At 47.4% G+C, this 144,179-nt stretch overlaps 1 protein-coding gene across 1 annotated transcript; it reads right to left on the bottom strand.

The window, feature by feature from the left end:
* Positions 1-69,746: 69,746 nt before the first annotated feature.
* LOC140396399 (thioredoxin reductase 1, cytoplasmic-like) lies at positions 69,747-121,968 on the bottom strand. The gene is made up of 14 exons (XM_072484988.1): positions 121,663-121,968; positions 109,713-109,835; positions 104,989-105,061; positions 96,998-97,117; positions 91,786-91,928; positions 89,342-89,457; positions 85,969-86,194; positions 82,375-82,467; positions 81,484-81,560; positions 77,729-77,885; positions 76,416-76,523; positions 76,094-76,189; positions 74,831-74,965; positions 69,747-71,724 (listed from the first exon to the last, which is right to left on the bottom strand). Exons 2-14 carry the CDS (start codon positions 109,797-109,799, stop codon positions 71,662-71,664), a joined length of 1,494 nt encoding a protein of 497 aa, XP_072341089.1. The 5' UTR covers positions 109,800-109,835; positions 121,663-121,968; the 3' UTR covers positions 69,747-71,661.
* Positions 121,969-144,179: the final 22,211 nt, after the last annotated feature.

Raw genomic sequence — 144,179 nt, 5'->3', positions numbered from 1 at the left:
CTTCATCTCTATTCATCTCTCGTGAGTCTTTGTGCGCTACAATTTATTAAGCGTGCCTAAAGGACTATGGAGCTCAGGATCATCCCGGAATGCCTGAGGATCAGCCCCCACGCAGTGAACTCAGCAGCAGTTTTCAAACACTGGCAGACACTTTTTCCCCTGCTACAAAACTACGAGTCTGTGCTCTCCTATCAGCCATTGCTTTCATTCCCCGCTGTGCTATCGTTTAATGCTCCCTTGCCACTTCACAAACCCCATTCAGTATTTCTCTGAAATCCTGGGCGGGATTCTCCCAGCCCGGGGCCGGGCCGGAGAATCCCCGCGACCTGCGCGAATTGTGCCACGCCGCCCCGACGGCAGCACACAATTCTCCACAGAGCGGAGAATCGGCACCAGTGGAGCCGGCGTGGTTGGCGCGGTGCCGGTCGGGGGCCGCTGTACGCGGCCGGCCGGCTGATTCTCGACCCGGGATGGGCCGAGCGGCTGTAGTAAAACGCCGAGTCCCGCCGGCGCAGTCCACACCTGCTCTCAGCCGGCAGGAACTCGGCGTGGAAGGGTCGGGGGGGCGGCCTGTGGAGGCGGAGGGGGGCCCGACCCCAGGGGAGCCTCCGATATGGCCTGGCCCGCGATCGGGGCCCACCAATCGGCGGGCCGGTCACTCTGGCTGGCGGCTTCCTTTTTTCCGCACCGGCCCCTGTAGTCCTGCGCCACGGTGTGTCGGGGCTGGCGCGTTGAAGGAAGCCACTGCGCATGCGCGCATGCACGCATTGGCGCCGGTGCCACTGCGCGTGCGTGGATTCCCGGCACCCAGTTCGCGCCAGGATCAACAGCTGGAGTGGTGTGAACCACTCCAGTGCCGTGCTGGCCTCCTGTAGGGGCCAGAATTGCTGATCCTGAGGCCGTGTTGACGCCGTCGAGAAACGCGACGGTGTTTCCAACGGCGTCAACATTTAGCTTCAGGACCACAGAATCCCGCCCCCTATACCTTGCCCAAAGTGTCGTCTCTGATTTCTTACTGAACAATTTTTCTTGGATTAAATTCAGGTCCATAAACCAATTCAAAAGGGCTAAATCTTGTAGAATCATTTGGTGCATCCTAATGGCAAATAATAAAAATGGAATCCCAATCATGAGGGTAATCTTAACTATATGCTCTCCTAATTGTTTTCAAAGTTCGATGCCACCTCTCTAATGTTCCCTGTGGCTCTGGATGATACGGCGATGATTTGTGTTGTCTTTTTCCAGGCTACTCATGACCTCCTGACATGGAATTTGACCCATGATCCAATTGTATCTCTTTCAGTAAGCCATATTTAGTAAAGAACTTGGTTAATTCCTCCACCACTCTCTTGGTTGTAATGTTTTTTATATATATGGAATCAGAAGATTTAGTGAATATATCCATAATAGTTAACAAGTATTGATTTCCACTTTGCGTTCTCGAAAGTGGTCCAACAAAGTCGACTCGAACTTTTGTAAAAGGTTCATCGATAGCTGGAAAGGGATCAAAGGTGCTTGCTTTATTGCAGCTTGTGGTTTCCCTGTTATTTAACACCTGTGACATGTTCAGCAAAATTTAACATCATCTTTATGTAGACCCAGCCAGTAAAATTGTTTCTGTATCTTCGCTTATGTTTTCTTTATTCCTTGATGTCCTCCTTTTTTTTTCTTTTTTTAAAATAAATTTAGAGTACCCAATTCATTTTTTCCAATTAAGGGGCAATTTAGCGTGTTCAATCCACCTACCATGCACATCTTTTGGTTGTGGGGGCAGAATCTACGCAAACATGGGGAGAATGTGCAAACTCCACACAGGCAGTGACCCAGAACCGGGATCGAACCTGGCACCTCGGTGCTGTGAGGCAGCAGTGCTATCCACTACGCCACCGTGCTGCCCCCCTAGATGCCCTCCTAATTAAATTTAATTATTCTTACCTTAGAATCTTGTTACTATACTTAGGAGGTAATACATTTTGATGTATTTTTACCATTTTCCATCTGCACTATTTTGTCAATAAAATGCAATCCTTTACTTAATAACATTCAGGAATACACTGAACCTCCAATTCCAAGTAAACCTTTTGATAGATTTGTTTCAATTTGGAATTGCCCCGCTGAAATTCCATCACTTTCTTTGAGCTAAACACATCTGTTTCTTTCCCTTTGTCTTTTCCATCTTCATTCAGCTTACTAAAGATAGTATCAGATGGTTTATTTAGACTTTCAGAAGGCTTCGAACAAGGTCTCACGTAGCAGATAATTATGTAAAGTTAAAGCGCATGTGATTGTGGGTAGTGTCTTGAGATGAGTAGAAAGCTGGTTAGCAGACATGAAGCAAAAATTTGCAATAAATGTATCTTTTTCCGATTGGCAGGCAGTGACTAATAGAGTACCATAGAGATTTGTGCCAGGCCCGCAACTGTTCACGTTAATTATTAATGATTTAGACAAGGGAACTGAGTGTATTATCTCCAAATTTGCAGATGATACAAGGTTGGGTGGGAGGGCGAGCTGTGAGAAAGATGCACTGATGCTTCAGCAGGGTGTGACTAGGCTGACTGAGTTAGCATATGAGTGGCAGATGCAGTATAATGTGGATAAATGCGAGGTTATCTGCTTCAGTAGCTAAAGTGGGAAGGCAGATTATTTGAATGGTTGTATTGAGAGAGGTGGATACTCAACGAGACCTTGGTGTCCTCGTACATCAGTCATTGAAAGTAAGTGTGCAGGTGCAGGAGGCAGTCATGTGCCAGCCTCCCCGAACAGGCGCCGGAATGTGGCCACTAGGGGCTTTTCACAGTAACTTCATTTGAAGCCTACTTGTGACAATAAGCAATTTTCATTTTTTCATTTCAGAAGGCAAATGGTATGTTGGTCTTCATAGCGAGAGGATTTGAGTATAGAAATATATGGCAATTGTATAGGGTATTAGTGAGGCCACACCTGGAGTATTGTGTGCAGTTGTGGTGTCCTTGTCTGAGGAAGAGTGTTCTTGCTCTGGAGTGGGTGCAGCGAAGGTTTACCAGACTGATTCCTGGAATGGCGGGACTGGCATTTAAGAAGAGACTAAATCGATTAGGATTATGTTCATTGGAGTTTAGAAGAGTGAGAGGGGATCTCAAGGAAACCTATAACATTCTGGTCTTAGGTAAGAAGAAAGTTCTTTCCACAGAGAGTGGTGAATCTGTGGAATTCACTACCACAGAAAATGTTGTGCGATTTCAAGAAGGAATTAGATATAGCACTTGGGCAAAAGGGAAAAAGGGATATGGGGGGGAAGGCAGGATTATGGCATGGAACTTAGTGATCAGTCATGATCATTATGAATGGTGCAGCAGGCCTGAAGGGCCAAATGGCCTCCTTCTGCTTCTGTTTTCTACATACGTTTCTATGTATGTTTAAACTTAGCTCACTTTTCTCAGCCTGTACCCTTAACTCCTCCTCCCTTTGTCTCATCTTATATGCCTGTGATCTCATTACCACACAATCAAGAAACACCCCAGGTGGTCGGTTTGCAATTTTGATGCAGCTCGATTTTCTACCAGCAGTTCAATCACAGTAGACATCATTACTATCCATGATCCAGCTATACCGTCCCTTGAATGAATTGATTCCCTGCAATGGACAATGTTTCTACCACTCCTACCACCACTTCTCATGTCTTCAAACTACTCTTTAAGTTTACTTTCACCAGAGGAATGTTTTATATCTCACCGTGCGTACTTCTGACCAGAGACTCTTCCTTCAATATCCCTCTGGGCAACAAATATCTTTATCCCACAACATTATTTGTGGCTGGTTCCTGTTACCTAGAAGTTTGCCTTGTAGAAACAGCCAGGGGCTGTTTAGCACAGGGCTAAATCGCTGGCTTTGAAAGCAGACCAAGGCAGGCCAGCAGCACGGTTCAATTCCCGTACCAGCCTCCCCGAACAGGCGCCGGAATGTGGCGACTAGGGGCTTTTCACAGAAACTTCATTTTCATTCATGTCTTAAAATTCTAATGTCTTTCTCCATTCCATTTTGGAAACATGAAAAAACTTTCCCTTCACAGACTAAATCCTTAAACACATCAGCCACCTGCTGTTCACGCTGCCTCTGTACAGGTTATGCACACATTCTCACCCTGTTGTTCACTCTTTTTGTTTCTTCTTCTCTGTATACAACCCCTACTAGCTTCTATTGTTCTCTAGTCTCTGATTTAATATTTTTTTCCTTAAGATCTACAACTCCAATTGGTTTGCCATTTAACCGGTGGCATAATAATTTGATATGACCCAGTTTATTACAATGAAAGCATCTAACTCTCCATATCTCTCATTCCCTAGCACCATTTTTCTTACCTGGAGGTAAAGCCTTCCTGAAATTTTCAACCTCTCCCGCTTTTGCTTGACTGTCTTTTCTCACACTTTTCCATTTTCTATCTTTCTCAGATCTCAAAGTGTATCGAAGAAAGGCTTTGACCTATGAGCCAATTCATAGCCATCATCCAGTTCCGTGGCTTGCTCTTTGTTCATCCACATGAGTTCTTATTATTGCAGGTATTGAATTCTTCCAACAGAATTGCTTCTCTAAGAGCTTCATTGGTTTCTTCTATTTTTAATGCTCTCACCCACCTATCAAAATTACTTTGTTTAACCTTTTCAAATTCAATATAAGTCTGTCCAGACTGTTGTTTTCACATTTTGAAACTTTTATTTGTAAGCCTCTGGTACTAACTCATTAGCACTCAATTTGGCTTTCTTCACTGTATCATTCTCCCCAGACCTTTCCTCTGACAAAGATACATACACTTCACTAGCCCGACCTACAGGTTTACTCTGTAAGAGCAGTGGCCAAATATCTTGTGACCATATCTTGTGACCAAGGGCAGCACGGAAGCTTAGTGGTTAGCACTGTTGCTTCATAGCTCCAGGGTCCCAGATTCGATTCCCGGCTTGGGTCACTGTCTGTGGGAAGTCTGCACGTTCTCCCCGTGTGTGTGTGGGTTTCCTCCGGGTGATCCGGTTTCCTCCCACAGTCCAAATATGTGCTGAATAGGTGGATTGGCCATGCTAAATTGCCCTTAGTGTCCAAAAAAGGTTAGGTGGGGTTACTGGGTTATGGGGATAAAGGGGGATAGGGTGGAGGCGTGGGGCTTAAGTAGGGTGCTCTTTCCAAGGACTGGTGCAGACTCGATGGGATGAATGGTCTTTATCTGCACTGTAAATTCTATGATGATTTCATTTATCTCACTATTTCCTCAAATGAATTTAAATATGCCTCAACATCCTTTTCATCATATTTTGGAAGTGCCTGTACAAATCTAAACATCTCCCCACTAGATTCACATCTGAATAACGTCCTTGCTCACCCTCTCTACTGCTCTGCTTTGGTTTCCACCATTTTAAGTTGAAATGCTCTCCTTTTTTCTCTTTCTGCCATTGATAACTTCTCCATTCCCAATTCCCTTTGTAAAACTCTCTCTGTCTCTTTTCTCCCTTTCCCTTTGGTTTTGCTTTTCCTGCATCTCTGATTCAAGGTTTTCTGCATTTCCAGTTCTTATTATAATTGAATATTAGCAAATTAATTTGCACATTCTCCCCGTGTTTACAAAGGTTTCACACGCGCAACCCAAAATATGTGAGGGCTAGGTGGATTGGCCATACTAAATTGCCCCCTAATTGGCAAAAAATTGGGTACTCTAAATGTATTTTTAAAAAAGAAAAAAGAATATTAGCCAATTCAATTGCCTCGCTTTTCAGAGCACTTGGTCTATGTGACAACTCTTGTACATTTAAATGCTTCACTATGCTTTCAATTACTTCAGCTTTCTTAGCCCTAGTAGGTAATCCTAATTATAATGTATTTGCCAATTTCTTCAATTTAACTTTAGGTACACCTTTCAAACTTTCCAAAGTTATAGGGCAGGATTCTCCGACCCTCCGCGCCAGAATCGCGCCCGGCGCGGGAGCATACAATAGCCGTTCACGCCGGAAATCCAGCACGATGGCGCTTCTGTGATTCTCCGCTGACCCGCCCAGTCCCGTGCGAGCAGTCGACGCGGCGCTGGACGACCGGCCGAACTCCAGCCGGCGTGGTTTACATGTGGTACCACCCGGCGGAGCTGGGACCCGCAGGCATGCTGGCAGTCCTGGTGGGGGGCAGATGGTATCTGACTCCGGGTGGCCCTCAGCGGTGGCCAGGTCCGCGATCGGGGGCCACCTATCAGTGGGCCATCGCGATCTGGGAGGGACCTACCTTCCTCAGTGCGGGCCTGCTGTGTGGCTCCGTCATGTCGGTGGTGCCCGCGCCATGGTGGTCCGCCGCGTGCATGCACGGGCCCGCTTACAGCCACCGTGCGCATGCGCGGCCGCACGTCCTGGCTAGCAGGACCCCACCGGCAGCCAGAGCTGAGGGATGCAAGCCGGGGCTCTGCTCGCCCCCTGGAAAACAGAGAATCACCCCGGACCTTTCAGGAAAGCGTTTTCCGGCGGGCATGGGGACTTAGTCCCCAGAAGGGAGAATCCCGCCCATATTGTCTCCTTCCAAACAAGCCTTAGCCAATGTAAGAGCCGTGCTGCAGTCACCTTTTTTTAAATCACACACCTCCTCACTTAGGTTCTCATTACATTTAAAAGTCACAGATTCCCCTACATCCAAGGAATTATGCTTTTCAAAATCCCGCCAAAGAGCCCCCAATTTTTGGTAAGAACTCCGCTGATGTTAACTGCGAGTGTATCCCAAAACCCAGAAGGGTAGCTTGAAACGGCAGTTCTTAATAGTACATATTTTTGATTTGGTATATTGTGAGAAAAGATATGCGAATCAAGAAGGAATAGTCCAATCGTTGTGTGGTCAACTAAAAAAGAGCATCTATTAACTTAAATGAAAAAAAACCCCACACACAAGGACTATAATGCACTTACAACGCTTAATTACACTGATGGCTATACACACACAGTATTACATGAAGTTACACCTTGTTTCACAACTACCTACATTTCCTGAACTTTGAGGTACCCCTTCATTCCCAAACAACATTGAATATTAAACAACTCTGTGAGCTAAATCCAGAAGATAACTACATGCACAAGTTATTTGGCCATGTTTGGGAAAACGGCCTTCAGTTTCAGCAAAGGAAACATCCTTTGGGTTCAATCTCTGGATCTTAACCAGCTGCCTGTTGAGCAAAAACTCGTTTTCAGGAGATTGTTTCTGCAGCTGGGTGTGGCTATGATGGTAGTTGCTACTGTGTCCCATTTCTCCAGTTATTGTGCTGTGGATATATCATTCTTTCCCTTTGATGTTACCCACCCTGTGGATGCAATGGTTAGTAGATATGTTATGGTAAAATGATATGGTGTAGATTTATTTGTACTTAAGGGCAGCACGGTAGCATTGTGGATAGCACAATTGCTTCACAGCTCCAGGGTCCCAGGTTCGATTCCGGCTTGGGTCACTGTCTGTGCGGAGTCTGCACGTCCTCCCCGTGTCTGCGTGGGTTTCCTCCGGGTGCTCCGGTTTCCTCCCACAGTCCAAAGATGTGCAGGGTAGGTGGATTGGCCATGATAAATTGCCCTTAGTGTCCAAAATTGCCCTTGGTGTTGGGTGGAGGTGTTGAGTTTGGGTGGGGTGCTCTTTCCAAGAGCCGGTGCAGACTCAGGGGGCCTAATGGCCTCCTTCTGCACTGTAAATTCAATGATAATCTATGATTAATCTAGGACAAAGGTTCGGCACAACATCGTGGGCCGAAGGGCCTGTTCTGTGCTGTATTTTTTATGTTCTATGTGTCAATTTCCTTATCACTGCACTTTGAAGTAACCTCTTCTATACACTTTGTTTTCCAATAGTCACATAGGTAAAACACTTGCTTTTTTCACTGACATACTAATTCATATATCAAAATCTCTTCAGACAGCTGTCCTTATCAGCGCCCTGTTTTATTTTACCCCAATTTCATTTTTCAATCTTAATTTTCCCCAATTCTAAACAAGGCAGATTCCACTGAGGTATTCAACGAGAATTGGATAATTATCAGAAGAGGAAGAATTTGCAAGCCTACTGGGAAAAGGCAAGGGAATGTGTTATAACCTGCCTGCTTACCACTGGCTGGAGAAGCTCATACTCCCAAAGGATTGTGGGACTGCCATTAGTCCCCAGCCAGTGGTAAGCAGGCAGGTTATAACAGAATGAGAGTGACTCTTCCAGCGAGTTGGCAAGGACATAATGGGTCAAATGGCCTCCTCCTGTGCTGTGACAATTCTATGAATGTCCCTATTGCCCCCTTTACTGGCAGGGGAAAACAGTCCAAAACTTGTTCCAGTTCCTACTAGGACCTACTTTGTGTCCTTGACCAGAACCCACAAGGTGTTCCTCACAAACACCAGTGAAATGATCAAACATGTTAGACATTTAGCTGCTGTTGTATAAAGAGTCAAAGGTTCTGCTCCTTTTCCACAAACACCTTTAATTTACTTCAACAGACTCTGCACAAAACTCTAACATCACATCACCTGACACAAAGGCCACCTGAAGCACCTTTACGTAATCAGTGTCAATGATTGGATACTTAACATAAACGAGACAACTAATTGGAATGTTTCTTAACCCATTACTTAACGGTCTCCCCTTCCTTGGAGAAAAAAATAATTTGGTAAAAACAAAATTACAAGAAACTCAGAAACACACGCAATTTCCCCCTTATATTTTTTTTCATTTTTGGAAGATAAAAAAACAGTCACAGAAACAGGCGCTCATCATTAACAATATACAAAAGTTTCTGTGAGCTAGCCCCTCTTTTTGTAAAACAGTCTGACAATTGATAGCAGTCAAGTAATTTAAAGGCCAACACAGACTGTGGAAATTCCAGGTTGTGTTTCTGCAGCCTTTTATATAGTCTGCCAAATTCCATTATATAGTCTTCAATGGAGAAATCTTCTATTTTCCGGAACCGATCAAAATCCGACCATGTTTCATATGCACTTAACAAGTCAACCTTCTTATAAATCTTATCCATATAACATAATAGAGTCTGCAGACCGTTTTCTGAGTCTAACTCTTCCAATTCCAGCTCAGAAAACACTTTGCTCTGGATTTTACAGTCATAAGGTAGGGCAGCACGGTGGCACAGTGGTAGCACTGCTGCCTCACGGTGCTGAGGTCCCAGGTTCGATCCCGGCTCTGGGTCACTGTCCATGTGGTGTTTGCACGTTCTCCCCGTGTTTGTGTGGGTTTCGCCCACACAACCCAAAAATGTGCAGGATTGATAAAATAGGTAAAATAGGTGGATTGATCAGGCTAAATTGGCCCTGAATTGGAAAAATGAATTGGGTATTCTACATTTAAAAAAAAAGGATTTACTGTCATAAGGTTGAGAAAGAGCCAATGCCATTCCTTGTTTTCTCTTTCCCAAGGCAGTTACCTTAGTCCACATAACTACTGCACTTCTCCATTGGTCATATGATCCCCTTTCAGAAAATAAGGGGGGGTAGTCATATCCAGCCATCTTTATCCTAGGTTCAGCCATATATCTTTGGGGGGGTTTTCTTCTCACTCACTCCTTGGTTTGGTCTGGAAATGTTGTATCTTTCAACCTTTCACGTTTGCACAACGACCATCCTCTGCTACCATTTGTTAGACGTTTAGCTGCTGTTGTATAAAGAGTCAAAGGTTCTGCTCCTTTTCCACAAACACCTTTAATTTACTTCAACAGACTCTGCACAAAATTCTAACATCACATCACCTGCCACAAAGGCCACCTGAAGCCCCTTTACATATCAGTGTCAATTATTGGATACTTAACATAAATGAGACAACTAATTGGAATATTCTTAACCCATTACTTAACAAAACATTCACCAGTTCCTCGGACCCCACCACAACCCATATCCATCAATGGTCTTGTTTGAAGCAAACGGACACAACCTTCTTGTGGGGCCACCCAGAATAAGAGTGGGGCCTGGTCTACCTAGGTTGCAACTTAATTTGTGCCCTTGCGATGAACTCCTACCAGAGTTATGGCTGCGGTAGGAACTGCAACAGATAGTAGTACTAGTGGGGGCTTCCCAACTGAAAAACTGGGAGCACTGAATTTACAGTGTAACAATCCCATAGGATCCTGAGAGATGCTGAAAATGGGAAATCTTGCATATATTACAGATCCCCCAAGACTGATAGATTACTTCACCTTGATACTTTCCTTTGAACATGACACTTTAGAATGATGCTAATTTCAGATTGGCAGGGTTGGATGCCAAAACATGATTAGACAACTGCTCTTAGGTATTGCTGAGGTAACAAGGTGAAAATAAATGAAGCGGTTTAATAATGAATCAGTCGAAATTATTCAAATCTACTGTTCTGACAACCTGCAATGAATCATCTATCTGGGCAAGTGAGCAAGTCTTAATCCTCTCCGTCAATCTGCACTGCTGGTATAAAATAATTGGCTGTTTAAAAATATCCCCCACCTTGCCAAAGCAAATGCTACAAAGCTGACTGAGCTGACTGAGGGCCAAAGTGGAATATTTCTTTATTCTTAATAGTTTGAATATTTCGAGGATATTTTCGGGTTATGAGTCACTTGGTTATTTTTGCATGACTGTTGTGTACAGAACTCAAAGCCTCTTGACAATGCAACACGTCTTCTCTTGGTTTACAGAGCAGGGATATATTTTTAAACATGCTGACATCAATCTGGAAGTGACACCTGGCCATGGGAGTGGGATGTGTGTTGATTCTTCCCTCACCCTATCATATATGGTCTCTTGAAAGAAATCAGTCTGATAATGACCAACCAATCTGACCTACCAATGCCAATTGCAGGATATGGCCAAGATATGGGGAGAGAATCCACCAGCAGCCCCCCCCCCCCCACCCCCCCGCCGCCGCCATAAAAACATAAAATCTTGGACCCACAACCTTCTGACTCTGCAGTGGGTGTTATCCACTGAGCCAGGAACAGGAGGTGGCAAAGGAGACTGCTAGAGGTGGCAAAGGTATGCTGTATGGATTTGCTGCAATGCTGACCATTGTAACCACAGGACCTGACATAGTTAGCTAGCAAAGCCGAGAAAGCAATGTCTCCAAAGGCTTTTACCTTATTTATTTGCACCTCGTAAACATTAGCAAATTATCACCAATCTGACAATGCAGTATAGCTCCTCTCAAAGGTTAATGTCAACCAGCTTTTGACCTCATATGAAAATTAAAGCTCTCGCCTAATCTGTTACACTGGGCATGATTCGCCCCCAAAATGACTAAGTGTAGTTTTGGGCGGGAATCTTAGATTGATTTGCGTCGGCTGGAATGGTGCGATCGAGATTGCTATTCATGAGGGCAGCACGGTGGCGCAGTGGGTCAGCCCTGATGCCTCACGGCACCGAGGTCCCAGGTTCAATCCTGGCTCTGGGTCACTGTCCGTGTGGCGTTTACACATTCTTCCCATGCTTGCGTGAGTTTCGCCCCCACAACCCAAAGTGCAGGGTAGGTGAATTGGCCACGCTAAATTGCCCCTTCATTGGAAAAAATGAATTGGGTACTCTAAATTTATTTTAAAAAGAGAAGAGATTGCTATTCACTTAGTGCAAAAAATGAGCCTCCACATGAAACTCGCCATGCCTGAGTCCCCAGGCGTCTGATTCACCTGTCTCGCAGCACAGCTGCTCGCAGCTAATGAGGGGAGCATCATTTAAAACGTTCCCTCAGCCCCAGTCAATCCAGGAGGATGGCAGCACGGAGACCTGCTTCTCGATTTGGAGAAGCCAACCTGGCCAGGCCTCTGGATGCCATGGAGGAAAGGAGGGGAAGCCTGTATCCACGAGGGTGTAGGAGAAACAGCAGCACAGTGAGTAAGGCTGCCTGGGAGGGAGTGGCAGCTGCGGGTAGTGCGGACAGTGAGGCACGATCAATTTGACTGGTGATGAGGTCCTCCCTGATGCACTACATTCCATTCGCTCATTATTCTGCACTGCTACTAACAGTACACCACACAAATGTCTTTTTGCCTTCCCCAGGAAGTCCACATCCGTGGTATCGCTCCCAACCTGGCTCACAGCTCCGGGAACCGCGCTTCTCCGTAAACATGTGCGGCTCCACAAGGCGGATCCGGTGACTTGATGGTCCTTTGAGACCGATGAAGTGGTGACGGTGATGTTGGCGCTGTCATGGTCGAAGTTGACTCCTGGAGCGTGCCGAAATCCTCTTCATCAACGGGGGTGGGCAGGGGGAGGACGGACGGTCCTGGGGGGCGGCAGGGGAGGGGAGGGTGGTGCCGGGGGCGACGGGGGTGGTGTAGGGGTGGAACCTGCTGATGCCAGGTCCCTGTGGGTTTGCGTGGAGTAGGTGCATCCTTTCCACCAACAGATCCGCCTTGTGGAGCCGCACATGTTTACGGAGAAGCACGGTTCCCGGAGCTGTGAGCCAAGTTGGGAGCGATACCACGGATGTGGACTTCCTGGGGAAGGCAAAAAGACGTTTGTGTGGTGTACTGTTAGCAGCAGTGCAAAGTAATGAGCGAATGGAATGTAGAGCATCAGGGAGGACCACTTGCCAGTGGGAGGCCGGGAGATTTCTGGACCGCAGGACCAGCTGGACGGCCCTCCATACTGTCCCATTCTCCCTTTCTACCTGTCCGTTTCCCCGGGGGCTGTAGCTCGTCGTTCTGCTGGAGGCGATACCCCTGCTGAGCAGGAACTGACGTAGCTCATCACTCATGAATGAGTATTCCCTGTCATTGTGGATGTAGGCGGGATAGCCGAACAGAGTGAAGATAGAATTAAGGGCTTTGATGACAGTGGCAGACGTCATGTCAGGGCATGGGATAACGAAGGGAAACCGGAGTATTCATCGATCACACTGAGGAAATATGTGTGTCGATCGGAGGAGGGGAGGGGGCCTTTGAAATCCATGCTGGGGCGTTCAAAGGGGCTGGAGGCCTTCACCAGGCGTGCGCGGTCCGGCAGGTAGAAGTGCGGCTTGCACTCCACACAGACCTCGCAGTCCTTGGTGATGCACGATCAATGACCACTAAAGTGAGGTTGTAGTCCAACTGAAGGCTTTAATAAGCTAGATGTTTCCCCCAGCAGCTCAGGTACAGAATGAAGGCTGCTGGGGCGGCATGGGCTCTTATACCCCGCCTAGCAGGGCGGAGCTACCATACATCCTAACCAATAGAAAGCATACAGTTTCCACCAATGGTGCTCCAGCCTATCAGGTACCGTAATACCTCTAATACCACATTCACCCCCTGTTAAGAAAGAGTCTGGCGGGGGTGGTGGCCTAATACTACAAACATGGCAACGTGGTAGAATTAGTTATGGAGGTACCGTAATACCTCCGTACAGTGTTTTGTAACTATTTACAATTCTGAAAGCTATGTACATTTGATGATTTACAGTTTACAGTTTACAATTTAAAATGGAGCAATCAGTTGACAGTCGATTGGGGGCCCTGGTCGTCCTCTGTGATCATCGGAGCTTCGGTCGTGACTCCGGTGGAGGCTCGGGCGTCTGTGGCTCCGGGAGCGTGGCTTCGATCTCCATGGTAGCTTCGGCACCCCTAGACAGCGCTGGTGGGGAAAACGGTTGACCTGGGAAGGGAGCGCCTGCGGGGAGCGTCGGTGGGTGGGGGGGCCCAGACGGGGCCGGCGGAAGGACCGATCCTCCTGTAAGGTGCCCCGGCGGAGGGGAGGGTGAGACTGGTGGCTGGGATGTGCGTGGGGCTCCGGCGGGCGCCAGGTCTCGTAGGGAGACCGTATCATGTCAGCCGTCGGGGTACGCCACTTAGGCGTACTGGGGGTTAGCTTGGAGCAGATGGACCCTCTCGACCAACGGATCCGACTTGTGCGCCCGCACGTGTTTTCGGAGCAGGATGGGTCCGGGAGCTGCCAGCCAGGTCGGGAGCGAGGTCCCAGAGGAGGACTTCCTGGGGAAGACAAGGAGACGTTCCTGATGTGTCTGGTTGGTGGTCGTACAAAGCAGTGACCGGATGGAGTGGAGGGCATCCGGGAGGACTTCCTGCCAGCGGGAGACTGGGAGATTCCTGGACCGTAGGGCCAGTAGGACGGTCTTCCAGACCGTTCCGTTCTCCCTCTCTACCTGTCCGTTACCCCGGGGGTTGTAACTGGTCGTCCTGCTCGAGGCGATGCCCTTGCTGAGCAGGAATTGACGCAGTTCGTCGCTCATAAAGGAGGACCCCCTATCACTGTGTATGTAAGCGGGGAACCCAAACAGTGCAAAGATGCTATGGAGGGCCTTGATGACGGTGGTTGCGGTCATGTTGGGGCAGGGGATGGCGAATGGGAACCGGGAGTACACATCAATCACGTTCAGGAAGTACGTGTTGCAGTCGGTAGAGGGGAGGGGGCCTTTGAAGTCCATGCGAGGCGTTCAAAGGGACGGGAAGCCTTTATCAGGTGCGCTTTCTCTGGCAAGTAGAAGTGCGGTTTGCACTCCGCGCAGATTTGGCAGTCCCTGGTGGCTGTCCTGACCTCCTCGATGGAGTAGGGCAGGTTGCGGGTCTTGACAAAATGGAGAAAGCGAGTGACCCCCGGGTGGCAGAGGTCCTCGTGGAGGGCTCGGAGGCGGTCCACTTGTGCGGTAGCACATGTGCCACGGGACAGGGCGTCAGGAGGCTCATTTAGCTTCCCGGGACGGTTCAAGATCTCGTAGTTGTAGGTGGAGAGTTCCATGCTCCACTGCAAGATCTTGTCGTTTTTTATCTTGCCCTGCTGCGCATTAACAAACATGAAAGCCACCGACCGTTGGTCAGTGAGGAGAGTGAATCTCCTGCCGGCCAGGTAATGCCTCCAATGTCGCACAGCTTCTACTATGGCCTGGGCCTCCTTTTCGACTGAGGAGTAGCGGATTTCGGAAGCAAGGACTGGAGACGAAGTTGAATCCAAACAGGCTTTATTAGTATCAGATCTGTGGCCTCCTGTGGGAAACCACTGTGTTCTGATATTAGAGGTTGTACGGTAGAACCTGCACTACAGGTTCACCTGGGCCCCTGCATGCTAGCTCCGCCCAGGAGGTGGGGTATAAATATGCGTGGCCTCCGGCTCGCAGCCATTTCGTCAGCTGCTGTGGGAGGCCACACATCTGATACTAATAAAGCCTCAGTTTGAATTCAACTTCGTCTCCAGTCAAATTGATCGTGCCTCAATTTATTAGTATCAGATTCAGAAGATGGACCTCCGGATTAAACCAGATCGCCTGCAGCTGGATCCACACGCAAGCGACACCAGAAAGGACTTCCAGCACTGGTTAGCTTGTTTTGAAGCGTATATCAACGTGGCGCTGACCCCTGTTCCAGAGGCTCAGAAGATTCAAATCTTGTACTCCAGACTCAGCTCTAAAATCATCCCGCTGATCCAGGATGCGCCCAATTACGCTGATGCCATGACTCGACTCAAAGAAAATTATGAGCAGAAGACGAACACGCTCTTCGCCAGACACACGTTCGCAATGCGCACTCAACTACCTGGTGAGTCAATCGAGGACTTCTGGAGGGCCCTGATCCCATTAGTTCAGGACTGTGACTGCCAGGTTGTTACAGCTAAGGAGCACTCAGATCTCCTTATGCGGGACGCTTTTGTAACTGGGATTGGGTCTGATGTTATCAGGCAGCGGCTCCTAGAAGGGGCCACGCGCGACCTCGCAGAGACTAAAACACTAGCGCTTTCCATGACGGTCACCCTGCGCAATGTCCAGTCCTACGCCCTCAACCGCGCGGCCCACTCCTCCTACGCTTCATGGGCCCCACAGGCAGTCGCCCCAGCGGGGGCGCTACCCACCCAATACGCCTGCGCTACGCGCCAACCAGTGATCTCCGCGGGGCCCCGATGCTATTTTTGGGCTCTGAAATTCGGCACTCATCCGTCGAAAAGAAGGCCCAGGCTATCGTTGAGGCTGTGCGACATTGGTGGCATTACCTGGCCGGCAGGAGATTCACTCTCCTCACTGACCAACGGTCGGTAGCCTTCATGTTCAACACACACAGCGGGGCAAGATCAAAAATGATAAAATCTTGCGGTGGAGAATCGAGCTCTCCACCTATAATTACGAGATTAAGTATCGCCCTGGCAAACTCAACGAGCCCCCAGACGCCCTATACCGAGGTACATGTGCCAGCACACAGGTAGACCGACTCCGGGCCCCGCACGACAGCCTTTGTCACCCAGGGGTCACTCGAATGTACCACTTCATTGAGGCACAAAATTTGCCCTACTCCGTCGAGGAAGTAAGGACGATCACCAAGGATTGCCAGGTCTGTGCGGAGTGCAAGCTGCCCTTCTACCGGCCGGACTGTGCGCACCTGGTGAAGGCCTCCCGCCCCTTTGAACACCTCAGCGTGGATTTCAAAGGCACCCTACCCTCCTCCGATCAACACACATATTTCCTCAGTGTGATTGATGAATACTCCTGGTTTTCCTTCGCCATCCCATGTCCCGACATGACGTCTGCCACCGTCATTAAAGTCCTTAATTCTATCCTCACTCTGTTCGGCTTCCCCGCCTACATCCACAGTGACAGGGGATCCTCATTCATGAGTGATGAGCTACTTCAGTTCCTGCTCAGCAGGGGTATCGCCTCCAGCAGAACGACGAGCTACAACCCCCGGGGAAATGGACAGGTAGAAAGGGAGAATGGGACGGTATGGAGGGCCATCCAGCTGGCCCTACGGTCCAGAAATCTCCCGGCCTCCTGCTGGCAAGAGGTCCTCTCTGGAGACTTCCGGTAGCGGCCATGACCTGCTAGGTCACGCGAACGGCAGCTCCCGCCTGGATCGGTGTTTCGGGCCGCTAAAAGGAGCGGCGACGGCAATTGTCAGGAAGGACCGGTGTGGAACGGACGTGGGAGAGGCCCCCCCCCCCCCCCCCCCCCCCCCCGCTGGTGCATGGAGAGGACCAGGAGCAGAGCCGGCAGACGCGCGAACTCGGGGAAGAAGGTTGTGAAGATCCGGGAGGACAAAATGGCGGCCGGAGAAGATCGGGAGGTGTGGGCCCAGTGGGCCAGAGAACAGCAGGAGCTCCTTAAAAACTGCTTCATGGAGCTGAAAACGGAGATGCTGGCCTCCATGGAAAAAATTGTGGTGACCCAGAAGGCGCAGGAGAAGGAGATCAAGGAGGTGAGGAGGAAGGTGGTGGAGAACGAGGACGAGATCCTGGGCCTGGCGGTGAAGGTGGAGGCACACGAGGCGCTCCATAAGAGATGGCAGGAGAGGCTGGATGACCTCGAGTATAGGTCTCGGAGCCATAATCTGCGGATCCTGGGCCTTCCCGAAGGAGCGGAGGGGGTGGATGCGAGCACATACGTGGCCACTATGTTGAGGACGCTGATGGGCGCTGGAGCCTTCCCGCGGCCCGTGGAGTTGGATGGGGCGCACAGGGTCCTCGCCAGAAAGCCGAGGGTGAACGAGCCACCGAGGGCGATGGTGATACGGTTTCAGCGTTTGGCAGACCGGGAGCGAGTCCTGCGGTGGGCAAAGAAAGAGCGGAGCAGTAAGTGGGAGAACGGCGAGATCCGCATCTACCAGGACCTGGGAACTGAGCTGGCGAGGAGGCGTGCAGGTTTTAACCGGGCGAAGGCGGTCCTCCACGGTAAAGGGGTGAAGTTGGGCTCCTGCACCCGGCGAGACTGTGGGTAATATACCAGGACAGGCACCACTATTTTGACCCCCAGACGAGGCGTGGTCATTCATCAGGCAGGAGAAGCCGGACCTGAACTAAGGGACTGTTGTATGGGGGTGAAATGTGCGGGTGGGGAGGGACCGAGGGGAGGATGGCGGGTAAAGCATAAGTTTCTGAGCATGTCTGCCCTAGTTTGGCTGGGGGTTTTGTTGTTTGTTCTGCTGGTTTTCCAGGTGTTTTGTTTTCCAGGTGTTCGGTGCTAGGGGGCGGGAAACGCCCGGGATGGGCTGTCCGGCACATGGGGAGGTCCCAGATGGCGCTTGCCCCTCTACCCTGCGGGGGAGGGGGGGCCGAAGGAGGCAACAAGTTAAGGGTTGGTATATAGAGGTGGGAGCGGCCGGGGTCAGCATGGGTGAGCTGACTCACGGAAGCACAATGGAGGGGGAACCAGAGCTAAGCGGATGCTTGGCGGCGGTGGGGGGGGGGGGGGGGGTGCTGCTTTGCTGACTGAAGGGGAGCCAGGTGAGGGGTATGGATGGAGAGTCGGGCGGGGGGGGGCCGCCGGGGGGAGAGCTGGAGGAGGGAGGCGGGGGCACGCGGCTGGCCAAAAAAGGGAGATGGCTAGTCGGCGGGATGGGGGGTGGTTAACCCCCCGACCAGGCTGATCACGTGGAACGTGAGGGTCCTGAATGGGCCGGTCAAGCGGTCCCATGTGTTCTCGCATTTGAAGCAGTTGAAGGCGGACGTGGCCATGTTGCAAGAGACGCACTTGTCATAACATACACCAGTATATCATGGTGCAGACACACACTGATGGACACACAGTGGGACCAATCAACATACACAACACCGCAGCCAATCTCCAGTTGGAGCACAGGCACTATAAAGACAGGGGCATCAGAGTTCCCGCTCATTCGAGCTGCAGCTAGCTAGGAGGACAGAGCTCACAGCCTGCAGCACAGACATTCACCATGTGCTGAGTGCATCGACTGGTTAGGACAAGGCAAAGGTCTTTAGTTAAAGCTAGTATCGTGTTAACCCACAGTCAGAGTATGTTAAACAGTTAATGATTCAATAAAATAGTGTTGCACTATTTCAAGTGTTGGTGACCTGTATGTGTTCCACGGATCCAGAGCACCCAACACAACATGATACCAGGAGTTGAGGGATATTAGCACTTCTTAGACCTACCTGCAAGTGATCTGCCTTCCGCCAGCATTCCGTCATCCTGCAACATGGACAACATCAGCCCGCCGCAGTCGCTCCGCATCGCCGGCAACCTAGGGGCCAACTGGAAGATATTCAAACAGCACTTCCAGCTCTTCCTTGAGGCCACAGACAGGGAGGACGCCTCGGATACCAGGAAGATCGCTCTCCTCCTCTCCACGGCCGGAGACCATGCCATCCACATTTTCAATTCTCTCACCTTTGCGGATGATGGAGATAAAACAAAGTTCAAGACGGTTCTCCTCAAGTTTGACACTCACTGCAGCGTAGAGGTGAATGAAAGTTTTGAGCGCTACGTGTTCCAACAGTGTTTTCAGGGTAAGGATGAACCTTTCCAATCCTTTCTTTTTTTTGAAATAATTTTTATTAAAGGTTTTCATAAAATATCAATAACAAAGTGAAAAAGGAACCCAACAGGGTTAAGTACAAAACACAGAAAAACAACCCTCCATACCCCCCTCCCCCCCTGTACATAAATAATAAATTAACATTAACACCCCAACTTAATACAACAAGTATATACTCAGACCCCTCAGACCCTCTAGTGTAAATTACAAAAACAAAAAAAATAAAGTGACCCCCCCCCCTCTGAGTTGCTGCTGCCATTGACCAATGTCTACCGCTCTGCCAGGAAGTCTAAGAACGGTTGCCACCGCCTAAAGAACCCTTGTACCGACCCTCTCAAGGCAAATTTCACCCTTTCCAACTTAATAAACCCCGCCATATCGTTGATCCAGGATTCCACGCTTGGGGGCTTTCCAATCCTTTCTCACGCACCTCCACATCCTTGCGCAGTCTTGCAGCTACGGACCCACCTCCGACTCCATGACACGCGACCAGATCGTTTTCGGTGTTCAGTCGGACCCCCTAAGACAGCAGCTCCTCAAAGTAAAGCAGCTTACCCTAGCGACCGCCATTGAGACCTGTGTCTTACACGAAAACGCCACGAGTCGGTATTCCTACATCCAAGCGGCTGAAACGGTGCGGCAAGGTCCCCACGAGGCGGAACGGGTCCAAGCGATTGAGCAAGTCCAGGGCCTCAGCCTGGATGAGGGCAGCCATTTTGAGTGCTTTTCGCAGACTCCCGCGCTTGTGCGCACCAAACGAGGGGATGGCAACGTCGAAGAACGTAATGTGCAGGCGCGCACCACGCACGACCGCACCGCGCATGCACGGTGGCGCAGCGAACGTGCTGACGCTACGACGTGCGGCAACTGTGGCTCCGCCCATTTAAAATGGCAATGCCCTGCCAAATCTCGACAATGCCTAAGATGTGGCAGACTTGGCCACTATGCTGCCTACTGCCGAGCAGCTCAGCCTGCCAATTCATATCGCTTCAGCCAGCCTCGCATGAATGTCCGGGCAATTCAATCCACGGTCACCGAGTCAGATGCAGACCTCCCACGCACCAGTGACACCGAGGACCCGAAGGCGCCTTTTCGAGTTGGTGTTGTGACAAAAGACAGGCTGTCCCCGAAGCAAAGACACCAGCTGCTGTCGGTATACAGCATCGATCCAGACGATGAGTGGTGTGCCACCCTGACGGTCAACCGGTCCCAAATACGATTCCGCCTGGACACTGGTGCCTCCGCCAATCTCATTGCGCGGTCTGACTTCCAAAGCCTTCGTGTCAAACCAGCCATCCTTCCATCAGCCTGCCAGCTATTGGATTACAATGGCAATGCCATTGATGCCAGCTGCTCGTGCCAACTTGAAATGATGCACAGGTCACGCAAAGCCATCCTTCCTTTTGAAATCGTGGGCTCCTCGAAAGCCTCCCTTTCATGCTTGCTCCCAGGCATGCAAGCTGTTGAACCAAGTTCAGAGAGTTCACTCTCTCTCTCCTGATGACACGTCTGCCTTTCAGGACACTGACTTCAGGGCGCAACTCGACGCCATCATCGACCAGCACCACAATGTCTTTGAAGGCATGGGCACGCTACCATATACCTACAAGATCTTATTGAAACAGAATGCCACGCCTGTGGTGCACGCACCTCACAGGGTCCCAGCACCCCTTAAGGACCGCCTCAAGCAGCACTGCAGGACCTCCAGAACCAAGGAGTGATCTCCAGAGTCACGGAACCAACCAACTGGGTCAGTTCCATGGTATGTGTAAAAAAGCCTTCCGGCGAATTGAGAATTTGCATTGATCCCAAGGATCTAAATCGAAGAGATCACGGGCGAAATTCTCCCCCAACGGCGGGATGTCCGCCGACTGGCGCCAAAGATGGTGCCAATCAGATGGGCATCGCGCCGGCCCAAAGGTGCGGAATGCTCCGGCCCAAAGGTGCGGAGCCCCAACATTGAGGGGCTAGGCCGACGCCGGAGGGATTTCCGCCCCGCCAGCTGGCGGAAATGGCGTTTGTTGCCCCGCCAGCTGGCGCGGAAATGCGGCGCATGCGCGGGAGCGTCAGCGGCCACTGTCAGTTTCCAGGCGCATGCGCGGGAGCGTCAGCGGCCGCTGTCAGTTTCCCGCGCATGCGCAGTGGGGAGAGTCTCTTCCGCCTCCGCCATGGTGGAGGCCGTAGCGGAGGCGGAAGGGAAAGAGTGCCCCCACGGCACAGGCCCGCTCGCGGATCGGTGGGCCCCGATCGCGGGCCAGGCCACCGTGGGGGCACCCCCCGGGGTCAGATCGCCCCGCGCCCCCCCCCAGGACCCCGGAGCCCGCCCACACCGCCTGGTCCCGCCGGTAAATACCAGCTTTGATTTACATCGGCGGGACAGGCAATTTCTGGGCGGGACTTCGGCCCATCCAGGCCGGAGAATCCAACGGGGGGTCCCGCCAACCGGCGCGGCCCGATTCCCGCCCCCGCCCAATCTCCGGTACCGGAGACTTCGGCGGGGGCGGGATTCACGGCGGCCAACGGCCATTCTCCGACCCGGCGGGGGGTCGGAGAATGACGCCCCACATGCGCGATGGTTCGCGCCAAGCTCTTCACCAAACTCGCGCCACAAAAGGATTCAGGCAAATCCAGCTCAACAAATCCAGCAGGAAACTGTGTACATTCAATACCCCCCTTGGCAGATATTGTTACAACAGGATGCCGTTTGGGGTCATATCTGCTTCAGACGTGTTCCATAGGATCAGGTAACAAATGATGGAAGGCAGTGAAGGTGTTCGCGTCTATGTCGACGACATAATCATTTGGTCCACCACCCCGCAGGAGCATGTCAGACGCCCCCAGTGCGTGTTCAAACGCATACGTGAGCAGGGCCTACGCCTCAACAGGGCCAAATGCTCTTTTGTTCAGACGGAACTCAAGTTCCTCGGGGACCACATCTCCCAGTTGGGTGTGCGGCCAGATGCGGACAAGGTGGCTGCTATCACAGCCATGAAAACGCCAGAGGACAAGAAGGTGGTCCTCCGATTTCTGTGCATGGTCAACTTTTTAGGGAAGTTCATCCCTAACCTCGCCTCTCATACCACGGCTCTCAGGAACCTGGTCAGGAAGACAACAGACGTCCAATGGCTCCCTGTCCATGAGCACGAATGGAGAGAACTCAAAACCAAACTCACCACGGCCCCGGTCTTAGCTTTCTTTGATCCAGCAAAAGAGACCAAAATTTCGACCAATGCCAGCCAATCCGGCATTGGGGCAGTGCTCCTGCAACGCGATGAGGCCTCATCATGGGCCCCCGTTGCATATGCGTCACGTGCCATGACCATCACGGAACAGCGCTACGCGCAGATAGAAAAGGAGTGCCTGGGCCTTCTGACTGGTGTAGTTAAGTTTCACGATTATGTGTACAAACTTCCTCAATTCACCGTCAAGACCGACCATCGCCCGCTGGTCAATATAATACAGAAAGACTTGAACGACATGACGCCTCGCCTCCAGCGTATTCTTCTCAAGCTCCGGCGATACAACTTCCAGCTGGTATACACCCCAGGCAAAGACCTCATCATTGCCGACGCTCTCTCCAGGACAGTCAACACTCCATGTGACCCAGTGGGATTCGTCTGCCAGGTTGACGTCCATGTGGCCTTCGTGTGGGCATCATTACGAAGCATGCGCTGCCTTTCTCCAAGACAGCAAAGCACCTCCCGATCCTCAGCGTGGATCCCGACGACGAGTGGAGTGCTGTCCTCACAGTCAACAAGGCTCGCATCCGGTTCAAACTGGACACCGGCGCATCGGCGAACCTCATCTCCAAATCCGATCTCGACACCATCCGCGTCAGACCAAGCATTCTTCCACCGGCCTGCCAGCTCCTTGACTACAATGGCAATGCCATAGCTGTCAGTAGCTCATGCCAACTCGGAGTTTCCAATAAGTCATTTAAAGCGACACTGCGATTTGAGACTGAGGGACATGACAGAGCATCCCTGCTCGGTGCTCGGGCCTGCAAACTCCTGAACTTGGTTCAGCAAGTCCACACCATGTCATCGTCACAGGCGATGGCCTCACTTGATGAGAACTTCCAGGCTGAAATTGATGACGTCACCAAGCAGTACCACAGCGTGTTTGATGGAATGGGCACACTCCCATACCGATACAAAATCCTGCTCAAACCGAACGCCACCCCTGTGATCCACGCACCACGTCGGGTGCCGGCACCCCTCAAGGACCACCTCAAGCAGCAGTTACAGGACCTCCAGGACTAGGGCATCAGAACCCACGGACTGGGTCAGCTCCATGGTCTGCGTCAAGAAGCCGTCAGGGGAGCTTCGAATCTGCATCGACCGCAAGGATTTAAACCGCAACATCATGAGGGAACATTACCCGATACCAAAACGAGAGGAGTTGACCAGTGAGATGGCTCATGTCAAACTCTTTACGAAGCTGAACACCTCCAAGGGGTTCTGGGAAATACAGCTGGATGCATCCAGTCGCAAGCTGTGCACATTCAATACACCGTTCGGTCGCTACTGCTACAACCGGATGCCTTTTGGCATCATCTCTGCCTCAGAGGTATTTCACCGCATCATGGAACAGATGATGGAGGGTATCGAGGGAGCGCGCGTGTATGTTGACGATGTCATAATCTGGTCCACAACTCCTCAAGAACATATCGATCGCCTCAAGCAGGTATTCCACAGAATCCATGAGCATGGCCTCCGACTCAACAGAGCCAAGTGTTCGTTCGGACAATCAGAAATCGAATTCCTTGGTGACCACATCTCGCAGCAAGGCGTGCGGCCAGATGCTGACAAGGTCTCGGCAATCAACGCCATGAAGACCCCAGAGGACAAGAAGGCGGTCCTCCGCTTTCTAGGGATGGTCAACTTCCCCGGGAAGTTCATTCCCAACATGGCGGCACGCACCACAGCCCTCCGCCAGCTCGTCAAAATGTCGACGGAATTCCAGTGGCTGCCCACTCATGAGAACGAATGGCGTGAGCTGAGGACAAAACTCACCACAGCCCCGGTTCTGGCGTTCTTCGACCCTACCAAAGAGACCAAAATATCCACTGACGGATATCCTCCAACGGGATGACTCCTCCTCATGGGCCCCAGTTGCGTATGCCTCCAGAGCCATGACACCCACTGAGCAAAGGTACGCTCAGATCGAGAAGGAATGCCTGGGCCTCCTAACGGGAATCGACGAATTTCCCGACTATGTGTATGGCCTCCCAAAATTCACGGTTGAGACAGACCACAGGCCACGGTCCACACAATCCAGAAGGATTTGAATGACATGACGCCTCGGTTACAACGAATCCTTCTCAAGCTACGCCGCTATGACTTTGAACTTGTCTACACGCCTGGCAAAGAACTCGTAGTTGCAGATGCCCTTTCCAGGTCTATCACCACACCGTGTGAACAAACTGACTTTGTCTGCCAAATCGATGCGCAGGTGCAATTGCCTGCCTCCAACCTGTCAGCCACTGATGAGAGGGTCATCCACATTCGTGTGGAAACGGCCAAGGATCCTCTGCTACAGCGTGTGATGCAGCATCTCACGAATGGCTGGCAGAAGGGACAGTGTCCCCAGTTTTACAACGTCAAGGATGACCTGACGGTAGTGGACGGCATCCTCATGAAGCTCGATAGGATTGTGATTCCGCAGAGCATGTGACCTATAGTGCTCGGCCAACTCCGTGAGGGTCACCTGGGGGTCGAGAAATGTCGACGCAGAACTCGAGAGGCAGTCTATTGGCCAGGCATCAGCCAGGACGTTGCCAACACGGTCCTCAACTGCCCCACATGTCAGAAATTTCAGCCAGCTCAACCCAAAGAAACTCTGCAGCAACATGAGATAGTGACCTCCCCATGGTCCAAAGTCGGTGTCGACCTTTTCCACTCCAAGGGGCGTGACTATGTCCTCCTGGTCGACTACTTCTCCAATTACCCGGAAGTGGTGAAACTGTCTGACCTCACGTCGAAGGCGGTGATTAAAGCATGCAAAGAAACGTTTCCCAGGCATGGGATACCGCTCACGGTGATGAGTGAACATGGTCCCTGTTTTTACAGCCAGGAATGGTCTGATTTTGCTCGCCTATACAACTTTCGTCACGTAACCTGCAGCCCCCACTACCCGCAGTCAAACGGGAAGGCCGAAAAAGGGGTCCATATCGTCAAGAGATTACTATGCAAGTCTGCAGACTCAGGCTCCGACTTCAAGCTGGCGCTGCTGGCATACAGAGCATCCCCGCTGTCCACTGGGTTGTCACCCGCACAGATGCCCATGAACCGCACTCTGCGAACCACGGTTCCAGCCATCCATGTTCCAGACCTTGACCACCTCACGGTCATGCAAAGGATGCAGCAGTCTCAGGCCCAACAGAAATCAGCATACGACGCTCATGCCACGGATCACCCCAAGCTGGTCCCAACTGATCGTGTTCGTGTGCAGTTGCCTGACGGCGGCTGGTCCGTCACAGTTGTGGTGGTCAAGCAAGTGGCCCCGAGATCGTTCCTCGTCCGCATGGCTGATGGCTCCTTCCTACGACGCAACAGACGGGCGCTGCGCAGAGTTCCACGCCCGCCACCTAACCATGATGTCCCGCCTCACACAATGCTTCCTCCGGACGTGCCCTACCACGAGGCCACCGATTTACCAGCAATCCTGCCGACCTCTGCGACAACTGCATTGGCGGCAGTCCCGCCTATCCAAGTGCAGGCGGCCCCTGATCCACCCTTGAGGCGGTCAACCAGAATTTGTCTCCCGCCGCAGAGCCTAAACTTATAGACTGAACTTTTGCACAACAGTGTTACATTATCGTTTTGACCTCTGTAAATATTGTTGCTACCATTTCATCTGCCCTATATCTGCACTAGTGACACCTTCCTGTGTACATAAGGTCATTTTAGCACATTCTGCATATAGTCACGCACATATACACATCCACACGCACATGCACCTTAATATTTATTATCTCAACACACACAATACAGAACAAAAAAAAAGGGGCGGAGATGTCATAATATACATCTATGTATACAATGGAGAGCAGACAGGCAGTGATTGACACACAGGATGACCAGTAAGTACACAGAACAGAGCAGCCAATCACCAGACAGGACACGACCACTATAAAGCCAGAGGGCACCAGTTTTCCCACTCTCTCTCGGGACCCAGCCTCTGAGACAGTCAGAGTTTGTGAGCTGGCCAGTGCAAACACCATGTGGTAGCGAGTAAGTCTGGTTAGGCTAGTATCAGGTCTCCAGTCAAGTCAGCATAGTGTCAACCCACAGTTGAACATGTATAATAGTTTAGATGTTAAATAAAATCGTGTTGCATCTTATCAAGTGTTGGAGGTCTGTCTCTCGCTACACTGCATCAAGTGCAGTCCACATCGACCCAGCCTACCCAACACATCACTCACGTCGAGGGCGGTAATCAAAGCCTGCAAAGAAACGTTCGCCAGGCATGGGATTCCGCTCACGGTAATGAGCGACAACGGTCCTTGCTTTTACAGCCAGGAATGGTCTGATTTTGCACAGTCCTACAACTTCCGTCATGTAACCTCCAGTCCCCACTACCCTCAGTCAAACGGGAAGGCCGAGAAAGGGGTCCATATTGTCAAGCGGTTGCTGTGCAAAGCTGCAGACTCAGGCTCTGACTTCAACCTGGCGATGCTGGCATACAGGGCAACCCCACAGTCCACCGGGTTGTTTCCAGCGCAGATGCTCATGAATCGCACTCTGAGGACCACAGTTCCAGCCATCCACGTTCCTGACCTTGACCACCTCACAATCTTACAGAAAATGCAGCAGTCATGGGCCCAACAGAAGGCCACATACGATGCTCATGCCACGGATCTACCCGAGCTGGCCCCAACTGATCATGTTCGTGTCCAGTTGCCTGAGGGCAGCTGGTCAGCCACAGCTGTTGTGATCAAACAAGTGGCCCCAAGATCGTTCCTTGTCTGCATGGCTGATGGCTCCCTGCTACGGCACAACAAACGGGCACGGCGAAGAGTTCCACGCCCGCTACCTGACCGAAGTGCCCCGCCGCCTGAATGAATGAAAATCGCTTATTGTCACAAGTAGGCTTCAAATGAAGTTACTGTGAAAAGCCCCTAGTCGCCACATTACAGCGCCTGTTCGGGGAGGCTGTTATGGGAATCGAACCGTGCTGCTGGCCTGCCTCGGTCTGCCTTCAATGCCAGCGATTTAGCCCTGTGCTAAACAGCCCCAGAAATGAAAATCACTTATTGTCACGAGTAGGCTTCAATGAAGTTACTGTGAAAAGCCCCTAGTCGCCACATTCCGGCGCCTGTTCGGGGAGGCTGGTACGGGAATCGAACCGTGCTGCTGGCCTGCCTTGGTCTGCTTTAAAAGCCAGCGATTTAGCCCAGTGTGCTAAACCAGCCCCTTGATGTCTATGATGCTCCCTCTGGACGTACCCTGCCACGAGGCCACCGATCTACCAGCAATCCTGCCGGCCCATGCAACCACCGCGATGGCAGCGATCCCGCCTACCCACGTGCAGATGGCTCCTGATCCACCTCTACAGCGATCAACAAGAATTTGTCGCCCACACAAAGACTGAATCTGTAGACTGAACCTTTGTACATTTTGTGACTTCATCGATTTAACCTCTGTAAATATTGTTTCGCTTGCCATGTATCTGCACTATCGACACCTTCCTATGGATATACGTTCATTTAGACACCTTGTGTATATAGTCATACGCACGCACACCTTAGTATTTATTTATCTAAAAAAAAAGGGGCGATGTCATAACATCCAGTGATGTATATAATGAGATGCAGACAGGCAGTGATTGACACACAGGATGACCAGTAAGCACACAGTACAGAGCAGCAAATCACCAGACAGGATACTACCACTATAAAGCCAGAGGGCACTAGGTTTCCCGCTCTCTCGGGACCTAGCAACTGAGACAATCAGAGTCCACGACCACGAGCTAGCAAGTGCAAACACCATGCGGTAGCTAGTAAGTCTGGTCAGGCTACTACAAGGTCTCCAGTCAGTTCAGTATAGTGTCGACCCACAGCTGAATATGTATATCAGTTCTATCGTTGAAAAAAACAGTGTTGGATCTTATCCAGTATTAGATATCTGTTTCTAGCTTCCCTGCATCGAGTGCAGTCCACATCGAACCTACCTGCCTAACACATCAGAAGCCATTTCCATGGGGCTTGTTTTTTTTCGAGCTCGGAAAGAGGGGCTGCCTTTGTGGCAAAACCGTCCATGTGGTTCCTGCAGTTGCCAACCAGTCCTAGAAATAACTGGAGGGCTGTAACATTATGGGGCAAGCGTAATTTAACAATGGAGTCACTGCGTTTCTCCTCGATCTCGCGTTTGCCATGGGTGATTACTGTGCCTAAATAAATGACCTTTTCCTGGAGAATCTGGGCGTTTTTGGGGTTAACTTTACATCAGATTTCGTGAAGGAGTCCTAATAATTCGGTGAGAAGCGAAATGTGCTCTCCCATAGTGTCCATCTGTAGGAGTAAGTTGTCTACGTACTGAACGAGGCATTCGGGTCGGGAGAATTTAGCTAATCCATTTGCCAATTGTCTGCGGAAAATGGAGGGGGAGTTGTGGAAGCTTTGTGGAAGGCACGTCCACGTGTATTGCTGTCCCTGGAAGGTGAAAGCAAATTTGTATTGACACGCTTTATCCAATGGAATGGACCAAAAGCCATTGCTGATGTCCAAAACCGTGAAAATTTTGGGTTGGAGTCCCTGTTTTAACATTATCTTGGGACTCGTGGCCACGGTGGGGGCTGCTAATGGGGTCACTTTGTTTAGTTCCCTATAATCGATGGTCAGTCGCCATGAGCCATCGGGTTTCCTTACGGGCCAAATTGGGGCATTGTTAGTTGAGGCTACTGAACGAAGTATGCCTTGGTCAAGTAAACTTTGGTTGACTTTTGCAATTTCTCCCTCTACTTGTTGGGGGAAACCGTACTGTTTCTGGGGTTTAGGATCGGGACCTGTGATGTTAACTAAACCCGTGATCTTGCTGCAGTCGTGCTTGTGCTGGGCAAAAGATGCTTTGAGTTTCTCTAAAACGTCTCTAACTTCTTTGTCTTGACTAATGGTTCGTGGATCAAACCAGAAGTCTCCTACTGCACTAATCCTGTGTGCGTAGTCTCCAACTGTGAGCGTGGCGGGGGCCCGTGCTGCCTTTGCCATTCTCCACACACATCTATTGATGGGGTTGAACGAAAGATTGTGGGAGCTCATGAAATCTGTCCCCAAAATGTGTTCGGCTGGGGTAGATCTACTAGAACAATGGGGTGTTTTGTCTTAATCTTGCCTATCTGAATAGTCACAGGGGCCGTAATGTGTCCCTGCTGTAAGTGTCCGGTGAAGATGCTAAGGGTAATGGTGTCTGTGGTGCGCCATGTATCCCGTTGGAACATTGTGGAGAAATTTAACGTGGTATGGGACCCTCCTGTGTCCCAAAGAAATTCTACGTGGTGTCCCCGGACTGTGCCTGCTACAACCGGTCTTCCGGACTTGTCCCAAAGGGTGTCGCAGTCCCAAGTTAGGGAGTCTGAACACCGTCAATCGGTGCCATTCATGTCTGCTTTCTCGGAACAGGCGCTAACACTGTGAATGGGCTTGGCTTTGTTCTTATTTGGGGAATGTGCCTGCTGGTTTCTCTGCCATTTCTGGGGGGCATTGCTTTCCCGGGCGTAATGTCCTAACTGTCCACAATTATAGCATTCTTGTGATTTAGGCTGCTGTGGGCTGTTTCTTCCCTCGTTTACCCATGCAGGGTTTTGATGTGTCCTGACTGGATGCATGTTAGCATCTGCCTGCTCTTCCTCTACTTTTCCTTGTTCTGACCTTCCCTGAAGGGACTGTTCCCAAGCTCGGGATAATCTCTTTAATACCCATTTCTCATTATGTGTGCCGTCTGAGGGGTCATAATTGGCGCAAGCTCTCTGTCCTGCTTCGGTCGCGTGGGAGACTAGGATACAAGTCCATTTGGCCTTATTTTCTCGTGTCAAATGGGCGCGGCCTAACTCTCCAAATACTGCAGTAAAGTGGGTCCAAAGGCATCCAGCAAACACTGTCGGGTGCTCGGTCTTTTTCTGTCTGCATTTATTGAGGCCTTCTACGGGATCTCCCTTATTGTAGCCGATCGCATCTAGGATCACTGCATGCGTTTCTTGGAGGGTGCCAACTCCTAGATTTTGTGGGTCGGGAAGGGCTGCCACGACTGAGGGGTCGAGGCTCAAAACTGGGAGCTTAACTTGCTCTTTTTCGTCTAGGCCGTACATGGTCGCCTGTTGCTTAACTCTTGCAAAATAATGGTCCGATGTGAGTTGGAACGGTTTGATTTTGTCACACGCGTCCCTTAATTGGGTGACGGTTAATGGGGTGGTGTACAGAAAATCGGGTTCTCCGTCTGTTGTGGCCCTGAGTTGTGTGGTGACAGGGTTCATGGGATTGTGCACTACCTGTGCAGTCGGGAGTGGGGGTGCTTTCCTTTTCTGGGTTTTATCTTGAGTACATGCGCCATGCACATAGCGATGGGCAGTTTCATTTAGCTCCTGCCAATCGGGGCCATTTTCCTGATCTAGCTGGGGTCCAAATGTATCTTGGAAACCATTTTGTACTGAGAGCAGGGATTGCAGGTCTGCAATTTGCTTTCGCCGTTTGGCGTGGTCTACCAAACTTTGCCTTTGTCCCATGGTGGAAATGTGGTGTGCTCGTAGGGCTGCCTTTAAATCCTTACATTGCATCTTTAATTGTTCGACTTGAAGTTCTGTCTCTTCTCTTACCAATATTTGCGTGTCTTGGTAGGCCTTATCGTACTGGGACTGAAAACTGCTTAGGTGAGCGAGACAAGATTGGTGTGCCCGTTTGACATCAGCCATCTCCTTGTCCTTCGCTGCTAACTGCTCTCTGAGTTGCTTATTAACTTTCTCGCATTCAGTGACCTCCTCTGTGCCTCACAATTGTGCCAAGCAGGACACGATTGCCATCGGCTTACAAACTTTTCCTAAACTCTTTTTATGGATCCCGGTCAGGTTATCCCACCAAGTCTGTCCTATACTTCCGGGACCTGTTTCCTCATTTGCGCAAAGTTCATTCCAAAGGGGCCATCCTTTCCCTTTTAGATACTTCCTAATCTCTTCTTCCCATATGGGACACTGCTCTGCTCTATTGGTCGCTGCGACTTCGAGCTCTTGTGGATGCATAAGGCGTTCCATTGTCATCCCTACTGGAATCTCCGGGTTTCTACCGTAAATTGGGAACAGAGGGGAATAAAGTGGTGATGCAAACAGAGGTACAGCTTAAGCTATTTTAAGGTCTACAAGACTCCCAACAGTTTTACGCAACAAAATCTATCGAGGTTACCTTTTATCCCGTATTAGTACGCATGCAAATTACACACTTCCGAATCTTGGAGGTTTGATCGATACTGGTCTTATGCTTGTAGTTTTTACTTTTTCCAATTGGGTTTCTAATTCAAAGTTGGGTTCTCTCGGAGTGACAATGTCACTTCTAGGTCGAGTCCCGTCAGAGTCGCCAGTAATGTTGCTATCTTTCAGGGGCTATAAATATGGTGGTTAATAAGGTTGCCTTTCTTAATCTTAATTATGAATACGCTTTTCAGAGTCGCCAGGTATCTCTTGATACCGCCACAAGGTTCAACCGAATATCAATCAAAGAGCCAATACACCAATTAGTTAGTTCAAAGTCAATGGTACTTTATTTACACACAGTATGGTTTACTTATGCACAATAACACTACACGCTATCACTAACATCTAAACTTAACTTCAGGTACCCGCTTAGGTCAGAGGAACAGTGGCCGTTGTTCGGATCTGAGGCTGTTGGGTTCGAAGAGGTAGTAGGAGTGTAGCTATGGTCATCCGTCTGGTAGCGAGCGTTGAACTTGAACTTGCTTCTGGTGGTGCAGGTGGAGGGGTATCTCCAGTTGAGAGCCGAATCCAAGAGAGCGAACACATGGCGGGGGTCCTTCTTATACTTGGGGGGGCTTCGCACGTTTTTAGGCGGGCCTTAAACTTGGGCCCAATCAATTGGGCAGCTTCTCGATCACCGCCATCACCCACCAGCGTGAATGGGAGGAGCTCAAGGTCAAGCTCACCACCGCCTCCGTACTGGCGTTTTTCGATCCTGCAAGGGAGACGAAAATCTCGACTGACGCCAGCCAATCCGGCATTGGGGCGGTCCTCCTGCAACGGGATGACGCCTCATCATGGGCCCCAGTCGCCTATGCGTCACAGGCCATGACCCCCACAGTGCAGCGCTATGCGCAGATTGAAAAGGAGTGCCTAGGCCTGTTGACTGGCGTTGACAAGTTCCACAACTATGTGTATGGCCTTCCCCAGTTCACTGTGGAGACTGACCATCGCCCGCTGGTTGGCACCATTCAAAAGGACCTCAATGATATGACCCCTCGCCTCTAGCGCATTCTGCTCAAACTCCGGAGGTACGACTTTCAACTTGTCTACACCCCGGGTAAGGACCTCATCGTAGCAGACGCTCTGTTCAGGGCAGTCAAAACGCCATCTGACCCTGAGGGGTTAGTTTGCCAAGTCGACGCACATGTAGCCTTCACTTCTGCCAATCTGCCGGCCACTGATGCACGCCTGGCCCACATTCGACCTGAGACTGCGGCCGACCCCCTTCTGCAACGTGTGATGCGCCACATGGCGGACGGGTGGCTCAAGGGGCAGTGCCCACAGTTTTACAACGTTCGGGATGACTTGGCAGTCGTTGATGATGTCCTCCTGAAGCTGGACCACATCGTGATCCCACACAGCATGCACCGGCTTGTTTTAGAACAACTGCACGAAGGCCATCTCGGCGTTGAGAAGTACCGGCGGAGGGCCCGAGAGGCTGTATACTGGCCGGGAATAAGTGAGGACATTGCTAACACTGTGCTCAATTGCCCCACCTGTCAGCGGTTTCAGCCGGCACAACCCCATGAGACCCTTCAGCTTCATGAGTTGGTCACGTCCCCCTGGTCGAAGGTGGGCGTGGACCTGTTCCATGCACTCGGCAGGGACAACATCATCATCATCGACTACTTTTCCAGCTATCCAGAGGTCATACGCCTGCACGACACCACGTCATTGGCTGTCATCCGGGCCTGCAAAGAGACCTTTGCTCGCCATGGCATTCTGCTCACTGTGATGTCAGACAATGGCCGCTGCTTTGCGAGTCAGGAATGGTCTTCCTTCGCCAGCTCATACAACTTCACACACGTGATGTCCAGTCCTCTGCATCCTCAGTCGAATGGCAAAGCAGAAAAGGGAAAAGGGCGTCCACATTGTTAAAAGGCTCCTCTGAAAGGCTGCTGATGCAGGATCTGACTTCTGCCTCGCCTTGCTGGCCTATCGCTCGGCCCCACTGTCCACGGGCCTATCGCCGGCCCAGCTGCTTATGGGTCGCACCCTCAGGACCACTGTGCCATCCATTCACATCCCAGACCTCGACCATGCTCCGGTACTTCGGCGGATGCAGCAACAGCGTGAGCAACAAAAGGCGACACATGATGCTCGAGCGGCTGATCTTCCTGCCCTGGCGCCTGGAGGTAATGCCTGGAGGCATACACCTTCCGGAAGGCGACTGGTCGGAAACCGCTGAGGTTCTCAGACAGATAGCTCTCCGCTCGTTCCTGGTTCGTCTGCCTGATGGCTCTATTCGCCGCCATAATCGGCGTGCCCTTTGTCTGGTTCCGCGCTCGCTACGTGATCCTGCACCGGTGCCACGCCCTCCTGTTGTCCCTGCAATGGACTTTGTCGACCTTCCGGACACCCTGCATCCTCCTCACTCAGCCGTGGCCCGGCCCGTTCCTCAGTCGGTGGATCCTGACCCACCCTTGAGGCGGTCAACCCAAATTCGTCGCCCACCTGAGAGACTTAATTTATGAACCTTTTCATATTGGACTCACTGACTTGTTCTGACAGGCTGTTTCAGACTTTTTGCCATACTGTTTAAGATTTTGTTATTGTTTGTTAATAACATTGGTTTCGTTCTTGGTGTAACATAGTTAGTTTCTGCACCTGGCACCTTCCTGTGTATATAGTATAGCCACATGTAGATATTGTTGTAAATATTGCACACACATGATTAGATGCACTCACTACACTTCTTTATTTATTATCATATAGGCACATATTCTTTGCGAAAAGGGGGGGGATGTCATGATATTTAGATCAGCATATCTTGGTGCAATCACACACACACTGATGGACATGCAGTAGGACCAACCATCACACACACAACATCGCAGCCAATCACCAGTGAGAGCACACGCACTATAAAAACAGGGGACACTGCAGTTCCCGCTCATTCCAGCAGCAGCCAGCTCAGAGCACCGAGCTCAGAGCCTGCCACTCAGACATTCACCATGTGCTGAGTGCCTCACCCAGATAGTACATAGAACATAGAACATAGAAAATACAGCACAGAACAGGCCCTTCGGCCCTGATAGGACAGGGTCCACAGATTAGCTGGTAATGCACGTACCCAAGTTAGCAGTGTGCTGTTACAGTTGAGTAGTTAATAAAATTGAGTTACACCATCTCCAGCCGTGTTGGATCGTTTGTACATCAGAACACCCAACACGACAGGCCCGTCATACATCAACATTTCTTACACACGTAATGATGCCAAATACAGCACCTCAGACTTATAGGGTGACATACAGTTATCAAAAAAAGAAGCTGAACAATTCCCATCTTCACTGTCTGCAGTGCATTATAGATATATCCTAACGGGACAAAGACACGAATGCGGCAATTCTCTCAAAGGCAGAGCTTCCAAGGTTGTTACCATTCACCAAACAGAGGCTGCTTCATTGGCTCAGACAGGCCCACAGGATTTCATAGATTTTATTGAATGTACAGTGTAGAATATAATTTTGAAAATGCCAATAAAAAGATTTTTTTTTAAATTAAAACTAAATGCAAAATTCAAGGTAACTGTAAGAAATGTTTACTTTCATAGAATTTACAGTGTAGAAGGAGGCCATTCAGCCCATCGAGTCTGCACCGGCCCTTGGAAAGAGCACCCTACACAAGCCCACACCTCTGCCCTATCCCCGTAACCCAGTAACCCCACCCAACCTTTTTGAACATTAAGGGCAATTCAGCATGGCCAATCCACCTAACCTGCACATCTTTGGACTGTGGGAGGAAACCGGAGCACCTGGAGGAAACCCACGCAGACACGGGGAGAACGTGCAGACTCCTCACAGACAGTAACCCAAGCCGGGAATCGAACCTGGGACCCTGGAGCTGTGAAGCAGCAGTGCTATCCACTGTGCCGCCCTATGAAACAGGATGAAAGACAACAGCATGGCCATGGACTTTCTGTATCGTGAGATAGCTGGAGTTGGAAGACGAGTAGGACGCCTAAAACTCCACTTCAAGGATGCTTCCAAGCATGAAATGAAGGCCCTAAACATCGACTATCGCGCTCGGGAGTCTCTAGCTGACAACAGATTGAAATGGGGACACCCCCTGTGGGCTGGTGTGTGGAACCATGAAGACCTGTGGCTACAGCAGCTTGACAGCAGACGCCAACACCAAAAACAAGAGCCCACAACGACAACTGGTAGCTTCATATGCAGAACATCTGACCGAAAACCTGCCTCTCACAGACTGGCCCCTTCTGCCATCAGTAATGGTGCGTCATATGAATACACTCTCTCTGAAGTAGATTTTTTACTGGGTGTCCATCATTTTTCGTAGTTGGAAGGATGCTGGTGTTATGTGACGGAATTTTGATTTCGAAGCTGAGATATCAATGACCTAACATTGTAGCTGTCAGCCCACTTCTTGCTGGATTCCTGCCAGCAAGAGGAGGAAAGAAATGACAGCACTTAAGTTTCAAGGTAAATTCACAAAGAGAATGTCTGACAAAAAGCGTCACAGACTCAAGGGACTGAATGGCCTCTGTGCTGTAACCATGACAGGAAGCTGCTGAAACAGTTTGGTAAAAGTTTCAGAAGCATATTGATTTTTAGGGATATTGAGACCATTGAATAGGAGTCAGATTTAAAACTGATGGCTCTGAGGAAATTGTAACCCTCAGGTACAGAGTAATAATGAGCATGTTAATGTTTACTTAAGGTGCTATTGATTTTGTAATTGTGTTCAGAAGCAGATTGAAGTAACCCAATAAAATTCTGTTAATATTTGACACCAAAACCTGATCTAGCTCAACAGGGATTGGGAACCCGGTTAGCAGGTGTGATGATTGATGGTTAGTCATTTTATAAATCATCACTTGCACATTCAGCCACCAATCTAATCCTATGGGGTCAGCCATTACACTTGAAATGTTATCAGATTTAAGGACGTAATGTCCCCAGGCTAAAAATACAGAGAGCAATTGTCATAGAATTTACAATGCAGAAGGAGGCTATTCGGCCCATCAGGTCTGCACCGACTCTTGGAAAGAACATCCTATCTAAGCCCACACCCCCACCCTATCCCCGTAACCCAGTAACCCAACCTAACCCAACCGTTTTGGACACTGAGGGCAATTTATCATGGCCAATCCACCTAACCTGCACATTTTTGGACTGTGGGAGGAAACCGGAGCACCCGGAGGAAACCCACGCAGACACTGGGAGAACGTGCAAACTCTGCACAGACAGTGACCCAAGCCAGGAACAGAACCTGGGACCCTGGAGCTGTGAAGCAACTGTGCTAACCGCTGTGCTACCATGCCCCCCCCCCCAATTGACTGAAAGCTGGCAAGCAAAGGAATGGAAAGGGAGAGGTTCAGTTACACACAGATAAATTGGCATAGCTTTGTTTCAGTGGTGAAATGTGCAGGCAGCTGCCTACTTACTGCCGAGCTTGTCATGATATTATAGTAATTGTGGTAGTGTACTCCAGTATTAGATATAATATGGTGCATGTGGTGATTGTCCCTTTAAGGGCAACACAGCAGAAGAAGGTCACCTGGCTTGGGAGGGCAATCGGGACTGAGGGTAATCACCCCAGGGGTGGAATCCTCACTCTGGCAGAAGACATCTAGAAGGCGTGTAGGGTTCTGGGCAGCTGGCGGGTTGGTTTCGAACAGCCGAGGCTTTTCTTATTAATCAATGTCTTTTGTGTTTCTAATGAAAGCCTGTGAGCCTGTCACCTGACCTGGGAATCAGCAGTCAGATAACACATGTAAATGTCAGCCGTAATCAGGCTCTTAAAAAGTTAGTTTACAATTACAATATTGGTCATCCTGCAACATAAAAACAAGACAGAGCTTGCCAAAATATAATCCTCTCCTTCCCTTTTAACTCTGGATAACCTCCATCAAGCAACTTCTCGCTCATGCAACTTGTATTTACATAGCACCGTAGGATAGTAAAACATCCCGAGGTGATTCACTGAAACAAGCTCACACCAAACCACAGAAGAAGGCTCCAGGGACAGGAGGAGGATATTGAGCAACTCAAGCTTTTTATTAATGTAACTTTTTTACATGGAATGTAAGTGCCACTTTAACACCAGCATTTCTTGCCCATTCCTAATTACCCTTGAGTTGAGTGGTTTACCAGGCCATTGCAGAGGGAAGTTAAGAGTCAACTACATTGCTGTGCGTCTGGAGTCACATGTAGGCCAGACCAGGCAATGGATGACAAATTTCTATCCCCAAAAGGGACATTAGCGAACCAGATGGGACTTTTTAATAATCATTTTGTGGTCACTATTGCTGAGACTAGCTTTTAAGCCCAAACTTCATTGGTTAAATTTAGATTGCACCAGCTGGCAGAGTGGCATTTGAACCCATTTCCCAAGAGGGTTAACCTGGGTCACAAGACCAGTGACATTACACTACACCAAGCAATTTGGTCAAAGCTGATCTGTATCTTTTCTTTTTTATAAATTTAGAGTGTCCAATTCATTTTTTCAAATTAAGGGGCAATCCACCCAGCCTGCACGGATGTGGGGGCGAAACCCACGCAAACACGGGGGAATGTGCAAACTCCTCATGGACAGTGACCCAGAGCCGAGATCGAACCTGGGACCTCGGCGCCGTGAGGCAGCAGTGCTACCCACTCACTGCCCCACCATGCTGCCCTTGATCTGTATCTTAATTCCTTTCACCTGCCTTGGTTCTGTACTCCTTCATCCCCTTCATGGAATCATAGAATCCCTACAGTGAAGAAGGAGGCCATTTGATCCATTGAACCTGCACCAACCCTTCGAAAGAACTCTCTACCCATGTCCACTCCCCCTGTCCGGCCTATCCCATAGCCTAACCTACACATCCCTGGACACTAAGGGGCAATTTATCAAGGCCAATCTGCCTAACCTTCACATCTTTGGACTGTGGGAGGAAACCGGAGCACCCGGAGGAAACCCACGCAGACACTGGGAGAAAGTGCAAACTCCACACAGACGTCACCCAAGGCCGGAATTGAACCCAGATCCCTGGCGCTGTGAGGCAGCAGTGCTAACCACTATGCTGCCAACAGGTAAGGCCCTGGCCTCACAGAAATCTATCCAACTCAGTTTTGAAATTTTCAGTTGATCCCTGGCCCCCCCGAACAGTCTTCCGAGGCAGAGAATGCCATATTTTTTTGTGTGAAGGTGTGCTTTCTGGCACTGCCGCTCAATGCTCTCATTTTAAGATCATGTCCTGTCTGTTCTTTACCCATCCACCAGATTGAACCCTGTCAAATCCTCTAATCATTTAAAACACCTCACCTAGTACATTCCTCATCTTTTGTACTCAAGGAATGACAAGCCTAGTCTGTGCAACCCGTCCTTGTATAATTTAACCCTCTTAGCCCTGGTAACATTGGACAGTACACCAACGCTTGTGCACTCATTTTACTTCCATATTCCTTAACAATCTTGTCTGAGAGAAAACTGAAATATTGGTCAAAAGATGTTGATGTTCACATGACTCTGTATATATGTTGATGGGAAGGGAGTAGTCTTCATATGGAAGTTTGGGGACATTAATACTAAATATTTTTTAAATCCTCATCCTTGCCTACAAATCCGTCCCTATCTCTGTATTCTCTTCCAGCTTCACAATCCTGCGAGATCTCTGCGCTCCTCCAATTCTGGCTTCTTGAACACCTCAATTTTTAACCGCTTCACCATTGGCAGCCATGTCAAGGCCCCAACATCTAGAATTCTCTCCCTAAACCCCTCTGCCCCTCTTTTTCGTCCTTTAAAACACTCCTTAAAACCTACCTCTTCGACCATGTTTTTTGGTCATGTGCCTTAATATCCCGTCACAGCAAGGGACATTTTACTAACTTAAAGGTGTTACACAAATGCAAGTTGTTTTTGAGTCACTAGATGAAGCATGGCCTTCATTTTAAGGTAATTTAACGAATTATGGAGGGAGAATTGCTCTGCTCACTCTAGCTGCAATCAAAAGCAGAATGTTTGGTATTTTTTCTACATTTACAGAGCAAATTTACCACCAGCTTGCCTGTCAACCAACTGTTTTGTTCATTCATTGTGACTCCTAAAATTACTACTTGTTAGTTTAGATTTCAATTGGAAAAAACATACGTATTTGATTTTGATTAAACAATATGGCATTTGTGCCACCTTGTCAGAGGTTCTCCTCTCATTATTAATTTATGAGCTTCAATGTACTTTATTCTTTTTTGATCAAGGAACCAAACACGGTAGCACAGTGGTTAGCACTGTTGCTTCACAGCACCAGAGTCCCAGGTTCAATTCCTGGCTTGGGTCACTGTCTGTGCGCAGTCTGCACGTTCTCCCCGTGGCTGCGTGGGTTTCCTCCGGGTGCTCCGGTTTCCTCCCACAAGTCCCAAAAGGCATACTTGTTAGGTGAATTGGACATTCAGAATTCTCCCTCAGTGTTGGAGTGTGGGATTTTCACAGTAACTTCATTGCAGTGTTAATGTAAGCCTACTTGTGACAATAAAGATTATTCTATTCTAAGTTATTCACATTGTGTTGTACAGAAACACTAAGAAACAGTTTCATTTATTTACTACAGCAGTAAATAAATAGACAATGAATAGGAAACAAAGCAAATATTCAGCCAATTTACAAAAAAACTATAAACAGCTGTCAAAATATTTTCAACTTTTTTCAGAGTAACCTTGTACTTTTATATACACACATTCACGCACAAACACACACCGATACATTCACGCATACATGCATGCACACATCCCAACATACTCACTCACACATGCTCGCACACCCACCAACACACTCACTCACACATGCACGCACACCCACCGACACACTCACTCACACATGCACGCACACCCACCGACACACTCACTCACACATGCACGCACACCCACACTGACTTACTCGCTCATATACATATACATGACACATGTACTCACATACGCATCAATACACCTGTATATCCTTAACCTTAATAATATAATTAATGGGGCAGCACGGTGGCGCAGTGGTTAGTGCTGCTGCCTCACAGCGCCGAGGTCCCAGGTTCGATCCCGGCTCTGGGTCACTGTCCATGTGGAGTTTGCACATTCTCCACGTGTTTGTGTGGGTTTCGCCCTCACAACCCAAAAGATGTGCATAGGTTAATTGGCCACGCTAAATTGCCCCTTAATTGGAAAAATGAATTGGATAATCTAAATTTAAAAAAAATAATAATATAATGAATGTACCATTAACATGCATACACACTCACACTTCCATACTCACCCGCACACTTATACATACTCACACACAAGCAAATATACACACATGCTCACACTCAGACACGTTCACACTTAGATTCACACACAAACATACATGCTCACACAATCAGATCTATATAAATGCTTACAAACACTCACACGCACACTTACACAGTCATATATGCACATATACACTCACACACAAGCACATATAGACACATGCCTGCACTTATACATACATACTCACGTATAAACATGTGCACAGAACAGAGCTCACACCCACACATATGCACATACACAAAGACACACATACTCACACTCATATACATATACACAAAGACACACATGGTCACAAATGCACACACACACATCTGCACAAAGACACATATGCTCACATAACCATGCACACATCCACAAAGACACACATGCTAACACACATTCACACATGAACAATGACACATGCTGTTGAGAATCCTGCTGATGTTAAATGCCAAGTTATCCCAAAGCCCAAAAGGATAACTTGGAACACCGGTTTTTAGTGGTATAATGATATTACAATTTGGTATAATGTGAGGAAAGATATACAAACCAGTGAGGATCAGTCCAGTCTTCTTGTAGTCAATTAATAAATAATATTTATTCACTTAAAAGAAACAGGCAACAAGAAAGACTACCATACACTACAACAGCACACTTAACTACAATAATGGCTGCACACACAGTATTTAATGAGGTTAACCCTTATTTCCAGCTATCTACGTTCCTGAACTCTGAGAAATGCCCCTTTCCCAAACAACATACAATATTATATAACTCTCTGAGCTAAATCCAACATTTAGTTACCACCCACAGGTTATTTTCCAGGTTGGGAAAATCTTCTTCAGTTCATCCTAGCAGTTAAGCTCAGGGGCAATTTAGTGTGGCCAATCCACGTAGCCTGCACATCTTTGGGTTGTGGGGGTGAAACCCACGCAAACACGGGGAGAATGTGCAAACTCCACACGGACAGTGACCCAGAGCCGGGATCGAACCTGGGACCTCGGCGCCGTGAGGCATCAGTGCGCCACCGTGCTGCCGGGCGGTTAAGCTCTATTAAGAGTTTTTAAAACAGTAACTTTTGTCACAACCTTTGTTTTTTCCTTTTGGGAGAGTGGGATTTCTCCAGCTGTGTGTGGCTAGGTTAGTAGCTGCTCCTCTCCTCTGTACTCAACTATCCTCTTACTGTTAGACGTTTTTCCCCTTTGATGTTATGGTAGCTTAATATTACCTGGGACCAGACTTCTCGTATATAGGTGCAAATTATATTCCTCTCTCTCCACGTTGAACTCACCTCTTCTACATTTCTAACACCTATTTCTACACACCATTGTTCATCCCCTTGTCACAAAGGTAAACATTTATTTTCCTGCTGCCAAGCTAATTCACATATCGGAGAACCCTTTCAAACTCTTATCAACCCCATTCCTCACTTTATTTTATCCCCTCCACAATTATTAACTTTATTTTACACAAATATCTTAACAATGGTCTCACAAACACACGCGTGCACACATATGCATATGCATGGTCACAGTCCTCAAGAATTTAGAGACGAACAAACACACTTATGTGTTTACATGTATTAGCACCAAATGAAATGGATCCCACAAATTTTGAAAATTGCATGTGGGCCACCCCATTGCTACATTGGTGTGCTTTCAGCCTGTTCCACACTGAAAACTGAAGGCCCAATTCCCAGCAATTCCGCCCCCCCACCCAAAACCACCCCTCCCCCCAAAAAAATTTAAATATTGGTTTCTGCTCATTTGAAAATATGCCAGCTGCACAGTCAAAAGAAAATATTCTCATTAGGGAATCTGTCAAGAGAAATCCTGCCTGTTGCAGTCCCCCTCAGTGTTGTTGGAAGCATCATAAGGCTGAGTTTATCAGTCAGTGGCTAACTGTTCATTACATGTTGCGGGACTGTGAAATCCAGGCTCTCGGTACATTGTGCTGCACATTTACTTGATACAGCATGCTCTTAATAAACCCAGACACTGATTTTTTTTTTGAAAAGCACAATCTGGCTTGTTGAAACAAATCATTTCTAAATTATCTGAGGAGATCGAAGCAACCATGTAATTCAGTACTTGAGCACTTACTGTTCCGAATTATTGAAGGACAGAAAGTACTTACAATTACATGGTGTCGTCCAAAACCTAAACCTTCGCAGAAAAGTATTTACTTTATGGGGTGAAAATGTAGGAAACGTGGAAACCGTTTTAAAGTCATCGAGCCATAGGACAGGATTTTCCCATAATTTGTCAGAGTGTCAGGTTCTGATGGGAAGCAGGCGTGTGTCTCTCCAGATGCGCTGCCGGGCTCTTAGCACAGATCTTGAGCCACTATGGCAAAACAAATTGGGGGCGTGGTTGATGCCATGGATTTGGTGGGGTAGGGCCTGGTCGAACCAACAGTCTGATGTCATGATATTCAGGTAAACATCATAGCACAAACATACATACATACTGATGGACAGATCAACGGACCAATCAACGCACACACAACACCACAGCCAATCACGGGCATGAGCATACACAGTACAAAACAGGGAACACGACACTTCCTGAGGATTCCAGCAGGAGACAGCTCAGGGCACAGAGCTCGTAGCAAGCCACTCAGACATCCACCATGTGCTGAGTGCCACTACAAGATAGTATTAGGAATAGGTCCACAGATTCTAGGGTTATGATCGAACCTCAGTAACCAGTTTACCACTGTAAATAAATGTTAGTAATAAAACTGAGTTGTACCATTCGCAACTGTGTTGGTTCGTCTGTGTAGCAGAGTACCCAACACATCAGCTGACTCCACAGAGATTGGGGCACCATCTTTAAAGGGTGTCCTGATCAGAGCTGAGGTAAAATTCTCTGTTGGCTCTGCCAGGTTGACACAGGTTAGTAGTGCCAGGTTGGCAATGCCAGGTTGACACTTCCAGATTGGTATGGGTTGGCAGTGCCAGATTGACACAGGTTGGCAGTGCCAGGTTGTACAAGTTGCCACTGCCAGGTTGGCAGTAGCAGATTGGCAATGCCTGGTTATCACAGGTTGACAGTCACAGGTTGACAGTGTCAACTTGGCACAGGTTGACACTGCCAGGTTGGCAGTGCCATACTGGCAGTGCCATATTGGCAGTACCCAGTTGGCACATGTTAGCACTGCCAGTTTTCACAGGCTGGCAGTGCCAGGCTAGCATTGCCAACCTATGCCCGGGAAAGTGTGAGGGACACATCCTGGATGTGACTCCAGGCTCCTCATCCCCCTCTCCTCTCTGCCTCGGTGCTCAGAGACCAGCTGATGGAATGCAGGTCAGCACAGACAGCCAGTATCCGATCAGTGAGCCACTGGGCTTGGCCCTCCATGACACACCAGTCTCTCAATAGAGGAAGCCATGCATTCTGAAGAGTGGGTCATCCCATCTTGGCTTGGGTGGACCCCTCCTCTGTCTGTGACCAGAACACGCAACCCCTTTGGAAGCTCTGCCAACATCCATCATCTGCCAACTGATGGTCAACTTCAGACAGGCGTCACCAAACTGGGGTTCAGCATCTAGGTTACACTCAGCACTCTGGGTGCCAGGGACCTTCTTCATCTCTGTCTCCAACAGCTGGTCTTGCGTCTGTGACGTGCTCTCACAAACGTGTGGGTCCCTTAGAACTCAGACTCACTGACGTGCGTGTATCTTTGCTGATGCTAGATCAGGAACAAGGATGTGACCATCCTCCTCAGGAGAGTGACATGTTTGCGTCATGCCACCTTCAACACTAGGGAAAGACACAATTCGATGTTTGACCCACATCACCCACACATACCCTCCCATATAGATCCAACTCCGAAATGGCTACACACTCACCCTGGCAGATCTCAAGAGTTCATTGAGCCTTTTTTCTTTGGCATTGCAACTAGGTTCTTTGGACAACCCCGAGGGCTGCTGACCTCTCCAGTGACCTCGAACCAGGCTGCTTTGGTCTGGCTGGGGAGTTCTCCTATTCCAGTCTGCGGGCATGAGAACTTGCCACCCATCCTTCAGAGCATGGAGGAGGCCTCACAGAGTGTCACCAACTATCAGTGGGGCATTCCTTAATCTGGATTCCTCAGCAATTGCTGGCTCCATTGTCTAGGTTAAAGAGTAGAATGTGAGCCTTTTCTTAAACACTTGTTATCCATAACGAGGAATGGGACAGATGTGTTCAAATGTTCTTTCCTCCCTATAATAGGGTAAGGGTCTTAAATAATTCACTCGTCCGCAACATTTAGAAACAAATTCTTAGCTGCTGCTGCTGGTCCAATTAATCTAAGAATTTCAAAGTTAAAGTTTTGTGTCTCCAGCTTTCAGCCACCAGACCATTTTCTGCACAAGCCCAATTCCACCTCCAGGGTGCCCTTAAATGGGTAGTTGAGACCGAATTCTGGCTCACAGCCTTCCCCCTCCACCCCGAGTCATCCCGCCTTTCATGGCTGATTGGACGCACTACTCGCTATTCTCCTCCGCAGTTGATCAGCTTCCCACCAGGCATCCGTTAATTGGTCGCAAGATGCTTTATCCAGCAGCTTTAAAAAGAGGGGGGGATTGACAAACCACGCACTCCCATGTCAGATTCCCGTCCACGTATCTACTCTGCTCATTAGAGAACTATTCCATTTTCTCCAGGCTCTCCTGTTACTGAAGACTTTCTTTTCAATTCTATTATAAAGCTGCAATCCCTGATGCATAAATTTTCTCTGTGAATATTTACCTCCTTTACTAATTTCCCCAATTTAATTTGCATCCTAGTTGTCTGCTTTAAATGGCTTGTGTTGAGTTATCCTTAATTCCGATCTGGATTAAAATTGGAAGGCTATTTGAAATATAAATTACATAATTAACCAAATTCTTACTCCATGAAATAGTAGCCCTAACCTTCTGTGGTTAATTAATAATCTTTTAATAATCTTTCATTGTCACAAGTAGGTTTACATTAACATCGCAATGAAGTTACTGTGAAAAAACCACTGGTCGCCACACTCTGGCGCCTGTTCGGGTACACTGAGGGAGAATTCAGAATGTCCAATTCAAAGAACAAAGAACAAAGAAATGTACAGCACAGGAACAGGCCCTTCGGCCCTCCAAGCCCGTGCCGACCATGCTGCCCGACTAAACTACAATCTTCTACACTTCGTGGGTCCGTATCCTTCTATTCCCATCCTATTCATATATTTGTCAAGATGCCCCTTAAATGTCCCTATCGTCCCTGCTTCCACTACCTCCTCCGGTAGCGGGTTCCAGGCACCCACTACCCTCTGCGTAAAAAACTTGCCTCGTACATCTACTCTAAACCTTGCCCCTCTCACCTTAAACCTATGCCCCCTAGTAATTGACCCCTCTACCCTGGGGAAAAGCCTCTGACTATCCACTCTGTCTATGCCCCTCATAATTTTATATACCTCTATCAGGTCTCCCCTCAGCCTCCTTCGTTCCAGTGAGAACAAACCGAGTTTATTCAATCGCTCCTCATAGCTAATGCCCTCCATACCAGGCAACATTCTGGTAAATCTCTTCTGCACCCTCTCTAAAGCCTCCACATCCTTCTGGTAGTGTGGCGACCAGAATTGAACACTATACTCCAAGTGTGGCCTAACTAAGGTTCTATACAGCTGCAACATGACTTGCCAATTCTTATACTCAATGCCCCGGCCAATGAAGGCAAGCATGCCGTATGCCTTCTTGACTACCTTCTCCACCTGTCTTGCCCCTTTCAATGACCTGTGGACCTGTACTCCTAGATCTCTTTGATTTTCAATATTCTTGAGGGTTCTACAATTCACTGTATATTCCCTACCTGCATTAGACCTTCCAAAATGCATTACCTCACATTTGTCCGGATTAAACTCCATCTGCCATCTCTCCGCCCAAGTCTCCAGACAATCTAAATCCTGCTGTATCCTCCGACAGTCCTCATCGCTATCCGCAATTCCACCAACCTTTGTGTCGTCTGCAAACTTACTAATCAGACCAGTTACATTTTCCTCCAAATCATTTATATATACTACAAAGAGCAAAGGTCCCAGCACTGATCCCTGTGGAACACCACTGGTCACAGCCCTCCAATTAGAAAAGCATCTCTCCATTGCTACTCTCTGCCTTCTATGGCCTAGCCAGTTCTGTATCCACCTTGCCAGCTCACCCCTGATCCCGTGTGACTTCACCTTTTGTACTAGTCTACCATGAGGGACCTTGTCAAAGGCCTTACTGAAGTCCATATAGACAACATCTACTGCCCTACCTGCATCAATCATCTTAGTGACCTCCTCGAAAAACTCTATCAAGTTAGTGAGACACGACCTCCCCTTCACAAAACCGTGCTGCCTCTCACTAATACGTCCATTTGCTTCCAAATGGGAGTAGATCCTGTCTCGAAGAATTCTCTCCAGTAATTTCCCTACCACTGAAGTAAGGCTCACCGGCCTGTAGTTCCCGGGATTTTCCTTGCTACCCTTCTTAAACAGAGGAACAACATTGGCTATTCTCCAGTCCTCCGGGACATCCCCTGAAGACAGCGAGGATCCAAAGATTTCTGTCAAGGCCTCAGCAATTTCCTCTCCAGCCTCCTTCAGTATTCTGGGGTAGATCCCATCAGGCCCTGGGGACTTGTCTACCTTAATATTTTTTAAGACACCCAACACCTCGTCTTTTTGGATCACAATGTGACCCAGGCTATCTATACCCCCTTCTCCAGACTCAACATCTACCAATTCCTTCTCTTTGGTGAGAACCTAACAAGCACATCTTTCGGGACTTGTGGGAGGAAACCGGAGCTCCCGGAGGAAACCCACACAACCACGGGGAGAACGTGCAGACTCTGCACAGACAGTGACCCAAGCGGAAATCGAACCTGGGACACTGGCGCTGTGAAGCAACAGTGCTAACCACTGTGCTACCGTAGGGGTGTTATTTTACCTAATAAAAGTCTATTAACCTTAATTTTGAAATAGAACATAGAACAGTACAGCACAGTACAGGCCCTTAGGCCCACAATGTTGTGCCGACCATTTATCCTAATCTAAGATCAACCTAACCTACACCCCTTCAATTTACTGCTGTCCATATGCCTGTCCAATAGTAGCTTAAATGTCCCTAATGACTCTGACTCCACCACCTCTGCTGGCAGTGCATTCCACACACCCACCACTCTCTGTGCAAAGAACCTACCTCCGACATCTCCCCGATACCTTCCTCCAATCACCTTAAAATTATGATGTGGAGATGCCGGCGTTGGACTGGGGTGAGCACAGTACGAAGTCTTACAACACCAGGTTAAAGTCCAACAGGTTTGTTTCGATGTCACTAGCTTTCGGAGCGCTGCTCCTTCCTCAGGTGAATGCAGAGGTCTGTTCCAGAAACACATATATAGACAAATTCAAAGATGCCAGACAATGCTAGGAATGCGAGCATTAGCAGGTGATTAAATCTTTACAGATCCAGAGATGGGGTAACCCCAGGTTATGTCGGTGTTGAGTACTGAGGCTGTTGCAGCAATGCCGTCGTCATGGGGGATGCTGGTGTAGAGTGCCGAGACGTCCATTGTGACGAGGAATGTTTCTGGTTCAACTGGTCCATGGGTGCTGAGTTTCTGTAGGAAGTCCGTCGTGTCGCGACAGAAGCTGTGTCGGTGTTGAGTACTGAGGCTGTTGCAGCAATGCCGTCGTCATGGGGGATGCTGGTGTAGAGTGCCGAGACGTCCATTGTGACGAGGAATGTTTCTGGTTCAACTGGTCCATGGGTGCTGAGTTTCTGTAGGAAGTCCGTCGTGTCGCAACAGAAAATTATGGACAGCCATTTTCGCCCTGGTGAAAAGTCTCTGGCTATCCACTCTATCCATGCCTCTCATCACCTTGTACACCTCTATCAAGTCACCTCTCTTCCTTATTCGCTCCTGTGAGAAAAACCCTAGCTCCCTCAACCTTTCTTCATAAGACATGCCCTCCAGTCTTGGTAAATTTCCTCTGCACCCTCTCCAAAGCATCCACATCCTATAATGAGGCGACTGGAAATGGACACAATATTCCAAGTGTGGTCTAACCAGCGTTTTTTAAAGCTGCAGCTATCCCTCACGGCTCATAAACTCAATCCCCCTGTTAATGAAAGCCAAAACACCATCCTCCTTCTTAACAACCCTATCAACCTGGGTGGCAACTTTGAGGGATCTATGAACGTGGACCCCAAGATCCCTCTGTTCCTCCACACTTCCAAGAATCCTGTCGTTAACCCTGTATTCAGCATTCAAATTTGACCTTCCAAAATGAATCACTTCACATTTATCGTGGTTAAACTCCATCTGCCACTTCTCAGTCCAGCTCTGCATCCTGTCAATGTCCTGTTGTAACCTGCAGCAGCCCTCGACACTATCTACAACTCCACCAACCTACGTGTCAGTGGAAAACTTACTAACCCACCCATCTACTTCTTCATCCAAGCCATTTATAAAAACCACCAAGAGCAGAGGTCCCAGAACAGATCCCTGCGGGACACCACTGGTCACCGAACTCCAGGCGGAGTACTTTCCATCAACTGCCACTCGTTGTTTTCTTTCGGCCAGCTAATTCTGTATCCAGACAGCCAAATTTCCCTGTATTCCATGCCCCCTGACTTTCTGAATGAGCCTACCATAGGGAACCTTACCAATGCCTTACTGAAATCCATATGCACCACATACACTGCCCGACCTTCATCAATGCCTCTCATCACATCCTCAAAGAATTCAATGAGGCTTGTGAGGCATGACCTGTCCCTCACAAAGCCATGCTGACTATCTTTAATCAAATTATATTTTTCTCAATAATCATAAATCCTATCTCTCAGAATCCTTTCTGGTATTTTTCTCACCACAAACGTAAGATTGACTGGTCTGTAATTCCCTGGGGTTTCCCTATTCCCTTTCTTGAACAGGGGAACAGCATTCGCCTCCCTCCAATCATCCGGTACCACTCCAGTGAAGAGAGATGACGCAAAGATCGGCAACGGCGCAGCAATCTCCTCCCTCACTTCCTGTAGTAACCTTGAATATATCCCGTCAGGTCCAGGGGACTTATCTATCCTGGGGCTTTTCCAAATTTGGCCTTGTAGCCCCAGTAACAATCTTTGAGTGTGGATGCTGCAAGATACATTGAGGATTAAATTGAATGACCCTTGAAAACAGAGACTGTGGTGTTTTATTAACCCCTGCCTGTTCATTGCAATACAGGCAGCATGTTGAATTTGTGCAGCATGTTCCTCTAAATGATTGCTGCATGTAGATATTGCTCCCCGCTCTCTCCATTGGCTAAATACAGCAGCAGAGGTGCCAAAATCCTGAGTGCCTGCTGTTATTTTAAAGGTAGTTGGCTCTTCCAAAAGGGGAGGTGCACAAACTGCTGTGATCTTTCTAAAAAATTAAACCAGTGCTGTGGAACTTTGAAGAATGGGTGAAAGAGTGAGCATAATGTTAAATTACTTGAAGGATCTCTGTCCACCAGTGCTATTTAAAGAGAGCATGAAATACTTCTAGGTTAATTGCTGGATTATTTACACTGGCTACTGGGGAAGTTGTATGTGTCTTTGGATCTTTCCTATACTTTAAATGCTTACAGGAAATTGCCTGCCTGGTATTTCTGATCATTTATAAAATAGCATTGAAGCAACTTGCTGAGACATAATTGGCCGGGCAGGGTATTCTCTGGGAATAGGATGTGACGAGAGAAAGAGGTCACATAGAGCAGGTCAAACTGCTGGAAGGGGGAGAAGGGCTCTCAGCAGGAGGCTATAAACGCTGATAATTTCAAAGGACTAATTAAGCTCTCAACTTCAGTGATGACTAATGCGGGAGACATCTTCACTTCAGTTGTAATTTAAATCTGCAAACTGCACCAACCACACCTCCAACTTTAGAGCAAATCAAGGGCCACATTAATTTCCTTGTAGCTGTCAACACTTATGACTCTTTAATTCTTCTATGTGTCTCTCTCTCTTTCTTGTGTTCAGCTGTGCAAGTTTAAGACAGGGCATTGACTGGCACCTGCTCTACAAGTTGTTAAGGGTGCATACACAAACCCTTTTACCAAGAAGGCATCCTGCAAACCTCCCTGTCAGAAGTGTACATGTGCATCTGAGGCCCCATTTTCGACCTTTAAGCTGCTTATCACTACAAAAGGCACAATTTAGCCACACTAATTTGATTACTGGTGTGACAAAATTCTCCTGCAATATTTCTACACTGACTCTTTTCAATAAATATGTAACTGAGCATTCGAGTGCTCAGATGGTTAAACTATGTTATACTTCATTTGAAATCGAAATATTTCTCTCTCCAAAGAATGCAATTTTAATTTAATCATAGCATGGTTAGCGTACTGAAGTAGCTGATGATCATCAAACTCAGTAATCAGTTCCTGCTTTTCCCCCATATCATTTGATCCATTTAGCTCTAAGTGCTGTATCTAACTCCTTCTTGAAAAGGTACAGGGCGGGATTTTACGTTCCTGAGACTAAGTGTTGACACCAACGGAGAATCCGTGGACTTTTACGACAGAAAAACCTGGGCCGCACCTGGACCGATTCCGCTACTGTTGCGAGGCTAGCACCGGTGCCATGTGGAACACAATCGATTCCAATACAAAATGGTATTGTATTTGCCTGGTCTGTGATCAACACTAGGGATGCTGACAAGCTGCAGCTGCACAGACACATTACACTCCCACTTATCCCAGCCAAAAAGATGGTGCTGGAGCACACCCAGCTGATGGGTTGTCTGGGGCCAGAGGACACCGACGGGGGTGCCCTGGGCGGACACCTATACGACCCGTGGCACCAGGTTCAAAGTGGGCTGTTAGTGGTGTGCGCAGCTGGATGGCTGCCTTGCCGGCTGCGGCAATGGTGCTCCGTGCCCGTCTACCCCGACCCCACAGCCCACCTCCTGGCCAGTCCCCACTACCCTCCCCAGCCCTGGCAGAAGTCCCCGACCAGCAGCACAACTGTCAGCTAAACTATGGCGATGTTAGACACCTTCTGTACCCCCCCCTCTCCCCCAGCAGCCGTCATGCCGGTTTTACGATTTGTAAAGGCACAAGTGAACTTCGCCGTCGGGAATCCAACCCGTTGGAGAGGGAGAATCGCGATGGGTACCGGGTCGGTACTAATGATATGTAAACTTTCCCTACTGTATGAGTGGAGTGAAACGCATTGACTCCGTTTTGGAGGTGACAGAAAATCACAATTTGGCGTCAAATCGGTGTCTGCCACGATTTTGCTGTCGGAAGCTATTCTCCGGCCAATCGCATTTCCCGATTTTGGCGTTGGCTAACGGAGAATCCCGTGCCCACAATGTTTTGACCTCAACTGTTTTCTGAGATAGCGAATTCCACAGGTTCACTACTCTCTGGGTGAAGAAATTTCTCCGCATCTCAGTCCTAAACGGTCTACCCCATACCCTGCCATCAGGAACACCCTTCCTGCATCTACCCTGTCTAGTCATGTTAGAATTTTATATGTTTCTATGAGATCCCCCCTCATCAAATTTCCAGTAATTATAATCCTAACTGATTCAATCTCTCCTCATACATCAGTTGCTCCATCCAAGGAATCAGTCTGGGAATGAGCCTGGCATGTTCATACCAGTTCTCTGCAAGAGTAATTTAGTTGGGCAGCAGCCTCATGGCGCCGAGGTCCCGGGTTCATAGAATTTACAGTGCAGAAGGAGGCCATTCGGCCCATCGAGTCTGCACCGGCTCTTGGAAAGAGCACCCTACCCAAGGTCAACACCTCTACCCTATCCCCATAACCCAGTAACCCCACCCAACACTAAGGGCAATTTTGGACACTAAGGGCAATTTATCATGGCCAATCCACCTAACCTGCACATCTTTGGACTGTGGGAGGAAACCGGAGCACCCGGAGGAAATCCACGCATACACGGGGAGGATGTGCAGACTCCGCACAGACAGCGACCCAAGCCGGAATCGAACCTGGGACCCTGGAGCTGTGAAGCAATTGTGCTGTCCACAATGCTACCGTGCTGCGCCTGATCCCGGCTCTGAGTCACTGTCCCTGTGGAGTTTGCACATTCTCCCTGTGTTTGTGTGGGTTTCGCGCCCACAATCCAAAGATGTGCAGGGTAGGTGGATTGAAGATGCTAAATTGCCCCTTAATTGGAAAAAAATAATTGGGTACTCTAAATTTATTTTTTTAAAAGAGTAATTTAGATAGTCCCACTTCTCCTTAGCCCAGCAAATTCTTTCCCCTCATGCGCTTATCCAACGCTCTTTTGAAAGGCATGATTGAAACTGCCTCCACCAGACTTCCCACGCAGTGCATTTCAGATCCCAACCATTCATGACGTAGAGTTGGTTTTTTTCTCTTGCGTCATTGGTTCTTTTGTCAATCACTTTGAATTGGTGTCCTCTGGTTCTTGATCCTGGGAACAGTTTCCCATCGACACTGATTAGACCCCTCATGATTTTGAACACCTCTATCAAATATCCTCTCCGCCTTCTCCTCTCCAAGGTGAAAAATTCCCAGTTTCTCCAAACTATCCACGTTCCTAACCCCATGACTTATTCTCGTAAATCATTTTTGCTCCATCTCTTAACGCCTACTTACTTTTCTGAAAGTGCAGTGCCCAGATTTGGACACAACATTGCAAATAAGGCCCAGTGTTTCCTAACATTATGGCTAGCCTTTAGCATCCAAGCAGTTAAGTCTTTAAAAATTTGTTCAGAAGATGTGGGTGCCACTGACTAGGGCAACACTTATTGCCCATCCCTAATTGTCCTTGAGAAGTTCGGATGAGCTGCCTTCTTGAACGGCTGCAGTCCATTTGGTGTAGGTACACCCACAGTGCTGCTAGGATGGGAGTTCCAGGATTTTGACCCAGCCATAGTGAAAGAACAGTGATACAGTTCCAAGTCGCAATGGTGTGTGTCTTGGAGTGGAACATTGTGATCATATTCCCATGAACCTGCTACCCTTGTCCTTCTAGGTGGCAGTAGTCATGGGTTTCGGAGGTGCTGTCAAAGGAGCATTGATGAGTTGCTGCAGTGCATCTTGTAGATGGTACACACAGGTGCTACTGTGCATCAGTGGTGGAAGGAGTGAATGTTTAACGTGATGAATGAGGCCAGGCTACTTTGTCCTGGTGGTTTCCAGTTTCTTGAGTGTTGTTGGAGCTACACTCATCTAGGCAAATGGAGAGTATTCCATCACACTCCTGACTTGTGCCTTGTAAACTGTGGACAGACTTTGGGGAGCCAGAGGGTGAGTTGTTCTCTGCAGGAATCTCAATGTCTGACCCGCTCTTGCAGCCACAGTATTTATTTTCCTGGTCCAGTTCAGTTTCTGATCATTGGTAACTCCCAGGCATGTCGGGCAAGAAAGCAGGGAGAGCATAGGCAGTTTCATTTCTGGCCTGATTTGAAGAATGTTTTACCCCTTAATGGGGTTCTTGAACACCCTGTGTGAGAGGGGTGGAGGCAACAAGGTCAGGGGTATTGCATTAAGAATGTTAGCTTGTTTCATGGCTGTCAAATTTTGTTTACCACAATCTCAACAATGAAAGCACTTGTTTTTGATGGTGAGGGCTTTTTATTTTAAATCGCACTTCTGTGGCAGGGGAAAATAAATCTATTGACCTTATGAAACTCAACACAATGTTAATAATGTTCATATCTTTGGTCTTGTTATGGGGTTAAGGAGTAGAATATTTTAATTTGACAAAATATAGAGTAATAAGGACATCAAAAAGATGCCCAATTTTAACATGTTAATTTATTAAACAGATGCATGGCATTTTCCATTCTACCGCATTGAATGCATTTTTTAAATTGAGGCCAATTCAATTATACAAATAAGCAAACTAAGCCTTTCTATTGCTCAGATAACTTCGTATCATTATTCATTTATTAATACTCATAACCAAGGCCCGATTTCTATTCCAAAAGCGGATGTCTAATAAATAACGTTTATTAATGTTTGCCACTCAATATTCATCCTGGTAGTAACTGCATATTTTACATTCATGCAGGAAGTTGACCTATTTTTGGAATAAATGTGAAAGCTTTAGTTGTTAATGTGGGATGCACTTTATGAAATATATTTCTATATTAATGGATTGAAATTCTTCAATATAGCTCATTTCTTGAAAATGTTCCACTTCCCGTGATAAGTTGGTTCATTATCCATTTCCCAGCATGCCTCATCGAATAATATTAAATATTAATACGTGCAAACATAAACTGACTGGCAGTGGTACTGATGACCTCACTCACTCATCCCAAAACCAAGCTTTACTCACTCATTCCAGCGCTTGTCATAATATACACCAGTATATCATGGTGCAGGCACACTGATGGACACACAGTGGGACCAATCAACATACACAACACCGCAGCCAATCACCAGTGATAGCACACGCACTATAAAGACAGGGGACATCAGAGTTCCCGCTGATTTGAGTAGCAGCTAGCTTGGAGCACAGAGCTCATAGCCTGCAACACAGACATTCATCATGTGCTGAGGGCATCAACTGGTTAGGACAAGGTAAAGGTCTTTAGTTAAAGCTGGTATCGTATTTACCCACAGTTCAAATATGTTCAAATCGTTAACCTTTTAATAAAATAGTGTTGCACTACTTCAAGTGTTGGTGACCTGTATGTGATCCAGAACATCATGATACCAGGAGTGGTTGCATACTAGCACTTCATAGACCTACCTGCAAGTGATTTGCCTTCCTCCAGCATTCAGTCATCCTGCAACATGGACAACATCAGCCCGCTGCCACCGCTCTGCATCGCCGGCAACCTCGGGGCCAACTGGAAGACTTTCAAACAGCGCTTCCAGCTCTTCCTCGAAGCCACGGACAGGGTGGGCGCCTCGGACACTAGAAAGATTGCTCTTCTCCCCTCCACGGCCGGGGACCATGCCATCCACATTTTCAACTCTCTCACCTTTGCAGATGACGAAGACAAGACGAAGTTCAAGACTGTTCACCTCAAATTTGACACTCACTGCAGCGTAGAGGTGAATGAAAGTTTCGAACGCTCCGTGTTCCAGCAGCGTTTGCAGGGTAAGGACGAACCTTTCCAATCCTTTCTAATGCACCTCCGCATCCTTGCGCAATCTTGCAGCTACGGGCCCACCTCCGACTCCATGATACGCGACCAGATCGTTTTTGGTGTTCAGTCAGATCCCCTACGTCAGCAGCTCCTCAAAGTAAAGCAACTCACCCTAGCGACCGCCATCGAGACCTGTGTCCTACATGAAAATGCCACCAGCCGGTACTCCCATATACAAGCGGCTGAAACGGCGGGGCAAGGTCCCCACGAGGCGGAACGGGTCCAAGTGATTGAGCACCTCCAGGGCCTCAGCCTGGATGAGGGCGGCCATTTCGCGTGCTTTTCGCGGACTCCCGCGCTTGTGCTCACCAAACGAGGGGACGGCAATGTCGAAGAACGTAATGCGCAGGCGTGCACCATGCACGACCGCACCGCGCATGCGCGGTGGCGCAGCAAACGTGCTGACGCTACGACGTGCGGCAACTGTGGCTCCGCCCATTTAAAACGGCATTGCCCTGCCAAATCCCGACAATGCCTAAGATGTGGCAGACTTGGCCACTATGCTGCCTTCTGCCGAGCAGCTCAGCCTGCCAATTTATATCGCTTCAGCCAGCCTCGCAGGAATGTCTGGGCAATTCAGTCCACGGTCACCGAGTCCGATGCGGACCTCCCACACTGAGTGCTGAATTTGGTGCATTTGAGTGCGATAGTGAGAGTTTGGTGACCGAGGGAGTATAAGGCTTCATTTTTATCTAAAGTTTAGTCTTTCTTTTATTTAGTTAATTAACTTAAAAGTTGCTGTTTGGTTTAGAAGAAGGTGAATTTTCAATAAGCTTTAAACAGGCTTCTACTTGTAGGCACTTGCAGCTGGAGCTTGTTAATTAGTTAATTGGATTAGGCCAGTTTTCAGAGGCTAGATTCACAGTATAAAAGTGATCCCCTACAGTGCAGACTTTGTTTGCACTGAGTGCTGAATTTGGTGCATTTGAGTGCGATAGTGAGAGTTTGGTGACCGAGGGAGTGCTGAATTTGGTGCATTTGAGTGCGATAGTGAGAGTTTGGTGACCGAGGGAGTGCTGAATTTGGTGCATTTGAGTGAGATAGTGAGAATTTGGTGACCGAGGGAGTTAGGTGAGGAGGGAGTAAGGTGCTCCTTTCATTTTGTTCCCGACATTTCCGCAAAGAGTGCGAAGAGAGCCAGGAGTTTACAGAAAGTGTAGCTGACTGGGAGCAGGGTCGGAGGGCGGAGATCTAGTTAGTCCACAGGGCAGCTATATTCTGTCAGGTAAGAGGGGATGGAGGCTAGGCCAGTACATGCTCCTCCTGTAGGATGTGGGTGGTGAGGGATACCACCGGTGTCCCCACTGACTATACCTGCGGGAAGTGCACCCAACTTCAGCTCCTCAAAGACCGTGTTAGGGAACTGGAGCTGAAGCTGGATGAACTTCGGATCATCCAGGAGGCAGAGGGGGTGATTGAGAAGAGTTACAAGGAGGTAACCACACCCAAGGTACAGGACAGGAATAGCTGGGTTACAGTCAGGGGGAAAAAAACAAACAGGCAGAAAGTGCAGTGATCCCTCGTGGCCGTTCCCCTTCAAAACAAGTATACCGTTTTGGATGCTGTTGGGGGGGATGACCTACCGGGGGAAGGCCCTAGCGGCCAGGTCTCTGGCACTGAGTCTGGCTCTGGGGCTCAAAAGGGAAGGGGGGAGAATAGAAAAGCAATAGTTGTAGGAGATTCAATGGTTCGGGGAATAGATAGGAGATTCTGTGGTCGCGAGCGAAACTCCCGGAAGGTATGTTGCCTCCCGGGTGCCAGGGCCAGGGATGTCTCGGATCGTGTCTTCAGGATCCTTAAGGGGAGGGGGAGCAGCCAGACGTCGTGGTGCACATTGGTACCAACGACATAGGTAGGAAAAGGGGTGTGGAGGTAATAAACAAGTTTAGGGAGTTAGGCTGGAAGTTAAAAGCCAGGACAGACAGAGTTGTCATCTCTGGTTTGTTGCCGGTGCCACGTGATAGCGAGGCTAGGAATAGGGAGAGAGTGCACTTGAACACGTGGCTGCAGGAATGGTTAGGAGGGAGGGCTTCAGGTATTTGGATAATTGGAGCGCATTCTGGGGAAGGTGGGACCTGTACAAGCAGGACGGGTTGCATCTGAACCAGAGGGGCACCAATATCCTGGGAGGGAGGTTTTCTAGTACTCTTCGGGAGGGTTTAAACTAATTTGGCAGGGGAATGGGAACCGGATTTGTAGTCCAGCAACTAAGGTAGCCGATATTCAGGACGCCAAAGCGTGTAATGAGGCAGTGGGGAAGGGAACACTGACAAAGGAAAGTACTTGCAGGCACGGAGATGGGTTGAAGTGTGTATACTTCAATGCAAGGAGCATCAGGAATAAGGTGGGTGAACTTAAGGCATGGATCGGTACTTGGGACTACGATGTGGTGGCCATCACGGAAACTTGGATAGAAGAGGGGCAGAAATGGTTGTTGGAGGTCCCTGGTTATAGATGTTTCAATAAGATTAGGGAGGGTGGTAAAAGAGGTGGGGGGGTTGCATTATTAATTAGAGATAGTATAACAGCTGCAGAAAGGCTGTTCGAGGAGTATCACCCTATTGAGGTAGTATGGGTTGAAGTCAGAAATAGGAAAGGAGCAGTCACCTTGTTAGGAGTTTTCTATAGGCCCCCCAATAGTAGCAGAGATGTGGAGGAACAGATTGGGAAACAGATTTTGGAAAGGTGCAGAAGTCATAGGGTAGTAGTCATGGGCGACTTTAACTTCCCAAATATTGAGCGGAAACTCTTTAGGTCAAATAGTTTGGATGGGGTGGTGTTTGTGCAGTGTGTCCAGGAAGCTTTTCTAACACAGTATGTAGATTGTCCGACCAGAGGAGGGGCAATATTGGATTTAGTACTGGGTAATGAGCCAGGGCAAGTGATAGATTTGTTAGTGGGGGAGCATTTTGGAGATAGTGACCACAATTCTGTGACTTTCACTTTAGTAATGGAGAGGGATAGGTACGTGCAACAGGGCAAGGTTTACAATTGGGGGAAGGGTAAATACGATATTGTCAGACAAGAATTGAAGTGCATAAGTTGGGAACATAGGCTGGCAGGGAAGGACACAAGTGGAATGTGGAACTTGTTCAAGGAACAGGTGCTACGTGTCCTTGATATGTATGTCCCTGTCAGGCAGGGAAGAGATGGTCGAGTGAGGGAACCATGGTTGACAAGAGAGGTTGAATGTCTTGTTAAGAGGAAAAAGGTGACTTATGTAAGGCTGAGGAAACAAGGTTCAGACAGGGCATTGGAGGGATACAAGATAGCCAGGAGGGAACTGAAGAAAGGGATTAGGAGAGCTAAGAGAGGGCATGAACAATCTTTGGCGGGTAGGATCAAGGAAAACCCCAAGGCCTTTTACACATATGTGAGAAATATGAGAATGACTAGAGCGTGGGTAGGTCCGATCAAGGACAGTAGCGGGAGATTGTGTATTGAGTCTGAAGAGATAGGAGAGGTCTTGAACGAGTACTTTTCTTCTGTATTTACAAATGAGAGGGGCGATATTGTTGGAGAGGACAGTGTGAAACAGATTGGTAAGCTCGAGGAAATACTTGTTAGGAAGGAAGATGTATTGGGCATTTTGAAAAACTTGAGGATAGACAAGTCCCCCGGGCCTGACGGGATATATCCAAGGATTCTATGGGAAGCAAGAGATGAAATTGCAGAGCCGTTGACAATGATCTTTTCGTCCTCACTGTCAACAGGGGTGGTACCAGGGGATTGGAGAGTGGCGAATGTCATGCCCCTGTTCAAAAAAGGGACTAGGGATAACCCTGGGAATTACAGGCCAGTTAGTCTTACTTCGGTGGTAGGCAAAGTCATGGAAAGGGTACTGAAGGATAGGATTTCTGAGCATCTGGAAAGATACTGCTTGATTAGGGATAGTCAGCACGGATTTGTGAGGGGTAGGTCTTGCCTTACAAATCTTATTGAATTCTTTGAGGAGGTGACCAAGCATGTGGATGAAGGTAAAGCAGTGGATGTAGTGTACATGGATTTTAGTAAGGCATTTGATAAAGTTCCCCATGGTAGGCTTATGCAGAAAGTAAGGAGGCATGGGATAGTGGGAAATTTGGCCAGTTGGATAACGAACTGGCTAACCGAAAGAAGTCAGAGAGTGGTGGTGGATGGCAAATATTCAGCCTGGATCCTAGTTACCAGTGGCGTACCGCAGGGATCAGTTCTGGGTCCTCTGCTGTTTGTGATTTTCATTAATGACTTGGATGAGGGAGTTGAAGGGTGGGTCAGTAAATTTGCAGACGATACGAAGATTGGTGGAGTTGTGGATAGTAAGGAGGGCTGTTGTCGGTTGCAAAGAGACATAGATAGGATGCAGAGCTGGGCTGAGAAGTGGCAGATGGAGTTTAACCCTGAAAAGTGTGGGGTTGTCCATTTTGGAAGGACAAATATGAATGCGGAATACAGGGTTAACGGTAGAGTTTTTGGCAATGTGGAGGAGCAGAGAGATCTTGGGGTCTATGTTCATACATCTTTGAAAGTTGCCACTCAAGTGGATAGAGCTGTGAAGAAGGCCTATGGTGTGCTCGCGTTCATTAACAGAGGGATTGAATTTAAGAGCCGTGAGGTGATGATGCAGCTGTATAAAACTTTGGTAAGGCCACATTTGGAGTACTGTGTACAGTTCTGGTCGCCTCATTTTAGGAAGGATGTGGAAGCTTTGGAAAAGGTGCAAAGAAGATTTACCAGGATGTTGCCTGGAATGGAGAGTAGGTCTTACGAGGAAAGGTTGAGGGTGCTAGGCCTTTTCTCATTAGAACGGAGAAGGATGAGGGGCGACTTGATAGAGGTTGATAAGATGATCAGGGGAATAGATAGAGTAGACAGTCAGAGACTTTTTCCCCGGGTGGAACAAACCATTACAAGGGGACATAAATTTAAGGTGAAAGGTGGAAGATATAGGAGGGATATCAGAGGTAGGTTCTTTACCCAGAGAGTAGTGGGGGCATGGAATGCACTGCCTGTGGAAGTAGTTGAGTCGGAAACATTAGGGACCTTCAAGCAGCTATTGGATAGGTACATGGATTACGGTAAAATTATATAGTGTAGATTTATTTGTTCTCAAGGGCAGCACGGTAGCATTGTGGATAGCACAATTGCTTCACAGCTCCAGGGTCCCAGGTTCGATTCCGGCTTGGGTCACTGTCTGTGCGGAGTCTGCACGTCCTCCCCGTGTCTGCGTGGGTTTCCTCCGGGTGCTCCGGTTTCCTCCCACAGTCCAAAGATGTGCGGGTTAGGTGAATTGGCCAATGATAAATTGCCCTTAATGTTCAAATTGCCCTTGGTGTTGGGTGGAGGTGTTGAGTTTGGGTAGGGTGCTCTTTCCAAGAGCCGGTGCAGACTCAAAGGGCCGAATGGCCTCCTTCTGCACTGTAAATTCAATGATAATCTATGATTAATCTCGGACAAAGGTTCGGCACAACATTGTGGGCCGAAGGGCCTGTTCTGTATTTTCTATGTATGTACTATGTGCAGCAGTGACACCGAGGACCCGAAGGCGCCTTTTCGAGTCGGTGTTGTGACAAAAGACAGGCTGTCCCTGAAGCAAAGACACCAGCCGCTGTCGGTATACAGCATCGATCCAGACGATGAGTGGTGTGCCACCCTGACGGTCAACCGGTCCCAAATACGATTCCGCCTGGACACTGGTGCCTCCGCCAATCTCATGGCGTGGTCTGCTTTCCAAAGCCTTCGTGTCAAACCAACCATTCTTCCATCGGCCTGCCAGCTATTGGACTACAATGGCAACATCATTCCTGCTACCGGCTCATGCCAACTCAAAGTGACGCACAAGTCATGAAAAGCCATCCTTCCTTTTGAGATCATGGGCTCCTCGAAGGACTCTCTGCTTGGCGCACAGGCGTGCAAGCTGCTACACCTCGTTCAAAGAGTTCACTCTCTCTCTCCTGATGATACATCTGCCTTCCAGGATGCTGAGTTCAGGGCGCAACTCAACGCCATCATCGACCAGCACCGCAATGTCTTCAAAGGCATGGGCACGCTCCCATATACTTATAAGATCCTACTCAAACAGAACGCCACGCCTGTGGTGCATGCACCTCGCAGAGTTCCAGCACCCCTCAAGGACCGCCTCAAGCAGCAGCTGCAGGACCTCCAAGACCAAGGAGTGATCTCCAGAGTTACGGAACCAACTGACTGGGTCAGTTCCATGGTGTGTGTAAAAAAGCCTTCTGGCGAGCTCAGAATCTGCATTGATCCCAAGGATCTGAATCGCAACATAATGAGGGAGCATTACCCAATCCCCAAGTGCGAAGAGATCACATGCGAGATGGCTCGCGCCAAGCTCTTCACCAAACTTGACGCCTCGAAAGGATTCTGGCAAATTCAACTAGACAGATCCAGCAGGAAACTGTGTATCTTTAACACCCCACTTGGCAGATATTGTTACAACAGGTAGCCGTTTGGGATCATATCGGCGTCAGAAGTGTTCCACAGGATCATGGAACAAATGATGGAAGGCATTGAAGGTGTTCGCGTCTATGTTGACGACATAATCATTTGGTCCACCACCCCGCAGGAGCATATCAGTCGCCTCCAGCGTGTGTTCAAACGCATACGGGAGCAGGGCCTACGCCTCAACGGAGCCAACTGCTCCTTCGGCCAGACAGAACTCAAGTTCCTAGGGGACCACATGTCCCAGTTGGGTGTGCGGCCGGATGCGGACAAGGTGGCTGCTATCACAGCCATGAAAAAGCCAGAGGACAAGAAGGCAGTCGTCCGATTTCTGGGCATGGTCAATTTCCGAGGGAAGTTCATCCTTAACCTCGCCTCTCATACCACGGCTCTCAGGAACCTGGTCAGGAAGACGACAGACTTCCAATGGCTTCCTGCCCACGAGCGCGAATGGAGAGAATTTAAAACTGAACTTACCACGGCCCCGGTATTGGCCTTTTTTGATCCAGCGAAAGACAAAAATTTCAACCGATGCCAGCCAATCTGGCATTGGGGCAGTGATTGTGCAACGCGATGAGGCCTCATCATGGGCCCCGTTGCATATGCGTCACGCGCCATGACCCCCACAGAACAGCGCTACACGCAGATAGAAAAGGAGTGCCTGGGCCTTTTGACCAGTGCTTTCAAGTTTCATGATTATGTGTATGGCCTTCCCCAATTCACCGTCGAGACCGACCATCGCCCGCTGGTCAATATAATACAAAAAGACTTGAACGACATGACGCCTCGCCTCCAGCGCATTCTGCTCAAACTCCGGCGATACGACTTCCAGCTCGTATACACCCTGGGCAAAGACCTGATAATAGCCGACGCTCTGTCCAGGGCAGTCAACACCCCGTGTGACCCAGCGGGATTCGTCTGCCAGGTTGACGCCCATGTGGCCTTCATGGCCTCCAATCTACCGGCCACGGATGAACGCCTCACCCAAATTCGCCGCGAGACTGCGGCTGACCCCCTGCTACAGCGTGTCATGCGCCACCTAACAGACGGGTGGCTCAAGGGCCAATGCCCGCAGTTCTACAACATCAGAGATGATCTGTCGGTAGTCGATGGTGTCCTCCTGAAGCTGGACCGCATTGTTATCCCCCACAGCATGCGCCAGTTTGTCTTGGAACAGCTACACGAGGGCCATCTTGGCGTGGAAAAGTGCCGCCGAAGGGCCCGAGAGGCAGTGTACAGGCCCGGCATCAATGACGACATCGCCAACACAGTGCTCAACTGCACCACCTGTCAGCGGTTCCAGCCGGCCCAACCACGTGAGACCCTACAGCCCCATGAGTTGGTCACGTCCCCTTGGTCCAAGGTCGGCATCGACCTGTTTCACGCCTGGGCAGGGACTATGTTCTGATTGTAGACTATTTTTCAAACTACCTGGAGGTGGTACGTTTGCACGACATCACATCGTCTGCAGTCATCCGTGCCTGTAAGGACACCTTTGCTCGGCACGGCATCCCACTCACTGTGATGTCAGACAATGGCACCTGCTTCGCAAGCCAGGAATGGTCCAACTTTGCCAAGAGGTACAACTTTGTGCATGTGACATCCAGTCCCCTGTACCCCCAATCCAATGGCAAAGCGGAGAAGGGCGTCCACACAGTCAAACGGCTGCCCTGCAAGGCTGCCGTTGCTGGGTCCGATTTCTACCTCGCCCTGCTGGCCTATCGCTCGGCCCCACTGTCCACTGGCCTGTCGCCAGCCCAGCTGTTCATGGGTCGTACCCTGAGGACGACAGTGCCGTCCATTCACGTCCCAGACCTCGACCACGTTCCGGTCCTTCAACGAATGCAACTGTCTCCTGCACAGCACAAGGCGGCTCATGACTCCCGTGCAGCTGATCTCCCTGCTCTGGCTCCAGATGACAACGTCCGCATCCATTTTCCGGATGGTGGCTGGTCTGCAACTGCTGTGGTTCTTCGGCAGGTGGCTCCCCGCTCGTTCCTGGTTCGTCTACCGGATGGTTCCATTCTGCGCCATAATCGACGTGCTCTTCGTCTCGTTCCGTGCTCGCTATGTGATCCTCCGCCAGTGCCACGCCCTCCTGTTGACCCTGACCTGGACTATGCGGAGATTCCAGTTACTCTGCATTCTCCTCACTCTGACGCAGTCCAGCCCACTCCTCAGCCGGTGGCTCCTGACCCACCCTTGAGGCGGTCAACCAGAATTCGTCGCCCATCTCAGAGACTTAATTTGTGAACTTTGTGCACTAATGGACTCTCTGGTCTGTTCTGTTCTACCATTTAATCGTTCAAGTGGTTTCAAGTGTTCATCTCGTTATTTGTGTGACACGCAGTTTTTCTGTACCAGGCACCTTCCCATGTAAATAGCTTAGTTTTATGCACATAGTCAGGAACATTCACAACACAATATTTATTGTCACGCAGGCACATTTTTTAATATAAAAGGGGGATGTCATAATATACACCAGTATATCATGGTGCAGACACACACTGATGGACACACAGTGGGACCAATCAACATACACAACACCGCAGCCAATCACCAGTGAGAGCACACGCACTATAAAGACAGGGCGCATCAGAGTTCCCGCTCATTCGAGTAGCAGCTAGCTAGGAGCACAGAGCTCACAGCCTGCAACACAGACATTCATGTGCTGAGTGCATCAACTGGTTAGGACAAGGCAAAGGTCTTTAGTTAAAGCTAGTATCATACTTACCCACAGTTCAAGTATGTTTAAATAGTTAACCTTTTAATAAAATAATGTTGCACTACTTCAAGTGTTGGTGACCTGTATGTGATCCAGAACACCCAACACATCAGCGCTGACCCTCACTCACCCCAGTGTTGACTCTTATTATGGACCCTCACTCACTGATCCCAGTGGTCTGTCGATTGGATTGGATTTGTTTATTGTCAGGTGTACCGAGATACAGTGAAAAGTATTTTTCTGCGAGCAGCTCAACAGATCATTAAGTACATGAGAAGAAAAGGGAATAAAAGTAAATACATAATAGGGCAACACAACATATACAATGTAACTACATAAGCACTGGCATCGGATGAAACATACAAGGTGTAGTGTTAATGAGGTCAGTCCATAAGAGGGTCATTTAGGAATCTGGTGACAGTGGGGAAGAAGCTGTTTTTGAGTCTGTTCGTGCGTGTTCTCAGACTTCTGTATCTCCTGCCCGATGGAAGAAGTTGGAAGTGTGAGTATGTCGGGTGGGAGGGATCTTTGATTATGCTGCTCGCTTTCCCCAGGCAGCGGGAGGTGTAGATGGAGTCAATGGATGGGAGGCAGGTTCGTGTGATGGACTGGGCGGTGTTCACGACTCTCTGAAGTTTCTTGCAGTCTTGGGCCGAGCAGTTGCCATACCAGGCTGTGATGCAGGCCGATAGGATGCTTTCTACGGTGCATCTGTAAAAGTTGGTAAGGGTTAATGTGGACATGCCGAATTTCCTTAGTTTCCTGAGGAAGTATAGGTGCTGTTGTGCTTTCTTGGTGGTAGCATCAACGTGGGTGGACCAGGACAGGTTTTTGGAAATGTGCACCCCTAGGAATTTGAAACTGCTAACCATCTCCACCTCGGCCCCGTTGATGCTGACAGGGGTGTGTACAGTACTTTGCTTCCTGAATTACCAGCTCTTTAGTTTTGCTGGCATTGAGGGAGAGATTGTTGTCGCTACACCACTCCACTAGGTTCTCTATCTCCCTCCTGTATTCGGACTCATCGTTATTCGAGATCCGGCCCACTATGGTTGTATCGTCATCAAACTTGTAGATGGAGTTGGAACCAAGTTTTGCCACGCAGTCGTGTGTGTACAGGGAGTAGAGTAGGGGGCTAAGTACGCAGCCTTGCGGGGCGCCAGTGTTGAGGACTATTGTGGAGGTGTTGTTGTTGTTCATTCTTACTGATTGTGGTCTGTTGGTCAGAAAATCGAGGATCCAGTTGCAGAGTGGGGAGCCAAGTCCTCGGTTTTGGAGCTTTGATATGAGCTTGGCTGGGATTATGGTGTTGAAGGCGGAGCTGTAGTCAATAAATAGGAGTCTAATGTAGGAGTCCTTGTTTTCGAGATGCTCTCGGGATGAGTGTAGGGCCAGGGAAATGGTGTCTTATGTGGACCGGTTGCAGCGGTATGCGAATTGCAGTGGATCAAGGTGTTCTGGGAGTATGGAGGTGATGTGCCTCATGATCAACCTCTCAAAACACTTCATTACGACTGAAGTCAGGGCCACTGGTCGGTAGTCATTGAAGCACGTTGCCTGGTTCTTCTTTGGTACCGGTATGATGGTGGTCTTCTTGAAGCAGGTGGGGACCTCGGAGTGGAGTAGGGACAGGTTAAAGATGTCCGTGAATACCTCTGCCAGCTGGTCCGCACAGGCTGAGTGCACGACCAGGGATCCCGCCCGGGCCCCGTCGCCTTCCGAGGGTTCACTTTCAGGAGGGCCAAACTGACTTCGGAAGCTGTGGTGGTGGGTATGGGTGAATTATGGGCTGCTGGGGCACTCGACAGCGGATTGTTGGTTACCTGCTTGAACCGAGCATAGAATGCATTGAGTTCATTGAAAGGTGAATATCAATTTATGCAGCCGCATTTTTCAATGCATTACAAATAAAGACTCTGGAAATGTTATGAGATAGGGCACAGAACAAGGGTGCAATTCATTTGGGAAAGACCATGGGCTGGTTTCTCCGATGTCCCCACGCCGGCGTGGGTTTTACGTCAGCAAAACGGCTGATTCCCCGTGGAATATTGAGCTGTTGGATTTCTAGCTCATTGCAGACAGGATGAGGAACTATGCTCTGCTCCAGTGGGTATTGGTGTGTTGCATACCCTCCCTGGTTATTGTTTTCCTTAACCAAATTGTGCGCCGAGAGAGATTAATTGGATAGTTCTTTCAAAATACTGGCACAGGCACGACAGGCCAAATAACTTAATAATAATAATCACTTATTGTCATAAGTCAGCTTCAATGAAGTTACTGTGAAAAACCCCTAGTCGCCACATTCCGGTGCCCGTTCGGGAGGCCGGTACGGGAATTGAACCCGCGCTGCTGGCTTTGTTCTGCATTACAAGCCAGCTGTTTAGCCCAGTGTGCTAAACGAGCTCCTTGGGTGCTGGACGCTCCTATGATTTTACTTGTGTGGACCTCAGCCTCTTCGGAGCTCTGTATTAACCCACAGATTGAACATCGCTGTTGTGCCACGAGTAGATATCTAAACAACCTATAGGATTCCTACAGTGCAGAAGGAAGCCATTCGGCCCCATCAAGTCTTCACCGACCCTCTGAAAGAGCACCCTACCTAAGTCTACTCCCCTGCCCCAACCATGCCTAACCTGCACATTTTTATTTTGGGACACGAAGGGGCAAGTGTATCAAGACCAATCCACCTGACCTGCACATCTTTGCACTGTGGGAGGAAACTGGAGCACCCGGAGGAGACCCACACAGACATGGGAAGAAGGTGCAAACTCCACACAGTCACCCAAAGTCAGAATCGAGCCCGGGTCTCTGGTGCTGTGAAGCAGCAGTGCTAACCACTGTGCCACCATGATGTCATTATCACTAAGAAAAGCGAAATAATGTGGATGATGGAAATCTGATGTAAAAGCAAACAATTCTGGCAAGACTGAAGTGGGTCTGACAGCATCTGTGCAGAGGGAAAGAAACAGAGTTTCAAGTCCATGACTCTTCAGGGCTATTTTGCTCTCCCGCCTCTTAAGCAAGTACAAAACCAATCCCATTTCTCGCTCGCTTTAGCTCCGAAGAAGTTATATAGACTCAAATGTTAACAGTTTCTCTCACCACAGGTGCTGCCAGATCTGCTGAGCTTCTCCAGTGTTCTTAAAATAACCCAGGCCTGGAATTTGACAGTCTGACACACCAAGAGGAACACATCGCAAGTTCCAAAATTGCATAATGATTAGGGAATTGTTTCAACCCCCTGCATGACCTGGGTCCTCATACACCAGTCGCTGAAGGCAGATATGCAGGTACAGCAGGGGGCAAAGGCGGCCACTGGTACGTTGTCCTTCATAGCGAGAGAATTAGAGTGCAGGAGTAGGGATGTCTTGCTGCAATTATGGAGGGCCTTAGTTGTGCAGTTTTGGTCTCCTTATCAGAGGAAGAATGCTCTTGCTATAGAGGGAGTGCAGTGAAGGTTTACCAGACTGATTCCTGGGATGGCAGGACTGACGTATAAGGAGGGATGGAGTCGGTTAGGATTGTATTCGGAGTTCAGAAGTAGTTGGGTGGGAGGGGGCCAGAAATCTTCTAGTAATCTAGAAAATTCTAACAGGACTAGACAGGGTAGATGCAAGAAGGGTGTTCCCAATGGTGAAGGTATCCAGAACTAGGGATCACATCCTGGAGGATACAGGGTAGACCATTTAGGACTGAGGAGGAGGAGAAATTTCTTCACCCAGAGAGTGAGCAGCCTGTGGAATTCACTACCACAGAAAGCAGTTCAGGCCAAAACATCATAAGTTTTTAAGAAGCAGTTAGATATAGCACTTGGGGAGAAGGGGATCAAAAGATATCCCTCCACTACCGACGAACCGTGACAGCCATGTGCACCATCCTTTATCAGTCAGGATCTCATTGAATGGCAGAGCAAACTTGATGGGCTGAATAGCTCCCATGGTCCTAAACCAGCGACAGAAGTGATGACAGCCGAAAGAGAAACGGAGGCTCAAAATTCAATGTCAGCTGTCCATTATACCCTCTACCTTGTTACACACCCTTCCTGGCTTTCCATGGCTGATCTGCCTCCACCATGATGACCTCCACTGTCACATTCGCAGCAGAAGATGGCACGTGTTTAAGGTGATACCATGGTTGTGCTGCAAGTCACTGACTGGCCACTAGGATAAAAGTGAATGTTTGAGTTGGGTGACTGCTCAGACTGGCTGGAGGGAGAGGTTGCTTGTAATAATAATCTTTATTATTGCCACAAGTAGGCTTACATTAACACTAAAATGAAGTTACTGTGAAAAGCCCCTAGCCACCACACTCCCAACGCCTGCCCAGGTACACGGAGGGAAAATTCAGAATGTCCAATTCACCCAACAGCATGTCTTTGGGACTTGTGCAAGGAAACCGGAGCACCCAGAGAAACCCACGCAGACACGGTGAGAGTGTGCCGACTCCATAATCATACTGTTATTCATCTGTTGCTTTGTATGTAGCTTACCCACAGTTAATATTAATAAATCATTTATAGTTTTAGCTACTTGTAACATAGATCAGGCCACCCGACAAGAATATTACAGTGTTTACATCATTTGAGATTTGTTTAATTGTACAACTTCAGTTCTTTAAAAACAGCACATCAGAAACATTAAGTTTATGCATCAATATGGAACACAGGCTGTAAAATCAAAGCAATTGAAGCAAAATAATTGGATACAGTATTTTTGAAAAATGCACAAAAGTCACTCACTCATTTCAGAAATATATGTGCTGACGTACTTGGATAATTTAATACCTCTGCTGGTGAATTTTGTGCAAATAGACAGTAGTCACCAGAGGGTATAATTCTTGTAGATCCGAATGCTGTACACGTTAAGATAAGGTGTAACCTGTACTCTTCTTAGACAACCAACATGATGATTTACAAATTTGTTCCTAGAACAGTTAAACACTGAATGTTAAGGCAAGCCAGTGCTTGAAACTATAATGAATCCAATAATCCAAGGAAAAGGTTTGTTCAGTGCAGGAGTTAGGAACATTAATGATTCCAACATGGAGGGTTCATCTGAAATAGCTCTTCTTAAAAGCTAATTGAGTGAAACTAAACCTGGGCTGTAATTGTAACACAACAGATCCAAAGCTTCTAATTCACTTCGCTCCCAAGGCTCTTCAACGAACAATTGAGGAATTAAAGTCTGGGGCCTCTGCCAACAGCAGCATTGGAACAAAGTAGTTTATTCTTGTACCATAAAAGTTAATCTAGAACGTCAGAGCTTGATGAATCCTGGGGACAATCACAGCGATACCAGATTCACCACCTCTGCTCCAGATTCACACCACAACCTTAGCACAAAAGTGTGAACCAAACTACTACTTGCACAAACACCCAATGCAGTGCCAAACCCAATATCAATCTTCAGTCTTTCATGGCTGTTTAATGACCTTCATTCACCCCCTAGAGAGCCCATCATCTTGTTCTAGAAGGCAGGGGTTTGTGTAGAGCTAAATATGGATTTGTACAATTTTTATTCCAGAGAAAGAGGAACACGAGTCCGGTATTTTTAAAAAAAAATTTATAAATCTACTAACAGAAACAGCATCTCGAGAGTCTTCACTCGTGAGTCCAACGACAACAGGAATGTTTTGGGGAAAGTGATGGCTTTAGGAATTAACCATCTTGCTGAGAAATCTTAATGCCTGACTCTAAAAAGGATTTGGGGATGAAATTAGTGTTTCAGCCAACAGTAAATTGTAACTCGTTTGCCACTCACTCTGCCCACCTGTTCGTGAGAGGGGCTGTGGAACAGGCTGGCTGTCAAACAAAGTCTCCCCCCCCCACGCAGACAAATTTCAGCCCGGTTTCATTCAGTGCAGAGTTTTAACAGAACCAGAATAAATATATTCAGCTTCAACATTAAACATGATATCCAGCTTCAATGTTAAACATGATATCCAAAAAGCTCACTCAACCCCCCAAAGATGGGAACAGACGGTGAAAAGAAAAGGAAAAAACTCCTGGTGGAAAGTACCCATAATACAACAATCGCTTTTTTCTGCGTCTTTCTGATTTTGATCAGCTGGAGAGTTCTCCAGTGATAGTGGAAGCCCTTGACATCTGAAATTTGCTGAAAATTGCTAGACTGTGCACACTTGAATTTGCTAGACCGTGCTTGCGTTTTTTTTCCATCGCAGCCTTCCATTCGAAACTGGTTCCAGGCCGGGACTTCATGAAAGCATCGGGATGATGCCCCCGCAGCGCAGCAGCATGCCTCCGTGGTCAGGTATAAGCCTGCCATTGCACTAGTTGCCAAATGAAGTTCACATCACCTCACACTGCAGCAGATCCCTCAACAATGGTGTGAAACAGGAGGAGTTGCAGTGTCTCGACACAGGATCAATGGGAGTCCCCGCCCCCACTGACCTGACTGCGTTATTCAGTGAGACAATGTGATCCATTACAGCAACAGTGGCAACAGCAGGGATTTAACCTCAGCAGCCAGATTGTTGGACATCTTTGCCAGACTGCTTAGTGACAGATAGTGTGGTGAATATCTAAAAAAAAAAGAAATGCCATCTTTAATATTCATCTATGATGGAAAGCAAATCTGGTCTAGTTTTAATGAAGTTTTAAGGTAAGCTCAAGCCATTGCGACCTTCCTTAGCAGGGTAGGAAGGCAAAGCGATGTGAGGGTAAGAAACGCTGGCCATTGGCTCAGTGTGGATCAGATGATCGATGCCAAAAGCATGGTGTCTGCGTGGGTCTCACCCCCCACAACCCAAAGATGTGCAGGGTAGGCAGATTGGTCACTCAAGTTAGGCCTCATCTGATGGCCTCGGGCTGTGATCTTTTCATTCATCAAACCTTCTCATCCCACTTCCGGCAGGCTTTCCAAACTAACCAAAATGAATACTGCACTATTTTTAAAGAGTGAGGCATGCAGGAGGAATCATCTTTTTGAAAACCAAAACAAGGGTTAGCCTTTTGAAGGCAAGATTGAAAGAAAAAAAATATATATATTCTTCAAAGTAAAATCCCCCCACAAAAGAAGAATCCAAGAATTAATTTACATCCAAAAGGGAAAGGATTAAACATCAATCGACATAATTAGATGAAAATGTTCATCTCAATATGGAACACAATAAAAAAGGTCCAAGCATCTCACAGCAGGAATCTAATTTCAAGTGGATGAGACAAACCCTGTTAATTGAATCATTACAATTTTCATCAAACAGTATACGTAAATCTGCTTTAAGCATTCATGTACAAATATCTCATCAAGCTAGCTAATTATGTCCCAGCAAAGGGCAATGAGATGCTCGACGGAGGCTCGTTTATAAAACATAAAAAGGTGCTTTGAATTATAATACCGAGTACTTTACAGGATTACTTGGGCAATATTTTCTTTTTTAACCTGCCCACTGAAACCTTGCACTTTCTCCCCAACAGTCACAATAGTGCAATCATGCTTTAAAAATAGTATTTGGGAACAAAGAACAAAGAAAAGTACAGCACAGGAACAGGCCCTTCGGCCCTCCAAACCTGCACCGCCATGCTGCCCGTCTAAACTAAAATCTTCTACACTTTCAGGGTCTGTATCCCTCTATTCCACTACCCTGTGTAAAAAATAAAAAAATAAATAAAAAAAAATAAAAACTTGCCTCGTACATCTCCTCTAAACCTTGCCCCTCGCACCTTAAACCCATGCCGCTAGTAATTGACCCCTCTACCCTGGGAAAAAGTCTGACTATCTACTCGGTCTATGCCCCTCAATTTTGTAGACCTCTATCAGGTCACCCCTCAACTTCCTTCATTCCAGTGAGAACAAACCGAGTTTATTCAATCTCTCCTCATAGCTAATGCCCTCCATACCAGGCAACATCCTGGTAAATCTCTTCTGCATCCTTCACATCCTTCTGGTAGTCCAGAATTGAACACCATAATCCAAGTGTGGCCTGACTAAGGTTCTATACAGCTGCAACATGACTTGCCAATTTTTATACTCAATGCACCGGCCAATGAAGGCAAGCATGCCGTATGACTTCTTGACTACCTTCTCCACCCGTGTTGCCCCTTTCAGTGACCTGTGGACCTGTACACCTAGATCTCTCTGGCTGTCAATACTCTTGAATATACATTCACTGTATATTCCCTACCTGCATTAGACCTTCCAAAATGCATTACCTCACATTTGTCCGGATTAAACTCCATCTGCCATCTCTCCACTCAAGTCTCCAAACGAGAATACAAGAGGGGTGGAAATTCTGTCCTTTTGAATATAGGTTGGTGTTGATATAGCTGTCTATTGCTAATCACACAAGTAATCTTGTACTGATGAGTAACATTGCATCTGCGTATTATAACCTGCAGTTTTACTGCCTTCAGAAATCGACACTCAGATTAAAGAACTTATTTTATAATTCTTTAGTTAGGAACAAGAGTAGGCTATTCAATTGGGGGATCATGGCTGGCCTGTAGCTCATCCATTTTGCCATCTGAATTCCATATTCCTCAATACCCATGCGATCAATCAATCTCAATTCTTGAAAGCTCCAAGTGTCCCTTTGCATCAAAGCCTTTTGGAGAGAGTGTTCTTGATTTTCACTAAAGCCCACTCCAAAGGCAGAGCTCAAATTATCATACCCCTTTGTTGTCTATTCCCTTATTCCCCCACATCTACCCGATCGAATCTCTATCATATTAAACATATATATTTGATCATTCCTCAACCCATTATAATATACTAGATGCTGATACCCCTAGATGGCATTCTCTCCTTAAAATATAAATAATCTAGATAATCTTTATTAGTGTCACAAATAGTCTTACATTAACAATGAAGTTACTGTGAAAAGCCTCAAGTCGCCACATTCCAGCACCTGTTCGGGTACACCGAGGGAGAATTCAGAATGTCCAATTCACCCAACAAGCACATCTTTGGGGACTTTTGGGAGGAAACCGGAGCACCCGCAGGGAACCCACGCAGATGCGGTGAGAGCGTGCAGTGTCCACACAGACAAGATGTGGGGAGAACGTGCAGAGTCCACACAGACGGTGACCCAAGCTGGGAATCGAATCAGGGTCCCTGGCGCTGTGAAGCAGCAGTGTCAACCACTGCCACCCAAATTTCACTATTCTCCTCGAATAGGTTTCTTAAAAGAAATCTGACCACCTACCATGTCTCTATAAGATTCTATGTTAAATACTCGAGATGTTTTGTGAGGTTAAGAATCCATACAGCGACAAGCTGTTGCTCTGCTACTGGGTTCCATATAACAGAAATCTTCCTCCTTCAAGTACCACATCCTAAGAGGGGGTTGACAACCATGAATTTCCATTGGATTAGTCCATGATTAGGCTTAGTAAAATACTGCAGTGATTTGCCGTTGCCTTCTGTAGTGGGGCTGACCAGGAAACACTCCCACCCTTACTGTCTGCCATTAGGCCTATTGGAAAGATCAACAGACTGCTAATCATTTGGTTTTGTCACATTATGGACACTCCTTCCGTGGCCATCAAGTCCTGAAGTGGAGCTTCCAGCCCAGAGAAAGGGACACTAGCCAGGGCACCACAAGACCTCCATCCTTAACAAAAAGTGCAAGATTAAAATTACTATGCTCGAGTATCCTAAATTAATAACATTATACAAAGTTTTAATACCTCTGCACAGACTGGGTGGATTCCTATTGTGCTATCCAACTGCTCCTTGATCATTCCACATTTCATTGCGGCCCCAAACCCCTGCGTGATTTCTCCTGCATTCGGACCCAACACATGGAAACCAATTACCCGATTCTGAAAAAAGGAAGTGCACTCCGATTAATTTCACATTTACAGCTGTAAAATTACTTTTGATGAGAAAAATTAACCCAAGGTGCTTTTTCTCCACTTGCTATTCTTCCTCCCTTCCCCTATGTAGCAGTAGGCAGTGTTATGGTCCAGGGTTTAGAGAAACCCACAACTTTAAATAGATTTTGGTTATGGGGAGCACACGGGCTTACTTTACAGGGTGTGATGCAACAGAGAACTAAGAGTATTTTTAAACAAAAACAATGTTTATTCTATGAACCCAATTAACACTTATAAACAGTGAACATCTTAGCAACTATCAATTCAAATACACCCCCGCAAATAATACAGTACTCTATAAGTAGCCCTTAATCTTTCCTTTTAACATCCATAAGACCCTTTTTACAGAAGGACAGCAGGTTTAAATTCTCTACTGAGAGCAATTACCACTTTGAAATCACCAAATCAACATTCTTTAGCTTGCAGAGATTCATACACATCTTGCTGTGACTGCAGCTTCTCCAAATCTAAAATGATACTAAACAGAGCCACACAGCAGCTTTTCCACTCAAAATGAAAGTGAAAGGCAGAAAGACAGCCCAGCTCCACCCACACACTGACATCACTACTGCCATTTGAGAAACATACATTTCTTAAAAAGGGACCCACTACAGCTATCTGATAAACACCCATTTCTTAAAAGCTACTCTGACATGACGAAAGGCACAAGACCACCCACACAGGTCTAGGAATTCAGGAAATGTTTTGAGATACACCGCAGGAGGTGTGTCAGCCCAGAATCAGAAGATGGTGGGTTTTCAAGTCCCACTGCATCCCCCCCCCCCTCCCCCCCCCCCCCCCCCCCCAAAAGAGCCAGACTGACTCCAGTTTAATCCATCAAAATCAATAACTTCCCACTGGCAATGGAAAATGGCCCATAAATTTTATTTTAAAAAAATTTATAACACCCAATTCACCCATGCAAACACGGGGAGAATGTGCAAACTCCACACAGACAGTGACCCAGAGCCGGGATCGAACCTGGGACCTCGGCGCCGTGAGGCCACAGTGCTAACCCACTGCACCACCGTGCTGCCCCAAATGGCCCATAAATTAACTGTTTGTAATACATACTTGATCTTGCTTGTTGCAGATAATCTTGGCATAACACTTGTTGTTATCCCTTGATGGAACAGTCCACTCCAGAGGCCAGAAGTAACTGTGGTAGGTCTGAAAATACAAGGTGGAATGATATTTAGTGTTACGGAAAAAAGACAACGCAACATTTTTCACATCATGATCCAGCAACTTCATATTCTCCCTGCGTCTGCATGGGTCTCACCCCCACAAACCCAAAGATGTGCAGGCTAGGTAGATCGGCCATGCTAAATTGTCCCTTAATTGGAAAAAATAGATTGGGTACTTCAAAAAAAAAAAAAAAGATTCAGCAACTTACATCCACATTCTCCATGCCATATTTTTCAATAGCTTTCTCTTCTGAATAACCACAGGCTCCGTATTCCAAGGGAGTAAAGACTGTGGTGGGCACGTTTGCATAGTCACACTGTCAGTGTTATAATCAGAAAGAAAGAGTCAATACCAGTGGAACATCCAGGCTCCAAACATGCATAAAGCTATTCTTAGGAGTATTCTCCAAGTCTGCATTGTTTACAGCAATAACTTGCATTTATATAGTGCCTTCAACATCCCAGACAAAACTTGACTGACATTACGCCAAGTAACCAAAAGCTTGGTCAACGAAGTAGGTCCTAAGGGGCGCCAAACAGGTTGGAGAGTTTAGGTGAGAATTTCAGAACTTGGCCTAGACAATCGTTGTGGCCAATATTGTGCATTTAGAGGAGACATAAAGTTGGACTTAAAGACCACTTGATCGTTCGAGGCCCCAGTTATTCTCAGCGCAATTCCATCCATTTTTTGTTTTACAACATGGCTCGTCCAGGTCAGTTTCTGGTCAATGTAACCCCAGGATGTTGATAGTGGAAGCTGAAGATAGTTCGGCGTAGGGCACTACCCTGAGGAACTCCTGCAGTGACATCCTAGGACTGAAATCCAGCAACCACAATCATCTTTTATGTGCCAAATGACTTCAATCAGTGGAGGGGACGAATAAAGTGAACTTTTATAGATATTCTGGAGCTGAATTATGCTATTGGCCACCAATAGCTAGGAACCATGAAACATATACACAATAATTTGAAACAATTATCACTGAAATATCATATCCATCTGCCAAAAGCATCCAAATTGTTGCAAAGCACTTTGGAAGTTTAGTGACTTGAAATTGGGTATGAGCATTGCTGGCAAGACAAGCATTTATTGGCCATCCCCAATTGCTCTTGAAGCTGTTGGTTCATCTAGATTCATTAACTAATGGAATTTAAAATTGCCACAGCGGCCAGGCTGGGGTTTTAACTCAAATCTGGAACATTGTTCCAGGCTTCTAGATTACTAGTGTACTCATGTAACCATTATGCTGCCATCCCATTAATTCCCCCTAAACAAATTGCACTTCATCAGACTCATGCCAGGCAGAGAGCATAACAAACCCCCGAGTAGTCACAATCTTTAATTGCCACCCAAACAAGACAGCAAATTGTTGGTTGGAGTCTGCAGTTTGGTGCCATACTCACTGGAACTACTACCCCAAGAATATGGATTTGGAGAAGCATCAGTTTTCTGCCCATAAATGGGCTTTTTAAGCAGCTTTGGGCGCTGCAAGAAGCCAGCAATTAAAATTTAGGTTTGTACCTTGACCGATGAGCTGTTATAGAGCCTTCCAGCAAGTAAGCGGCCAGCCTGGATCGCTACTGGAGTGAGCTGCAACTTGCCATCCAGCAGGTCTCCAATGGCATAAATGTGGGGAATATTTGTTTGTTCCAAATCATTGACCGGAATCTTACCAGACCTAAAATCCAAAAAAAAAAAAACTGCTTTAAGATAAAGATCGCTGTTGGAAAATATTCATCAGGTCTGCAGCATCTGTGGAGAAAAAGATCAGTGCTGGAAAGCACTCTGGCAAGGCAGTCCATTGAAACCATCACACCATTCAATATCATGGTTGCTCATCCAAATCATTGATAAATGCCGGACTGGAGCCCCAGTACTGATCCTCGCAGTACCCTACTAGTCATAGCCTGTCAATGCAAGAACAACCTGTTTATTCCTAGTTTTCCACCTGTTGGCCAGTTAGCCAAGGAAACAGGAACATAGAATTATAGAATCGGAGGAGGCCATTTGCCCCATCGAGTCTGCACCAAACCTCCAAAGGAGCACCTTACCTAGGCCCACGACCCCATCCCATCCCTGTAACCCAACCGACCAAGGGGCAATTTAACATGGCCAATCTACCTAACCTGCACATCTTTGGGCTGTGGGAGGAAACCGGAGCACCCAGAGGAAACCCACGCAGACACGGGGAGAACGTGCAGACTCCGCACAGACAGGCACTCGAAGGTAGGAATCGAACCTGGGTTCCTTGCACTGAGGTAGCAGTGCTAACCACTGTGCCACCCAATTTAGATTTAACATCTTAAGTATCTTTGCTTGCGTTTTACAATGTTGCATTAGTTAATCCTTAATATTGCAAACAGCCCCCTGAAGCGATGTCATGGTTACTATATTGACAACTGGTGACGGGCATGGATAAGGAGAGCTCGGCCCTCAGCATCAAGCTGCTCTCTACCAACCTGGCTAGCAAAGACGACGATGTTAGAATAGAAATCAAGGCCAGAGTTTGAACAGAGGCCTGCTCAATTTGGAACAAAACATACATCAGTCACGAGTTGGACAGAGTGAGGACAAGATTCATCCTGGTTACCAATGCATTCCAAGTTAAATTCACGTGTCAGGATATTTCTTTACTCAGAGAGTAGTAAGGGCGTGGAATTCCCTGCCTGCAACAGTAATGGACTCGCCAACACTATGGGCATTCAAATGGTCATTGGATAGACATATGGACGATAAGGGAATAGTGTAGATGGGCTTTAGAGTGGTTTCACAGGTCGGCACAACATAGAGGGCCGAAGGGCCTGTACTGCGCTGCAATGTTCTATGTTCAATTTACAGTTCCGCTCCAAGGCAAATCCAATTCCGCTAATTTTACTTTTTTGGGCTTAGTTAACAGAACAGCTCGATGGCCTTTATGGGCCTCATTTTACTCCTGATTGCATTTACATAGCACCTGATAACAGGGCATATAAACAAAAGCACAAGTGTAGTCCCTGTTTTACTGTAGCTTCCCCCCCCCCCACCCTCAACTCCTGAAAATCAAGCCAAGAGATCTTAATACAACCAGAAAGCATCTTGTGGAAAAAAACAGCACCTCTGACATTGTAGGTCAGCACCTCCGTACTGCACTGGAAGATCAGCTTAGGTCCTGGAGTGGGACTTGGAATGCTCAACTTCTGACTCAGAATGGAGTGCTCCCAATGATAGCCACAGGTGATATAGCAACAATTTTGCTTACTTTGTTAGACAACCAAAAAGGTTGGGGTAGAATTGGAGCATCAAATTGGGCAGAGGCTTCAGGCAACAACAACTCCAAATTAAAAGTATCCCATTATCTGTTCCTGGGGGGGGGATTTGAGAGGTTGGAGAAGCTGGGAGAGAAGTGCGGGTAGGCGCAGGAGGAAGGATTTAGGTACCTGCAAGTCCGAGAATTTGCGAGGAAGGAGTTTCCCACCTTCCCAATAGCGCCAGCCCCCCTCGCTGTTGGAGGAGGTACTGTCGGCAGGGGGTTTGGAGAGGGGGGGGGTAGTGTCGGTGATCTATGGGAAGATTGGAGGAGGATAGGGTGTCCATGGAGGGGATTAAGGCCAAGTGAGAGGGAATGGAAGAAGGTTTATGGTGCGAGATGCTGTGAAGGGTAAATGCCTCAACCTCATGCACAAGGTTGGGACTGATGTCATGTACAAGGCGCACTTCAAAGGCAATGATGAGCCGGCTCGCTGAGGTGACGGAGGATGTCTGTGAGCAGCCCCGCAAACCATGCATGTATGTTTTGGTCCTGCCTGAAGCTGGAAAGTTATTGGAGGGAGGTATTTAACATCATTATGGGGGTGCTACGTGTGGACTTGGGAGCCGGGTCCCCTAAAGGTCATCTTCAGAGTGTCAGAACGCCCCGAGTTGCAGGCATGTTCGAGCCTTCGTCTCATTAGGTCAGTCCTGCTGGAGTTGAGGTCAGCTTCTCTGCCCTGCACCTCTATGGCGGGGGGGGGGGGGGGGGGGGGGGGGGGCCTGCTGGAATTTTAGACCCTGGAGAATGTGAAATTTGAGCTAAAGGGGGAGGGGCGAAGGGGGTGTTTGTTTATCATACACTTTTGGGAACTCGTTACACTTTTGGGAACTCGTTACCATTAAACACTGGGGGGGGGTTCTTTTTAAACTCGTTTTGAATTTGAGAGTCAATGTTTTAGGCTGTATATTGCTGGCATGGTTTTTGCTGTTGATTTTGTTTTCTTTTGTTTGTATGATGAAAATGTGGCGAATAAAAAGATTTAAAAAAATAAAAGTCGCAAAAAGTTGGTTCACAGGTGATTAAGAAGGCGAATGGAGTTTTGTCCTTCATTGCTAGAGGGATGGAGTTTAAGACTAGGGAGGCTATGCTGCAATTGTAGAAGGTGTTAGTGAGGCCACACCTGGAGTATCGTGTTCAGTTTTGGGCTCCTTACTGGAGAATGGACGTGCTGGCACTGGAGGGTGTGCAGAGGAGATTCACTAGGTTAATCCCAGAGCTGAAGGGGTTGGATTACAAGGAGAGGTTGAGTAGACTGGGACTATACTCGTTGGAATTTATTTAAAAGGATGATGGGGGATCTTATAGAAACATATAAAATTAATGATGGGAATAGATAGGATAGATGCGGGCAGGTTGTTTCCACTGGCGGGTGAAAGTAGAACTAGAGGGCACAGCCTCAAAATAAGGGGAAGTAAATTTAGGACTGAGTTTAGGAAGAACTTTTTCACCCAAAGAGTTGTGAATATATGGAATTCCTTGCCCAGTGAAGCAGTAGAGGCTCCTTCATTAAATGTTTTTAAGATAAAGATAGATAGTTTTCTGAAGAATAAAGGGATTAAGGGTTATGGTGTTCGGGCCGGAAAGTGGAGCTGAGTCCACGAAAGATCAGCCATGATCTCATTGAATGGTGGAGCAGCCTCGAGGGGCCAGATGGCCTACTCATGCTCCTAGTTCTCATGTTAAATGCATCCTATTATGCAAAAGCTTCTGATTCTGGAGGTCAGCCGAAAGTTTCAAAACACAACGGTAGATTTTTGTTCGGTAAGAATATAGTGGGTCATGGAAGCAAGGTGGGCAGGCAAGCCAGAAGCAGAACTGAATGCTGGTTTCTACATTCCCTTCAATTTAGAGAGAGAGGGAGTTGGGAGGGATTTCAGGCCACTCACTGGTCAGAGCCAGCAAATACCCAATGGGACACGGACTTCAAGTTCCGCAAAAACAAGATCACGCACAGGAAATGCACTACCAAGAAATAGCATTCACTTACTTTTCATTGATCTTGACTCCCACTGTCTCCAAGCCAATATTTTTGGTGTTGGCATCCCTCCCAACAGCCAGTAAAACCTGCAAAAACAAAAAGCTTTGTGAGAACTGTGTTATGTAATTTGGAATAACACAAGCTGCCACTTGATGCAGTTTTGAGTAAAAGATGCTCCAGACTTTGAAGTGAGTTCAATGTGTTTTATTGAACTATTAGCACAGTTCTCAATGAGTTTGACTCTCTGCTAATCTAAATGTAGTAACTCAGTCTAACTGAACCAGCCTTGCTCTAAGCCACGTGCTGGGGTGTGATGCTGAGGATACACTTGGTAGACGTTGGTCTGTGGAAAGAGGCGGGGTGCGAGTGCCTCATCCCTTTTATAGTGAGATACCACCCCCGAGTGTCCTGACTGCTCATTGGTCGTGTCCTATGCTATGCGTTCATTAGCTGCATGATTGCATATCATGACAAGAACGTTCCAAGCAAACAAATCTTTCCAACGCCTTGTCGTTAACGCTGTCAGCACATGATGATGGAGGTTTTCACTCGAGCTCTTCACAGGCATATTTTTCACTTCATTGGACGGGGCAATGAGGGGTATCTGGGCAGAATCGGTACCACTTTCTGATCATTAAATGGAGGAACATCCTTGGGGCTCACACATCAGAACCACACCTAGATTATTTTTTATTTTTTTAAGTCAGGTTAAGCCGACATGTCAGGGTGACTTAAGCTAGGTGGTGGTTCGCCCGGAGAAGCACCACCAGCATGGACCAGCTGGGCCAAATGACCCCTTTGATGCAAATCTCACCATCCAACTCAGACAGGCAAAGCTCGAAGCCAAGAGCAGATGCATAAAACAATCTCCCATGTCCACAGTTTCACTCTCTCACTTACTGTGTTATATTCCCCTTCCAGGGTCTCTGAGCCATCTGTAGATTGAGCTGTTACTTTCAACTTCCCTGGAGTTCCTGGTTCAATTTGTTCTATCTATAAAAAAAGGAGGGGAACAGACAAATCAAGTGCTGGAACGGAATTTCATGCTGCTATTTCACCAGGCAGAGGCAGACACACATGATGAATGGAAGAAATAATCATATTTTACACATTTTTTCCAGTAATGTTATTAAAACCTTGGTTAAGATGCATACAAGACAGGATGTTAGCTAAAACTGTGTTTAAGGGGTCATAAAAGTGAGGTAATCATTGGTTTTCCAGGCAAAGTGCTCTGCTAATTGTTTTGAGAACCATTTACTCGTTTACACTAGTGAATATGTTTAAAGGACAGCTGGAGTGTAGATAATTTATGAGGGGTAGTGTTTTGATCCTGGCTAAACAGGTCATGGGACATCTTGTGGGAGGAGACAAACAACTGCCTTATGCTTTGGGTAGAGGTAATGTAATTAAGGGGAAGAGACAAGTCAGTCTAAATGTTAGTTCTTCTTGAACTGTAATCTGAACAGAGGTGTTTCAGTTTTGGTCCTGAAAGGTTATCTCCAAAGATCCTGTACAGAGAAAAGAAAGTAAAAAACTTGGTTGTTCTTAAGAGTAGTACTAGAACTATCACTTTGCCTAATTGGAATAGAATGGCTGGTTTAGGAATATAAAAAGTTTCTTCATTTACTCGAGAGCTGTTGTAACTTGACGGCTCTATTTCTCGGTTGTTAATGTGGTTAATTCTGTGTTTTAAGTTAAAGTTTGTTTTAATATAAATATAAAAGATACCAATTGGTCAATGTTAACACTCCTGGGGTACAGTAAAATTTCCCAATTGCAAGTAGTTGGATTCTCATCTGGGAACCCTAATAAGAGACAGACTAGACACCCTCCACTCAGGGGAAAGAGGATAGAGTTATCACAGCAACATTTGAGGATTGGCTAATATAGGATACTGTTAAAACACAAATAAAGATACTGAAGATGTTAAATCCAAACCTTGGGGGAAAAGAACTGTTGTGAAACTTCTTGAATGTTAAATTTCTAATACTCACCATTAAACAACTAAAGTATAAGGTGAGATATTCTTTTATCTTATTCAGGTTGAACGTGAAAAAAAGAACGTGCATTCATATAGCACCATCACCTTCAGGACACGCCAAAGTACAAATAAAGTACTTCTGAAGAGGTGTAGTCATTGTTGCAAAGTAGGAAATGTGGTAACCAATTTGCATACAGCAAGCTCCATGATACAGCAATGTGGTATTGACCTATAATAGGTTGTGAAGGGTGTTAAAAAAAAAAGAAACACCCACGCTAGAGAGAAGGGGGAAATCAGCCCTACGTAGCAAGGGGTGCAGATGCCCGCACCCGAATAAAATGTCGGTAGGCTTAAGAGGTGCAAAGAAGCAAAAGAGAGCTCAGAAAATGAAGTCATCGGTATACATTTCTACTGAAGCCAGTCAATGCAATGTAAATAGACCACCATTTTTTGCTACAATAGTTTTATTGCATCCCGTTCACTACTTTTATGCATTTTCTTTCATTTATCGTTTATTGCTAAAATAAGAATATAAATTTTGACCACTTGTACAGCGAGATGCAAGTTATTTATAACCTTGGTTAGATGTGGCGCAACCAAAGTGGACACACACCTGTAATAAATGAAACGGCAATAAAAATATTTTTTAAATCCCGGGATGGAGTCCTTCAGGGACTTGTTTATGGGGGGACAATTGTATGAGTTGCTCAAAGGGAGTGGCTTTAGGTACCTGCAGGTAAGGGATTGTGTGAGGAGAGGTAATGTCCTTCCCGGGCGGCAGGATAAGTTGCTGTCGGAGGATGAAATGAGGGAGGGGAGGGTGTCGGATATATAAAAAGGAATTGATGGAGAGGAAGGGCACTCTGGTGGGGAGATCTGGCGCAGTTGGAGGTAGGACGGAGTTGGGGGTCAGTGTCAGGGGGACTGGTGTTGATGTGCCGTTCTTTTGATATTTTGTATTTTTATATTTTTGAAGAAAAGCCTTGAATAAAAATATTTTAATTTTTAAAAAATTAAATATTAGTTGAGGGATAACCACAGTTGTCTCGCAGCGTCAGGGACCCATGTTCAATTCCAGCCTTATGCGTGTGGAGTTTGGACTTTCTCCCAGTGTCTCTGCGGGTTTTCGCCAGGTGCTCCAGTTTCCTCCCACAGTTCAAGCCATGGTAAATTGCCCCTCAAGTGTCTAGGGACGTGCAGGTTAGGTGGGGCTATGGGGATAGGTCGGGGGAGTGAGCCGAGGTGCTTATTCAAAGGTCGAAGCAGACTTTATGGGCCGAATGGCCCCATTTGCACTGTAGGAATTCTGTTCCATGTTAAAATATTGGCCAGGGCGCCAGGAGAGCATGCCTGCCCCTTCATTGTTAGGGTACCTGAACCAGAACCCGACCCCAATTTATATTCGGAAAGCAGAGCAAACTCCAACAATTTATCAATTTGTAAACTGAGTAAAGGGGAAAACCAAGAACTCCATGAGTGATTCCACCGACAACTGGGGATCTTTTATATTGAAAAAACATTATACCCCATTAATATCCAAGGAAAAAACAGCTTTTCAGTTAACAGTTCTTACAAAAAAAAAGAACTCGCGCTTACCATCCCGTCTACTTCCAATTAAGCAAAATACAAACGCACAGGTCAAATGCCACTTATCAATACAGTTCCCACTCAGTGGTTTACAGAGTTACACATCTCCTTTCCTCAAACCAGAGCAGAACCCAAAATGAAACTTAAAAATAAAACAGACGCAGCCCCTCCCACGAGTCCCATCACAGCCTGCCTAGCTGTTACTTAAATCACAGCTTTAGCAGACATTAAAAAAAAATTTAGAGAACCCAATTCATTTTTTCCAATTAAGGGGCAATTTAGCATGGCTAATTCACCTACCTGTGTTTGTGTGGGCTTCGCCCCCACAACCCAAAAGATGGGCAATTTAGCGTGTTCAATCCACCTACCTTGCACATATTTGGGTTGTGGGGGCGAAACTCATGCAAATACGGTGAGAACGTGCAGATTCCACACGGACAGTGACCTAGAGCTGGGATCGAACCTGGGACCTCGGCGCCGTGAGGCAGCAGCACTAACCACTGCGTCACCGTGCTGCCCAGCTTTAGCAGACATAACTTTACCCAAAGATTTTTTAATAACATGGCTGCAACAAGCATTTAATACAATATACATTTAAAATTTCCTACATTCACAACATTTAACAGAAGGCAGATGAGGCTCTACCAACGTCTTATTTGCAAGGTTGCACCTCCGGCAGTGTTGCACTCCCCGTGTTGGATGCTCAAGTCTCTGGATGAATCTATGACCCTCTGACTAGAATGCCAAACTTAAAATTTGCACATAGATGTGTTCAGTTGAATGCATTTGGACATGTGCATCAGCAATCTGGTCAGCTCATCTGTTTTGCAGCCCAACCATTTTCTAAATACATGTGGAGATAAAGCAGACACCACCTTCCAGCTCGGGATCTAACACCAGCACACAAAAATAAACACTTTGCTTACCTTAGATGGCACAAATTGCCTTATGATTTTGACCCCATGCGATTCCAGGTAGTCTCCAACCAGGTTTGCCATTTGTTGGTCAAATCCCCGGAGCAGGATGGAACGAACCATTACAGTCACATCCAGCCCCAGTCCCGAGAGAAATCCTGCACACTCCAATGCCACGTAGGAAGCTCCGATCACCAAGGTCTTCCCCGGAGAGTAGGGGAGCGAGAATAGATCATCACTAGAGTGTGTATCAAAAACGAGGGAAATGTCCTTTATTCAGATACTTTAATCAGGCTTGCATTTCTATAACACTCACCACCGGACGTGCTTTACATACAATGGCATACTTTTTTGAAGTGTAGTGACTGTTGCAACGTACTTTGGAAATGCAGCAGCATAATCTCCCACTAAGAACAATATGATCATGGGCAGAAATCTGTTTATATTGATTGAGGATTACATATTGAGCAAGACTCTAAGGGAGAACTCCCCTGCTGTTCCAAAAATCAGTCTCCAACCTCAGAATTTTGTTTCCACGATGTTCCTTCATTCTTCGAAATAGCAGACAATTTAGACATGGAGTGTAACATTTGGATGCAAGGCCCGCTAGATTTTGTAGTTTGTTTTAAAATTTTGCATATTGATCGTCTAATTTGAATTAAGCAACGTGGGAAAGTTACACAAGCAGCAAAATGCTGCAGATGCTGCTGGAGAAAACTCAGCAGGTTTGACAGCATCAATGGAGAGGGGACAGTAGTGTGTTGCTTCCTATATTTGTTTATGGTACATGGGTTAGTGCCCATATTTAACGGCCTTGGGAAGGGTGCAGTGAAATAAACTATAACCACTCTGCCCAATAGGGACCACCCTAGAATGGGAGCACTCCCTCAATCACCTTCACCCATTCAAACACTCACTTATATTGGGTCTGAGAAAGTGAACTACTTCTCCTGCAAGGAGGAAGATGACTATTTGAGATATTATCTTCTTCCAGATAGTCACTTTCTGGAATAACTTGTTAAAATGACACAGATGGCAGCATGGTAGTGCAGAGGTTAGCACCGCTGCCTCACGGTGCCGAGGTCCCAGGTTCAATCCTGGCTCCGGGTCACTGTCAGTGTGGAATTTGCACATCCTCCCCATGGGTTTCGCCCCCACAACCCAAAGATGTGCAGGCTAGGTGAATTGGCCGGGCTAAATTGCCCCTTCATTGGAAAAAATTAATTGGATACTCTATAAAAATTGATAGATAGGGGGCAGGATTCTCTAATCCTGCGGCAGAGTGTCCACGCCGTCGTAAACACCACCGCGTTACCAGACTACTAATTTTGGCCCCTACAAGGGGCCAGCACGGCACTGGAACGGTACACGCTGCTCCAGCTGCTGGCGTGAACTGCCGCCACGGATCCGCGCATGGGCAGTGGCGCCAACGCGCACATGCGTAGTGCCTTACTTCAACGCGCGGGCCCCAACACAACATGGCGCAGAACTACAGGGGCCGGCGCGTAGGAAAGGAGGCCCCGAGCCAGAGATGCCGGCCCGCTGATTGGTGGGCCCCAATCACGGGCCAGGCCACATCAGAGGCCTCCCCCGGGGTCGGACCACCTGCCCCCACAGACCGCCCCCATCAACCCTTCCACGCCGAGGTCCCGCTGGCTGAGAGCAGATGTGGACGGCGGCGGCGGGACTTGGCGTTTTCACGACGGCTACTCGGCCCATGTCGGGCCGAGAATCAGCGGGGGGCGGGGGGGAGACCCCGTAGAACGGTACCTGGGATTCTCCGCTCTGCTGATAATCGCGTGCCGGCGTGGCGAGATTCGCACCGGTCGCGGGGATCCGCCGGCCCAGCAGAATCCCGCCCAGGGTTTTGTGGGGGGTGGGGCCCTCCCACTTTCAGAAAAGGCGGGAGGTGGGTTCTTAAAACAGCTGACAGAAAAACTGACTTTATACTTTGCGATTCACAAATTTATTAAAGTATATTCAGGTTAAAGAGTTCTTTAAAGTCGATAAGTACATCAATATTAATGTCCAGAAGATATTCTAGTTCTAATAAAGAATCCAGTGAGGACTTATGAATATTCACATGTTGAAAGTAATTTTTCCTTTTATCTGAGGGCTTACTATAGTGCTTGTGCATCGCCCAATATACAATACCCCTTTCTAGTCGCCTCCATGAGTGATGGAATCTGTAAAGGCATCTTGCACCAGTGTAGCATACACCATTACTACATCAACCTCCATTCTTAAATGCTTCCTTTGATGTAGAGTCGAGATCAGAGCTGCTTTAATTTAAGTGGTTAGTCTGACACTTTCAGGCCCCAACAACAGCTGGCATTGTGAAATTTGAAGTTTTCTTCTTTTAAAATGGGCTCATCTGGGGCAGCACGGTGGTGCAGTGGGTAGCACTGCAGTCTCACGACACCGAGGTCCCAGGTTCGATCCCGGTTCTGGGTCACTGTCAGTGTGGAGTTTGCACATTCTCCCAGTGTTTGCCTGGGTTTCGCCCCCACAACCCAAAGATGTACAGGGTAGGTGGATTGGCCACGCTAAATTGCTCAATTGGAAAAAATTAATTGGAATTTTTTTTTTTTTTTTTTATTTCTTTTTTTTTTTTAAAAAGGGCTCATCTGGTGCTTTTACTCTCCCAGCAGAGCCAACAAGAGGGGCTCAATTGGTTGAGAAGAAGTGTTCATAGGCTCCAGGCAGAATTTAACTGCCCTCAATGTTGGTGGTGACCTGCCTTCTCGTACAACCAGCTGCCCATTTCAGAGGCAGTTGCGACAACCACTTACTGTGGGTCTGGGGTCACACATGGGTCAGGCCAGGTTAAAGAATGCAGATTTGCTTCAGCTGGCTTTTTAGAATGATAGTCTGTAACTCTGTAGTTTCACACTCCCCACCCACTTATTCTCCAAATTGTTGATAAATTCAATTCCCCAGTTGCCATGGTGGGTTTTGAATCTAGGTCTCGCAGATAGAGCCTCGGTGTCTGGGTTATTGCAGTAGTAATGCAGCCACCACGCTCCTGGATGACATAGCTGGTTGAACCCTACACGGTAGCACAGTGGTTATCACTGTTGCTTCACAGTGCCAGGGACCCAGGGTTGATTCCCGGCTTGGGTCACTGTCTGGGTGGAGTCTGCACGTTCTCCCCATGTCTGCGTGGGTTTCCGCCACATGCCCCAGTTTCCTCCCACAGGTTCCAAAAGACACGCGGTTAGGTGAATGGGATATTCGGAATTCTCCCTCAGTGTACCCGAGCAGGTGCAGGAGTGTGGCGACTAGGGGCTTTTCACAATAACTTCATTGCAGCGTTAATGTAAGCCTACTTGCAGCACTAATAAAAGATTATTATTATATGGATATATAATATAAAGTATAGTACCTGGTGATGCAATGCTCCTTATCGCCCGGGATTCCCAGGTACCGAGGCCTCTCTCCAGTGGCTAGGATGAATGTTTCAGCGGTATAAAATGTTTCCTTTCCTTTTTTATTTGTTCCCTAAGAAACAAAGCAATTGCGTGAGTAGATTTACTACGATCATACCTGGACTCTAGGAATCGAGCTACGAGGAGAGGTTGAACAAACCATGATTTGCTTCCTGGAATTAAGGTTAACGGACGATTTCATCAAAAACAATTAAATCTATGAAGAGAAGCTGATAAGAGATTAATTGGTTCTGATGGTTGGGAGTCTAGAACTAGGAGGCACAGTCTAAAACCCAAAACAAAATCTTTAAGTGTGTGAAATTAGGAAACACCTCTTTACACCAGGGTGGTATTCCGTATGAGTCACCCAGAATCTATGTCTATGTCATTACATTGGGTGTTTATCTACGTCCTATGTTTTTCTCATGTATGGAACGATCTGCCTGGACTGTATGCCGAACAATACTTTTCACTGTACCTCAGTACACGGGGGGATGGAGCACAGAGTCTCGCTGTATGCGGACGACCTGCTTTTGTATGTTTCAGATCCAATTGAGGAGATGGAAGAAATTATAGGAATTCGGCCGGTTTTCAGGTTTTAAGCTTAATATGGGGTAGAGTGAGATGTTTGTGGTCCAGGCAAAGGGTCAGGAGAGGCGACTGGGAACGCTGCCATTTAGAGTGGTAGGGGACAGTTTCAGGTACCAAGGTATTCAAGTGGCACGGGATTGGGACCAGCTACATCAATTAAACTTGGCCCAGTTGGTGGATCAGATGAAGGAGGATTTCCGGAGATGGGATGCGCTCCCGTTGTCTCCGGCTGGTAGAGTCCAAACGGTGAAAATGACGGCCCTCCCGAGATTCCTGTTTGTTTTTCAATGTCTCCCCCTCTTCATCCCACGGTCCTTTTTTTAAGCGGGTCAATAAAATTATAGCGGGCTTTGTATGGGGGGGCAGGTCCCAAAGCTTGAGCGGAGTCGGGGGGGGGGGTTTGGTATGGGTACGTATGGAGGCAGCTTCTTGCATGAGCACCCGGGGGCGCTGGTAACCGCGCCTCTGCCGTTCCCGCCAGCGCGGTACTCCACCAGCCCAGTGGTGGCGGCAGCCTAGAGAGTCTGGGGGCAATGGAGGAGACATGTGGGAGCATCGGTCTGGTCCCCAATCTGTGATAATCACCGGTTTGCCCCGGGGAGGATGGACAGGGGGATTTCCGAATTTGGTGGAGAGCAGGGATGGGGGACTTGTTTATAGAGGGCTTTCCGACTATGAGGGCGCTGGAGGAGAAGTTTGCATTGGCGGGGGGGAAACAAATGTTGATATCTGCAGGTGCGGGACTTTCTACATAGACAGGTACCAACCTTCCCACTCCTGCCACTAAGGGGGATTCAGAATAGGGTGGTTTCTAGAGGCTGGATAGGAGGGGGAAGCGTTTCTGACACTTAAGGAGCTTATGGGATCAGAGGAGACGCAGACGGAGGAGCTGAAGCGAAAGTGAGAAGCGGAGCTGGGGGGGGGGGGGGAAAAAAGAGAGATAGAGGGCCGCCTTTGGGTGGACGTGTTGAGTAGAAGCCACGCGACCGTGACGTGTGTCAGGCTCAGCTTGATCCAATTTATGGTCGTGCACTGGGCTCACATGACAGTGGCCCGGATGAGCAGATTCTCTGGGGTGGAGGATAGATGCACAAAATGTGCGGGAGGACCAGCAAACCATGTCCACGTGTTTTGGGCATGTCCAAAGCAGAGGGGATTTTGGCAGGGGTTTGCAGACATCATGTCCAAGGTATTAAATACAAGGGTGGCATGGAGTCCAGAGGTGGCGATTTCCGAAGTGTCGAAGGATCCGGGAATCCAGGAGGAGAAAGAGTTCTGGCCTTTGCTTCCCTGAAAGCCCGGAGGCAGATATTACTAGCATGGAGGGACTCAAGGCCCCCGAAGTCGGAGACCTGGCTATTGGACATGGCTGGCTTTCTCTGCCTGGAGAAGTTCGCCATGAGAGGGTCATTGTTAGGGTTCGCCCAGAGGTGGCAACCATTCATCAACTCCTTCGCAGAGAATTAATTGTCAGCAGAAGGGAGTGGGGGTTAGCGTCGATTAGGGAGTTAAGTAATGGTGGGACCTGTGGGGGAGGGAGGCGGTATTTGCACTATGTTTATATTTTTATGAACATTGTTTATATTGCTGCTGTTACATTGCCAAAAAATACCTTAATAAAATGTTTATTAAGTCGATGTGGGAGGGAGATAATAACGCTCTTATTCATCTGCTGCCTTTGCCCATCCAGATGGGCTGCAAGTTCACACAATGTTTGAAATAAACCAATACCGAATGTGGATTTTAAGACAGATATTTGCTAGCAGTACCCTAGAAGTAACTTGGTGCAAATATAATTCTGAGCAGGTACCTTGATTTTGTGTGGTCCAACAAATTCTCCATAAGCATTCACATAGGTAACACCATTGTCCTTTAAAGAAACCCGGTAGCCCCAGTTCAAGGAACCTATGTAATTCCCAATCGCATCTTTCATAGTTGTCCAGTCATGACTAACTGTAGAGGAAACAAATGTTATTTAGTAGGTAGAATCTTTTTTGGTTCTTAATCTTTATGGAGAAGAGAAGTGGTAAACCATGTTTGTTTTTGTTTTTAAAAAAGGAGACTTACTTCCAGATATAGTGAGGTATAAATTTAGTGAGTCATGGAGCTTTGCATCAAGTCTATGGGCCACAGAATTGGGGAAACATTGTGCTCCCAATTTCCAAACATAAAACCTCAACTACAACACCATACCATCAAAAAGTTAATGGTTCCCAATTTTTATTCATTCATTTACAGGATGTGGGCGTCACTGGCTAGACCAGCATTTATTACCCATCCCTAGTTGTCCTTCAGGTGGTGGGGATCTGCCATCTTGAATGGCTGCGGTAATATTCTGCTAAATATCCATGCATTTATGTAATTGGAGATCCTATTAAATTTGGGAGCTCCAACAGCAAGGTCATCCACTGTTCCTACAATCAAAGTTTGGAAGATTACAGTCACCTATGCCACTTAGCATGGCACTGGACAACAATGTAATCCAGAGCAGTGGACTGGGTAACAGGTCCTCCATCCTTCCACTGTGCTTGTCTAAGGCGCAGAAGCTCTGCTCCAATGCCATTGGTTAGTTTAGAATACATCTGAACCTCATTGCACAATGTGCCTCCAGTTCTGCTTCAGCCAAGTGTCTTCACTTTGACGCGTCGATTCATAATATCACACGGTAACTTCAGAAGATTTTTCCCAGTTCAGCTCATCCAAGCAGCAAGGCCCTACAATTCCAACGCCCAGCCGTCCCAGCATGGAATTAGTTCTCTTCCTCTTTAACCCTTAAATCCATTAATGTGTTGATAATAGAGGGCGATGGCAGACAGGTTATTTTGCATCAGTCTTCACTTGTGGATACAAGTAGCATGCCAGAAGCAACTATAAACCAGAAAATGAGAGTGAAAGAGGAACTCCGGGAAATCAGTCACCAGAGAGGTGGTACTGAGTGAATTGTTGGAGCTACAGACTGACAACAGCTCCGGTCCTGAAGGGCTTCATCTCCGGTCAAAAAGAAGTGACTAATGAGATAGTTGATGCGTTGGTTTTAATTTTCCAAAACTCCCTAGAGTCAGGAAAGGACCCATTAGATTGGAAGATAGCAAATGTAACTTTATTCAAAAAGAGGGATGTAGACAGAAAGCAGGAAACCAAGTCCAGTTAGTTCGAAACTGGTGGTCGGGAGAATGTTAGAAGCTATTAAGTTATAGTGGACATTTGGATAATTAATGTAAATCAGACAGAGCCACCATTGGTTTGAGAAAGGGAAATCATGTTTAACCAACTTATTGGAGGAAGTATCATGTGCTGTGGATAAAGGGGAATCTGTGGATGTAATGTACTGAAAAGATTACCAGAAGGAATTTGATATTAGCCAGAAGGCATTTGATATGTGCGACAAAAGGTTATTCCAGAAAACATCAGGTAAAGGTAGTTTTAAGTGATCCATATTTGTATTGTTACCCGTTAGAAATGAAGGCAAAGGGGCAGCATGGTGGCGCAGTGGATTAGCACTGCTGCCTCGCAGCGCCAAGGTCCAGGTTCGATCCCGGCTCTGGGTCACTGTCCGTGTGGAGTTTGTACATTCTCCCAGTGTTTGCGTGGGTTTCGCCCCCACAACCCAAAGATGTGCAGGTTAGGTGCATTGGCGACGCTAAATTGGCCCTTAATTGGAAAAAATTAATTGGATACTCTAAATTTATTTTTTTTAAAAGGAAATAAAGGAAAAGTTGGAAGCGGGCTCAATTTAGTGTTTGTGTAGGGGGTAAACCTATAGTTAGACACAGGTGTTTGCACCTGGGGGTCTTGAGTCCAGTTAAAACAGATTCTATTGTGCTGAGTATTCATGGTGTGAAAAGCAAATGAAAACTTGAGACCTTCAGGGAAATGAGCATGGAGTTTAGTTTTCAAATTGGAGCTGAAGACGGAGCTTTCCGGCTAGAGGGAACATCTCTCTTGGCTCTGCTGAAGGAAAATCCATACCATAGAGTAAGGGGCAAAGGAGGAAGGAAAGAACAGTTAGCTAAGGAAACGGGAACATAGAACAATGTAATTCCATGTAATTCCTACAGTGCAGAAGGAGGCCATTCAGCCCATTGAGTCTGCACCAACCTTCTTCAAAAACACCATACCTAGTCCCATTCCCCCATCCCATCCCTGCAACCCCACCTAGCCTGCACGTGCCTGGACACAAGGGGAAATTTAGCACGACCAATCCACCTAACCTACACATCTTTGGACTGTGGGAGACATGCAGATGGGGGAGAACGTGCAAACTCCACACACAAAACCAGAATTACATTTGTGTCTCTGGTGTTGAGGTAGCAGTGCTAACCACTGTGGCACATTATATAAATGGAGAGAGATTGCGCAGCAGTGTCCTAATACATGAATCACAAAAGGTACAGGTGCAGCAAGCAATTAGGAAAGCCAGTACAACATTGTTTATTACGAGGGGAATTGAATTTTAAAAAAATAGGGAAGAACTGTTCAGTGAAGTTGGAGCACACTGAAAAGGGGTTGACTATTGAGAAGCCAGGAAAATATTTGAAGTGGTTCTAAGGTTTGTGGTATTTTACAATGGTATATTGGAGAGACATTAATTGAAATAATTGTGCAGCAATTAGTGGCTGGATTTCAGAGTTTGTGGAATAGCATTCAGGATAAAGGAATCCTGAAAGTTAAAAATGTTGGAGGCAGATCCTAGTTAAGCACAGTAAGAAGTCTTACAACACCAGGTTAAAGTCCAACAGGTTTGTTTCAAACACTAGCATTCGGAGCACTGCTCCTTCCTCAAGGTTCCTCACCCGAGGAAGGAGCAGTGCTCCGAAAGCTAGTGTTTGAAACAAACCTGTTGATTTCAAACTTCTCTTGTTAAAAAGTAATTGGCAGTTTTGTTCCACTGTTGCAGCAGATTTTCACACGTTTTCTAAAGAAAAGTCTGCAATACAATAGTTTGAGCCAGAGTTCCATTCTGAGATTTTCTTGTCCAGTAGTACAAACTGAGATTGTGACAAAGAAACTCACAATATAGGGGCTAACTAATTGACTTACAAGATTGACCAACAGGAAGGCTAACAGGAAGCAGAGTGTAGGTACCTCAGTGCTGGGGCTTCAACTGTTTAATGACTTGGCTGAAGAAATTGTTGCCAAACTTGCTCATCACACAATGATGGTGGGAAAGTAAGTGATGAAGAGGACAGAAGGAAGCTACAAAAATAAGTGAGTGGGCAAAGACCTGGCAAATCGAGCATAGAACATACAGTGCAGAAGGAGGCCATTTGGCCCATCGAGTCTGCACCTACTCACTTAAGCCCTCACTTCCACCCTATCCCCGTAACCCAATAACCCCTCCTATTGGTCACGAAGGGCAATTTATCATGACCAATCCTGCACATCTTTGGACTGTGGGAGGAAACCGGAGAACCCGGAGGAAACCCACGCAGACACGGGGAGAATGTGCAGAGTCCGCACAGACAGTGACCCAGAGTATAATGTGGGCAAATGTGAAACTGTCCATTGTGGCTGGATGAATTTAAAAAAAATGTATTATCCAAATGGTGATAGATTGCAGAGCTGAGGTGCAATAAAATATCGGCACCTTAATGCATGAATCACAAAAGGTACAGCAAGTAATTAGCAAAGCTAGTAAAATGTTACTGTTTATTGCAAAGGGAATTGAATAGAAAAGCAGAGACGTTGTGCCCCAATTGTACAGGGCACGGAGTCAACATTTAGAGCACCATTACTCTACATTTAGAGTCACCTTAAAAGGAAGGACGCAAATCCATTGGAAGCAGTTCAGATAAGGTTTACCAGACGAATAGCTAGAATGGGTGGCTCATCTTGTATGTGCACAATTTGAACAGGTTAGGCTGGAGTTCAGGAAGAGTAAGAGGAGGCTATATTGAAACAAAATCCTGTGGGGTATTGACAGGGTGAATGTGGAGAGGGTGTTTCCACTTGTGGGAGGGTCTAGGACTAGGAGGGGGAGAAAAAGGGGGCTCACTGTTAGGAGTTGCCAGTTTAAAATGAAGATGAGGTGAATTTTCTTCTGAGGGTTATGAGTCTTTGGAACTCTCTCTGGTGGTGGAAGCAGGGTCTTTGAATAGTTTTAAAGCAGGGGTGTTCAGATTCTTGGTAAACCAAGTGGCCGATAGGTAATTGGCGGTAGTCGAGATGTAGATTTGAAGTCTGTCACATCAGCCATGATCTTATTAAAAGAGCTCGAGGGGCTGAATGGCCTATCCCTGCTTGGTAACTACTGCAATAGTTCCTGAAATAAGTTTCAATTTGAACCAAAAGATTCCTCATCTTAGTCTTGGAATTTAAGCAAATCCAGAAAATGGCTCTACCTCAATGAGATATCTCTGACAAGTTTATCCTGTTTTAAAATCATCCAATCCTAGCTATGGTCACCTTTCTACACCCCAGGTGTAGTTACCAGGACATAAGCAGAAGCTGTATTATTCTGTTTTGGCTATATGGTACTTGCATTGTTAGCTGTGGATCCAGTGGTTGCATAGGTAGAACACCCTTCAAACCATTTATGGAGTGCATATATTGACTATCTTTCTTCAGTGATGTATTTCGAAGTTCATTTGTGGCGGATTTTTCCAGGGCCAACGAGGTCTCCACCACTAGTCAATGACACTTGAGTCGCTCTTTTGGGCCCTGGGGAGTTTCTCACGGGTTTAGCCCACGCTTTCAGCAATGGGGAGCTGAACTCAAATCAGGCACCATTTTGAAAGGGTCCTCCACCCATAGGAAACGTCAACCCCCACCTCTCCAAATGAGGACACCCCGCTATGGGGTTCCCCCCTCTTCAGGATCCCCCCCCCACCCCAACCATGGGAGGGTGAAATAGTGAGGCTGGTCAGGAACACTGGAATAGTGAAATCTTGAGGTAGCAGCAGGTGACTGAGACAGGTAGCACCAAGGTGCAAACATGCCATCTTGATAACGAGATTGGAGGCACAATTATATCAAATATGAAATACTGCAATTTCCCGTCCACACTTCTGGTGTTTACAAACCTCTCTCATCAAACGTCCAGCCAAATGTCCTAGCGTCCTGTAGACTTTGGTGCAGAATTGCAGCTTGATGCATCAGCTTTTTGGGGATACAACCCACATTGACACATGTCCCTCCAAGACCTGATGGTGAAAAAAAGATAAAATACAAAAAAGCTAAATCAAGAAATATTTGGACTGAATCAGACTCCAAGTAGAAAACGAGACCACAAAAAACACACCCAAGGGCAATTTCAGACGAAAATACAAATTAGGGGTTGGAGTAGGCCACTCGGCCCCTTGAGCTTGTTCCACCATTCAACAAGATAATGGCTGAACTGCCAGTAACGTCATGATATTGGATTCATGTTGCTGGCAGTGAATCCTACCCGCCAGCAGAGTGGACCAGAATCAACTGCACACACTGTCTGCTATTGTAAAACCATACAGTAAGGCGGTCATTTGGTCCACTGTGCGTATACTGATTCTTGGGGAATAATTCAATTAGTTGCACCTTTCAGAGAGGACAAAAAACAGGTTTCTACAGAAGTGAAACAAACTCCCTGGGAGACTGTGGAAAGATTTACAATGGATTCAATCACATTATTTATTTCAGAAAACATTGTGATATTCGTTAAAAGTAATATTGGGACTTCCGGGTGCGGCGATGACCAGCTGAGTCGCACGTTTCGGCAGCTCCCGGTGGAACGGACTTTTGGGCTCTTGATAGGAGCCCCAACGGCAATTTTGACGGCTAAAAGTACTGTGCGGTGAACCAGAAGGGAATCCCCCCTGGATACGGATGAAAAAAGGAGGGGAAGGTGGCCGGATTGCGGTGGATCCTTTAGAGCAGCGGCAAGGAAGGCAAGCAAAAACCAAGATGGCGTCGGAAGGTGGCAGTTTAATATGGGGCCCTGAACAACACGAGTTTTTGAAACACTGCGTGGAAGAACTCAAAAAGGAAATGAAGAAGGAGCTGTTGGCCCCGATATTACAGGCGATCGAAGGGCTAAAGGAGGAGCAAAAGACGCAGGAGCGAGAGCTTCGGGTTGTGAAGGCAAAGGCTGCCGAGAATGAGGACGCCATACAGGGCCTGCTGGTGAAGACGGAGATGCACGAGGCACACCATAAACGATGTGTGGAAAGGCTGGAGGTGCTGGAGAACAACGCGAGGAGGAACAACCCAAGGATTCTTGGTCTTCCTGAAGGTGCGGAGGGAGCGGACGTCGGGGCATATGTGAGCACGATGCTGCACTCCATAATGGGAGCGGAGGCCCCGGCGGGTCCGCTGGAGGTGGAGGGAGCATACCGAGTGATGGCGCGAGGACCGAGAGCAGGAGAAATTCCTAGAGCCAGAGTGGTGAGATTCCTCCGTTTTAAGGACAAAGAGATGGTCCTTAGATGGGCAAAGAAAACTCGGAGCAGTAAGTGGGAGAACGCGGTGATCTGCGTATACCAAGACTGGAGTGCGGAGGTGGCGAGAAGGAGGGCGAGCTTTAATCGGGCCAAGGCGGTGCTTCACAAAAAGAAGATAAAATTCGGAATGCTGCAACCGGCAAGACTGTGGGTCACATATCAAGGGAGGCACCACTACTTTCGAGACGGCGGATGAGGCGTGGACTATTATCGTGGAAGAAAAATTGGAATGAGCGGGTTATTAAAAAAAAGAACGTTTGAAACAAAGTGATGGGGCGAGTATGGGGGGCGAAAAGGGGGGTAAAAAAGGGGGGGAAAGAGGAGTTTTATGTTATTAATCCTGCGATGTGGTAACTTTTCTCTCTTCCACAGGAGGTGGTGGGGGGAGGAAAGGAGGTGGAGGAGATGGGGCGTTGACCATTGGGGGCGGGGCCAAGGGGGAAGCGCAGGCTCGGTTCCCGCGCTATGATAATCATGGCGGGAATAGGGAAGCAGGAAGGAGGGGGCGTCGCACGGTGCGAGCCGAGGTCACGGGGGGGGGAAGCCGAGGTCGGCCAGAGTTTGCTGACTTCTGGGAGCAACATGGGGGGTGTAACTACGCTAGTGGGGGATCTAGCGGGGGGGGGTGGGAGGGGGGAACTATTGGGCTGCTGCTGCTGGGGAGAGGGGGGAGCTGGTATGGGGTGGGATGGGCGGGGGGGCACCGCCTGGGAGGGGGACACAGCTGCGTGGGAACCGGGTGAGGAGCTGGAAAAAGGGGATGGCTAATCGACAAGGGGGGGGGGTAAAAAGCCCCCCAACCCGGCTGATCACGTGGAACGTGAGAGGGCTGAACGGGCTGATAAAGAGGGCACGGGTACTCGCACACCTGAAGAAACTTAAGGCAGACGTGGTTATGTTACAGGAAACGCACTTGAAACTGATAGACCAGGTGAGACTACGCAAAGGTTGGGTGGGGCAGGTGTTCCATTCGGGGCTAGATGCGAAAAACAGGGGGGTGGCTATATTAGTGGGGAAGCGGGTAATGTTTGAGGCAAAGACTATAGTGGCGGATAGCGGGGGCAGATACGTGATGGTGAGTGGCAAACTACAGGGGGAGACGGTGGTTTTGGTAAACGTATATGCCCCGAACTGGGATGATGCCAATTTTATGAGGCGTATGCTAGGACGCATCCCGGACCTAGAGGTGGGAAAGTTGGTAATGGGGGGAGATTTCAATACGGTGTTGGAACCAGGGCTGGACAGGTCGAGGTCCAGGACTGGAAGGAGGCCGGCAGCAGCCAAGGTGCTTAAAGATTTTATGGAGCAGATGGGAGGAGTAGACCCGTGGAGATTTAGCAGACCTGGGAGTAAGGAGTTCTCGTTTTTCTCCTATGTCCACAAAGTCTATTCGCGAATAGACTTTTGTTTTGGGAAGGGCTTTGATCCCGAAGGTGAGGGGAACGGAGTATACGGCTATAGCCATTTCGGATCACGCTCCACATTGGGTGGACTTGGAGATAGGGGAGGAAACAGAAGGGCGCCCACCCTGGAGAATGGACATGGGACTAATGGCAGATGAGGGGGTGTGTCTAAGGGTGAGGGGGTGCATTGAAAAGTACTTGGAACTCAATGATAATGGGGAGGTCCAGGTGGGAGTGGTCTGGGAGGCGCTGAAGGCAGTGGTTAGAGGGGAGCTGATATCAATAAGGGCACATAAAGGAAAGCAGGAGAGTAGGGAACAGGAGCGGTTGCTGCAAGAACGTCTGAGGGTGGACAGGCAATATGCGGAGGCACCGGAGGAGGGACTGTACAGGGAAAGGCAAAGGCTACACGTAGAATTTGACTTGCTGACAACGGGTACTGCAGAGGCACAGTGGAGGAAGGCACAGGGTGTACAGTACGAATATGGGGAGAAGGCAAGCAGGTTGCTGGCCCACCAATTGAGGAAAAGGGGAGCAGCGAGGGAAATAGGGGGAGTGATGGATGAGGAAGGAGAGATGGAGCGGGGAGCGGAGAGTGAATGGAGTGTTCAAGGCATTTTATAAAAAATTATATGAAGCTCAACCCCCGGATGGGAGGGAGAGAATGATGGGCTTTCTGGACAGGCTGGAATTTCCCAAGGTGGAGGAGCAGGAAAGGGTGGGACTGGGAGCACAGATTGAAATAGAGGAAGTAGTGAAAGGAATTAGGAGCATGCAGGCAGGGAAGGCTCCGGGACCAGATGGATTCCCAGTTGAATTTTACAGGAAATATGTGGACTTGCTCGCCCCGCTACTGATGAGGACCTTTAATGAGGCAAAGGAAAGGGGCCAGCTGCCCCCGACTATGTCTGAGGCAACGATATCGCTTCTCTTAAAGAAGGAAAAGGACCCACTACAATGCGGGTCCTATAGACCTATTTCCCTCCTAAATGTAGACGCCAAGATTCTGGCCAAGGTAATGGCAATGAGGATAGAGGATTGTGTCCCGAGGGTGGTCCATGAGGACCAAACTGGGTTTGTGAAGGGGAGACAGCTGAACACGAATATACGGAGGCTGCTAGGGGTAATGATGATGCCCCCACCAGAGGGGGAAGCGGAGATAGTGGTGGCAATGGATGCCGAGAAAGCATTTGATAGAGTGGAGTGGGATTATCTGTGGGAGGTGCTGAGGAGATTTGGTTTTGGAGATGAATATGTTGGATGGGTGCAGCTGTTGTATAGGGCCCCAGTGGCGAGTGTGGTCATGAATGGACGGGGATCTGCATACTTTCAGCTCCATAGAGGGACAAGGCAGGGATGCCCACTGTCCCCATTATTGTTTGCACTGGCAATTGAGCCCCTGGCAATAGCATTGAGGGGTTCCAAGAAGTGGAGGGGAGTACTTAAGAGGAGTAGAAGAATACCGGGTATCTCTGTATGCGGATTATTTGTTGTTATATGTAGCGGACCCGGCGGAGGGGATGCCAGAGATAATGCGGACACTTCGGGAGTTTGGAGAATTCTCAGGATATAAACTGAACATGGGGAAAAGTGAGTTGTTTGTGGTGCATCCAGGGGAGCAGAGCAGAGAAATAGAGGACTTTCCGCTGAGGAAGGTAACAAGGGACTTTCGTTACTTGGGGATCCAGATAGCCAAGAATTGGGGTACATTGCATAGGTTAAATTTAACGCGATTGGTGGAACAAATGGAGGAGGACTTCAAGAGATGGGACATGGTATCCCGGTCACTGGCAGGGAGGGTGCAGGCAGCTAAAATGGTAGTACTCCCAAGATTTCTCTTTGTGTTTCAGTGCCTCCCGGTGGTGATCACGAAGGCTTTTTTCAAAAGGATCGAAAAGAGTATCATGAGTTTTGTGTGGGCCGGGAAGACCCCGAGAGTGAGGAAGGGATTCTTACAGCGTAGTAGGGATAGGGGGGGGGCTGGCACTACCGAGCCTAAGGTGAGTACTACTGGGCCGCTAATATCTCAATGGTGAGTAAGTGGATGGGAGAAGAGGAGGGAGCGGCGTGGAAGAGATTGGAGAGGGCGTCCTGTAGGGGGACTAGCCTACAAGCTATGGTGACGGCCCCATTGCCGTTCTCACCGAAGAAATACACCACAAGTCCGGTGGTGGTGGCGACTTTGAAAATTTGGGGACAGTGGAGACGGCATAGGGGAAAGACGGGAGCCTTGGTGGGGTCCCCGATAAGAAATAACCATAGGTTTGCCCCGGGGAGAATGGATGGGGGAATTTGGAACATGGCAAAGAGCAGGAGTAACGCAACTGAAAGATCTGTTTGTGGATGGGAAGTTCGCAAGTCTGGGAGCGCTGACCGAGAAATATGGGTTGCCCCAAGGGAATGCATTCCGGTATATGCAACTGAGGGCTTTTGCGAGGCAACAGGTGAGGGAATTCCCGCAGCTCCCGACGCATGAGGTGCAGGACAGAGTGATCTCAAAGACATGGGTGGGGGACGGTAAGGTGTCAGATATATATAGGGAAATGAGGGACGAGGGGGAGATTATGGTAGATGAGCTGAAAGGGAAATGGGAAGAAGAGCTGGGGGAGGAGATTGAGGGGGGGCTGTGGGCGGATGCCCTAAGTAGGGTAAACTCATCGTCCTCGTGTGCCAGGCTAAGCCTGATACAATTTAAGGTGTTACACAGGGCACATATGACTGGAGCACGGCTCAGTAAATTTTTTGGGGTAGAGGATAGGTGTGCGAGATGCTCGAGAAGCCCAGCGAATCACACCCACATGTTCTGGTCATGTCCGGCACTACAGGGGTTCTGGGTGGGGGTGACAAAGGTGCTTTCGAAAGTAGTGGCGGTCCAGGTCGAACCAAGCTAGGGGTTGGCTATATTTGGGGTTGCACAAGAGCCGGGAGTGCAGGAGGCGAGAGAGGCCGATGTTTTGGCCTTTGCGTCCCTAGTAGCCCGGCGCAGGATACTGTTGATGTGGAAGGAAGCCAAGCCCCCGGGTGTGGAGACCTGGATAAATGACATGGCAGGGTTTATAAAGCTGGAACGGATTAAGTTCGTCCTAAGGGGATCGGCTCAAGGGTTCACCAGGCAGTGGCAACCGTTCGTCGAATACCTCACAGAAAGATAGAGGGAATGGAAAAGAAGAAGGTAGCAGCAGCAGCCCAGGGGGGGGGGGGGAACCAGAAGGACTCTCAGGGTTGTTAATATATATGTATAATATGTATAGGTCGTTGCTATAAATAATTGTATATTGGACTGTTAATCATATTTTGGGAGAGTGTTTATCTGAGACAAGGCAGTTGCCATTTAGTTTTAGTTTTTGTTATATATTATTTATTCTTTGTTTATAAAACAGGTCATTGTTATTTATACGGTTATATTATTGTGTAAAGGATACACAATGTACTGTGATGGTTGACCAAAAATTTTCAATAAAATATTTTTTTTTAAAAGTGATATTGGCGAGGGCAGCACAGTGGTTAGCATTGTTGCCTCATGGAGCCGAAGTCCCAGGTTCGATCCTGGCTCTGGGTCACTGTCCATGTGGGGTTCGCACATTCTCCCAGTGTTTGCATGGGTTTCGCCCACAACCCAAAGATGTGCAGGGTAGGTGGATTGGCCATGCTAAATTGCCCCTTAATTGGAAAAATGAATTGGGTACTCAATTTATTTTTTTTAAATGGAGATATTGCATGTGCTGTGTGTAGCAGATTTAGAACCCGTGGCTCTAAGACTGGGGTATTTCTTAGTTTCATGTCTGTTATTGCCTCAGATGCAGGGGAGACAGGAAAGTGCAGTTGAGGCTATGATCGAACCAAATGGCAGAATGGGTGCAAGCAGCCAAAAGGTCGACTCCTGTTCACAATTCACGTAATGAGAATGTGTCATAGTAATGTCACTGGACAGGTGGTCCAGATTACCCTGGGGGTCCAGATTACTCTGGGGGCATGGGTTCAAACCCCACTATGGCAGCTTATGGAATTTAAATTCAATTAATAAATCTGGAATATATAACTAGTCTCAGTGGAGACCATGATTGTTTTAATAGCCCATCTAGTGCACAAATGCCCTTTAGTAGAAGGAAGTGTGATTATGTAACTGCCCTTTGGAATGTGCAAACAAGCCACACAGCTCAAGGGCAACCAGGGTAGGCAACGAGTGCTGCTATTGCCAGCAATTGCAACACCTATGAATAACTTCATAGTTTGATTGGTCAAGTATAGCAGTTGGCAAACCAGATACAGAGCTCTTGTCTAATGGTTCAGCAATTTCCTTGCTCAAATCAAAGGAAATCAATTAGTTGAGTATTCTGCAAAATGTTAAAGAAAGCTTACGCAAGGAAAAGATCCACGCCAAGGAAATCCATTAAAATGTTTCTTTGGTGAAAAGGTACAGGAAAATGTGATGATTGCAAGATATTGGAGACATATTTTATGTATTTGTTGAAGTAATGTTTTCAAATCCTGGGACAGGTGAAATTAAGATGTTACAAACCTGAGGTCATCATTATTACAAGCCATGTTTATGTTTAAGGCGGCCTAATTGGATTGTTATTTTTTCTGGGGTGTAGATAATTAGAGACATGTTTTTAAACTCAAGTAGGTCATGGGATGAATGGAATAAAGATGAAGCAATGGGAGGAATCAGGTCTGTAGCAATCAGAATTTGTTAAATTTTTCTGGAAGTGGCGAACTGAACAACACCTTTTGCGGAGCTGTCATTTCAACATTAATCTGACAGACAGTGATTTGCAGGCTCTTTATTGAAAGGAGCTCTCACTCACTCAAGCGGTCTTTGAAAAAAACTCTATCCAGATAACAGCAAGCAATCCAGTGTTTGCTCACTTTGTTTTAAAAAATGTTTTGACCGGTTATGAGTTTTGCTTGATTGGAGGAGATAGAGAAGGTATTAGTTAGGAGTGGGTTAAAAAGGGGTTCATTTTATTGTTAAGCATTGTTAACGGATAATTGTAAACTGTACTTCTGAGATGTTACGGTAGTTTAGTTCTGTGTTTGTTTTAATACACCATATCCCCATTTGTGCGTGGACTCAGTCCTGGAGCGAAGTATCCTTTCCATAAATTTTAAAGTGCTTGTTGTTCCTGTCCGGGATCCTAGCAAATGTTGGGGTCTGGTCCGGTATCGTAATGAAATTATCAAACATTTATTTACCCCACGTAGTCCCGAGGGGTGTGGGTTTAACATAATCCAAGACCAGCACTTTCTTCCCATACTTGGCAGCCTCCTGTGAAAAAAAAGAGCACAATGTGAATGAGATGTAACCATGTACCAAAAGAAAAGTCCACTTTTCAGTGCACGATGAACATAAGCTAGAATAGGTCATTTGGCCCTTCATGCCTGATCCACCATTACTTGGCTGACTGAGATAAACCACTATTGTAATTGCAGCAGCCAATTTCCACACAGGAAGGCCCAAAAGAACTCCTCCGCTGTGGGATCTTGGAGATCCACCCAAGAGACCACTTTTACATAGCACCTCTGACGTGGCAGCCTAGATTTTGAGCTCACCTCCTCGGAATGGGACTTGGAACTCAATCTGATCATTCTCAAGCTACATAAATAAACCAGATTTACATATACGTCTTGGTATTTACTGATGTGAAGAAATGACTTTAATATTTATTTGCTGGCGGCAAAGAGAAAATATGGAATATGTCAATATTTCAGAAACCATTAGGTCAGCAAGAGTTTGAATAAATTGGCAAAAAAGTCAGGGGGAGGACTAGAGGCAATCAAGAGATATTAGAAATGTAGAATCATAGAATTTACAGTGCAGGAGGCCATTCAGCCCATCGAGTCTGCACTGGCCCTTGGAAAGACTGCCCTACTTAAGCCCACACCTCCACCCTATCCCCATAACCCAACCTAACTTTTTTGGCACTAAGTGGCAGTTCAGCATGGCCAATCCACCCCGCACTTCTTTGGACTGTGGGAGGAAACCTGAACACCCAGGAAACCCACGCAGACACAGGGAGAACGTGCAGACTTTGCGCAGTCACCCGAGGTTGGAATTGAATCCGGGTCCCTGGAGCTGTGAGGCAGCAGTGTTAACCACGGTGCCGCCCCCAATTGTCATGATGCGCTATCTGAAAAGATGGAGGAAGCAATTTCAACAGCAAAGTTTTGAAAGGAAATCAGATTTGTTGGGATAATTGGGCAAGAGTGAAACTAATGGGATAGTTCTTTTGAGAGCTATTGTGGGCCGAATGGCCACCGGAATGCTACTAGGCGTAGATTCTTGATCAAGTTCTTTTCTATATAAAGAAAGGTAATCTAAATCAGTACCAATGCATTGGGCACAGGCTCACGGCAATGGAGGATGAATTCAGTGATCCCCACACAGTGAAGTCATCGCATACCAGCAGAGCAAGGGGCTGGCTTCAGAGGAGTCAAAATGCCACCTCATTTCACGATAGTCTTCATCAGGTACTACCTGGTTCGCCATCACAAAGAGGGCATGGAGAAAAGGAACCCACTGGACATCAGCTTTGCTCTGCCAGGTCACAATCTTTCCAGAGTATCAGGTGCTGGCTCCATGCCACATACTGCCATTTTCTTACTTAATTCCCCAGCACAGTCATTGAGTTAGGTGCAGTAATGGACAATACAAAAAGCAGCAGAATCAGGAGAAAATATGAGAAAAGGCTAAAAAGTTTGAGTCACTGCAAAATGCATAGGGAGGGAGACAATATTCAACTGGTGGATGGGAAGCAACAAATTTATACAATGTCTTTACCTCACTCCCAGGAGCATTAACAAAATTTTGCAAGAGGCACAGGAGGAGATATCAGAACAGATGACAAAAAAAAACTTGTTCAATTGAGTTCGGGTTTCAAATTGTGGGGGTCGGTCGTAAAAAGGAAAAAGACGAGAAAGGGAATTCCAGAGCTTAGAGTCCAGGCAATGGAAAGCACAGCCATTGGTGCAGCAATTAAAAATCAGGAGGCTTGAGAATTGGACAAGCATAGAAATCAGAGGGCTATACCAGAATTTAAAAATCAAGGCCGGAAGCAATGTAGGATAAGGGGGTGTGATGGGTAGCCTGGGCTTGGTGCAAGTTACACGAGGGGCAGAGTGCAGGGCTTTGGACGATTTCAGGTTTTTGGGAGGATGGCCAGAGGGCCTTGCGATAGTCAGGTCTAAGAGATGTAACCCGTCACCCATTACTCACTAGCACCCCCCCCACCCCCGACATAACAGGCGCCACAGCAGATACCACCCATTTTATCTTCGACTCACTCGTGGAGGATTCAAGATTCTAAGGAAGGTATACTACTGCCTTGATGCAAAAATGAATGGAGTCATAGTGATTTCATGATACATATGTTTTGGGAATTAAATGAAAGATAAATGGGAAAACCTGGGTTTGAGAAACTGGTAAATGTCACCAAGATAATTATCATTCAAAAGATACTCCATGTTTATTTAAAAGGAGTTTATATTAAAAGATGCAAAAAACAAATATTTTGGTCTTCTCTCAGCTTTGGAGCCATTGGGCGGGATTACCTAAGGCTAAGTGTTGACACAATCAGAAATGCTGTTGCGTTTCTCGACGGCGTCAACATTGCCTCGGGATAGATTTGGAGGAGGTCATAGAGGAGGGGGACTGGTGTGAGGTGCTCCGGAGAGTAAATGCCTCTACCTTATGTGTGAGGTTGGGGCTGATACAGCTGAAGGTGGTATACAGAGCACACCTCACAGGGGCGAGGATGAGCCGATTCTTTGTAGGAGTAGATGTGCGTGAGCAATTCTTGACTCTTGAGAAGGTTAAGTTTGAACTGAGGGGAAGGACGGAGGGGTTCTACAAGTCATGGGCATTATTCATTATGCACATCGGATAACATATGGATAACATCGAACATTAGGGTAGGGGGGGGGGATGGGAGGGGGGTTGTGTGTATTAAGGGTGACTATGGGTAATCCCGGATTCCTTTTTGTCATTTGTTTATGTAAACAAGCGGGCTAATGTTTGGGGGTTGGTGCGAGGATGGGATCGTTGCTGTCATGGGGATTGACATATTTATTGGTGGGTGTATATTTGGGAGAAAAATGTGAAAAAGGAGAATAAAAATATATATATTTTTTAAAAATACATTGCCTCAGGATCAGCAATTCTGGCCCCTCCAGGGGGCAAGCACGGCACTGGAGCGGTGTGATGCTGATCCCGGCATTGACTGGAAGCCGCCGGGTGCGCGCATGTGCAGTGCCACTGGCACCAACGTGCGCATGCGCAGTGGCTCCCTTCTCCGCGCCGGCCCCGACGCAACATGACGTAGGGCGACAGGGGCCGGCGCAGAAGAAAGGAGGCCCCCAGCCCGACCCACTGATCGGTGGGCCCCGATTGCAGGCCAGGCCACATAGGCCGCCCCCAGACACTTCCACGCAGAGATCCCGCCAGCTAAGAGCAGGTTAGAATGGCGCCGGCGGGACTCGGGTCTCTTGTTACAGCCGCTCTGCAGAGAATTGCGTCCCGGCAACAGGACACAATTGGTGGGGATTCTCCGTCCCAGCCCCAGGCTGAGAGAATCCTGCCATTAAGTCTGGTAAAATTGCAGTTGGTTCTATTAGAGATACAATTTATTCATTTATCTCCCTGTGTCTGCATGGGTCTCACCCTCACAACCCAAAAAGATGTGCAGGGTAGGTGAATTTGGTACTAATTTTTTTTTTTTTTTTTTTTTTTTAATATAAAACAAATTAGTCATGTATCTTTCCAGATCAAAGAAAGGTTGGAAAGCAACAGGTAAAAAGGGTCTTAAATATTAACGTACCTTTCAGAGAAAGGGACAGATTTGGGAAGAAAAAGTAGTCTTTCTGGGAAATTCCAGGGTTGCCTCACTGTCACGAGGATGGGCTGCATTGAAGTACCATTGCATTTTAGCTCATCTTTGCATTTTCTCACCAGTCAGGTTTACAGAGCTGTAACACGTTATACATAGGCAGAGTAGAACATCAAGCCAAAATATGGTGTCACCCATGCTAAGGTGCCACAAAGCTGAGGTGCTCAAGGAGAGTTCCTGCTGAATGGTGGTGGAAGGACCCCAAAAAACCCCTATCCAAGAGAATAGCAGGAACACTTAGGAGAATGAAAGGGGATTCTGGAGAACTGCAGCAGACTGTAGTATGGCCCAAGTGAAATGCCAAGATCCTGTAAAATGAGAACTCTTGAGTGTAAATAAGAGTAGAAAGGAAGCGACCTGAGATTTTCAGAATTAAAATACAGGTTTATGAAATAGCATTAAGTTAGTTGTACTCAAGGGCAGCACGGTGGCTCAGTGGTTAGCATTGCTGCCTCACGGCGCCGAGGTCCCAGGTTCGATCCCGGCTCTGGGTCACTGTCCGTGTGGAGTTTGCACATTCTCCCCGTGTTTGCATGGGTTTCGCCCCCACAACCCAAAGATGTGCAGGATGGGTAGATTGATCAGGCTAAATTGCCCCTTAATTGGAAAAAATGAATTGGGTACTCAATTTTTTTTTTTTTTTTTTTAAAGTTAGTAGTGCTCATTTTGTTTTGTTTAATGCGGGTACAGAAAAATAACGTTCAAAATGTGAAATCTTGTGGAACTTTTAAAACAAATTCTCAGCTAGATCTCTCTCGAGATCACACCAAAAGCAAAGAGAATTTTTTTAATTCATCGTTTAGTTGGCCTGAAGTTGCTATACTTTGTTCAAAGATAATGGAGTAATGGCCCACAAATTTCTTCCTTACAATTATTTCTGAGATTTGATTTTTCACAAGCCCAGTGATCCTGTGCATGAAGGAATACAATGCAGAATCATTCACCTCGATTTACTCTCAACAGTCAGACATCTCATTCACAATAGCGATGGACTCAGTGTAGTAATTTCTGTACGGCCACTGCACTAAACTGTACCTTGGAAGCGGCTAGCCCACCAGAGCCTCCTCCAATGACGATCAAATCGTAGTCATAGGGCCCCTGCGATTCACTGGCTTCATTCATTGCCAGCCAATGTTCAAGCTAGTCTTCTTGGTGAACCTACAGGAGGGACAAAATGGAAATGAACACAAAACCCATTCCAACAACACAGGAATCAATTTCTCATTCATTTGCTCTTAAGAAAATGTGGTCTTTGATCATTCGTGCCAATAATAAGCTTGAACAGAACAAGTTCAAAGCTAACCAGGCAGACTAGAGGGTCCCTCCTCCCAGCATGAAGACCTTCCAATTTGTTAAAGATATGCGGAACTAGGCTGCATTTACATTTTGCTGCTTCAAGTGCTCCAGTGTAAAAATCAAAGATTTGCAGCAAATAAAAAGTTAAGAAAAGTGGTTGATAGACAATGCAAAGAAAACGTGAATGAACTGTATGGGGGAGAGGAAGTAGGAAAGAAAGCAGAAAAAAAAAGGGTTGGAGAAGAAATTCAACAAAAACAGTGAGAACTTGTACAGAACTCAAATCAAACATCAACTCTGTTGGTCTATTCTGAACAGGAAGCCATTAAAAAACAAAGGCAGTTGTCAACCTCAGTTACATCTCCTGATCAAGGATCTCATTTCACTATTGAATTACTGCATGAAATCATGACTAACGGTGAGGAATTTTATAGACCCTTATAATGCTGCATTTAAAATAAAATCAAAGCTAGAAAACATGAAAAGCAATATGATCTGAACATTTATTAGTCAAATCCTTCATTCAAAAAATCTAATTTAATTGTCTCTTCAGCGGTATTCTTTCCACTGGTTTTGTCAGTATTTTTCTCCTCTCCCCAAATCCATACTGTCATGTGAGAGTACCTTTAAGAAATGGGTGTTTAAGAAATGTGTGTTTCAGTGATGTCAGAGTGTGGGTGGAGCTGGGCTGTCAGTCAGCTTTTGACTTTTGTTTTAGGTTTTTGCTGCAGGGTGTGTTTTAGTTTTGTTTTCAGTGTTGGAGCTGAAGCCAGACAAAGCAGGTGTACTGCTGTTCACTCTGCCATGAAAATACTATTTTTTGATTATTTGGTGAATTCAGAATTCTAACTGTTCTCAATAGTGAATGTAAACCTGATGTGCTTCTGTTAAAAGGTGTTTCTTTTGTCTTCTGGAAGTTAAGGATTACTTAGTGTTGTATTCTTTGGGGGTTGTATTTCAATTGATAGTTGCCAAGATGTTCACTGTATGTTTTAAAAAAGGTTAACTTCAGTTCATAGAATAAACATTGTTTTGCTTTAAAATTTAAAAAATACTTCTCCATTTCTGCTGTACCACAACTGTAGAGTGGGCCGTGTGCTCCCCATACCACAATCTATTAAAAGTTATGGGTCAGGTGAACTCCATAATACACTTTGGGGTTCTCTAAACCATGGCCCATAACAAATTGGGGGCTCGAGGGGGATAAAAGTATCTGTTGGATTGACTTAGTGAACTTAAAGACAGTGAGGGGTGAGCATATTGTGGTTGCTTTTCAGGTGTGGTATTCTAGTTTAGGTGGGGTGTGTGTTGTGGACAATGGTCCTTTCAGAGGCTCTGAAGTTTTTGGGGGTGGAGACGGTCACACGCAGTACCATACGGACACAGACTAAAAGCAGACTGTTAGAGTTGGCAAAAATATTAAGTTAACATTACCTGACAAGATGCGAAAAGATGACGTAATTATGGCGGTGGCTAAGCATTTAAAGTTGCCTGAGATACAGTTTGACTCATTGGAAATGGCAAAAATTCAGTTACAACTTAAACAAATGGAACATGAGAAAGAATTAAAGCAGCTTGAATACAAAAGAGATAGAGAGAAGAAAGAAGAAAAAAAAAATAGTCCTAGCAGAACAAAAAAAAGAAAGAGAAAGGGAGATACAGATCAGATAAAAAGAGAGAGTTTGAACTTCAGAAAATGGCTATGAAACATGACAGTCAGTTAAAATTGGCAGACGTAAAGGGAAACGTACAGTTGGATGATAGTGAGAAAGAGGGTCATAGTCAAAAGCTTGATGGGGATCTATTTAAATATGTCCAAGCATTGCCACGGTTTGATGAGAAGGAGGTGGAAGTCTTTTTCATTTAATTTGAGAAGGTAGCTAATCAAATGAAACGGCCACAGGATATGTGGGTATTACTGATTCAAACAAAGCTGGTAGGTAGGGCGAGTGAAGTGTTTGCATCATTACCGGAAGAGGTATCTGGGCCGTATGAGGTGGTGAAAAAATCTATCTTAGGTGCATACGAACTAGTGCCTGAAGCCTACAGACAAAAGTTTAGAAATTTAAGGAAAAAGTTTGATCAAACATACATGGAGTTTGAAAGGTTCAGAGGAATTTTGATCGGTGGATAAGGGCTTTGAAAATAGACCAAACGTATGAAGCCCTCAGAGAAATTATACTTTGAGGAGTTTAAAAATTCAATTCCTGATGTAGTGAGAACTCATGTGGAAGAGCAGAGGGTTAAAACTGCAAGATTAGCAGCAGAAATGGCAGATGATTACGAATTCGTTCATAAATCAAAGTTTGGTTTCCAACATCCGTTTCAGCCTGTGAAGGATAGAGACTGGGGACATGAGAAATACTCAAGTGGTAAAGGTAAAGATGATCTGATGGGAGATAATAAAGGAGAGTGTACCTCAGACTAAAAAAAGAAATCCAGGAGGGTAGAAAATGAAAAATGTCAAATGTTTTCACTGCAATAAACTAGGCCATGTAAAGTCAGTGTTGGTGGTTGAAGAAAAGCACTGGGAAGGCTGATGCGGTAAAACAGGACAAGACAGTGGAGTTTGTTAAAGTGGTAAAGGAAAGCCCAAGTGAAGCAAAGGAGGTGCAAAAGATTGTACAGCCTGATCAAGAGGTGATTGATAAGGTGTCAGATCTCTTTAAAGAATTTACTTGTGTGGGTAAAGTTTACTCGGGTGTACCAGGAGCAGTAGGTAAAGAAGTCACAATTTTAAGAGATACGGGAGCTAGTCAATCTTTAATGGTAAGAGATGAGGAGTTATGTAGTTTGGGAAGAATATTGCCAGAAAAAGGTGGTAATATGTGGAATTCAGGGTGAGGAGTAGTGTTCCATTATATAAGATAAGATTGGAAAGTCCCGTGAAGAGTGGTGAAGTGATAATAGGAGTAATAGAGAAACTGTCTTGTCCAGGAATAGTTTATCTTGGGTAATGATATAGCTGGATCGCAGGTGGAGTGATGCCTACTGTAGTTGATAAGCCAGTGGAAAATCAGACAACTGAAATGTTGAAGGATGAATATCCTGGGATTTTTCCGGATTGTGTAGGAACAAGGTCGCAAAGTCACAGGTTAAGACAAGAGGAGAAATCAAAGAGTGAAGATAAAGTTGAAGCGCAATTATCAGAAACGATTTTTGATCAGATGGTAAGAAAATGACAGGTGGAGGATGATGCGGATATTATTCGTTCAGGAAAATTGGCAGAGTTACAACAAAAAGATGTAGAAATAAAACGGATGTATCGGAAAGCATACACGGAAGAGGAATCTGAGTGTATACCAGAGTGTTATTACCGTAAAAGTAATGTCTTGATGAGAAAATGGAGACCTTTACAAATGCAGGCGAATGAAAAGTGGGCAGAAGTTCATCAAGTAGTATTGCCGGTAGGGTACAGAAAGGAGGTGTTGCGAGTTGCACATGAGGTACCAGTGGGAGGTCATTTGGGAATAAGGAAAACTCAAGCTAAAATACAAAAACATTTTTATTGGCCTGGACTACATAAAAATGTAGTTACATTTTGTCAATCATGTCACACATGTCAAGTGATAGGGAAACCTCAAGCAGTGATAAAACCAGCGTCCTTAATACCCATTCCAGCATTTGAGGAATCTTTTACAAGGGTCCTAATTGATTGCGTAGAACCGCTTCCTAAAACGAAAAGTGGGAATCAATGTCTTTTGACTATAATGGATGTGTCTACTAGGTTTCCAGAGGTCATTCCAGTATGTAATATTACAGCTAAAAAGATTGTGGAGGAATTACTTAAATTCTTTACTAGATATCGATTACCCACAGAAATACAATTGGATCAAGGATCGAAGATCAAATTTTATCTCAAGATTATTCAAGGGACTTTTCACAGTAACTTCATTTGAAGTCTACTTGTGACAATGTGATTTTCAAAGAAGTTATGGATAGCTTAGGAATAAAACAATTTAAATCAACTGCATACCATCCAGAATCGCAGGGAGCGTTAGAAAGGTGGCATCACCAAGCTGGGGGCTAGCACTATTTGGAGTAGTGGACGAGCCTGGAGTGCAGGAGTCGAAAGAGGCCGGCATTCTGGCCTTTGCGTCCCTAGTAGCCCAGTGTAGGATTTTGTTAATGTGGAAAGAGGCGAAGCCCCCCAGCGTGGAAGCCTGGATAAATGACATGGCAGGGTTTATCAAGTTGGAGAGGATAAAGTTTGCCTTGAGGGGGTCTGCGCAGGGGTTCTACAGGCGGTGGCAACCGTTCCTAGACTATCTCGTGGAGCGCTAGAGAAGGTCAGACAGCAGCAGCGGCAACCCGGGGGGGGGGGGGGTTTATATGGTTGAAAATTCTGTTAAAAATTCTTAATAAATTTTTTTTATTTTTTTTTAAAGAAAGGTGGCATCAGACATTAAAGACAATGTTGAGGGCTTATTGTCACGATTATCCAGAGGATTGGGATAAAGGAATTCCATTTGTACTGTTTGTAATTAGGGATGCACCTAATGAGTCAACCAAATTCAGTCCTTTTGAACTAATTTTTGGTCATGAGGTAAGAGGACCACTTAAATTGATTAAGGAAAAATTGGTGAGTGAGAAATCGGAAATTACATTATTGGATTACGTGTCAAATTTTAGGGAACGATTAAATAGAGCAGGTGAATTGGCTGGACAACATTTAAAAGTTGCACAAAGATGTGATGAAACAGGTAGCAGACAAAAAATCCAAAGCTCGTAGTTTTGCCAGTGGAGATAAAGTTTTAGTAGTAGGTGAACCTTTAAAAGCAAGGTTTTGTGGACCTTATCAGATTGAAAGGAAATTAAGTGAGGTGAATTATGTGGTAAAGACACCAGATTGAAGGCTCACCGAGTGTGTCATGTGAATATGCTTAAAAGGAAAGGAGAAAAAGGAGGAGGTTTTAATGATTCTAACTCAAAGTGACGAATCAAATCCAGATGACTGAATTTGACATACCTCAAATTAAATTGGAAAACGAGGATGTTCTTAAAAATTGGGATACATTGTTGAGCTACATTCCAGAGGGAAAACGGACTGACCTGAAAGAGTTATTGATATCACATGGGCAAGTTTGTAGAGATAGATTGGGAAGTACTAAAATGGCTATACATGATGTAGATGTGGGAAATTCTGTTCCAATCAAGCAACATCCATGTAGACTTAACCCTTTAAAATTGGCACAGGTTAACAAAGAGATTGAGAGTATGCTTAAAAATGGCATAATTGAAGTGGGTTGCAGCCAATGGAGCTCACCCACGGTGATGGTGCCTAAACCAGATGGTACCCAGCGGTTGTGTGTGGACTATAGAAAGGTTAATGCAGTTACAAGAACAGACTCTTACCCTACCCCATGTTTGGGGAGAATTGCATTGAGAAAGTGGGACAATCGGCTTTTATTTCTAAACTGGAAAAGGTTCCCAGCCACATTTCAACGGTTAACTAACAAAGTCGTTTCAGGATTACCCAATTGTGCGGTACACATCGACGATCTGGTAATTTTCAGCCAGACATGGAAAGAACATTTAAAACATCTAATGGAGTTATTCGATCGACTTCAGGAAGCGGGTTTGGTGGTAAACCTAGCCAAAAGTGAATTTGGAAAAGCCCAAGTCACTTTCCTTGAGGAGTTTCCGATACCCTCAAGACGAAGGGAAATAATGCGATTTCTTGGCATGGGTGGATTTGATCGAACATTTGTGCAAAGGTTTTGTAGTGTGGTTGCTCCACTGATGGACTTGAAGAAGCGTCGAAAATTTCAGTGGACAGCGAGTTTCAACATGCATTTGACTACCTGAAAGCTGTGATAACCAATGCTCGTGTTGGAGAATTACAAGGGACTCTGTGATCAGATTGAACTGAAGTATCTGACTTTAAAGAGACATGCCGAGGCGTAGAGAAATGGACGGATCGTGCAGAGACCTTCTTGTTCAAAGAGACTGTCAATCGAGAAGGATTTCAGTTGGGGGAAGAACAAAAAAATGGACTATATTATCATAACCTGTTTGCGGGTGTTGTTTTTTGAAACAAAAAAGTATATTGACTGTGTGCATTTCTTAAAGGATAGTGAGAAGGTGAAAAATGAAACCATCTTGAAGTTGATGGTTTATTTTATTTTTTTCTTGGGGGTTGTATTTGAATTGATGGTTGCTAAGATATTCAATGTACGTTTTAAAAAGGTTAACTTGAGTTCACAGAATAAACATTGTTTTGCTTTATAAAATACTTTTCCATTTCTGCTGTACCACACCTGTAGAGTGGGCCGTGTGCTCCCCACACCACAATCTATTAAAAGTTGTGGGGCAGGTGAACGCCATGATACACTTTGGGGTTCTCTAAACCCTCGCCCATAACAATACTTGGCTCAAGCCTGTTGACATAAGTTGCTAAATTCCAAAAAACAAGTTTAGCAAGGTAATCAGGATCGCTCACCACCATAACTGCACAGAACAAAGCCACAAAAAAAAAATGTAACTCTGGGTGCAGTGGATAGCACTGGGACTACGGCGCTGAGGACCCGGGTTCAAATCCCAGCCCTGGGTCACTGTCCGTATGGAGTTTGCACATTCTCCCCATGTCTGCGTGGGTTTCACCCCCACAACCCAATGATGTGCAGGTTAGGTGGATTGGCCACACTAAATTGCCCCTTAAATCGGGCAGCACGGTAGCATAGTGATTAGCACAATTGCTTCACAGCTCCAGGGTCCCAGGTTCAATTCCCGGCTTAGGTCACTGTCTGTGCGGAGTCTGCACGTTCTCCCAGTGTGTGCGTGGGTTTCCTCTGGGTGCTCCAGTTTCCTCCCACAGTCCAAAGATGTGCAGGTTAGGTGGATTGGCCATGCTAAATTGCCCTTAGTGTCCAAAACTGCCCTTAGTGTTGGGTGGGGTTACTGGGTTGTGGGGATAGGGTAGAGTTGTGCGGTTGGGTAGGGTGCTCTTTCCAAGAGCCGGTGCAGACTCGATGGGCCGAATGGCCTCCTTCTGCACTGTAAATTCTATGAAATTTGTGGGAACATTTTTCTCAACAGTAGAGATTTGCTGTTGACAGTCTCCTCGTTTAATAATAAGAATCTTTATTGTCACAAGTATGTTTACATTAACACTGCAATGAAGTTACTGTGAAAATCCCCAAGTCGCCACACTGGCGCCTGTTCGGGTACACCGAGGGAGAATTCAGAATGTCAAATTACCTTCGTGGGGGGAAACCCACGCAGACATGGAGAATGTGCAGACTCCGTAAAGACAATGACCCAAGCCGGGAATCGAACCTGGGACCCTGGTGCTGTGAAACAATAGTGCTTGCCACTGTGCTACCGTGACAGTCATGGCATGTTCCAACTGGAGAAACTAATCATGCCTGGGCCAGGGAAGAAAAAAAGTTACGTTGACAAGTTCAATCTGTTCAGAGAGTACAAACCTAGAGCTGACCTCAAAGGTTTTCCTAAATTTGGTTCAGGTGGTGGTGGCTGGGTGAGAAAAGCTCCCATGTGCCCTGCTCTAGCAGGTGATGGTTTCCCAGGCTTTCATCAGGTTACTCTGATCCTGTTCAAGGAAGCAGCTGGATTCTAATGGAAATTTTGCAGCAGCAGGAATTTTATTTGAGGTTATAAGCATCATCGCCTGGGGAGATGCTTCAGCTTGACATTAAACAGTAGTCAAATCACTGTGGAACGCTTTTCATTATTGAAGTTTGAAGATTATTTTGATATTAAAGCTTTAAGTTTAGGGTAAATGAAAGGAGTTATTGGACTGGTTTTACAGCTAACCCACAGCAAGTCTGGATGGTTTAATTGTTAGAGATCAATGGGAGGCTCAGATTGATCGACTGGAAAAAGGTGCAACGTTTCAACACAAGTGTCCCTTTGATGGGCTTAACACTTAAGAAAATGCCAGCCACATAAACGGACCAAGTCTCCCAAAATCCTAGAACAGTGTTGTAGTAGGCGTCAGGTTATAAACAATTTGTGCCGTCAACTGTCCATTTATTTTCAAAATGGAAGGAAGCTGCGAGAGGTTAATTACCTTTAGTAACTGGATTAATGGCCAATATAGTTCTCATTTGTCATGGGAAGAGAGCAGAAGAAGCCATCTTTGAGATCAGATTACAGGTTTCCCTGCCGAAAACATTATCACTGACAAATGTTCCTGTGTGGTCAGCAGACAGAAGCATGGCTTTGTGATCCACCACAGCCAGATGCAGGAGGAAAGCAGTGAAAGAGACATCTCATAATTCCAAGTGACTTGTCCTGACATGGCTGGGGTGGAAAGAATCATTGGAATAGACGTCACTACTGGGAGTGGATTTAAGAGCACCTAGAGATCCAAAACTTTTCAAAAAACGTTGACTACAGACAGACGCAGGCAATTCTGAGGGTATTAACCCCTGCAGCCATAATTTTGAAAGGAAGTCAGTCGGTAAGTTCCCCCCACCCCCGGTCAAGAAAGCAGGATGATAAGATAGGAATCCAGAGAGATGTTGTGGAGATAAAACAAACCAAAACAGAGACAGGGTGCAAAACAATAAACAGGTTTATTAAACCCTGGATAAAAGCAAATTACTGCGGATGTTGGAATCTGAAACCAAGAGAGAAAATGCTGGAAAATCCCAGCAGATCTGGCACCATCTGTAGGGAGAAAAAAGTAGCGTTGAGTCCAGATGACCCTTTGTCAAAGCTTTGTCGGAGCTTTGACAAAGGGTCATCCGGATTCGAAACGTTAGCTCTTTTCTCCCCCTACAGGAGGCCATCGGATTCAAATACACCTGTCAGATTAGCAGCAAAACCAAAAATATTGTCTCCAACAACTGACGGTTACCAGAGAAATAAACGAGCGGGTGACTGGTCGACAGGAGAGATAGCCTAATGGTAGTCAGTGGCAAGTGCTTAAGCAGCACTCTTTCTGCTTCTTTTCACACTTCTCCCGCCTCTCTAGGCAGCTTTATAGTGATCTCACTTCAACAAAAACATCCATTTGTCACACAGTTTCAAATCTTTCCAGTCGTGAACTTATATTAGAACTTCCCATTAATGGTCTGTCTACAGAGATGGTAACAAAATTGCCTCTTCAGGGGTGCAGGAGGGCAGTGTCAAATGTGCAGAATGGGTGACAGCAAGTCAGCATCCCGTTCTTACATCCCTCCCTATGCTCAGCCCATTGAAGTCAGGGTGGGTTGGTGAGAAAGGTGCAAAACGTGCGCTGGTCTGTTATTTGTTTTTCTCCATTAAGACAGCAGGTTTGTAATGCAGAACAAGGCCAACAGCGTAGGTTCAATTCCCGTACCACCTTACCCGAACAGGCGCCAGAATGTGGCGACTAGGGGCTTTTCCCAGTAACTTCATACTTGTGACAATAAAAGATTATTATTATTAAAGTTCTACTTTATGTGCAAGACAAGAACTGGATCTAAATTCATTGGGGGAAATTTTAACCCAGTTCACTGGGATCAGGTGTATACAATTTTACACACTGTCCAATATTACTCGTTGTGAGCAGTGTGTGAAATCCGTATTACATCCAGCTGGAGACAGGTATAAATTGTCCCCATTGAAACAAAGTGCCCGAGTGTGTGGAGGAAGCAGATTAAAGTGTAATTTTCAAAAGGAATTGGATGAGCACCTGAAGGGGTAAAAGAATTGCAGGGTTACAGGGATTGGGAGGGCAAGTGAGACCACCTAAATTGCTCTTGCAGAGAACATGCACAGACAGAATGACTGTAAGAGAGAGGCCATTAAAAAAAATTCTCCTACAGGTTGTGTCGCGGTATCTCCGGTTATTTGCTGTGTGGTCAGGTCTGGTCTTCGGGAGTGAGTTAGTAAGAGCAGAAAGATGGGATTGAGAGAGCTAGTCTATTCTCCCGAAGTAGTTTCTCAAACCCCTCACTCTTATTTGCAGCAAGCAAACCTGACCTCTTTCTTCCTCGCATGCAAGCTGACATTAACCTTTTACTTTACACTAGGAATTGGTTAACTCAGCTGACACCAGACAGCTGGTTCATGATGCAGAGCAATGCCGACAGAGTGGGTTCAATTCCAGTATTGACTGAGGTTACTCATGAATCATAGAACTTCCCATTAATGGTCTGTCTACAGAGATGGTAACAAAATTGCCTCTTCAGGGGTGCAGGAGGGCAGTGTCAAATGTGCAGAATGGGTGACAGCAAGTCAGCATCCCGTTCTTACATCCCTCCCTATGCTCAGCCCATTGAAGTCAGGGTGGGTTGGTGAGAAAGGTGCAAAACGTGTGCTGGTCTGTTATTTGTTTTTCTCCATTAAGACAGCAGGTTTGTAATGCAGAACAAGGCCAACAGCGCAGGTTCAATTCCCGTACCACCTTACCCGAACAGGCGCCAGAAGGAGGCCATTCGGCCCATTGAGTCTGCACCAGCCCTTGGAAAGAGCACCTTACGTAAGCCCACAACTCCACCCTATCCCCATAGCCCAACCTAACCTTTTTGGACACGAAGGGCAATTTATCATGACCAATCCACCCAATCTGCACATCTTTGGACTGTGGAAGGAAACCGGAGCAAACCCACACAGGCACCAGGAGAACGTGCAGACTCCACAGTTAGTGACCCAAGCCAGGAATCGACCCTGGACCGGTGAAGCAACAGTGCTAACCACTGTGCTACCGTGCCGCCACTTCAGTCTTTCCCCCTTGCCCAAGGTGTGGTGCCCCTCCGGGAAATCAACACCAGTCAGCTCTCAAGGAGAGCAGCCTGTGGTCCTCTGGGAACGGTAGTGACATTTACATTTTAATCTCTTTCCCCCTCAAAAAAAAAAGTCATTATCCCCCAACATTTAATGCTCCTACGCCAGCTAGTGAAGCATTTCTTGCTCGAAATCCCCCCATTGCCCTGGAGAAGTGGTGGGGAGCTGCCTTCTTGAACCACTACAGTCTATTCTTTGGGTTGCCCCACTTGTCAAGTGGAGCTGGGGGCTCCAGCCACCCCCAAGTGTCTACTTTGTGAGCACTTCCAGCCTTGCACATCCTCCCTTCAGCTTTGCAGCTAGGTTTTGCTGAGTCATACTCAAAGTGACGATTTCTCGAGTGAGACACCAGCAGCTCTCCTTTTACATTGTGGAATTGCATTGCACAATGAAGCTGCACCAAACAATATCCGCTGTCTGAAACTATTTCTTTATAACCCCAATTCTAATATCAGTTTTATGTTTGCGACGCTGAAAGGTTGGGAGCACGTTTCACAGCAAGTGGGTAGGATTGTCTCTCTTTTTAAAGAGAGATGTTAAAGTAAGAGGTCTGAAGAAAATAAAGCAGCTAAATCCGGAAGATGTACTGGAGCTCATTAATTCCTCTCGAGTCACAGAAACAGCCTGCTCAGGTCAGTGAGGATTGGAGATAAAATGCTCTCTGCCCCTTGTTCTACCCAATGTGGAAGGAGGTTCGCTACCCGCCTTCCCTCTCATACCTTCAGCTCAGACCGTGAGCAGAGATAAACACATTGGGATTCGGAATTCCGCGGGCATTTTCCCCAATCGCCCGCTGTGCCTTTGTTAACATTCTGAAAAAGGCTTGTCCACTCATTTTCCCGGAGAAGGTAATGCAAAAAAAAAAAACCCCACACACACACAGTTTAACAATATTCTAGAGATCAGCACCAAGCAATTCCTGAACACAAAAGCCTGGACTCTTATTTTTTTTTAGAAGAGTGGCTCCTACCTGCTGCTTCCGAGTCAGCACATTTAGCCCAGTCGCCCTCCTTTGTTGGTCTGTTCACTGCTTCCTGAGCCGCTCTTTCCACTGACGAAATACAGAGAGGCGGCAGCAGCCTATACCCTCCTTCAACCTGATGTCGCAACCACGAGGAGGAGCCTCCCGCCCCTCATCATTTACCTTCCACAGATGACTGATCTTATGAGCTCGTTTCTTCCCCTGCTCGGATTGGCTCGGGGCTGGATAAGATTTAACTGTTGAGGTTACTGGCAATTTGTGAAAAAAATGAGGTCAGCAGAATTCCTCACAGAGCCTGGCAAATCGTACCATCTCCGAATTGTAGTCAAAGCCCTCGCTGCGGGTTGCTGCGACACCTTTCACCTCCTCGCCCGGCGTCCCGGACGCGCCTTGGCATGCCGTGTTGCCGTCCGGCGGCGGAGGTCCCTCTGTGAAGGTGTGTCCACCCTCCACCCCCCCTCAATCATGGGGACTTGGGGGCAGGGTGATGCACGCAGGGTGGTTCACGGACTCCCAAGAACCCTGCCATATTTGCGGTCTATGTCTATGAGCCATGTCTATGTTGCGTGATTTAGGCTGCACTCCCTTTTTAGTTTAATGACAACCCTATTATTGAAGTTTTGTTTGCATTTCAGCCCCAAGCTCCTGATCTATGGGCACCCAGTGCGGAAAGGGATAGGGTAGGCGGAGGACCCTCCTCATGGGCAGCACGATAGTGGTTAGCACAGTTGCTTCACAGCTCCAGGGTCCCAGGTTCGATTCCCGGCTGGGTCACTGTCTGTGTGGAGTCTGCACGTTCTCCCCGTGTAGCGTGGGTTTCCTCCGGGTGCTCCGGTTTCCTCCCACAGTCCAAAAATGTGCGGGTTAGGTGGATTGGCCATGCTAAATTGCCCTTAGTGTCCAAAAAATGTTAAGTGGGGGTTACTGGGTTACAGGGATAGGGTAGATACGTGGGCTTCAGTAGGGTGCTCTTTGTAAGGGCCGGTGCAGACTCGATGGGCCGAATGGCCTCCTTCTGCACTGTAAATTCTATGATTCTATGAACCTGCTCCTGGACCTGGCAAAACTGATCAGCTACAGGTCCAGGCAGTGGATCGGACAGCATGCCCCGCTTCCATGGCAATGTTTGCGGCGGGAGTCCCTAAAAAGGGAGCAGGTGGTGTCCACCGGCACCCTCGAGGCCTTCCGTGCCTGGTGGGCACCGGGCAAGGAGGTGAAAGGTGTGTCGCAGCAACCCGCAGCGAGGGCTTTGACCACAATTCGGAGATGGTACGATTCGCCAGGCTATATTGCTTTATCGACATTTTGATTTGACGTTTGACAAGTTTCTGCTGCCCTCTGCTTTGTTTGGCAAAATCCCATTTTCCAGCATTTGGTCCGTAGCCTTGGTGCTGTGGCGTTTCAAGTGCTCGTCTAAATGCTTCTTAAATGATGTACGGGTTCCTGCCTCTACCACTCCTTTCAGGCAGTGAGTTTCAGATTCCCACTACCCTCTGGGTGAAAAAGGTTTTCCTCAAATCCCCTCTAAATCTCCTGCCCCTTGCCATAAATCTATGGCCCTGGTTATTGACCCTTCTACTAAGGGGAAAGGTTTCTTTCCATTTATTCTATCTATATCCCTCATAATTTTGTATACCTCAATGAAGTCTCCTCTCAGCCTTCTCAAGGAAAACAACCTAAACCTAATCAACCCCTCTTCATAGCTGAAATTCTACAGCCCAGGCAGCATCCTGGTGAATCTCCTCTGCATCCTTTCTAATGCAATCACATCCTTCCTATAGTGTGGTGATTGGAACTGCACACAATACTCTAGCTGTGGCCTACGGAGCGTTTTATACAGCTCCATCATGACCTCCCTACTCTTATATTCTATGCCTCAGCTAATAAAGGCATGTATCCCGTATGCCTTCTTAACCATCTTATCTACCTGGCCTGCTGCCTTCAGGGATCTTTGGGCATTCACCCCAAGATCCCTCATGGTCCTCTGTATTTCCTAGTGTCCAACTGTTCATTGTGTATTCCCTTGTCTTAATCCTCGCAAAATGCATCATCTCACATTTTTCAATTTTAAGTTCCATTTGCCACTGTTCTGCCTATTTGACTAGCCCATCTGCTTTGAAATAGTGCTGTGTGTTCTTTTACATCCAACCGAGCAGGCAGATGGGGCCTCAGTTTAAGGCCTGATCTGAAAGACAGCATGTCTGACAGTGCAGCGCTCCCTCAGTATTGCAATGGACTGTTGGTTTTGCTTTTTGTCAGTCAAAGTTTGACGCATTGAGCCCTCAGACCTGTATTGTGGAGTTCCCATGTTCAGCTGGATATTCAGAATTATACGGCACTTCAGTGTGTCACACAATTGAGTTTAGTAGACATGCAGGCTCCATTTCCCAGACAGCTGAATTTTTAATGTAATGAGGGTTAAAAAACCCCACAAAATATGTTCATAAAATGTTACCATGGCAGTGGTTGCCCTCAATTCGAAGGTGGCATCTACTCAGGGCCATGAATTTCTGGCATTGGTCTTCACGTGACTGAACCGGCCGATTCTCGACCCTTTGGGCACATGGAGCAGGGCCTCACATGAGGTAGTGGGATCCAAAGAACAGGATTTGCTTCCTTTCCTTCTCATGGCACTGCTCTGCCTCATCAGTATAGACGTGACTCAAAACGTAAACCAACGACAAGCTGTTGCCATTTTGAGCGAGCTCCTTCCGTTCATTTTTTTAAATAGAATTTACAGTGCAGAAGGAGGCCATTCGGCCCATCATTTCTGCACCGGCTCTTGGAAAGAGTACCCTACTTAAGGCCACACCTACATCCTATCCCGTAACCCAGCAACCCCACCAAACCTTTTTTGGACACTAAAGGGCAATTTAGCGTGGCCAGCCACCTAACCTGCGCATCTTTGGACTGTGGGAGTAAACCGGAGCACCCGGAGGAAATCTACGGGGAGAACAGGCAGACTCCACACACTCCTCCCGTTCATTAATGTCAGTGATGCTGTGCTTCAAAGTGAGCTTCAGAGTCCAAAACTCTGGAATTCCCTCCTCATCCCTTCTGTCTCTCCAGCATGCTCTTTTCCATTAAACTCCAACTTAAAACTTAACTCTTTGACCAAACACCTACCCTTCTTTGGCTGAGTTCTAATTTCCATCTGATTTGGCCCCTCTAAAGTGCCTGGGGGACACTTCCTAATTGCTCGATAAAGTTTTTGTTGTAAAATCTCTGCAGGGCTCGCTAACCCGAGGTTGCTGGTCATAATCACCCCTCTTCTAGCTATGTTCCTCGTTCTCTCTTCTCAGTCCATAACAGCCAGTGGTCGAGTCTTAGGTTTTCTGAAACTATCTCCGCAAACCCAACACCTGCTACCTGCTACATCTACCTACTTTAAAAAGCTTCTTTCAAACTTACCTCTTCTGTTGAAATCTTTGACACCTCCCGCTCTACTTGAGTCTGACTGCAAAGAGAAATGCCTTGGGGGCGATAAATGTTTATTCACCGCCTTCAGCGCACAGAATTATTACTGTTGAAAACTCTATTGCTGCATTCTCGCTTCCTGAGACTAAGTGTTGATGCCGGGACAGGATTCGTGGACTTCCACGACAGCAAAACTGGTGCTATACCTGGACCAATTCAATGACAGTTGAGGGGCTACCACCGGCGCCACATGGAACACAATTGATCCCAATGGGAACAAATGCGGGTTTCAACGGATTCGCGATTGACACTCAGGAGGCTGACAAGCTGCAGCCCATAGACACACTTCACTTCCCACACACACCAGCCCAGCCAACAAGATGCCACTGGTCACTCTGCAGCACGCCCGTCTCACTGATGGGTCAGCCAGGGCCAGAGGGCACATAGTGGGGCGGCCTGGGAGGGGGACCTATATGGCCTGGTGGCACTAAGTTCACAGTGGGCTGTTAGCAGTGTGCATGGCTGCCTTTCTGGCTGCAGCAATGGTGTTCCCTGCCCATCCACCCCGACCCCATAGCCCACCTCCTGGCCACCCCCCAATACTCCCCCAGCTCTGGCAGAAGCCCCCTGATAGCGGCACAACTGTGAGCAAACTATGGCGATGTTGGACACTTTCCGTAACCCCCCCCCCCCCCCTCACCGCCCCCCTCCCCCCTCACTCAGCAGCCATGGCACCTGTTTCATGATTATTAAAAGCACAAGTGAACCTCGCCGTCGGGAATTTGCCCCAGTGGAGGTGGAGAATCGCGGAGGCCCTGGAGAATACTGGGTCGGGCCTGCTAATGATACACCAACGGCGTTTACTGTACGTGCATTCTGAAACGCATTGAGGCCGCTGTCGGGGCACCGGAGTATTGCAATTTGGCACAAAGCCGGCACTGGCCACGATTTTGCCGTCAAACCCGATTCTCCGCCCAATCGCATTACGCAATTCCAGCATCGGCTGACAGAGAATCCCATCCTTGGTATTAGTACTAGCCAACCGCTATAAGTGCGATCTTGAAGGCCACCTTTATTCTGTGTTTTGCAGGTGTGCATGTAACTTGGAATTTGAGCTTTATACTCTTTTAATTGTATGATAGAAATATGTTTGTTTTCCAGTGATTTCCGCGGTTTTAGAGCCTAACATCAGGATCTGTCAGTGAGGACGTGATAACTCCCTTGCTAAATCTCGCAGACTCTCCTTAAAACTTACCTCTTCACATGTCCTCATTTCTTAAAAATCCATTCATGCAATGTGGGTATCGCTGGCAAAGCCATAATTTGTTGTTCACCCAAATTAGCCTTGAGAGCAACTAAAAGTCAACCATAATGCTGTTGATCTGGAGTCAAATGTAGACCAGATCTGGTAAGAATGGCAGATTTCCTTCCCTAAAGGACATGAATGAACAAGGGGGTTTTCTGACAATTGATGATGGTTTCATGGTCATCATTATACAGCACTGGCTAGGTCATAGAAGGCAGAGAGTAGCAATGGAAGGATGCTTTTCTAATTGGAGGGCTGTGACCAGTGGTGTTCCACAGGGATCAGTGTGGGACCTTTGCTGTTTGTAGTATATATAAATGATTTGGAGGAAAATGTAACTGGTCTGATTAGTAAGTTTGCAGATGACACAAAGGTTGGTGGAATTGCGGATAGCGATTAGGACTGTCAGAGGATACAGCAGGATTTAGATTGTTTGGAGACTTGGGCGGAGAGATGGCAGATGCAGTTTAATCCGGACAAATGTGAGGTAATGCATTTTGGAAGGTCTAATGCAGGTAGAGAATATACAGTGAATGGTAGAACCCTCAAGAGTATTGAAAGTCAGAGAGATCTAGGTGTACAGGTCCACAGGTCACTGAAAGGGGCATCACAGGTGGAGAAGGTAGTCAAGAAGGCATACGGCATGCTTGCCTTAATTGGCCGGGGCATTGAGTATAAGAATTGGCAAGTCGTGTTGCAGCTGTACAGAACCTTAGTTAGGCCACACTTGGAGTATAGTGTTCAATTCTGGTCGCCACACTACCAGAAGGATGTGGAGGCTTTAGAGCGGGCGCAGAAGAGATTTACCAGAATGTTGCCTGGTATGGAGGGCATTAGCTATGAGGAGCAGTTGAATAAACTCGGTTTGTTCTCACTGGAACGACGGAGGTTGAGGGGTGATCTGATAGAGGTCTACAAAATTATGAGGGGCATAGACAGAGTGGATAGTCCGAGGCTTTTCCCCAGGGTAGAGGGGTCAATTACTAGGAGGCATAGGTTTAAGGTGCAAGGGGCAAGGTTTAGAATAGATGTACGAGGCAAGTTTTTTACACAGAGGGTAGTGGGTGCCTGGAACTCGCTGCCGGAGGAGGTGGTGGAAGCAGGGATGATAGTGACATTTAAGGGGCATCTTGACAAATACATGAATAGGATGGGAATAGAGGGATACAGACCCAGGAAGTGCAGAAGATTGTAGTTTAGTCGGGCAGCATGGTCGGCACGAGCTTGGAGGGCCGAAAGGCCTGTTCCTGTGCTGTACCTTTCTTGTTCTTTGTTATTACTGAGACTACCTTTTGTCATGTGCCAGTATATTCTGAAATTGAGGCAATTTTTTATATTTTAAAAACTGAACCCAAAAGTATAGTCATACGTGATCACTAGACTTCTCTGGAGAATTGAAACCACTTCCCTGTGTCAAGAGGGAACAAAAGGAACCACCCAGCCTAATGTTGAAGCAATGTCTTTCCTGAAACTAATTCAAAAGGATATTATCGATCAAATGGGTCTTTAAAATGCAAAGTCACTGGCTGTCTCAAACTCTCAAGGAGTTAAATTCACAACAGGATGTACAATTGTCATAACCACCCACGTTACATAGAAAAGAACTTTGAAATTGTACAAATCACATGATGAGACAGCCATATTTTCTGTTTGCTTTTAAAAACACCAGAAACTGGTCTACAGACAGAGTTCCACCAAAAGCCATCATACCCATTGCAAGTGATCCAAGCAGCTGAAGTAATGAACAGCAATTCCTTAAAAGTGGAAGAAAGACTCCCTCTAACTTTCTTCAACTTCAGGTTCACCTGGGAAACAACATGCTGGAAATACAACTATAAGAAGCCGAGCAGTTTACTGAGATTCCTCTGGATTACAAGACCGTCACTTCAACCAAAGCATCAACTCATGCCTGCCATGCAAGAGCCTGCGATAATTATAATTGTAATTGCATTGTTTTATCTTCATCTGTATCTGGTCTTTGTGTGTGTAATAGCCTGGGTGAGATGAGTGAGTAAGACGTTGCATTGTAAACATCCGGGGTAAATACGTAATTTTTAAAAAAACTTCTTTATTTTAAAATTCATGAATAACCTGTGGTTGGAATTATTTAATTAGAACAATCACTCCGAAGATAAGAAAACACATAAGCAAAACATGCACTTATAAAAATACTGATCACAAGCAGAGAAAAAGGAACACGTAGGGCGCGATTCTCCCAAACAAATTCTAAGTTAATTTGTGGCAGGTTTTTCAGGGAGTTTCCCGCCAGCTCTGCTGGTGACTTCCCCCTATTCAATGACACCCAGTCACTTTTATGGGCCCTGGGCAGTTTCTCACTGGTTTAGCCCACACTTAGAAATTTTTTAGCATTGGGGCGCTGAACTCAGAGGTCGGGCCGCCATTTTGAAAGGGTGCAGGAAACTTCACCCGGCAGCATGATAGCACAGTGGTTAGCACTGTTGCTTCACAGCTTCAGGGTCCAAGATTCAATTCCTGGCTTGGGTCAATGCCTGTGTGGAGCCTGCACGTTCTCCCTGTGTCTGCGTGGGTTTCCTCCGGGTGCTCCGGTTTCCTCCCATAAGTCCTGAAAGACGTGTTGGGTAATTTGGACATTCTGAATTCTCCCTCAGTGTACCCGAACAGGTGCCGGAATGTGGCGACTCGGGGATTTTCACAGTAACTTCATTGCAGTGTTAATGTAAGCCTGCTTGTGACAAAAATAATAAAGAGAGATGACTAAGGACCTTAAGTAACCACTTTATGGCCACATAATGGCCTCTTCCCACCCAGCCTCAATTTTTAGGCTGGCAGGAACGGGTATGAGTAGGGTGGGAATCAGAGAAAGAAACTTTTCTCAGGGACGGCGGGGGTGGGGGTCTGGTGGTGCGCCTCAATCCGAAGGCCACTGACAAATTTGGGGCACCCTCTCCTTCAGAACCTTGGAGCTTTGGCCCTCCCTCTCATCTGGTCTACCTCAAAGCCACTATCATCCCCTTCCTGACCTCCCAGGGCGTCCCCTACCCTCCTGTCCGTGGGACATACCTTCACAACAGTCCTGGGACTTAGTTCCAGTGCGCTTCAGTAACCCTTTTGGCTGCTGCAAAGGTTTGATTTTAAAATACTCATACATGTTTTCAAATCCTTCCAAGGCTTTGAATTCCCTATCTCTATAATCTGCTCCAACCCCACAACCCACCAAGACATCTGCACACCACTAATTCTGGCAATTTATGGACCGCTGATTTTAGTCGTTCCACCATTGGTGGATGTGCCTTCAGCTGCCTGGACTCCTAAACTCTCGGGTTCTTCCCGAAATCTCTCTAGCTCTCTCTCCCCCTTATAAAACCTACCTCTTTGCCCAAGCTTTTGGTCATCTGACCTGATATATCAACTTACGCGTCTATGCCAAACTTTGTTTGATAACGCTCCTGTGAAGAGCCTTGGATCTGAAAGAAAGAATGAATGAAAGGAGGAAAGAAATAGGGGGAGGAGAGAGAAAAAGACAAACGGAGAAAGAAAGGAAGAGAAAAAAAGAGGTAGAAAGAGAAAGAAAAAGAGAGACAGGAAGTGAAAGAGAAAGAAAAATAAAGAAAAAGAGAGGGAGATGGAAAGAAAAATGGAGAAAGAAAGATAAAGAAAAAGAGAGAAAGAAGAGGGAGGAGAGAGAAACAGAGAAAAGAGAGAGAGAAAAGCACTTTGCATGACCATGAGATGTCTCAAATTGCTCTGAAAGGGATTTATAAATACAAGTGTTGTTCAATAATACACGCGGCGAAGGATCTTGCTAATGTGGAAGGAGGTGAAGCCCCCCAGCGTGGAGGCCTGGATAAATTATATGGCTGGGTTTATCAAGTTGGAAAGGATAAAGTTTGCCTTGAGAGGGTCTGCGCAGGGGTTCTACAGGCGGTGGCAACCGTTCCTAGATCATCATCATAGATGAAGGTCGGACAGCAGCAACAGCAACCCAGAGTGGGGGGGAGACATCGTTCGTGGGGGGGGGGGTTCCTGTGGGGGGCATGTGAGCAAGAAAGCACATGAATGATCCGGAAACTGACATGTACGGGAAGAACCCAATGTACAAAGTTCTGTATTTTATTGAATTGCCATGTTCATGTCTTGCCACGCGAGTTCTTTTTGCTTTTTTTTTTGTTACGGGGGGGGGGGGGTTTGTTTGTAAGGTGGAAAATATTGTTATTGAAAAATTCTTAATAAAAATATATTTTTTTAAAAAATAATGCACAAAGCACACAAAACCATCTAAAAATTAAGCAGGTTTTACATTGTAGACATTAAAGTTTTGAAAAATTACTTGCCAGTTTTGAAAAGTTACTTGCCAGTTTGAGTGTCGATTCTAACTGCACAGCTCCTTTACTTCCTCAATACTGGGTGCACCAGTAAGGTCAAACATGTCAACAGCTGCTCCCTGAAGGATTAGGCTGACTGCCAGAGTCACGATGACAGTGCAAAAATCCACAGTGAATTCCAGCGAGCAAAGACAATCACTTCTGCATGTGTGAACACTGAGACTACTGTGTTCTGAATGAGTCCCTGAGTATATATCAAATATATTCAAATGTTTAGCTGTCGGCCATGGCTCAGTTGCTCGCTCTCTACCCTCCAAACCATAAGGTTCTGATTTCATGTCCCACCCTGGGACTTAAGTGCAAAAGTTGAAGGCTGACATTCCAGTGTCGAACGGAATGCTACACCGCCGGAGGTGCCACATTTTGTAGAGATGTTTAACTGGGGCTCCATCTGTCTGGTCTGGCGGATGTAAAAGATCCGATGGTGGTATTTTGAAGAACAACTGGGAAGTTATCCCCAGTGCTCTGGGCAATATTTATCCCTCAATCAAAGTCACTTGAACAGAATATCTATTGTCTCATTTCTCTTTGTGCGCGTTTGCAGTGTACGAAATTGGCTGCTGGTTTCCTGCTTGCAACAGTGAATACATTTCAAAAAGTACTTCAATGGCTGTAAAATACTTTGGGATGTCCAGTGGTCAACAAAGATACTATATAAATGGAAGTTCGGCAGCACAGTGGTGCAGTGGTTAGCATTGCTGCCTCACGGCGCCGAGGTCCCAGGTTCGGTCCCAGGTTCGGTCCAGGCCCTGGGTCACTGTGTGAAGTTTGCACATCCTGTGTTTGCGTGGGTTTCGCCCCCACAACTTAAAGATGTGCAGGGTAGGCCACACTAAATTGCCCCTTAATTGGAAAAAGTGAATTGGGTATTCTAAATTTATAAAAATAAATAAATAAATGGAAGTTCTTTTATTCTTTTGCCACAAGGGAATGATGTCCTGAATATTAACAGGAAGGATCCATGGGATCAGTGGGCAGGGAGGTCACTTCTTTATTCTTTCATGGGATGTTAGTGTCACTGACAAGGCCAGCATTAGCTGTCCAACCCTAACCCCAAGTGGCTTGCTAGGGCAATCAAGAGTTAATCATATTCTGGAGTCACCTGTAGACCAAACCAGGCAAGGATATTAGTGAATCAGATCCCCATTGCTGAGACGAGCTTTACATTCCAGATTTATTAATGGAATTTAAATTCGCCAGCTGCTGTGGTGGGATTCGAACCTGTGTCCGCTCGGTGTTAGAGTCCAGTGACATTACCACTGTGCCACCATCTCCCCTGTGATGCTGTGAGGCTTTGCTGGTATCTGCCTGCCAGATGTACGAGGAAACTTTGCCAGTTTCTTCTCTGGTTCAGACTCTTCGCCAGGCTCAAGTCCCACAAGTAATGCCAACATTCTCCCCTGGAAAGGTTGGAATGCCTCATCACTCAATGTGTGTGCCAGCTGCCATGCATTGAGGGTGGAACTAGAAACACAAATTCCCTGGCATTCACACTCTGGGTGGAGATTCTGCCTCTTACAATACATTGCAAGAACTGTGGATATCTGAAGTAAACAGCAACTTGCATTTATCAAGTGGCTTTAACAAAACATCCTGTGTTTTTTCACAGTAACGTTATAAAATAGATTTGACACCGAGATACCTCAGGAAATATCAGGTGCCCCAAAAGCTTGGTTAAAAAGATTTTTGGGCAGCGTGGTGACACAATAGGAGCCTTCTTGCCTCACGGCGCTGTCGCGTTGGGTGTTCCGATGCACAAATGATCCAACACGGCTGTAGATGGTACAACGCTGTTTTATTGTCTTAACAACGACAACTACTAACTGCTGGCTTGGGTACGTGCTTCACCAGCTAACCTGTGGACCCAGCCCTATCACTATCTTAGTGAGGCACTCAGCACGTGGTCTATGTCTGAGTGGCACGCTGTGAGCTCTGTGCTCTGAGCCATCTCCTGGTAGAATCAGCGGGATCTGTGGTGTTCCCTGTTTTATAGTGCGTGTGCTCTCACTGGTGATTGGCTGCGATGTTGTGTGTGTGCTGGTTGGTCCAACTGCCTGTCCATCAGTGTGTGTGTGATTGCACCATGATATGCTGATGTGGATATCATGACATCCCCCCCTTTCACAAGGATATGTGCCTACATGCTAATAAATAGAAATGTGTACTGAGTGCATCTGAGTATGTGTGTGCAATATTTACAACATGCAATGAAGCTAAACTATATGCAGAGGAAGGTGTCAGGTGCAACAGAACAACGAGGTTGTACCAATAACAGAACAAATGCAATCAGCAAACGACGAGAGAAAACCTCTGGAACAATGAACGACAAGAAAAGAAACTCGTTAACAGTACTGTAAAACAATTCAGTGAGTCCAATGTGCTAACAGGCTGATAAGTCAAGTCTCTCAGGTGGGCGATGCATTCGGGTTGACCGCCTCAAGGGTGGGTCAGGATCCACCGGCTGAGGAATGGGCCAGGCCATGGGCGAGAGAGGAAAAGGCAGAATGGCAGGAAGCTCAACAAAGTCGACATCAGGGACAACAGGAGGGCGTGGTAACGTTACATGATCTCGTAGCGAGCGCGGAACCAGACGAAGGGCCCGCCGATTACAGCGGCGAATGGAGCCATCGGGCAAGCAAACCAGGAATGAGCGGGGAGCCACATGGCGGAGAACCTCGGCGGTTGCCGACCAGCCACCCTCCGGTAGATGTATGCGGACGTTGTCTCCAGGCGCCAGGGCAGGAAGATCAGTCGCCCGAGCGTCATGTGTCACCTTCTGCTGAGCACGCTGTTGTTGCATCGTTCGCAATACTGGAGCATGGTCGGGGTCAGGAACATGAATGGACGGCACAGTGGTCCTGAGGGTGCGACCCATCAGCTGGGCTGTCGAGAGGCATGTGGACAGTGGGGCCGAGCGATAGGCCAGCAGGGCTAAACAGAAGGCAGATCCGGCATCAGCAGCCTTGCAGAGGAGCCGTTTCACAATGTGGACGCCCTTTTCCGTCTTGCCATTCGACTGCGAATACAAGGGACTGGACGTCACGTGTGTAAAGTTGTATGAAGTGGCAAAGGAAGACCATTCTTGGCTTGCAAAGCAAGGCCCGTTGTCAGACATGATGGTGAGTGGAATTCTATGGCGAGCAAAGGTTTCTTTGCAAGCCCGGATGACAGCTGATGACGTCATGTCGTGCAGGCATATGACCTCCGGATAATTTGAGAAGTAGTCAATCAGAATGATGTAGTCCCTGCCGAGCGCATGAAAGAGGTCCACGCCCACCTTCGCCCAGGGGGACGTGACCAACTCATGGGCCTGAAGTGTCTCAGGGGGTTGCGCCGGCTGAAACCTTTGGCAGGTGGGGCAGTTGAGCACCATGTTGGCGATGTCGTCACTGATGCCCGGCCAGTACACAGCCTCTCGGGCCCTCCGCCTGCATTTTTCAACTCCAAGATGGCCTACGTGCAGTTGTTCGAGGACAAGCCGGTGCATGCTGTGTGGGATCACGATCCGGTCCAACTTCAAGAGGACACCATCAATGACGGCCAAGTCGGCCTGGACATTGTAAAATTGTGGGCACTGCCCCTTGAGCCACCCTTCCGTCATGTGGCACATTACACGCTGTAGAAGGGGGTCAGCCGCAGTCTCACAGCGAATGTGGGCCAGACATGCATCCGTGGCCAGCAGATTGGCCGATGTGAAGGCTACTTGTGCGTCGACCTGACAAACGAACCCCTCCGAGTCGGGCGGTGTGTTGACCGCCCTGGACAGAGCGGTCATCTGCGATGATGAGATCCTTCCCCGGGGTGTAGACAAGTTGGAAGTCGTACCTCCGGAGCTTGAGCAGAATGCGTTGGAGGTGAGGGGTCATAACGTTGAGGTCCTTCTGAATGATGCCGACCAGGGGGCGATGGTCGGTCTCCACAGTGAACTGCGGAAGACCACATACATAATCATGAAACTTGTCGATGCCAGTCAACAGGCCGAGGCACTCCTTCTCAATCTGCGCATAGCGCTGTTCTGTGGGGGGTCATGTCCCGCGACGCATAGGCGACCGGGGCCCATGATGCGGTGTCGTCCCGTTGCAGGAGTACCGCCCCAATGCCAGACTGGCTGGCGTCAGTTGAGATCTTTGTTTCCCGTGTGGTATCGAAAAACGCCAGGACCGGGGCGGTGGTGAGCTTGACCTTGAGCTCCTCCCATTCACTCTGGTGTGTGGGCAGCCACTGGAATTCCGTTGTCTTTTTGACCAGGTGGCGAAGAGCAGTCATGTGCGAAGCAAGGTTAGGAATTAACTTCCCCAGGAAGTTGACCATCCCGAGAAAGCGCAGCACTGCCTTCTTGTCTGACGGCTGCTGCATGGCTGCGGTGGCTGCCACTTTGTCGGCATCCGGCCGCACACCCGACCGGGAGATGTGGTCCCCCAAAAACTTTAGGTCAGTCTGGCCAAAAGAGCACTTGGCTCGGTTGAGGCGCAGGCCCTGATCTCGTATCCGTGCAAAGACACGCTGGAGACGACTGATGTGCTCCTGTGGTGTGGTGGACCAGATGGTAACGTCGTCTACGTAGACGCGTACCCCTTCGATGCCCTCCATCATCTGTTCCATGATGCGATGGAACACCTCGGAAGCCGAGATGATGCCGAATGGCATCCTATTGTAGCAGTATCTTCCAAATGGAGTGTTGAAAGTGCACTGCTTCCTGTTGGACTGATCCAATTGAATCTGCCAAAAGCCCTTTGAGGTATCAAGCTTGGTGAATATTTTTGCCCGAGCCATTTCGCTCATGATTTCTTCTCGTTTGGGTATGGGGTAGTGTTCCCTCATAATGTTGTGATTCAAATCTTTTGGGTCGATACAGATCCGGAGCTCGCCGGAGGGCTTCTTGATGCACACCATTTAGCTGACCCATGGCGTTGGCTCCGTGACCCGGGATAGCACTCCTTGGTCCTGCAGCTGCTGCTTGAGGCGGTCCTTGAGTGGTGCTGGGACCCTACGAGGTGCGTGAATGACCGGGGTGGCGTCCGGTTTGAGCCGTATTCTGTATGTGTAGGGCAGTGTGCTCATGCCCTCGAAAACCTCCTGGTTGTGCGCGAGGAGTGAATGGAGCTGCTCCCTAAAGCCTGCATCCGGGAAATCGGACGTGCCTTCTGGAGACATAGTGTGTACCCGCTGAACGAGGTGGAGGATCTTGCACGCCTGTGCGCCTAACAGAGAGTCCTCCTTCGAGGATCCAACGATTTCAAATGATAATGTGGCTTTGTGTGAGTTGTGTGTAACATCGAGCTGGCAGGACCCCGTGGCCGGGATGACATTTCCATTGTAGTCAACCTGACAGTGGGATGGCAGAATCGGTGGTTTAACCTTCAAAGTTTGGAAGGCTGACCATGCGAGGAGATTGGCGGAGGCACCAGTGTCCAGGCGAAATGTGATAAGTGATCGGTTGACCGTTAGGGTGGCACACCACTCATCGCCCGGATCAATGCTGTGCACTGGCAGCGGCTGGTGGTTCCGACTTGGGGACATCCAGTTCTTGTGGATTACCGCAACGCGGAAGGGCTCCCTGTCTTCGGTATCGCTGGTCTGCATGCTATCAGGATATGACTCAGTGTAGGGGAGCTGAATCGCCGACGTGTCCCTGCGAGGCTGGCGGAATTGTTGAGAGTTGGCAGGTTGAGCTGCTCGACAACAGGCAGCGTAGTGGCCCATCCTGCCACAGCGGAGGCGTTGTCGCGCTTTGGCCGGACATTGTCGCTTTAAATGGGCGGAGCCACAGTTGCCGCATGTCGTGACGTCATGGCGTTCGTTGCGCCACCGCGCATGCACGGTGCGGTCCTGCGTAGAGCGGTCCTGCGCATCACGTCCCTCTGTGTCTCGGAAAGCGCGCAAAATGGCCGCCCTCGTCCAGGCCGCGGGCCGGGAGGAACTCGATCGACTGGACCCGCTCAGCCCCATAGGACCCGTGCCGTGCTGTTTCGGCCGCCTGGATTTGGGAGTACCAGCTGGTCGCGTTCTCATGGAGGACGCAGGTCTCGATGGCAGTCGCTAGGGTGAGGCGCTTTATTTTTAGGAGCTGCTGGCGTAGGATGTCCGAGATGACCCCCAAAACTATCTGATCCCATATCATGGAGTGGGAGGTGGCCTCATAGCCACAGGACTGCGCGAGGATACGGAGGTGTGTCAAGTAAGATTGGAAAGGCTCATCCTTACCCTGCAGGCGCTGCTGGAAGAGGTACCTCTCGAAGCTCTCGTGTGTGTGTGCTGGTTGGTCCAACTGCCTGTCCATCAGTATGTGTGTGATTGCACCATGATATGCTGATGTGGATATCATGATAGGCGCCGAGGTCCCAGGTTCGATCCCGGCTCTGGATCACTGTCCGTGTGAGGTTTGCACATTCTCCCCGTGTTTGCGTGGGTTTTATTCCCACAACCCAAAGATGTGCAGGCTAGGTGGATTGGCCATGCTAAATTGCCCCTTAATTGGAAAAAATGAATTGTGCACTCTAAATTTTTTTTAAAAAAGGTTTCAAGGAATGTCCTAAAGAAAAGGAGAGAGGTGGAGAGGTTTAGAGAGGGGATGCCAGAGCTAAGAGCCAAGACAGCTGAAGGCCTGACCACCAATAAAGGAGCAAAGGAAATTTGGAATGCGCAAGGGCCAGAGTTGAAGGAACGCAGAGATCTCTGAGGGCTGAAGGGGGAGGGAGGGGTGAGATCATGAAGGGATCTGAACATTTTTGGAAATCAAGGTGCTGCCAGACTCGGAGGCAGTAACCTGGTTGGGATAGGTTGGTGGTCAGGAGAAACTAGATGGAAGAGCTGACATGGAACACAAGGCACAGGGAGTGGTAATGATGGAATAGTCTTTAACACTGTCATCACCATTCTCTTTGTCTTGTGTTCTGTCGTGTTGGGTGTTCCGCTATACAGACGAACCAACACGGTTGCAGATGGTACAACTCTGTTTTATTACTATCAATAACAACATCTGTAAACACATGACTGTGGTTCGTTCTTTACACTTAAACCTGTGGACCCAGCCCGTACACTATCTTAGAGAGACACTCAGCACATGGTGCATGTCTGAGTGGCTTGCTGTGAGCTCTGTGCCCTGAGTTGTCTCCTGCTGGAATGAGCGGGAACTGTGGTGTTCCCCGTTTTATAGTGTGTGTGCTCTTGCTTGTGATTGGCTGTGATGTTGCGCATGTGTTGATTGGTCCGTTGATCTGTCCATCAGTGTGTATGTGTGTTTGCACCATGATGTTTATCTGAATATCATGACATCCCCCCTTTTTTTACAAGAATATGTGCCTGTGTGGTAATAAATATAGATGTGTACTGAGTGCAGCTGAATGTGTGTGTGCAATATCTACAACATGTACATGAGGCTAAACTATATACATAGGAAGGTGTCAGGTGCAACATAGCAACAAGGTTGTACCATAAACAAAACAAGTGTAATTATCAAACATCAAAAACAAACTCACGTAACGACAAAAAGAGAAACATATTAACATTATGGCATAACACTTTAGTGAGTCCAATGTTCAAACAGGCTCATAAGTCCAGCCTAGTAGGTGGGCGTCGAATTCGGGTTGACCACCTCAAGGGTGGGTCAGGATCCACCGGCTGAGGAATGGGCCTGGCCACAGGCAACAGAGGAATAGGCATAGTGGCAGGAAGCTCCACGAAGTCGACCTCAGAAACAACAGGAGGGCGTGGCACCGGTGTATGATCACGTAGCAAGCGCGGAAGCAGGCGAAGAGCCCGGCGATTACGCCGGCGAATGGAGCCATCAGGCATGCGAACCAGGAACGAGCGGGGAGCCACGTGTCGGAGAACTTCGGCAGTTGCCGACCAGCCACCCTCTGGTAGGTGGATGCGGACCTTGTCTCCAGGCGCCAAGGCAGGAAGATCAGTTGCCCGAGTGTCATGTGCCACCTACTGCTGAGCACGCTGCTGTCGCATCCTTTGCAGTACTGGAGCATGGTCGGGTGTAGGAACAAGAATGGATGGCACAGTGGTCCTGAGGGCGCGACCCATCAACAGCTGGGCTGGTGAGAGGCCAGTGGATAGTGGGGCCGAGCGATAGGCCAGCAGGGCTAAGCAGAAATCCGATCTGGCATCAGCAGCCTTGCAGTGGAGCCGCTTGACGATATGGACGCCCTTTTCCGCCTTGCCATTGGACTGGGGATGCAGAGGGCTGGACGTCACATGTGTGAAGCCATACGAAGCAGCAAAAGAAGACCATTCTTGGCTTGCAAAACAGGGCCCATTGTCCGACATGACAGTAAGCGGAATGCCATGGCGAGTTAATGTTTCTTTGCATGCCCTGATGACAGCGGACAATGTCAAATCGTGCAGGCGTATGACCTCTGGATAATTTGAAAAGTAATATATGATGATGACGTAGTCCCTGCCGAGCGCATGAAAAAGGTCCACACCCACCTTCGCCCAGGGGGACGTTCCAACTCATGGGGCTGAAGTGTCTCAGGGGGTTGCGCTGGCTGAAACCTTTGGCAGGTGGGGCAGTTGAGCACCATGTTGGTGATGTCGTCGCTGATGCCCGGCCAGTGTACAGCTTCTCGGGCCCTCCGCCTGCACTTCTCAACCCCGAGATGGCCTTCGTGCAGTTGTTCGAGGACCAGCCTGTGCATGCTGTGTGGGATCACAATCCGGTCCAACTTTAGGAGGACACGGTCAATGACGGCCAAGTCGTCCCAGACATTGTAGAATTGTGGGCACTGTCCTTTAACCCACCCTCCCGACATTTGGCGCATCACACGTTGTAGAAGGGGGTCAGCTGCAGTCTCCCGGCGAATACGGGCCAGACTCGAATCATTAGCTGGCAGATTGGCTGATGTGAAGGCCACATGCGCTTCAACCTGACAGACGAACCCCTCCAAATCGGGCGGTGTGCTCACTGCTCTGGACAGGGCATCCGCGATGATGAGGTCCTTTTCCGGGGTGTAGACTAGTTGGAAGTCGTACCTCCGAAGCTTGAGCAGAATGCGCTGGAGGCGAGCGGTCATCTCATTCAGGTCCTTTTGTATGATGCAGACCAGGGGGCATCAGTCGTGGAACTTATCTATGCCGGTTAACAAACCCAGGCACTCCTTCTCAATCTGCGCATAGCGCTGTTCTGTGGGGGTCATGGCCCGTGAGGCATAGGCGACCGGGGCCCATGATGCAGTGTTGTCCCGTTGCAGGACTACCACCCCAATGCCGGACTGGCTGGCATCAGTCGAGATCTTCGTATCTCGAGAAGTGTCAAAGAACGCCAAGACCGGGGATGTGGTGAGCTTAATCTTAAGCTCCTCCCATTCCTTTGGGTGCGGGCAGCCACAGGAACTCCACAGTCTTTTTCACTAGGTGGCGAAGAGCCGTTTTGTGGGAGGCAAGGTTGGGAATTAACTTCCCCAGGAAGTTGACCATCCCGAGAAAGCGTAGCACTGCTTTCTTGTCTGCCGGCTGCGGCATGGCTGTAATGGCGCTCACTTTGTCTGCATCCGGATGCACTCCTGACCGAGATATGTGGTCCCCCAGAAACTGTAGCTCAGTTTGGCCAAAAGAGCACTTGGCTCGGTTGAGGCACAGGCCGTGTACTCGTATCCGTGCAAAGACGCGCTGGAGACGACTGATGTGCTCCTGTGGTGTGGTAGACCAGATGATGACGTCGCCAACATAGACACGCACCCCTTCGATGCCCTCCATCATCTGTTCCATGATTCTATGAAATACCTCGGATGCCGAGATGATGCCAAACGGCATTCTGTTGTAGCAGAACCTGCCGAAAGGAGTGTTGAAGGTGCACAGCTTCCTGCTGGACTGATCCAGTTGAATCTGCCAAAAACCCTTTGAGGCATTGCTGCCCACGGCGCTGAGGACCCGGGTTCGAATCCCGACTCTGGGTCACTGTCCGTGTGGAGTTTGCGCATTCTCCCTATGTCTGCATGGGTTTCACCCCCAAAACCCAAAGATGTGCAAGTTAGGCGGATTGGACACGCTAAATTACCCCTTAATTGGGAAAAAAATTGGGTACTCTAAATTTATTTAAAAAAACAAAAAAACTTTGTTTCTTTCCCCACCGATGCTGCCAGATCTGAGCTTTTCCAGCATTTTAGAACATAGAACACAGAACATACAGTGCAGAAGGAGGCCATTCGGCCTGTCGAGTCTGCACTGACCCACTTGAGCCCTCAGTTCCACCCTATCCCCGCAACTCAATAACCACCCCTAACCTTTTTGGACACTAAGAGCAATTGATCATGGCCAATCCACCTAACTGCACGTCTTTGGTCTGTGGGAGGAAACAGGAGCACCCGGAGGAAACCCACACAGACACGGGGAGAACGTACAGACTCCGCACAGACAGTGACCCAGCGGGGAATCGAACCTGGGACCCTGGCGCTCTGAAGCCACAGTGCTATCCACTTGTGCTACCATGCTGCCATATGTATGAGGAAACTTTGCCAGTTTATTCTCTGGTTTTCTTTTCTGTTTTTATGTTCTAAAGCACTCTTTGGTTAGCTCTCAACTGCCCTATGAAATGGTCTAGCAAGACACTCAGTTCAAGGGCAATTCGGGATAGATAAAAAATGCTGGTCTTGCCTGTGACACCCACAGGCCATTAACATTTTTTAAAAAAAGGACGATTTAAATTGTAGTCACTGCTAAAACGTGGAGAAACACAGAAGCCAATTAACACATGGCAACCTCCCATAACCAGTGTCAAAATAAATTTGACATACATTTGACACTGCCAAAAGTGATTGAAAATGTAAAGAGAAACTGGAGGATTTGCATTCCTCAGTCACACCCAGTTCCAGAATTGAAGTCCTTGCTGTTATGCATACACCGTTAATCCACAATAAACACATTTAATTAAAGGATACGGGTGCTGAATATGTTGGATGGATGAGCCATTATCTTTTTTTTAATATAAATGTAGAGTACCCAATTCATTTTCTTTTTCAATTAAGGGGCAATTTACCGTGGCCAATTCTCCTGCCCTGCACATCATTTTGGGTTTTTGGGGCGCAGACCGCACAGACATGGGGAGAATGTGCAAACTCCACATGGACAGTGACCTGGGGGATCGAACCCGGGTCCTGAGCGCTGTGAGGCAGCAGTGCTAACCACTGCATCATCATGCTGCCCATTATCTTTCTCATTTTTATTCATCACCCACCCAATGAAGGCAATGTCCCAGACTGACATAGAGTCCAAAAATATTAACCCCTTCTATTATATTAATCAATCGTCCGTTCTTCAGGGCAGATCCTAGGTATTCAAAAATTACAGACTTTGCAGCTGAATCTGGTCATACAAACAAGAATCGGCCTATCAGCCTGTTTTGCCAGTCAGTTTGACCATGGTTGATCCATACCACAACCTGGTACCTTTGCTCCAAGCCCCAGACTGCTCTCCTTACAAAAATCTATCGATCCTAGTCTTGAAATCGCCAATTGCCCTCATCATCCACCACCTTCTCGGGGGGGGGGGAGAGCGAGTTCTCAATTCCTACTATGCTTTGGATGTGAAAAAATCTTTCATGATTTCATATTTATAAATGGCCCAGCTCTAATTTTAAAACTGTGGCCTCCTGGAAGAAGTTTATCTCTACCTACCCTACCACTTATTTTAATTGTTTATTCCTGTCTCAGACATTTAGCACAGGGCTAAATCGCTGGCTTTGAAAGCAGACCAAGGCAGGCCAGCAGCATAGTTCAATTCCCGTAACAGCCTCCCCGAGCAGGCGCCGGAATGTGACGACTAGGGGCTTTTCACAGTAACTTCATTTGAAGCCTACTTGTGACAATAAGTGATTTTCATTTCATACGGATCACTAGATATAACTGGCATGTAATGATGCTGGCTAATGTTCCTCTCCACAGACCAGGTTGCCAAGGGCACCAGGTTTGCCAAGTTCAAAACAAACGCATAATTATTCCAGGCCATACTGGCTCAGTGCGTTTCTCAAGTGGAGTAACCAAGGGTTAAGTCAGCAGTTTACGACATGTACCTGGACTAAAAATGTCCCGATCTTAGATTTTTAACCCTGCCTGTCAACCCACATTTTGAACACAAAGGCATTGCTCGGTTACCTAAAGGTTACCGAACTGTGTCGAAGGACAAGAAAATAAAAGCAAAATGCAGCAGATGCTGTAGATCTGAGATTAAAACAGAAAGTTATGGGAAAGCTCAGCAGTAACTGGAACAGTTCCGAAGAAGATGCAAATTGGTCTCGAAACGTTGGTTGGGATTTTCTGGTCCCGCCTGCTGCTGGAATCGGCGGGGGCAGGATGGAAAATTTGTCAGACCAGGAAGGTGTCCGGTGACTTTGGACAGCAATGTCCGGTCTAATGGCAGGCAGGACTGTAGAATCCTGCCCGTTAACTCTGTTTCTCTTGCCACAGATGCTGCCAGACCTGCTGAGTTCTTCCAGCACTTTCTGTTTCTGTATTGAAGGTCCTTCTGAACCTTGGTCCAGATCCAAAGTTAGGGAGAGAACATTTGAAGATTTGAAGAACTCCTTGACCAGCATCAAACAGAAAACAGTGTTGGTAACTTTCAAGAAAACTGGCAAAGATCAGAACAGACTAACCACAAAGGTAATGGGCTCAACGATCACTAGTTCTAAGTTGCAACAAGGATTTCCATAGAGAGAAGAAGTGTCAAACTAATATGGGACCCTTATTCACTTCAAATTTTTTTTTTTTTAATTTCAAATACCCAATTCATTTTTTTTTCCAATTAAGGGGCAATTTAGCGTGGCCGATCCACCTAGCCTGCACATCTTTGGATTGTGGGGGCGAAACCCACGCAAACACGTGGAGAACGTGCAAACTCCACACGGACAATGACCCAGAGCCGGGATCGAACCTGGGACCTCGGCGCCATGAGGCATCAGGACTAACCCACTGCGACACCATGCTGCCCTTATTCACTTCAAATTGGAACAACTGGTGTGAGAATAGTATCAGCGGCTTGCCTCAGTGTGTTTCCTGAATGAACAACTAAAAGCCTTTGAGTCTATTGCATGTGCTCTGCAAATTACACCTCCAAAATGCCCCTCACATAAAGAAAGAATCTCAAGATACTCACAGGGACTGAGAAAAGCAATCTGGTAAAAGGGGGAAAAAGAGTTGCAGGGAGAATGTTTGATCAAAGCATAATTAAAGGAGAAATATTCCAAGGAGGCTTTAAATGGTAAAAGAGGAGGTGACAGTGGAAGCAGAAATGATCAATGATTTTGAAAGGAAATTGAATGAGCAGTTGAGAGAAGTAAACTTGCAGAGTCATGATGGGGAAAGTTGGAAAAATTGGACTTATTAAATTGCTCTACAGGGAACCAGCATGGACTTAATGGGCTGAATGGTCTGCTTTTCTGCCATAATGACTCTATGGGGCAGCACAGTAACACA

The sequence above is a fragment of the Scyliorhinus torazame genome, chromosome 19 (assembly GCF_047496885.1).
Source record: "Scyliorhinus torazame isolate Kashiwa2021f chromosome 19, sScyTor2.1, whole genome shotgun sequence".
NCBI lineage: Eukaryota > Metazoa > Chordata > Chondrichthyes > Carcharhiniformes > Scyliorhinidae > Scyliorhinus > Scyliorhinus torazame.
The sequence above is the reverse complement of the archived record's forward strand: the minus strand, read 5'-3'. Positions and strand labels throughout refer to the sequence as shown.

What these genes read in the sequence shown, in the direction of transcription:
- LOC140396399 (XM_072484988.1), bottom strand. Translation starts at nt 109,799, where the DNA reads ATGAATGAAGCCAGTGAATCGCAGGGGCCCTATGACTACGATTTGATC. An exon ending in CTGGACGTTTGATGAGAGAG is followed by an intron (nt 91,929 to 96,997) that starts GTTTGTAAACAC and finishes TTTCCTCTACAG; the next exon opens with TTAGTCATGACTGGACAACT. An exon ending in AAGGAGCATTGCATCACCAG is followed by an intron (nt 86,195 to 89,341) that starts GTACTATACTTT and finishes TACACACTCTAG; the next exon opens with TGATGATCTATTCTCGCTCC.